This window comes from Oryctolagus cuniculus, chromosome 12 (genome assembly GCF_051225735.1).
Source record: "Oryctolagus cuniculus isolate XC-2025 breed Fujian yellow rabbit chromosome 12, ASM5122573v1, whole genome shotgun sequence".
NCBI lineage: Eukaryota > Metazoa > Chordata > Mammalia > Lagomorpha > Leporidae > Oryctolagus > Oryctolagus cuniculus.
The window spans coordinates 861311-1002945 of NC_142878.1; the positions used below are offsets into that span (position 1 = coordinate 861311).

Sequence of the window (141635 nt, forward strand, 5' to 3'; positions counted from 1 at the left end):
CCCTCCCGCACGTCGGCTCGGTCCCCCTGGCTCCCGCTCCCTGGCGAGGCGGGCGTGGAGTTCACGCAGCCGTGGTAACAGCCAGGCCAGCCGAGTCCCAGAGCGAGGGTCAGCGAGCAAGCATCCGGAGGAGACTCCAGGAGCGCCTGTTTTTTATGGCCACGTAAAAGCTGCGTGTGTTCAAGGCAAGGCAGTTGTCCTACCTTATTCTCTCGGAGCCCGTGACTCGGAACCTCTCGTCCAAACCCTCCTCACTCAGGAAAGGAGCAATAAGTAGAGCCAGAGCCACCGAGGTCTTGGTTGGGACCTGGTCCTTGAGACGGGGGGGGGGTCTTCTTGGGGTCACGGGGTCACAGGGTCAGGGGGAGGGCAGTGGCCGCTCTCAGGAAGAGGGGCCTGTCTTCACCCAGGGCCTCCAGGGCCCACATCTGTGTCCTGTTAGGATCTGAGCTTCGGCCCATCTGTTTGCTTTATAAAGCCCTGGGGCTTTCTCATGCTGACACTGTGAGCTCAGCGCAGTTAGGGGAGGATGGCCCACTCACCTTTGCTCCTGGAAACCCCCCAACCTACGTGAGTCTGTCTTTCATCCTCATGCACCGTCTCCCGTCCACACCAGCTCGAGTGCCCAGCAGGAGTCATCCAGAGCTTCGTGAGGACATGGGGGTGGTCACGCTGGGGTCAGCAGACACCTGGGGGTAGCCCCTCGCGGCACCCAGAATTGAGCCTCGGATGACACAGACTCTGACCAAGTCTCTAAGGATGACCTTCGCAGCTCCATCAGGCCGCAGGCCCACGGGATGAGCTGACCCCTGTCAATCTCCTGTGCCCAAGGCTCACGGAGCAGGGGTCTCAGACGGAGAGCTGTGCCCCGTGCTCCTCTGCCCCCGTCACCCCAGGACTCCCGGACACTTGCTGCCCTCCGGCCTGGGCTGTCTGCACTCTCCTGGGGTCCCTGTGGTGGTTCCTTGATCGTCAGACAGACTCAACTGATGAGAAGCCTCCATGCTGAGAGACGTGGGCACGGAAGTGCCCTGGGCAGCTGAGGAAGGGCCCCCAGCTCCCGTGCGGTGTGGAGGCCCGGGGCGGCACGTGTGAGGTGTCCTGGGTCTGCCTGACAGGCGTCCAGGAGGCTGTGAGGTCACAAGACCAGGGGCATCCACTGTGTCCTTGCCACCGCCCTTCACTATGCTGGGAAATGGCCCACAGGGCCGGGCACGGAGCTGCCTCTGCCGCCCTCCACTGCTGTCTGTGTCCCCAGCACAGTTTCCTTGCTCCCTCTCCCCCTGCTGCATCCACCATGCCCACTTCTCCCTCTGCTCCTGTCCCTCTGCCCGGCCCCCCTTCCTTCGTCCTGATCACGCGCGGGGAAAATCTTCACTGAGCTAGGGCGGCAGAGGAGACGCCTCCTGGACTCTGGGCACAGAGGGGTCACAAAGACCTTCAAGGGTCCCTGCCCAACCAGAGCTGGCGTCCCTGGGAGGAATGGATGACCAAGGAAAACGTGGAATCCAACGCCAAGTTCACTTTGTGGAAAAAGTTCTTTTGAAATCCACGCGTAGTTTTTCACAACGCTGCTTTTCTTTGTGCTTTTTGAAGACTCCCTGAGTTTGGAAAGGAAGCAGGTGCTGTGGCCGAGAGCAGTGTTCTGACCGACCCTTGACGCTGGCAAGCTGCGAGCCTCTCCGTGCCCATCTGAAGAACGGAGTGCCCATCTGAAGAACGGCGTCTCTCCTGGGCTTGTTGGGAACTGACAGGAGTCACCAGTGCAACGGCCTTCACACCTGGCAGACGAGCGAGGGAAAGTGACGCGGGGAGAACACACACGTGTGCACACTTTCATAAGCATGTATATTACTTGGCCAATGAGGCAGCGCAAGGCAGGGCAATGCACATAAACGTGAAGACACACAGGGCAGGGGAGTGAGGAGAGGACATGGGAAGGCGCGCTGGGTTGTGAGGGGGCCCCTCCGGGCAGTCTGGGACGTGTCTCGGAGCGCTTAGCGCAGACACAGAACGCGGCTGCCGGAGCTCGGGTCCCGGAGAGGCTCCCGGTGGGAGCGGGGATTCTGGAGTTGCTGACGCCGGGGTCTTTGGAGCCACGAGGGAGGCCGGGGGAGCAGCCGGGAAGTGAGGGCGGGTGGGAGAGGTGGGGATGGAGCCTTCCATTTGTAACCCAAACTTTGTCATTTTAAAATGCATTTAAAAAGCGTTGCCAAAAAGCCCCATTTTTGCAAAAAACTGTTTATGATGGACTTGTTTCTTGGCCAAATCGTGTTGCTCTTGGCGTTTTCTGTGACAGCGCCCAGGGACAGGGCGAGGAGGACGTCGGCTCTGAAGGCCTGGGCGTCACCCTCCTCAGCCGGCCTCTGCTCCTGCTCTGAGGCCCGCTGTCAGTCCCCGGACTCCACGCTGCTGGCCCGGGTCTGCACAATTAGCAGAAACAGAACGACTGGCCTCCAGCAAGGGGCCAGAGCTCATCCCGGAGCAGCTTTCAGGTGCAGCTGGTGAAGAACCAAACTCACCTTGCAGGGCGCGATGCGCTCGGGGCTTCTGTTCCCCGAAGCCCACATGAGCCAGCGACCAGGCCTGGAGGAGGAGTAGCCGATGGCAGCGTTGTACCTCGACTTGCCTGAGTGGCCGCAGGGGCCCCGGCAGGGTGCTGGTCCAAAGTCCAGTTTGCACAGGAGATGCAGTTTTACATGGAAATTCCAGCGAAATGAACAGTGGTCAGGGTCTCCGTGGTTTTTGAAGCTATGCACGCTGCAGGCTGGGCTGAGCTGCATTTGCCACGTGTTGGTTGGTCCAGGCCTGAGAGCAAGAGGGTGTGGGGGCCATGGGCACTGTGGGGTCCCCTTGTCTTTGCTGTCCCCAGGAGGGAGGCCATCCCTGTCACTTACGGGGAGAGCAGCAGGTTTTGCTGGGTCCTGCTTAAGAGATGGAAGAAAATGAAAAAGGATCCATGATTGTGCATTGTCCAAAATGGAGCTTTTTTTTTTTAAAGATTTATTTATATGAGAGGTGGAGTTATAGACAGTGAGAGGAAGAGACAGAGAGAAAGGTCTTCCTTCGTTGGTTCACTCCCCAAAAGGCTACAATGAACAGAGCTGCACTGATCTGAAGCCAGGAGCCAGGAGCTTCTTCTGGGTCTCCCACGTGGGTGCAGGGGCCCAAAGACTTGGGCCATCTTCTACTGCTTTCCCAGGCCACAGCAGAGAGCTGGATCGGAAGAGGAGCAGCAGGGACTAGAACTGGTGCCCAGTGGGATGCCGGCGCCACAAGTGGAGCGTTAACCTACTGCGCCACGGCGCCGGCCCCCAAAGTGGAGCTTTTTGGTGCCCATGACAACAGAAATGTTTATGGAGTAGTAGGGACGGAAGTTGATGTGAATGAACAGAGCAGTGTGGGGAGAAGGTGCTGGAGCCGGCCTACGTGGCATGGCCTGCGTGGCCTGCGTGGCCTGGGTGGCGTGTCCTGCGTGGTGTGGCCTGGGTGGCGTGGCCACCCCCAGATGCCCAGCTGCTCACAGGAGGAACAAACCAGATGCAGGGTGGGGACAGGGAGGGCCACATGGCCATGCTGGGGCTGTGTGTGCTAATGATGCCGACAGTGAGAGAGCAGAGTGGATGGAGGCGATCCCTGGGGAGGGGGGAGGGGAGACTTGAACGGCAGGGGCGGGAGGCGTCCGGGGGCTGCTGAGGCAGTGCCCGGCCCGTGTACCCCGGCGCTCGCCCTCACAGGGGCTCAGACTGCGTGTTTCCCCCCGGGCATCTTCATACTCACAAACCTCCCATTTGCAACTCAACCTTTGTTGTTTTAAAACAGGAGAGCGCTGCCAAAAGCCCGTCTTTGCGATAAACTGTTTATTGTGAACTCAGCGTTTCTTGGCCAAATCGTGTTGCTCTTGGCGTTTTCTGTGACAGCACCCAGGGGACAGGGCGAGCAGGACATCGGCTCCGAAAGCCTACGCGTCACCCTCCTAAAATGCTGACGCCTGCCTCCCGGCACCGCGTGGACGCAACCCGTCCTGATGTGCGCGAGCGCCGGCTCAGAGCAAAGACCCGCTTCTGACTGCACAAAGCCTCTTTCACGAGGGAAAACTAACTGAGGTCATCCTTGGAAAACTGCTCCAGCAGCGGCCACGGACGAAGGCCGGTCAGCTTGGGAAGTCCCACAGCTTCTGCGTCCGAGCTTTCTTTCCGGCGGGATGGTAAACAGGATCCACATGAAACTCTCCAGACGGACGAACGCAGAGCGGCAGGGCCACGTGGGCTCCCCGCGCCGGCTCCGGCGCTTGCTGTGGAGTGGGGAGTGCGGCACCTGGGGCTCAGAGGACCCAAGGTGGCCGTGGTGAAGTCTCAGGACTCGGCCGAGAGCCTTGGCTGGAACCAGAGCAAAGCCACGGGCCTGAGCGTCGTGGGAGGTGAGCTGCAAGATGGCCCAGGCCTTACGATGGCGGTGACAGTGACCTTGCTCCTCCGCTCCACGCAGCTGCACGCCCTGCACCTGCCTGACGCGGACACACCAAACATAGGATGTTGCTGAAGCCATTTTGCAATTTCACGGCCATCTGTGAGCACACATGGACCGGGGCACGGGGCCGGGCTCGCGCTGTCCGCGCTGGGAGAGGCCTGAGAAACGCTTTTCTGCGATGCGCGTGGACCCTGGCCAGCGGGCAGCCAGGGCTCCCTCACAGCCTGAAAAGAGCAGGGGCATGGTCAGCTGACCCCGAGCCCCATCCCCGGGGGGGCCCCAGCTCCAGCCGTGAGCACCCCACTCCCCCGTGACCCCCCACATCTGCCACAGAGTGCACAGGGGTCAGAACGGGAATCGGCCCCCGCAGACACTTGCGCGGCGCGACTGCTCCTCCTCTGCTCTCACGCCTGTCAATCACTGCTCGAGTTAGGCGCTTCCCGTGGTGACCCCAGCTACAGGCGTGACAGCAACGTGGTCCTCCGGCCATACTTCCTCAGGACCAGGGGACGCAATCGGGTGCACGGTCCGGCCGGGTCCTGAGCTGGGCACCGGCCCTGCCCCCGGGGAGGAGTCCCAGTGGGTGCTCCCGGGCCAGCTCCCAACACACCCGCCAGGTCAGCAAGCGTCCAGGTATGGCCACGCAGGTACAGGGCACAAAAGGCTTGGCCCCCGCCCAGCCCTCACAGCTCCTTGTCCTCCATCTGGAGGCCGGGTCTTCGTCCGAGATGGCAGACAGGATGTGCCCCCACCTGCTTCTCTGTTTTACAAAGAGAAGTAATTGCAAGGGCCTGGGGCTGAGACGGCGCCAATGCCTGGGGCGTGGTGTGGGCGAGCTGAAGCCTGTGGGGTCAGCGACTGGAACTTAAGCCGAGCAGGAGCCTCCAGGGGCTTGCCACCCCGGCCAGTCCCTGCCCGTCACTGTGGACGGCAGCTGTCACTGCCGGTGCCTGTGCCGCACTGGCGTCACCGGGCCGCTTCCTAAGGCCCTGCCTCTGCTGTCTGCCTCGCGGTACCCTCGGTGCTGGCTTTGCTGCAGCCGCGTTCATCGGTCCACAGAGGACACTGTCTTCAGCTGGCTGCTTCTGGGACGAGAAGGGAGCGCGGCTGTGGCTCTGCAGGAGAGGCACTGGGGGCAGCCAGGGCTGCACAGCTTGGCAGTCACAACTTCTCTAGGCCTGGGTTTTACCACTGCAGACGTGAGAGGTCACAGCCATCTCTGCAAGTCAGACATCAGGGATCCGAGTTAGAAAAACGACTCCCCCCGCCACAGTTTCAGAAAAGATTTTCATCTTGTTGGAAAGGTAGAGAGACACAAAGAGCTCTCCCATGCGCTGGTTCACTCCCCAAACGGTCACAACAGCCAGGGCTGGCCAGGCCAAACCAGGAGCCTGGAAGCCCACGCTGGCCCCCCACGTGGCTGGCAGGGCCCAGGTGCTTGAGCCCTCAACTGCTGCCTCCAGGAGCGCACATCAGCAGGAAGCTGGAACTGGAAGTGGAGGCGGGACTCACACCCAGGCTGTGGACATGGACATTGCCCAAGGGCAGGTTACAGCGGCGCCAAATGCCCAACCTGAGCTCTGTGTTCACTCTGCAGTGTCCTCGGCACCCACTCTGTGCTCTGCCTGCATGGGCACCCCCTGCGCAAAGGACAGCCTTGGGCCTGGGTGTTGCTCTTGGCTGCCCGGCCTTGGACCCTGTGCTTGGCAACAGCTGCCCTCGTCTCTTGAAGAATTCCCTGTCTCCTGTGTGCAGCCTGGGAAGGAGCAGACGCAGGGCTTCTGCCCAACGTGTGCCCAGGGCTGCTGAGCCCTCGGCCGGCTGGCCCCACTCTCTCCAGAGCTCTTGCAAGGCGAGGCCGGTCGGTGCTCCTGCCTGGGTGCTGGGCCTGCCGTGCGTCCTGTCCCACTGTGTCCCGTTTTCTGCTTCCCCAGACTTTGAAGTTCTGTGTTTTTTCCCCTTGTAATGAACTACTTTTGTCATCAAGCCAGGGACAGACCTGCTCATAACAACCACACAGCCCTGAGGGTGTTACTGTCTCGTGGGAGGTTACCCGGCTCCAGGAGGCTCAGCATGGTGGGAAAGGTACAGACCCCAGGGCCAGCCCGCAGTCACCCGCAGGGCAGGGGAGTCTCGCTGTGGAAGGCAGCAGTTCCAGATTCTCAGCAGTGTGCAGCCTGCGCAACGGTGAAGGAGGCTCGGCGAGTCCCTCCGCACTGGAGGCGGCCTGGATTGGACCCAGTTCGGGGTGGGGGGCACACCCAGGAGCTGGCGTCCCAGAGCAGGTGCAAGTCCCAGAGAGGCGCTGCAGTTGGAGGTGAACAGTCTGGCTGAGGCCTGGAGCGCAGCACTCCCAGTGCAGAGTCCCAGGCTGCGGGATGCCGTGGTCCTGCTGGAACTGGACCCTGGGCCCGCCGGTCAGCGCTCTCCCAGTGGGTGGCCTCCCTCTGCCTGCAGGGTCAGCGATGACCAGGGACTGCTGGTCACGTACTCTGCTGACCAGGTGCATGCCGGGGAGTGGGTGAACTGCAGGAAGCCCCTCTCTGGATCCCCTGCAGCTGCACAGCTCCCCGGAGTCGGCTGCCCGATGCCAGGGGGCCCGCTTTCCTGTAGCTCTGCTCCGTCCCTGGGCCTGTCTGCGGGGGGACGTCTCCGTCCCCCACAGTCGGCATTTCCCACTGATGGAGGGGGCGTGCTCTGTGACCCAGGTTGCTCTGAGCTTACGGGGTTGACGTCAATAGAAGCCACAGGGCAGAGTCCTGGCCTCAGGCACGGTCAGCCGGAAGTCCCCGCTGCGGCCCTTTCAGAGACCCCCAAGGAGACTCGTGTGGGTGGCGCTGGCTCAGGGTGAGTTCACGCTCTCTCTGGTGGTGGCTTTTTATGCCATTAACCCTGCAAGCAATGTGGCCAAGCCCCGATCGCATCCGCACTCACAGGGGCACATGCGCAGGGCTGCTGAGCGCCCCTCGCGGGAAGCACACCGTCCCCCGAAGGCGCTGCCTGCCTCAGCCACCTTTGTCACGGGCAGAACGCCAGAACGCCGCTGCCATCACATCGTGGCTGCGTCCGAGATGCGTCCGAGATACGTCTGCTCCAGAGGACGCGCTGTGGACAGGAGCGGCGCCTGTGCTGGCCCTTTCTCGCTCGAGCTGAAGCCTCCGCTCCAGGCACCGTGCACGCATCCCCGTGGGATGTCCCCTTAGGCCTGCCCTGCCTTGTGTGACCCAGTGCGTCCACACCACGGGCAGCGTTCAGTGTACACCCATTCGCTCAGTCCCTGTAAGAGCCACTTGGGCTGGGACGGCACTGGGAGCCAGGCCTGCGATTCTGCGGATGGGACCCATGTCACAGGGGTGGGTGCTGGCATCAGGGACTTTGTTCCAGCACTTGTTTAACATAAAAAGAGGTTTGTTTTCAGATCCCGACAAGAACAGAGAAAGCCCCCAGTGAATGCTAACTGGGGCTGTGGTTTTGCTGCTGGTCGGTTACCACAGCAACCAGCACTCCACAGAGGGTGCGCGTCTGGTGTGGAGCTCGTGTCTTGGGAACAACGAGGCCGCGTGGCCTGGCTGGGCTCTTCCTGGCTCAGGTGGCTTCACACCAGCCACGTCCCTGTTCCATGGGGACATGGAGGCTGTCGCCAATTGGAAGTGCTGGCAATGTCCCGTGTCACGGCACACTGCGTGTTTTAACAGCACAAGGACAGTCATTTCTCTTGCTGTCACGTGAACCCTGCTCTAGTGAGGGGAGCAACGTCCACTTTCTCTTGAGCAGGCCATTTGGGGACCCTCCTGAAGGCCAGGCTCTGGGCTGTGCACCTGTCACCTGGTTACCCTGCTTTGTAGCTGTGGAACCCTGGGCTCCACAGGGAGGGTGGTCCCCAGGTCACACGGCTGGAGGGGTCGGTTTGTTGGGCTAACCCTCCTCTCCCAGCCCACCTGAGCACCCGTAGTCCCCCTGGGCTTCCTAAGCCCGCGTGTGCTCTCTCCTTAGCTGGGAAGAGTAGAGGCCCTGCCTGAACAATACTGAGGTGGTGCTACCATAATCACACAGCCACACACATTACCATGTTCAACAGCGAACTGGGACTAATTAGACTGAATAGGAAACCAAATGAAAATGCAGGCAGGCTCAGTGTTCCACACAGCTGACAGCCTGGCCTCTCCAGAGTGGATGGGAAGTCGTCGTTGATGAGCACGACCCCTCCCTCCCCACCATTTCCAGGTGAGCGGCTTTGCGAGAGCACGCAGCACACACTGCTCCTGGCTCCACGCGGCCTCCATGGGCCCCCGTGGCCGCGTCCTGGATGCCCGGGCACGCCTTTCTCAGCATTGTCAATGCGCTCAGTTCCGTGTGTGCAAGCACGCACGTGTGGGAGACGGTCATAGCTGTGCACGTGTGTGAGAAGCTCAGTCCCATTTGTGCATGTGTGTGCACACTTGTGAGTACACCTGTGTGCAATGTTCTTGGTCCCACTGAGCACACGTGTCCAGGTGCACGTGTGTTTTCTTCTGTGCTGCCCAGCTGAGCTGCTTTCAAAGGTTCAGAGGAATGGTGCATCGCTGCACGTGCTCGGACCGGGCAGGAAGCAGGATGGGCTGTGTGTGTCTGCACTACAGGGCGTGAGGACCACCTGCCTCCCCATCCTCAGGCCCTACACGCGAGGGCCCGGCTCAGGATGCCACAGGTGCCTGTGCCTGAATCTAGCTGCCGGCCACTGTGGAACCACAGCGAGTGTTTGTCCGAACGCCCTCTCCCAACCACAGGCCTGAATGCCTTATCCAGGAAGACCAAGGGGCGTCGTCGGCTTGGCCTCTTCTTGCCGGCTCTCAGGTCTTGGGGGGACTCCCAAGGGTTCTGTGATGGCAGAGTGTCGGGGAATAGTCCGCGGCGGTATCGCTAGGCGGAGGTTTTGACGGGGGGCTCTCCGGAGGCCGAGGGATCGAGGTCGCGGTAAACAACAAGATGGCGGCAGGACCCCCGCAGTGAGTCTGCCAGCCTGCCTGCTGCGTGACACCTCACCTGATTGGCCCAACGACGCGTGCCCTTCACGTGAACAGAGACCGGATTGGTGTGCCCGATGCATGGACTCTAGCTTGCTCCTGATTGGTCGCATTTTGTATATAAGCCGCGGGTGTAAGGAGGAATCTCTTTTTCTCTCCTCTCCTTTCCTCCTCTCTCTGTCACATTACTTTCTCTAATAAAAAGTCTACTGAAGATGGATAAACGTCGTTTGTTCTTTTCTCACCCGAGAAACCGTCCTCGCGGGCCCTGGGTTGAGTCTGCTGGCCAGACTCCCCGAGATGCTCGCGGCAGCAGAGGTCCCATCTGCTGATGTCAACCCACTGCCCCAGCATGACCTCCTATATTCTCGGGTCAAAGGTCATGGCCCCTGCCCTCCTGGCCCTGCCCCCAGCACTGCTACTGGGCAAGAGGGAGGAGAGGGACGGGAGCAGCACCGTGGGGCGTGGTCCACTGCTGGGCAAGGTGCTGGTCACTCGAGGCTCTTCCTGCTCCCGCCCTCGGTGTTGACAGTCACTGCTTTACAGCTCCCCGTGGTCAGCCCAGAACTTGCACCTGGGACCCCAAATGTGTCCTGCTTTCACGTCCCATGACACTTCTGTTCTCTTTAGATGTTGTTTTAATTAAGTAAGCAAGATGAGAAAATACGTCCTTATTAAAAATCCTAGAAACTTCAGGCAAGTCAGCTTCCTTCTTAGGGAAAGTTCTCTTTGACCAAAACCCAACTCCGGGCCCGTCCAACCGTGCTACTCAGTGTGGTGCGGTTCCTTCCCACCTTTTCCCATGACTCTGTGCACAGGGACTCTGTTTCTTATGCAAATGTAGGCATTTTTCTGGAATTCAGATCTTGATTTTATTAAAAACACACTTCACCTCTTAGAGTAGTTTTGGGTACAAAGGAAAACTGACAGGAAGGTAGGAGTCTGGTCTCACTCCCCGGCCGCACACAGGGACAGCCTGCCCCGCCGTCAGCTCCCTGCTATGAGGATCCCACGGCCGCGGAGGGACCTGCACCAATGCACCCTCCTCCCCCAAAGTGCACAGTCCCACCGGGGGCTCTCTGTGACTGCAGTGTGGCTGAGCACAAACGCCTAAGATGTGTGTTCACCACGTACCGTCACATGGGGCTCGATGGCTTTAAAAACGTGGCTCCACGCCTGGGAGACTGACCGCACCAGGCCACATAAGGCCGACTCATCTTCAGCTGCAGGGACACACTCGGCCCCAGCGCTGACGGACGCAGCCCCTGCATCTGCAGACGCTGACGGTGCCCTGTGACCACCAGCACACTGGGCCAGCGTCCTTGCAGGGGCGTCTCTGTGCGCTCTGCAGCAGCACTTTCGGGCGCATCGCGTGGACCTGCTCAAGTGGGAGGATTTCCAGCTCAGATTCTAGCAGGCGTGGCCAGGGCCTTCTGACAGCTGTGCGCTGATGCTATTAGCACTGTGTGTGAGTCGCCACAGGTTTTCAATTTATTTATTCTGTTGAAGGCAGCTGGGTGGAGAGAGGGAGAGAGAGGGAGAGGGAGAGAGATCGATCTCATCTGCTGGTTCACTTCCTAAATGGCCACAACAGCCAGGTCTGGGCCAGGCCAGAGCCAGCGGCAGGAGCTCCGTCTGGGTCTCCTACGCGGGTGCAGGGGCCCACGCACTTGGCCCATCTTCGGCTGCTTTCCCAGGTGCATTAGCAGGGAGCGGGCTCAGAAAGTGCAGCGGCCAGGCCTGGAACGGGCACTGATATGGGATGCCGGTGTCACAAGCAGAGGCTGAGGCCGCTACGCCACAACTGTGATAACATCACACAGTCTGCATTTTTCAACCTATAATGTCTCCGTAGCACTTCCCAGTCATTTTCCTGACAGCTCGCAAGGCTGACTGCATTTTCATCACCCCTCAGCCACTGGGCAGCTTCCTCTGTTGGGCCATGTCCTCTGTCCTGTCTGCCTGGGCTCCCTGACACCTGCCTCAGGTGAACCAACACGTCTCAGTGACAGGACTCTGGTGTGAGGACGTGGGGTGTGTCAGCCCTCTCTGGGATTCGAATCCCACCTGTGCCACGGCCAGGGTCCTGGACTGCTGCTTTCCTGACAACCCCGCCATGGTGCAAGGTGTGTGGTGTGCGTGTGCTTGTGCGGGAGGGTGGGTGGGACGTGGATGGCTCCCTCCTGGTCCTTGGCTCTGCCTGGTTCACTGCCATCTTATCAGGCTCCAGCAGTTGGTGTGGCACTTCCCTCACAGCCCAAGGGCAGCTGACATCTATTTTATTTTATTTTTATTTTTTTGGATAGGCAGAGTGGACAGTGAGAGAGAGAGACAGAGAGAAAGGTCTTCTTTTTGCCGTTGGTTCACCCTCCAATGGCCGCCGCGCTACGGCCAGCGCACCGTGCTGATCCGATGGCAGGAGCCAGGTACTTCTCCTGGTCTCCCATGGGGTGCAGGGCCCAAGCACTTGGGCCATCCTCCACTGCACTCCCGGGCCACAGCAGAGAGCTGGCCTGGAAGAGGGGCAACCGGGACTAGAACCCGGTGTGTCGGCGCCGCAAGATGGAGGATTAGCCTAGTGAGCTGCGGTGCCGGCCTGCTGGCATCTATTTTAAATAGGTTCTGGGGCTGACCTGATGCGTGTGGCTCTACATCCTCCCTCGCTTCCTCTACTTGGGTTGTGACCCTGAGGTCAGCCTCCGCAGGTCCTCCGTGCACAGTCCCCATGGCGCTTGGTGCCTGGCCCCTGGCCTGGCCGCTGTCCTCTGCCTCCCTCTCTTCCAGTGGCTGCTTGCTCAGCAAGTCGAGATGTGACGGAGCGCGCAGGCTCCCCAGCTCGCACTCCCAGCCTGTGCCCGCAGCTCGGACGCAGGCGCCCCGGCCTGACCGGGAGCAGGTGGCTCTGACTTCTCTGTCCCGGGAACAGCAGCTGGCCCTTCAGAGCCCCCGCGACTCTGGGGCAGGGATTCAGGTAGGACCTGTGTCCAGCAGCGCCAGCGCCCCGTCTCTCACCACTGAACCCAGATTAGCTTTTTCTTTGTTTTACTGCAGATCCTTTGTAGATCCTCGATGCGCAGTGACTTCATTAAGATCCGGTGGGGTTTGTCTGCTTCCTCCTAAGAACCACCAGCAGCGGTGCAGCGTCAGACCGATGACAAGTGACTCCCACGGAAACCGCATCCGTGCTGACTGCAGCGTCCTGCTGTGGCTCCGGCCAACGTGAAGTGACCCGTCGAGAAGGAGACACACGTTGCGAGAGTCTCAGAGTGAGATTTTATGGGAACCACCAATTTCCCGGAGAGAGGGGAGTTAGAGGGGAGACGCCCCTGCTCCTCCTGGCTTCCTCTTGCTTGAAACTGCCTCTTTGCCCGAGCAAGGGAGGAGAGAGGGGGCGCTAAGACTCTGAGGGGCAGGAGGTGGCACCCTTGCTTCCCAGGAGCATGGGTGCGTCGGGTCCACAGGCACCCAGAGGCTGCACTGGCCAGGTCTCCACGGAGGGTGCGGGCGGCCCGTGGGGGCAGGGCTGTCACCACGGGGAGGAGGGGGGGTGTTTGCACAGGAGGGAAATGGAGGCAGCCCACAAGCTCTCCAGCACGGTCTGTTCTTGTTTAGACATCAGTTCTGGCATGCCGAAGGCTTCGCAACCAGGCCTGACGCAGGGAGGGCGGTCAAGGAAAATCAGGATTTCAGGAGCACCACGTCGCTCCTCCTCCCGTTCCCGGGAGGCCTAGATCCTGGCGCCGGGAAGTTCCCGGGAGCAGGTACACGGGCCCGGGGACCCCCACCCCGGCCTCCCCTGCCCCGCGCCGCACGCCGGAGCGCAGGACGGCGGGAGGAAGCCCAGGGAGCCCCACGCACGCGGATCCGGGCGAACAATCAGGCGGCGATGGCGCTGCATCCCGCACCTCCACCCGCAGAGACGGTCTCACGCGCATGCGCCTGGACGCCAGCATTTCCCGGCGCCACGCCCCGCAGCTCCACCAGAGCAACCGCGAGCCGCCCCGCTCACGCGCGCTGAGGAGACGGCGCACTCACACAGGGCAACGGATGATGACGTAGCGCGGAGCCCACGAGCGCCTACGAGGTGACCCAGCGTACAAGTACCTACCAGGTGACGTAGCTCACGCGCGCTGAGGAGACGCCACACCTCATACAGGGCAATGGATGATGACGTAGCGCGGAGCCCACGAGCACCACAACGAGGTGACGTAGCCCACAAGCACCTACCAGGTGACGTAACTCACGTGCGCCCACAAGGAGGTGACGTAGCTCACGTGCGCTTACCAGGAGACACCCTACGTCACACACCAACAACGAAATGACGTAGCCCGGAGCCCGCGAGCGCGGACAGACAAGCAGAAGGCGTAGCTCCCGCTCGCGGAGGAGACGCCGTACGTCACACAGGGCAGCGGATGATGACGTAGCACGGAGCCCACGAGCGCCGGCGTAGGGAGCCGCGCCACGTGCACCCAGTGCGAGGGGACGCAGGGCGCGGCTCGCGTGCTGTGACGAGGAGACGCCGCCATGGATCGTGGCGGACGCGCCTTACAGGCCCGCAGGGGTGAGCCGTGGGAGGCGCTCACGCCCACAGGGGTGCACCGTAGGGAGACACTCACTCTAGCAGGGGTGCACCGTAGGGAGGCGCTCACGCCCGCAGTGATGTGCCCCAGGGAGACACGCACGCCCACAGGGGTGCACCCCAGGGAGACACGCCCGCCCGCAGGGGTGCACCGTAGGGAGGCGCTCACGCCCGCAGGGGTGCGCCCCAGGGAGAGGCTCATGCCCGCAGTGATGTGCCCCAGGGAGACGCTCATGCCTACAGGGGTGTGCCCCAGGGAGGCACTCACGCCCGCAGGGGTGCACCATAGGGAGGCGCTCACGCCCGCAGGGGTGCGCCCCAGGGAGGCACTCACGCCCGCAGGGGTGTACCGTAGGGAGGCGCTCACGCCCGCAGGGGTGTACCGTAGGGAGGCGCTCACGCCCGCAGGGGTGCACCGCAGGGAGACACGCACGCATCAGCGTCGAGCCCTGGCACTGCGGGGCTGAGCCCGTCACGCGCCATGTTGTGCACGTGCCCGCAGCAGCCGAGGCGAGCGCGCAGCCCCTCTCCTCACTGGATGGAGGAGGAAACTGCGGGGCTGAGCGGTCAGGTGAGGGTCGGCCCTAACGCCGCTGCTCGTGGTCCTTGGCCCACCCGACTCCACCTTGATCCCCGGCGTCTCCTGACCCAGGGCTCGCTCTCATGTTTCAGTCTTGTTTTTGCCCGGTTTTTAATGTAAGTTTTGCTAATTTATTGTAACTTATTTGAAAGAGGTTCAGAGGCAGAGAAAGTTCTCTCACCTGCTGGTTCCTCCCCAAATGCTTGCAGCAGCTGGGCCTGGGCCCGGCCGAAACCAGGAGCCCGAACTCCAGCCAGGTCTCCCATGTGGGAGGCAGGAACCCAGGCACTTGGGCCATCGCAGCGGGCTCCCAGGGAGTGCTTTTACCAGGAAGCTGGGGTCAGGAGCCGAGTGGACTGGAATTCAGGCCCTCCAGGGTGGGATGAGGTGTCCCAAGTGGTATCCACACCTCCGGCAGGTGTCCAAACACCGGGACACACATCTGCAGCTGCGTTTGCCGGTTCTTCACGGTCCAACTTCATGGCGTGGTTCTGCAGGCCGCCAGGACTCCGGTTCCTGGTGTTCCCCAGAGCTGCTTCTCTGCCTTCCTCTCATGTAAGAATGAGGGCGTCCCGGACCTACCTGGCCCTGCAGTGTGACAGGATCCAGGCCCATGCTGCCCTGGGAGCCGGACTGGCCTGTGGGACTCATCACGCCATTCCCACCCCACGCTGGGCAAACTGCAGCCGTGTGTTTCACACAGAATCATTCAGCGGTCAGTGCTAGAAGCTTATCACCCAGCCGCGTGCTCCTGGAGCCCCAGGGCTGCCCTGGTCAAGAGGGAGGGATGCCGGCTGCCTCACCGAAGTTCACCGGTTTCCCGCCAAGTCATGTGCTTACGGAGCTGCGACATCCAAGCTGGAGCACCAGTTTTTTAAGGTAGCATTTCTTTTTTTGTAATGTTTTAAAAATTATTATTTATTTGACAAGAAGATAGTGAAAGAGACAAAGAGAGATCTCCTGTCCACTGGTTTAGTCCCCAAATGCTTGCAGCAGCCAGGGCTGAGCCAGGCTGAAGCCAAGAACTTCATCAGGGTCTCCCATGTGGGTGGTAGAGACGCAGCCACCTGAGGTGTGACCTCTGCCTCCCAGGGTGTGCACGAGCTGGGAGCTGGAGTCCGCGGGGGAGCAGGCACGGAAACCCAGGCACTCAGATGTGGGGATGGAGCCTGAGCCCGGCAAACCCCGGCGTCATTCTTCATAAACGCGAACGCGGCCTCGGCTGGAGCCACTCGCACTTTTCAGGAAGCTCCCTGAGTGTGGGGTGTGGTGGGGTCACTCACCATTGCGTTCCCAGCACCCAGAGCAGTGCTAGAAACAAGGGCTACTTGTTTCGAAAACAAATGATAGGATGAATATTTCCTCTTTTCAAAATCCATTGCCACACTTCAGTTAAATCCAGTCAACAGTGGGACCAGGTGGTTGGTAAAAGTTAAGAGAAAAGAACACATAACTTCATTTTATTTTACTGTTTTCCACAAATATTTATTGTAACATTTGAGTAGAGCTACAGGAAACCATTGGCAGTGATAGAAGATATTGATTCACTGTTAGGTTACAAAAATTTATACATAACAAAGTTCAATGCTCTTCATATAAAAAATTAGACTCCTTAAACAAAACTTTCAAAGATTCCTGGTAATAGCAGAATAACAAACGTAGATTCAGGTTTCAGAAATTGCCTCTTCTAGAACACTGGGCCTCTCTGCTGGGAAACATGCTTAAGTCTGCAATGCAGATTTGACTCATCTGAAGTCCTTAACTGGATATAATAATAACTATTATCATAGCCACACTTATTGAACGCTTACTGTGTGGGGGCACACTTATGTTTTCTCTGCATGTGAGCTGTATAAGGAAGACACTAATCTCCCGTCTTTTAGAGGGAAACGGAGGCATGTGCAGTCTAGTTAGCAAGGCCCTGTGGCTGCATGAGTTGTGCAGAGCCGGGCTGCCCTGTTGTATGTCTGAGGACAGGGGGGAACAGGGAGGCTCAGGAAGAGAGTGTGTGGCTGGGGTGGGATAGAGCTAAAGACAGATTCTGATTCATGTGGCTCCAATGCAGCATTTGAGGATGTATAGTAAAAAAATTGCATAACTCATTACCTGTAATGGGCAGACTTTGGGTCTCCACTGAGCCAGGCGAGGTTCGTGGGCATCTGCTGTCCTGTGGTGACCACATGGGCACACCAAGCCCCGTGCTCTACTCTGCCTAAGTATCTCCTACTCTTGAGACAGACTTGTCTGCCTGATGTGTGGGCAACACACAGTAATGTGTGGTGAATCAGACTGATAGTCTGCAGGAGCTGGCCTCATCCAAAATGCTTGGGACCAGTAGGATCTCACATTTCAGACTCTCACTTCTTGGAAGATGCACACACACATAATGAGCCATCTTTGGGACGGGATCCAAGGGTATACACTCCATTCATTATGTTGCACATACATCTCGTCTATACAGCCTGGAGGTGATTTTGTACAATATTTTTAGTGTACCTGTCACCATGAAGTCAAGTGTGAAATCTTCCATTTGTGGCGTCAAAGCAGCTCTCACACAAAGCTTTGGATCTTGGAGCCTTCCAGATTTTAAATTGCTCAGTCTGTACCCACAAGTCTGACACTGGATCTTCTCGTCCAGGAAGCCTGGTGTGACGATATTATGACCCCAGGCACACTTTGCCAGTGTTTTTTTAACAATTTCAAAATAACACAAATAACAAATTAAAAAAATACCCCACAAACAAAACATGGACAATGGATGTCAAGTTCCTTGTCCTGCTGGGGTTAGTTTCCCGGGAGGATGTCACTTAACTTCCAGTTGCCCTTTCCCTTCATTTCAGAATAAACGAATCGTCTCTGGAAAGCTTGAAGATGTCCTTCCACTACTCCCTTTCCCAAATCCGACCCTCTGCCTGTGATGGAGGAATCACAGAATGTCACCCTCACGCGTTGTCCTCTCTGCCAGAACCGTGAGATGGGCGTGTTTGAGGTTTGATGTGGAGTGCTTCATGTGTGTCAGAACATGTGCAGTGCTTTTCCACGAAGTCATCGTAATTACATGGCCATGGTGCTAAGAAGGAAGTAGACCCTGAAGGGAATTATTATTATTATTATTATTATTTAATTTTTTTTAAGATCAGCCTGGGTCAGGTGGTTTTGGGAAAGCGATCACAGAGCTCGGCGTGTTTTCCTCATAGCTTACCCCAGGTATGCAGTGGCATGAAGTGCTCTTGGTCAGCTTCCTCCACTGTTTTTTCTCGTTTACCATCTGAGAATCTGTAGATGGAAGGAGGTGACTATACACAACACACACTTGAAGGCTGGGAAGCAACGTTCTGTATCCTGGGTAGGACACAAGTGGCTTGGAATTCTTTTGAATTAACTTGTGGATGTTTACCTTATGCTTTGAGCTGAATCCAGTTTTACTTTATTTACTTTTCTGCTCCAGTCATTCTAGCCATGGCCTCTGGAGCTTTGCCCACTGACTCCTGTATTCGCTGGACATCACCCATCATTGGGTTTTGTTTTTCACACTTTATTCCCATCTGGTACTTCAGTGTGCCCCAGACTTGTCTTCTCTGTTTCTTGTCCCAGTCTGAGAATCAGTTCTCCAAGGAGTCCTGGTTCCTTACACTGAGTGTTAGTGATAGAAACAGGGACCTGAGCGCTAGGTGTGCTCTTCACTGTGAGGTCTCATTGCCTCACTGCTTCTAGACCCTCTTAGCTCACACAGTCGGATTGCTTTTTTTCAGCTAGGAAAATCATCTGTCTTCTCATTTCTGTTCATCACTGGTTGGTGTTCCATGTTCTCTCCAGATCAGTTTATCCACTCACCATTTGTTCATTAAAAGATATGCTGGTTCCTTCCAGTTGGGCAATACTAAAGCTTCTACAGTCTCCACGTGCAGACTTTCTTCAGGCACAAGTTTTTGGATCACTAGGGTGATGGGAGTGTAAGAAATGGCTGCGCTGACCGCCAGCTTTTGCACCTTAGCCGGATTTTGGGATTGTCAGTTTTTTTGGGATTTGGGGTTGTCAGTGTAGCCATTCTTAAACATTTCTAGTGATAACTCATAGCCATGAAATCTACAATTCCATAATGACAAATGATATTGGTTTTTTTCCTATGCTAATTTGCAATCTGTGTATCTTCTCTGGCAAGGTATCTGTTCAAATTTTTTGCCCAATTTTAATTGGGTTGTGTGTTGTTCTTATCAATGAATTTTAGGGTTCCTTTGTATGTTTGGATATAAGTTTTTATCATATATGTTTCTCAAATTATTTTCTTTATGAATTTTCTTTTCATTCTTTTAACATGGTCTTTCACAAAGCAGAATTTTGTAATTTTAATAAATTCCAGATTAGCACTTTTCTTTCATGAGTTTTGCCATATGGTATGAAATATACAAAATTAATTATCAGTCTCAATGCCGTTTAGATTTTCTCCAGTGTTATCTTCTAGCTGTTTTGTAGTTTTGTGATGTACACTGACAGCTATGATCCATTTTGAGCTAATTTTTGGGAAAACTCCATCTATAAATTCAATTTTTGCCTCTGTTTTCAGTTATTCCAGTACTATCTGATGGGAATGTTAGCCTTTTTCCACTTTGGACGTTAGAGTTGATGCAGAAACACATTAATAGTTAGGGTAATTGGTATGGGAGAAAATTATTTTTTCTCTGAGAAGGACATGGAATTTAGGGCCTGGTGGGGAATGCTAAGATTGCAGTGTGTTCCTCCAAAGACCCCTTTTTGAGACTGAATTCTCAATGCAGCTGGAGGTGGGCCTTTGGGAGGTGCCTGGGTCCTGAGAGCTCTGCTTCGTGAGTGGAGCAGGGCCCCCCACAGGCATGCATTTGGGGGAAGAGGACATGTTGTCTCCATTCCCTCCTGCCCTCTGCTCTCTACCGTGGGTGAAGGCCCTGGTCAGATGTGGGCCCCTGATCTTGGACTTCATTTGCTCCAGCGCTGTGAAAGGTAAGTCTCTGTTCTTTATCAATTACTCACTGTCAGGGATTCCATTACAGCAGCACAGACTGGAGTAGGACACCCTCCCTAAGAGCATGGAGTGATGTGGAGTCCTCCACAATCCTGAGGAAAATACAGGGACTTCTGATTTCTGCTCTCACCAGTAAAGGACCCAGGAGTCATCACTCCCATGCTTGCCACCAGGAAAACCTGAGAAAATGGAAAACCAGTGACCTCTCTTGAGCCCATCAGAGAAACGACTATGCAGGCTGAGCCACGGAGACACAGATGACTTCTGCTTAGAAAGAGGAGACTCCTCCCCTCTGGAGACTGCGACATATTTCTGAAGAGTTCATGCAGGTAAGAACAGACGGCCCTAAGAGTGAGGGTCTCCTCATGGCATTGCTGGCTCTGTGAGAAGAGAAGGGGAAACCCAAGGCCGTGCACCTGCTCTGCCTCACCAGGTGACAGCTTCCCACTCTTGGACTTCCTGGCTTTCAACACCATGAGCTAAATAAACATCTGTTTGTTAAAACTTCCACAGCCTGTTGTATTTATGGCAACAAGCAACAGACCAAGACACATTTCACCCAGTTTTCAGGAAATATGACAAGGCATGCTAAACACAAGAAGGATACAATCTGAGAGGCTGTGCATGAGAACCAGTGTCAGACATGACACAGATGTCAGAACCTAAAATAACTGCAAAAGAAATGGAAGGGAAAAAACGGAAATTGTAAAAAGACTAACAAAGAAATTAGTAATATTTTTAATAGACTCTCAGTAGACTGGTCACAGTTCAGCCATGTATGAGAGTTTAAAGATAGGTCAATAGAAACTTCACAGTTGTAATGGAAAGATAAAGATGAGAACAGAATATTCTGTAATCATGAGGTAATTTCAAGAAATTGAACATATATATAAATATAAATATAAAACTTATGCCGGAAGGAGAAGAAAGGCAGGATGGAGTTGACAGAACGAATGAACAAATATTAGTGGAGATTTCTGCACAATTAATGCCAGACTCCCCAGTCACGCATTCAGCAAGCTCAGATGAATACCGACAGTTACACGTGTGCATGCTGTAACATGCCAAAGTTACAGACAACCAAGAAGGAAGAGGGGGAAGAGGAAAAGGAGGAGGAGGAGGAAGAGGAGGGGAAGGAGAAAGGAAGAGGAACAGGAAAGCAGCTAAAGGAAACTTCATCTCACCTGCAGAGGAATGTAGGTGGGAACTACAGCAGATTTCCTGAGAAACCATTGAGTAAGAGGAGTGGAAGAGACGAAGTATTAAAAGAAAATACCAACTTAATTTCAATACCCAGTGCACACACGAGATAAAACCTGGTAGAACAGCAAATTGAAACAAATACACTATTGTAGTTGGAGACTTCAGCAAAAATCACAGACGTGTAGCTCATCTGAAGAGAAGTGTGGATCAACATGATCTAACTGGCATTTGTAGAAAATTCCCTCCAACCACAGCACAGAACTCTTTCCTCTCAAACTCTTTCCTCTCAAGACAACATGAATCCTTCACCAAGATACACCACATTCAGGGCAGTAAAACACACAATACGTTTGAAAGAATAGACATCAAACACACAGGCTAAGTCAAAGAAGTTCCAAAGGAAATATGCCAGTGTTTGAACAAACTGAAAATGAAACAAACATGTAAAGGTTTTCTGAATACAGTGACAGCAATACTTAGAGGCAGATGTGTATCATGAAATAGATATATTAGAAAACTTAAAAATGATCTAAAGATCAATAACCTAAGCTTCCACCATGGGAAATTAAAGAAAGAAGAAAGATATTTGTCTAAAAGATTTATTTTATTTTATTTAAAAGAGCTACAGAGACAGGGAGAGGGAGATCATCCATCCGCTGGTTCACTCCCCGTATGGCTGCAATGGCCAGGGCTGGACCAGGCCAAAGCCAGGAACCAGGAGCTTCATTTGGGTCTCCTATGTGGGTAGCAGGGGACCAAACACTTGGACCATCTTCCACTGCTTTTCCCAGGCCATAAGCAGGGAACTGGATCATAAATGGAGCAGCTGGGACACAACCTGGCACCCACAAGGGATGCTGGCATAGCAGAGTGTGGCTTTACCCACTATGCCATATTCTGGCCCCAGAAGAAAAACTTTAAGTCAAAGAAAAGAAATAAGGAGTGGTAATTAATGAAATTAGAAAAAGGCTATCAATAGAGAAAATCAATATGCAAAAAACCAGTTCTTTGAGACTATTAATAAAATTGATAAACGTCTAGCTGGGTCAGCCAAGGGGAATAAAAAGGGGACATATTACCAATATCATAAATGAAAGACACATCATGAATAGTGGCCATGGTCATTAAAAAGATATAAATAAATGCTATGAATACCCTAGATAAACACATTTGATAGATTAGATGAAATGGGTCAGCTTCTTGAAAGACATAAAAAGCTTACACAAAGTGAAGCTGAGAACTTAGTAGATCAATTACTAGTGCCCTTCCGGAGCAGGAACCCCAGGGTTTGGATGTTTTCCCAGCAGATTACACCAAGTATGTATGGAAGAAATTACAGCATTCTCCAACTTCTCACTGAAAACAAAGGCGTAAGAAGCAATTCTTAATTCATTTATGAGACTAGCTTTACTCTAACACCAAAACCAGGCGGAGATGTTACAAAAAGCAAACTCAGGACCAATATTCTTCATAGACACAATCAAAAATCCTGAGCAAATATTAGGAAGCCAAATCCAGTAGACTCTGAGAATTGTACATCACAGTGACACGCAGGCATGTACAGCTGCCATGTCACAGCACACGTTGCATTGGGGATTAAGATTGTGTCACATACTTTTTGGGGGACAAGATTGCATCGTGGCAGAGGGGGTAAGCATGAGGACCTTCCATCCATTGGTTCACCTCCCAGATGGCAGCAGCAGCCAGGGCAAAACCAGGATCTAGAAGCCTCTTCCAGTTCTCTTGTGTGGGTGCAGGGCCCCAAGGACTTGGGCCACCTCCACTTCCTTTCCAGGTACATCATCAGGGAGCTGGATTAGAAGTGGAGCAGCCAGGACTCAAACCGGGGCCCATATGGAATGCCAGCACTGTGGACAGCGACCCAACCTGTTGTGCCACAGCGCCGGCCCTGACGACCTCAATTTTAAATGCTCAAAGCCTCAGAGACAACACCTGCAGCCGGCAGTGTCTGCCTTTGGCCAGGGCCTGGAGCATCGCATCAGTGAGTTGGCGTGGCACGGACTCGCCCTGCAGAGACCGCTACTGAGAGCAGGAAAGCCTTCACTTTTCTGTACTCACAGAGCCTGGTTGACACCAGTGTGTATATGGTGGTTTCCCCATGGCAGGGGCTTCTCTAATCCCCAGTGGGAGATTTAGCTCCACCCTGACCCTGCAGGATAAGGGTTCAGGCCCACTGCCCTCCGGCCTCTTGAGATGCCAATCAAGTCCACACCCCTGCTCTTCGGATCACCCACCTGTAAACTGGCAGCCCCCACAGCCCCCTGCTGGGGTTCCCAGCTTGTCAGGAAGATGCACAGAGTGCAGGAGAACACTTCGTTTGCAGTGGAGCATGAAGGCTGTAGCTCAGACAGACCAGCAGGAAGGATCGCTGTGTGAGTCTAGGGGAGGAAGACGGCCTCACGCCCTCACCGGCACGCCCACCTCCCACCCTGCCCGTGCTCCGGAATCAGGGACTCGGAGGCCTCTCCTCACGAAGGGTTTGTCTGGAGACTTAAAGCAGGACTGACTGACTCCTCGGTGGCTGAATGCCAGCCCCAGCCTTGCAATCATGTGGTTGGTGTGAGCGGCAGGCAGCCCCTAAGACCAGGGCGCCATCTCAGGTGACCCTGAGAACAGCAAAGGCTATGCCTCTCACCCTGACAGGATGTTCCACGGGTTTTAGGGTGTTTGTGTAAGGAACCAGGGCCGAAGACCTAGTATGCAGACACATATTTCTCACTCTGTCACAGTGTGCAGGATGTCATCACAGCTGCATTTGATGACTGTGTATCACGGGAGAGCTATGGACGGCTCACAGCAGAATCCTGTCCCCTGCTGCCCGCTTGTGCTTGTCACTGTGTCCACTGTGTCCACTGTGATGAGCGGCAGATTCCACCCAGCTTCATGTCCTCCTCCACAAGATTCCATGGGCACCGAGACTGCAGCCCATTTCGATGGGTGGGATCCTGGTCACCGCGACCCTGGGGGACTGGCGAATCCCGTGGGGAGGACCCATAGACCACAGGGAAAGCTCAGGGATTCTGATTTTCCACCACTTGTTTCCACCCCCTTTCTCCTATGGAAAACAAAGCAAAAAACCACACAAACGAAACAACAAACTGTCCAGAATTTAGAAAATGCCACAGGGATCCTAAGTGTTCACCATTACAGCACACACATTTGTTCACAAAGAGATCTGAAGGTTTCTGATTTCAATTAAGATTGTTATCTCCTCTCAGTGAGCATCTTTCCTTCCCCCACAAGTCCCTCTGGCTGCCCTGATTTACAAGAGCATTGGCTGGAGATGGCCAGGCTTACTTGCATAGGCTGCATCCCCTCCGGGACTCTTAGATCCTGAAGTCCCTCTCCTACCTGCTAAAGATTAGCAGCTTGGACTTCAGGTGAGAGACGAGCTCTGTGGCTTTTCTAGCAGGAAGTGTGTCTGTGGAAGGCTCTAGAAATGAGGTGTGAGTCGGAGGCTGTCTGGTTCCGTGAATAGTCCTTTACCATCTAAATCAGAAGACCAAGGTCAAGCCCTTACCTTGCTACCAGTAGTGGGGTTCCAGGGGTTAAATTACTGAAATTCTGAGCCTCAGTCTCCTTGTCTGTCAAGTGGGAAGTTCTGATTACGTGTGAATATCAGGTCTTTGTGAAGCGTCCACAGATGTGTGATGCTTTAGTAGTACAGCTACGTGCTGCTTAGAAAGGGGGCTGTGTTCTGGGACATGGGGCGTTAGGTGCTTGTGTCTGTGTGAGCATCATAGTGTACCTACCAAAACCTGGTTAGTGTGCTCTACACACCCAGGCCGTCTGGGTGTGTGTGTTTGTTGTATCTATCAAAACCTGGTTAGTGTGCGCTACACACCCAGGCCATGTGTGTGTGTGTGTGTGTTGTATCTACCAAAACCTGGTTAGTGTGCTCTACACACCCGGGCCATATGTGTGTGTGTGTGTTGTATCTATCAAAACCTGGTTAGTGTGCGCTACACACCCAGGCCATGTGTGTGTGTGTGTTGTATCTACCAAAACCTGGTTAGTGTGCTCTACACACCCAGGCCATACGTGTGTGTGTGTTGTATCTACCAAAATCTGGTTAGTGTGCTCTACACACCCAGGCCATATGTGTGTGTGTGTTGTATCTACCAAAACCTGGTTAGTGTGCTCTACACACCCAGGCCATGTGTGTGTGTGTGTGTTGTATCTATCAAAACCTGGTTAGTGTGCGCTACACACCCAGGCCATGTGTGTGTGTGTGTTGTATCTACCAAAACCTGGTTAGTGTGCTCTACACACCCAGGCCATACGTGTGTGTGTGTTGTATCTACCAAAATCTGGTTAGTGTGCTCTACACACCCAGGCCATATGTGTGTGTGTGTTGTATCTACCAAAACCTGGTTAGTGTGCTCTACACACCCAGGCCATGTGTGTGTGTGTGTGTTGTATCTATCAAAACCTGGTTAGTGTGCGCTACACACCCAGGCCATGTGTGTGTGTGTGTGGCCTGCTGCTCCTGGGCCACAAGGAACAGAACAGCAGGAGATAAATTGTGTGCAAAAGGAAATTACGCGACCAGAAGGTGCAGTAGACAGTGGATGGGTGGGGCTGCTGCCAGTGTGACAGGCAAACTTACCTTTGTGCAAGTAGGAGTGCGAGCACAAATATCAAGCACAGCTTGTCGCGTATTTAAGCCAGTGACACGGTGGTTTATTCTCAGGTTTGATGTGCCGTACCTAATTGTGCTACACTTCTGTACAGCCGGCAGCAGGTAAGTCTGGTGCACGTGTGGGTGACACGTTACAGTGTCACCCTGCAGAAGCTGCCACAGAACTAGGCGGTGGGGAGTACTCGGCTCTGTTACGATCTGCGGGGCCACTATTGCACATGAGGTCTGGGAGGGACTGAAGCATCGTTCTAGGGCACCTGGCTGTTTGTGATCGTGTACACTAAGCACTGACAAATCAATCGCAGGGCCTTCAGGTGTGGTGGTGATGTCCTTAAGACCCTGTGGCACTCAGGGGAATGCGCAGTGGCCTGAAAACCCTTCCTCGTGTCGTCATGGAGAGCAGTGGGAAACTCTGGTTCAAGACATCAGTGACACATCCAAAATAACCCGTTCAGCTTCCCGACAGGGAATGCTCCCAGAGATGCTGCTTAGACTCATGGCACAAGCAAGTGGTGCAAGAGAAAGGATCAGCATCTGTCATTTCATAGACACGCATCAGCTGTGAGTCAGGACTGAGACCTCAGAGGATACAACGAATACTGCGGAATTCAAGTCACACAGTTAGCACTTGGCATGGATTCCTGTACATGCGACCTGTTGTACCTGCTGCACCAAACACCTGTGAGTACTGGGTGCTCTAAGGTGGGCCTGTTCTCACTCCAGCTTTCAAGCACTCGACACAGACTACAGAAACAGAGTTCACATTTAGAAAATATGTGTGTATGTGTATCACTCATGTGGCATACACACATTAATATTCACATGGGCATTTCAAAACCTGTTGGTGTGACTCCTAAGTGTCCATTTGTTTATTGATCGTCTTCTTCCCACTGCAGTTCAGGCTCCATTGGGGAACCTAATCCCAGGTGACTCGTTTCAGAGCATTGCAACCATGCCTTCATGCATGAGGGAAGTGAAGATGACGTGCCCGCTGCTCGGGCACTGGAGGACTGAGCTCTCTCGTCGCACTCCCTCTGGTCTGATACGTTTGCAGCACACCTTGCCTGTCACAAGCTCCTGCAACTCCACTCATCCTCCTCTCAACACAGACACACAACCTGGAATGGAAAACCAAGCTCTGGAGTAGTTACAGGTGGGCGAGAGCATACTCTTTAGTGTCTGAGGGTATCTGAGCGTGCTGTGTAGCATCTGATGAGTATCTCACAGTACTGAGCCTACGTTTGAGCATCTGATGGTACATGAACTTACTCTTCAGTGTTTCATGGTACATAAGAATACTCTTTAACATTTGATAGTACACGAGAAAATCCCTTATTGTCAAATGGTACCTGAACATGCTTTTTTGTGTCTGGTGGTACATACGCATACGCTGTAGTGTCTGATGGTACGTACGCATACCCTTTAGTGTCTGATGGTACTCAGGAATGCTTTTTTGTGTCCTAGCCTATCTGAGCGTTGTCTTTAGGGTCTTGTGTGTAAGGTCATGGACATATGATTTATTGTCTGATGGTACTTAGGCATACTTTTTTGTGTCTGCTGGTATCTGCACATTCTCTCGTGTCTATACCTGAACCTACTCTTTCGTGTCTGGTGCTATGTGATGTGTTCTTTATCATCTGATGCTATGTGAATGCATCCTTAGTGGCTTACAGTGCATGAACATGCTCTCAGCATCTGGTGCTAACAGCATATTCTTCAGTCACATGGTATATGGTTATGTTGTTAGTGTCTGACAGTACCTGAGCATAATCTTCTGTGTCTGATGGTACGTGATATATTCTCTGCCATCTGATGGCATTTTGGTATGTCTTTGAGTCTCACAATAGGTGATTATATTCTTCAGAGTCTTGGTATGAGCGCAATCTTGAGCCTTTCGTGGTACGTAAGCTGTGCTTCAGTTTCTGGCTATACACGAGCATGTTCCGTGACATTTGATTTGTTCTGTGTAGCGTTATCCTTTGGAAATTTATCCATATTGCTGTATAAATCAGTAATTTATTAACTTTTCTGTTTGAAAAATGTCCCCACTGTGTGATTATGCCACAATTCATTTATCCATGCAACTCCAGATGGCTGTTTTAAATTTCATTCTTTTCTGAATAAGGAACCTGTACATTTTCTTGCATAAGTCTTGCATGGATTTGTATTTTAAAAATTTCTCCCATGATTGAAATTGTTGGGTTATAGGTTATATGTATGTTTAACTTTATTTTCAAATTTTGCTATGGAGTTTTACAGTGGTTTTTCTTTCTTGAAGATTTATTTATTTATTTATTTGAAAGTCAGAGTTACACACAGAGAAAAGGAGAGGCAGAGAGAGAGAGAGGTCTTCCATTTGCTAGTTTACTCCCCAGATGGCCGCAATGGCCAGAGCTGTGCCAATCCTAAGCCAGGAGCCAGGAGCCTCTTTCAGGTCTCCCACTCAGGTGCAGGGGCCCAAGGACTTGTGCCATCTTCCACTGCTTTTCCAGGCCAAAGCAGAGAGCTGGATCAGAAGTGGAGCCGCCAGGACTCGAACCAGCACCCATATAGAATGCCGATACTTCAGGTGGTGGCTTTACCTGCTTCACCACAGTGCCACCCCCTAAAGTGTTTTTTAAAAGCAATGCATTAGGGGCCGGTGCTGTGGCTCACTTGGCTAATCCTCCACCTGCGGCACCGGTGTTCTAGTCCCGGTTGCTCCTCTTCCAGTCCAGCTCTCTGCTGTGGCCCGGGAAGGGAGTAGAGGATGGCCCAAATCCTTGGGCCCTGCACCCGCATGGGAGACCTGGAGGAAGCACCTGACTCCTGGCTTTGGATTGGCGCAGCGCCAGCTGTAGCAGCCATTGGGGGGTGAACCAATGGAAGGAAGACCTTTCTCTCTGTCTCTCTCTCACTGTCTATAACTCTACCTGTGAAATAAAAAAATGTATTAAAAAAGATTTATAAAAAAAGCCATGCTTTAGACTGTATTAGGGCTCTGGCTACTTCATTTCCTCAGTAACCTTTGATGTTATTGGTCTTTTCATTTAAGCCATTCTAGAAGATATCTCAGGGCTTTTTATTGTGATTAAAATCAGTCTTTCCTAATGACTAACTTACCGTCTACTTATGCAATTTTTTTGTGAAACATCTATCTGTTTAGGTCTTTTGCCCATTTAAAAATTTTAAAAATATTTAGTTATTTCTTTGAAAGGCAGAATTATAGGGAGAAAGAAGGAGAGAGAGAGAGATCTTCGGTCTGCTGGTTCACTCCTTAGATGGTCACAACAGCCAGGGCTGGGCCAGAAACTCCATCCAGTGTCCCACATGGGTGGCAGGGGTCCAAGCACTTGGGCCATCTTCTGCTGCTTTTGCAGGCCATTAGCAGGGAGCTGGATTGGAAGTGGAGCAGCCAGGACATGAGCCAGCCCTCATATAGGATTCTAGGGTCAGTAGGCAGCAGCTTAATCCTCTATGCCACAGTGCTGGCCCCTTGCAATTGTTTTGCTTGTCTTTTTCTTATGTCTTTATAGGGATTATTTGTGTATTCTGGATACTGATTCTTTGTCCAACACCATATGTTGCAAATCTTTCTTCTTCTTTGTTGTTTGCCAACTTGTTTTCTCAACGGTGCCTTAATGATTATACATTTGTTTTAAAGTGACATAGAAGATTTTTTTTCAAAGATTTATTTTATTATTTATTTGAGAGGTAGAGTTAGAGAGAGAGGTAGAGACAGACAGAGTGAGAGAGGTCTTCCATCTGCTGGTTCATATCCCAGATGACCAGAATGGCCAGAGCTGGGCTGATCTGAAGTCAGAACCCAGGAGCTTCCTCCAGGTCCCTGACATTGGTGCAGAAGCCCAAGGACTTGGGCCATTCCCCACTGCCCCCACAGGTGCATCGGCAGGGAGCTGGATAGAAAGTGGAGTAGCCAGAACTCGAACTGGCACCCATATGGGACACCAGTGCTGCAGGCTGGGGCTTTAACCTGCTGCGCCATAGCACCAGCCCCGAGTGTACATTTTTAAATTTGATAATGTTCTATCACTCATATTCTTCTTTTTTGAATAGTGGCTTTTATGTTTTGTCTAACCCAAGTTTGTGGAGATTCTGCTCTGCATTTTGTTCTAGAAGGTTCTGGTTCTAAGTGTCATATTTCATATTCTGTACTACCCCAAGTTAATTTTCATGTCTGAAGTGAGTCAAGAATTATATTGTTTACTTGAACATCTGTTTGTTCCAGCACCAGTTATTGAAAGCAATATCCTCATCCCATTTCTTTGATTAGCCCCCGAATACCTCACATTAAGTTTTGGCAAATGGTATTGCTGGTGTTCCATGTGCTTTCTGAGACATGTGGATGATTTCATGTATCGTTAAGAAATCCTGGATCCTGTCACCAGGTCTTTGCACGTGGAATTTCTTCTACCCATAATGACCTTTTTTTGTTATTAGCCAAAATGCACTTAATAATCTTAGAAACCGCCCTTGATTCTTCCCATACGGCACATCTAAAAGCTTCTTCTGGGGTGTCTTGTAGCACAATGAATTGCTCTATTATAATATTTGTCATACTTCATGCTAATTTTCTCTTTTCTCAACTGTCTCCCCAATCAGACAGTGATTTACTTGAAAAAGACCAGTCTTTTATCTTTGTATCTTCATTACTCAGCACTGTGACAGGGAAAAAAAGATAGCCACTCAATTCATGGTTTTAATCAAATGCGACTGTGCTGATACTCCCCAGAAGCAGCATGGGATGGTAAAAGAAATCATGGACTCCGCCATGAGATAATTTTGATTTCAAATCTCATTTCTGCTTTTTTCTAGATGTTTGACTTGGGGAAATTAATTTCTGAACTTGTCTATTAGTAATATGGAGTTATTTAGAACCTTTAGCTGCTTTGAAGAGTGGAAGTGAACATTGTTATTTTCATGTTAAGAGTGCAAAGGCAAGTTTGTGTCTGAACCCACTAATTGCCTGTTACAGTACCCAGGAACTTTTGACTTCATGGTTAAGTGGAAAATGCCTTGATATCTTCTGTCTGTAAACACATAGTGTCACAATTTGGATGTAGTTTTAAAGATATTGTTTCAAGATGGAGTCTACTTTATAAATCTGTCTGTGTCTATCAGATCACACCCAGAGTATTTAAACCAAGCAGGAATCCGATCTTGGAATAACAGTATTACATCATCATGGAGCTCACCCAAGAAGTAATGTACTCCGAAGTGTGCAATGGGGCTCTGTAGACATCCTGCGGCCATCACACGCGGCAGAGCAGATCACATCCCTGGAATCTCCAGGTGGGGGCATGCCCTCGCCACGTCACTTGGCAGAGAAGGCACTTGAGCCATTAGGCAGTTCTGCTCAAAATTCTGTTTCTATGTCTGCCCCCCACCCACCCCGATTGCAACATCTGCTCCCATCTGTCCCACTGACAGGCACTTGGAAATAGCAGAAAAACAGGACTGCAGTGTCTTTGCTCTGAAATGCTGTAGGGCAGCATTTTGAGAGCAGTGTTTTCCAATGCCACTCGCACCCACGGCTCCACAGTAGAGCGCACCAGTCACTTCCTCTCCCACTAGCTCGGTGAGTTCCCAGTACTTTCTGAACTGACCTGGTCCCTATTAAACCTGTAATGGGCTTTTCAAATATGAAGAACATTTAATAAGTGAGGCACTAGACTGAATAAATAACAATGAGATGAGTGCTTTAAAATGATATAATCTCTAATGAGCATTACATTGATTTAATAATCTGTTTATTAAATGGACTAAATAAAGGATAAGGAAACTGAACACTTGTCTCAGAGCACGCTGTTAAGGATGTTTCCATTCCATGTTTACTTCCCTGAATTGAGGAAATGGGTATTAAGTCCTATGGGTATTGACTAAATTTTTGAATCACTAACTTTTTCAATAAAACTCAAGTACTAAGTTTTAGTGCTGGTTACACCTAACACCTTGTTAAATTCCACAAAGTACAAAGAAGGGTGAGTGATGATTCACTAATTGCACAGTAACTAGTACTTACTCTCTAGTGAGTATGAAAGCTGCATAGATGTGGGCTAAGATTGGTGACATCTGCTAGCCTCTGTCAGACCCAGCGAGCGCGTGGAAGGCGCCTGCTGTGTTGAGCCTTACCTTTGAGGAGCAGCACGCATTTCCCCAAATCGCATCACACTCGCAGGGGCAGAGCTGCGTTTCCTTTACTTCCTCGCACTGGCAATTACGACTTACATATTCTGTGCGAGGATTCTCTTTCTTGTTCCCAGTTGCCATCTCCCTCTGGGCCCGTTTCATTCCTGAGGGCCTTATACAAGGCCGGGAGACGGCAGTGCATTCTTGCTGTGGGTCTGGGCCTAAATGTTCCTGTCCTTTGTTTCTAAATCCGTGATGAGAATGAGCAGCCGATCTTCTGATGTGTAAGTCCCTGTCCTGGAACATCAGGATAAAGGTTGTAGACTCCATTAGAAGTGATTCCTTACTCGTGGTACTAATAACATCTTACATTATTAACCCTGAAACTATTTTAAAAATCCAATTTACTCTTCTCTGTGGATACCAGGCCAATGGAATCATTCATCTCCACTCATTTCCAGTAGGAGAAGCTAGTCTGGGATGGTAATTTATTTTCTATATTTCATTTTGCCTGAATAATGATACTAGACTAGCCAATTTTAATCAATCAATGAATATTTATTAAGTTCCTACTATGTGTTCAAGTCTCTTCTGCAAAAGAATCTATTTTTAAAACACTATTAATATGATCAGGAAAATCAATTCAGTTCAACAATAGTTCTTGAGTGTGACATGGTAGCAAGTTAAGTGACATAAAGCTAAGGGTCATGTGATGGCCTCCCTCCGGAGCACCACTAACCACTTATGTGGGGTAGAGAGGGGAAAAGAGACCTGCTGGGACACTGGTGAGAATCCTGCTGTCACGCTAATGTGGAAGTGTGGGGTCAGTAAGAGACACGGGATGCATGCAGAGATCTGGTTTTCTGTGACACCGAATGCAGTGCTAGGGAACCACCTATGCAGGAAGGGAAAATGATGACGTAAGAGAACAAGGGGCGGTTCTAGTGTGACCTGGGTCATTAACAGACTCATACAGCACCGGAGGAGATGGCCTGGGCGGGGGAGAGCTCTTCCTTTTCTCTTTCCTTCCCCTCCCCTCCCCTCCCCTCTCCTATCCTCCCCTCCCCTCTCCTTTTCTTTCCTCTCCTCTCTTCTCCTCTCCTCTCCTCTCCTCTCCTCTCTTCTCCTCCCCTCTCCTCTCCTCTCTTCCCCTCCCCTCTCCTCTCTTCTCCTCCCCTCCCCTCCCCTATCCTCCCCCCTCCCCTCCCCTCCCCTCCCCTCTCCTATCCTCTCCTCTCCTCCCCTCTCTTCCCCTCCCCTCCCCTCCCCTATCCTCCCCTCCCCTCCCCTATCCTATCCTCCCCTCTCCTCTTCTTTCCTCTCCTCTCTTCTCCTCCCCTCTCTTCCCCTCCCCTCTCCTCTCTTCCCCTCCCCTCTCCTCTCTTCTCCTCCCCTCTCCTCTCCTCTCCTCTCCTCTCCTCTCCTCTCCTCTCGGCTCCTCACTTCACTCCTTTTCTCTTTTCCTTTATTTTTTCTTTTCTCTTTGTTTTTACTTTTCTTTTCCTTTCTCTTCCCTTTCTTCTTTTTTTAACCAAGCTAAGTTTTAGATACCCGCAACAAATCCACTGGGATTCGTGTATGGAGTTAGGAGAGGTAAGAGCAAGGAAGAGACATACAGGGGTGCTATTGCCTGGACAGCATGGCCAAGTCTGCTAGGGCTCCAGAAAGACAAAGGTGAACAAGATGTGCACATGGAAATTAAAGTAAATTACCTGTGTCATTCTCTCTCTCTCTATCTCTCTCTCTGTCTCTCTCTCACACACACACATTTCAAAAAGTTCATGGAAAATTAATAATTTATTTCTGTGCAAATTTTTTTAATTTCCATATAATTTTTCATAGTACATGTTTTCCATGAACTTTGTGAGGCCTCCTCATATTCACATTTAATTGGCACGTAGTGATTTTACAAGTTTGGGGGCACAGTGTGACATTTCAAGGCAGGTACTCAGTGTGTAATGGTGAGATCAAGGTGACTGGCGTGGCCATGACCTCAGACTTTTACCCCATCTCTGTCAGGAACATTCAGAATTCTCTACTAGCTGTTTTGAAATACTCAGGTACCTCGGCCATCACAGTCCTGCTGTGGGATTTCAGGGGGTCCACCTGACCCGAGTGAACCAATCCCATTTCTAAGTAGTGCCAGTAACCCTGGATGGCAGCGAGAAGAGGGGCCATTAGGAACTTGAAACTCACACTTATGCATTTGCACTTTAAATTGCCTTCTATTTTTTGAGTAATTTAAATTGTTTTCCTGTGCAACTTATACGTGGATATACTTATCTGGAAGCAATTCAAACAGTCCAGGACCACGTGGGACGGAGAGTGCAATTCTGCTGAATGCATGCTGCTTTCACACCATCAGAGAGGCAGGAAGTTCAAGCCAGCCTGCTGCAGCTGAGGACACCGGGATTTCTGTATGCTTTCCTTGTAGTTGATCTCAATGATGACAGTTCACGATGTATTCTTCTGTGAAAACGCTTAGGCATTTTTAACTTTTACTTAGAGATAAATAAGACTGCCAATAAGCTGTGGAGACAGTACAGTGAGTTCCCGTATTCCCTTCCCCCAGCTTCCCTCAGCGGTAACGTCTGACAGCCACAGTGCATTTTCAAAACTAGAAAGCAAACACTGATACAATCAACGATAGTTAAACTACAGCTAAACTGTAGTTAAACTGCATCTAACGGAAGCCTATTTTATAATTAAATGTTCAATATCCCATGTAATTTATTGAATGCATGTATCTTTAAATGCTGGCCACACACAGCCCACGTTAGAGCCTCAGTTGTCCACCTCATGACTGGGGGCTGACTGGCAGCTCCCCAGCACCTCAGATAAATTCTGCCCTGCATGTCGCCCTGCAGAACAGTCCAAGTTGAAACATGAAGTGCAGTTTCTACTGAGTGTGCTGCTCTCACACATCATAAAGTCAGAAAACCTTCAGTCGATCTAGTCTAAGGACCATCTCTGTTGTGAAATTGTATCATATGTATAGATTTTTAGATGCCTCAGATTAAAAAAAAAAAAGGAAGAAAACAGTAAGTGGGAGAAAGCTCTATGACCAGCGGTGTGATCACGTGAGGACCAACTAAGGCCACTTGAGGTGGCCTGGTAGAAGCCAGCCTCCAGGCGAGTGGCTCATGTGTGGACAATGTGTCTGATAACAAGGGCTATGGCAGTGGCCACAGGAGGCTCAGCCAGGAAGACCGTGTGTCCAGGAGAAAGGACAGATGGTGGCATCAGATGGTAGAAGTGGAGAAGAGGCTGGGAGGTCAGAGGTCCATGCTGGGAAGGACGGCTACAGGGGGCTAAGCCTGGGTAGATTGGGGGTGATTCCTGTGTGCCCCAGACCTAGGGAAGCTAAAGGAACCTGAGTGCGGGATCTGTTTTTCCTGCTGTGACCTGGCATCAGATGTCCAGTTCGCAAAACTGGGAGAGTGTCAGACTGTCTCATCGAGTTGGGCAAAGTGCAGAGGACAGGGCCTCTCACAGAGCGGGACCTCAAGTGTGACTGCTGTTACCATCGTCAGATTTCTCCGAGGAGGACTTGAGCCATACCCATCCTGTGAGCTCAGCTCACCTCTGAGTGTGCACTCAGTATTTCTCAGTTTGCGTTGTACAACGATGAGAATTAAACTAGTAAAGGAAACACCAAGGTCACAGTGTGCTCCAGGATGAAGGTGGGATTGGCTAGCAGGAAGCACCTGGAGAGGGGAGCCCAGAGCCACGGACCACAAAAGGGCGTCTGGAAGGTTCCATCTTGTTGAGTAGAGCTTTTTTGATTTCACGTGTTCTGTACCGCTAAGATACTCCTGCTGGAAATGTCCAGCAGGCAACTGGAGACGGCGAGCAGGAGCCCCGTGGGAACGAGGCTTTGCCTGGATTGAAGATGGCGCTGGAGTGTAAATGTGGAAGTCATCAGCATAAGTGGTGTGTGGAGCTCTGGGAGTGGACGGCCCCTCCCAGGCTGAGCTTCCCAGGGGAGGCAGAGAGGGCTGCAGCCTCAGGAAGGCTCGCTGCCGTGGGCGAGGGGAGGGCAGAGGCAGCTGCGAACCTGGGACACAGAGGAGACACAGTCAGAGAGCGCCAAGGGAAAACAGGGCCGAGGTTAGAGCTGAGGTCAGGCAGGTGCACCAGCTGTGCCCTTGAGGTCTGCAGCCCAAGACGGAAGACATGGAGAATCGTGCAGGGATGGGAGACAAATTTCAAATGAAGCCATCCAGAAACTTAGGGGAGTCCTGAGGAGCTGCCCCAGGAGACTGAGCACGGTGTACAAGAACGTGGCTCACACTGCTGGATTTCATAGACATTGGGGGAAAGACATTAATGTTTGTTTCACAGTTCTGAAAGTTAAATAAAACCGTTCACATAAAGTAGTAGTATAATGCTCGGCAGATACATACATCGATTTCTAAATAGCTGTGTCACATCTATGGAACCAGCAGCCAAGTGTAGGTTGTTATTCCAAGTAGGGCTAGCTTGAAATATGGAGATTTTGAAGTAGTTAAGGGAGTGGGGGGCACCAGGAGAGACCTGGAGGGAGGAGGAAGCAAGGAAGCCTCCCGGCTAAGGCCCTGTCTCTGTGACAGAGTCAGCCATGCACAAAGCTGCTTGCCACTGCCCACAGGTGCATGGGGGACCACTGCGTCAGCTCAGGCCAGCAGAACTTCCCAGCCGGCTTCTAGCGGATGGGAAGTACTGGATTATAATTTGCACCGCTGCATGTTGGGTGGCGTGCCAGGGAGCTGCAGCCAGCCCGGCCGGCATCTCACATCTCCTCTGCTTCTCTAGGCCGGCTTCTCTGCTCTCGCCTGTCCCCTCTGACACTGTTGGCGAGGGTTCGACGAGCTTCTGTCCAGGACAGGCTCAGGGGACAGAGTTGCAGAAAGAGCAAGCCTGGCTCCTTCCCTTCACCCCGGGGACACAGCTCTCGTGTTTGACCTGGCCCAGGCGGCTTTGCTGTACCTTAGGCCTTTCCCCTGGCTCCCCTACACTTGACTTTCCCACCTGTGAGATGCTGAGGGGGGTGCTGGTGACCCCCTTGCTCCTGCTCGGTGGTGCTCAGCCGGAGACAGGAAGCAGGACAACAGCAAGGGCAGGGGAAGAGGATTCACTCGCGCAGGACTTTGTGGAAGAGTCACAGCTCCAGAGGTTACAAGCGGTCAGACTGCGTCACTTACAGGGATGCGTAAGGACGAGCGGTGGTTTCCTCCTGTGGAATGAGCATGCCCTGGAAATGGATTCAAGCAGCGACCAGGCAGCGAAGTTAGCCAGTACCTGGGGCTGTGTGAGTTCTCGTCTGAAGACGTGGCCAGCTTTGTCTTAAGCACAGTCTCTAGAGAGCCGCTGTGACGCAAGGCGGGGCACCTACACAGACACTCGGGCAGCATCGTGCTCCGCAGCCAGCGCCGGCGGAACACCGAGTGAGACTGCAGTGGCGACGGAGTCTGCAGAACGTTAGGCCCAGGGTTTGCTCCTTCGTTGCTCTCCTCAGCATCAGACTCCTTGATAATTTTGTTCAGGTTTAAGCACCAAGCTGAGACCTGGTTGAATTCGGAACTGACCTTGGTCATGGCAGAACTGCAGTTGCTGACATCGGGCGCCGGAGTCACCTCTGGCTGGGCTAGTTAGAAAGGCGGAGGAGCAGAGGCCAAGCCGGCTCAGTGGCTGGAGAGGGCAGAGTAGGGTGGGAGAGGGGGGAGGAGGCCTTGCCCTGACTCAGCAGCTCTGGCTCCCTGATGGGAGCTCCAGGCTCCCGGCTTCAGTCTGGCCCAGCCCTGGCCGTTGCAGCCATTTGGGGAGTGAACCAGCAGATGAAAGACCGACTGACTTTCAAAATAAATGAGTAAATCTTTTTTAAAGGCTCCATTTAAAGTGCCAGTGCCTCTCACCACTGTTGTCTAGGCCAAAGACACGTGGTTTGTGAACAGCTTCCAGGAGTCGACTCAGCTCTCCTCGCCTGGGGGAGCACTTGCCTCCCCTTCCGGCCTTGGACCAGGACTCTGCCCTGCTCCTTATCCATAGAACACTGGTCTGCACTTGCCTGTTATTTTTTGAAAGCAAAACTTTGTGATTTACTTCCAGCAACTCAGCTGTTTTTTGAGTGCAATTAAATATAATTAGTGACTCTTGATATTTAATTTCTATTTTTTAAGAAAAAGATTGCTGCTTCCATTTCCTATGTTTCCTGCTAAACCTAAACCACAGCCAGGGTCGAGTCAGGAGGCGAGAGCAGCCTCAGCCCCAGGAAGGACGCTGTGAGAGGGAGCAGAGGATGCGTGACACGCAGTGCAGTTGTGCGTGGAGGTGGGGTCTCAATGCCGGCAGAAAAGACGAGGTTTCTAAGAACATCGCAGGGGCTGGCGCTGTGGCGTAGCAGGTAAAGCCGCCGCCTGCAGTGCCGGCATCCCGTATGGGTGCTGGTTTAAGTCCTGGCCACTCCACTTCTAATCCAGCTCTCTGCTATGGCCTGGGAAAGCACTGGAAGATGGCCCAAGTGCTTGGGCCCCTGCACCTGCATGGGAGACCTGGAGGAATCTCCTGGCTCCTGGCTTCAGATCGGCACAGCTCCGGCCATTGTGGCCATCTGGGGAATGCACCAGCAGATAGAAGACCTCTCTCTCTGCCTCTGCCTCTCTGTAACTCTGCCTGTCAAATAAATAAACCTTAAAAAACATCACAGGCCCCTTGATAGAATGTTGACATGAATTATGGGTTAAGTAATGGTAACAGACAAAGCAGACGTTCCTGATTTTGATCACGGCTCTGTGGTGACACAGGACAACATTCTGTTACTTGGAGAACACACACAGAGTTACTTTCATTGGAAGGAAAACTGTCTGACTTACTTTCAGATGGGCTAAGGAGAGCAGCATTGGCGTGTATTTGTGCGGACAGGCAATTCAGAAGTCTTAATGCAGATGTAAGCGTTAATAATTTCCAGAACTATAGATACTACAAACTTACACAAATGTTATCTGAATGGTTAATTACTCAATTTTCTTTTAAACTTATTAGTTTTGTGAAATTTTAGAAGTAAATATTGGGGGTGGGCATTTGGTGCAACAGCTAGGATGCTGCTTGGGCGGCCTGCGTTCCACAGTGGAATGTGTGGGCTTGAGTCCCGGCTCCACTTCCACTTCCAGCTTCCTGCCGATGTGCACCCTGGGAGGCAGCCAGGGTGGCTCATGCACTTGGGCCCCAGACACACACATGGCAGACCGTTATGGAGCTGCTAGCTGCTAGCTTCAGACTGCCCCAGCTCTGACTTTTGTAGAGATTTGGGGGAATGAACCAGCAGTGGATGGAAGACTTGTTTCTCTCTCTCTCGCCGCCACCTTTCAAATTAAAATGAAAATAAATAAATACATTTTTTTATTTAAAAAAATTTTTTTTGACAGGCAGAGTGGACAGTGAGAGAGAGAGACAGAGAGAAAGGTCTTCCTTTGCCATTGGTTCACCCTCCAATGGCTGCCGCGGCCGGCGCACTGCGCTGATCCGATGGCAGGAGCCAGGTACTTTATCCTGGTCTCCCATGGGGTGCAGGGCCCAAGCACTTGGGCCATCCTCCACTGCACTCCCGGGCCACAGCAGAGAGCTGGCCTGGAAGAGGGGCAACCAGGACAGAATCCGGCGCCCCGACCGGGACTAGAACCCAGTGTGCTGGTGCCGCAAGGCGGAGGATTAGCCTAGTGAGCCATGGCGCCGGCCAATAAATACATTTTAAACAAATAAAAATTAATCTGTCCTGGTAGACTTCATTCCAGTCAACGTTTCCCATCCTTATTGAAGAAACTGAAGAGCACAGGTACACAATCAGATTTGGAACATGAAAATTAGCGTTTTTATGGTTTAACAATATCAGTGGAAGTCAAACAAATCAAAATGGGATTAGAATAATAGAGCTATCTGAGGGAAAAAAATCTCTGGCTTCAACAAGCCCAGCAAATATTTTTAAAAGATTTATTTATTTGAGAGTCAGAGTTACACAGAGAGAGAAAGAGAAGCAGAGAGAGATCTTCCATCCACTGGTTCAATCCCCGATTGGCCGCAATGGCCGGAGCTGCCGATCTGAAGCCAGGAGCCAGGAGCTTCTTCCAGGTCTCCCACACTGGTGCAGGGGCCCAAGGACTTGGGTCATCTTCTACTGCTTTCCCAGGCCATAGCAGGGAGTTGGATTGGAAGTGGAGCAGCCAGGATTCGAACTGGCACCCATATGGGATGCTGGCACTGCAGGCAGCAGATTCACCCACTACACCACAGCGCCAGCCCCCAATATTTCATCTGGGAACGTCAGCATCTACTCCTATCCTAGTCAATGGTGTAGCATCTACTTAGCAACTCTTCTATAATTGTAGAGCTCTGAATATTTTTGAAATAACCATGATTCCCTTATACTAACTCTGTGTGTGTGTTTATTTGTTTTCACATCTGATGAGTAATTTCTTTAGGATAATTTCCCAGGAATGCTTTCCTGAGCCAAAGTGTATAAACCACTTCATGGAAAGACTTGTGCCAAATTTTTTGTGCACTAGCTAAAATTTTCATCAAACACCACATAACCTCAGAATTTACACAAATTAAGTTTTGGCTTGTGTGATACATTTGTTATTCTAGCAAAAGTGGTAAGTAGATTTACATCTGTGAGATGAGGCACAGCGGGGGCAAAGGAAGGCAAGGAAAAGGCAACCTGCGACCAGGAATGGTGTCATGGCACTGGGATTTCTTGTTAACAGTGTGCAACAACATGTATGAACCAAGCACAGGATGGCTGCCACAGGAGGCACAGGCAGAATGTAAGCAGAATAAGAAGGGATGAAGAAGAAAAAACAGATCCAGTCAGTGATTTTCATCTAAGTAACGGTGGCGTCAGTCTTGCAGAATGGTGCTCTGAGTTCAGTGACGGCTCCACTTTCAGCAGAAACTCTGGGTACGGTTTGGAAAGGAAGGGGGCCCTGCCCCGGAGTGGCCTCGGCTGCTGCCCTATGCTCTGTGACAGCCTGCATTTCCCTGAGTACCAGCACTCTGCGGCCTGAAATACTTCCCACTCTTTTTTTTTTAAGATTTATTTATGGCTGGCGCCGCGGCTCACTAAGCTAATTCTCCACCTTGCGGCGCCGGCACACCGGGTTCTAGTCCCGGTCGGGGCGCTGGATTCTGTCCCGGTTGCCCCTCTTCCAGGCCAGCTCTCTGCTGTGGCCTGGGAGTGCAGTGGAGGATGGCCCAAGTACTTGGGCCCTGCACCCGCATGGGAGACCAGGATAAGTACTTGGCTCCTGCCATTGGATCAGCGCGGTGTGCCGGCCGCAGCACGCTGGCCGTGGTGGCCATTGGAGGGTGAACCAATGGCGAAGGAAGACCTTTCTCTCTGTCTCTCTCACTGTCCACTCTGCCTGTCAAAAAAAAAAATTTATTTATTTATTTATTTGAAAGAGGGTTAAGGAGAGGCAGAGATAGCGAGAGAGGTCTTCCATCCACTGGTTCAGTTCCCAAGTGGCCGCAATGGTCAGAGCTGCACCGATCTGAAGCCAGGAGCCAGGAGCTTTTTCCAGGTCTCCTACGTGGGCGAGGGGCCCAAGAACTTGGGCCATCGTCTACTGGTTTCCAAGGATATAGCAGAGAGCTGGATCGGAAGTGGAGCAGCTGGGCCTAGAACCAGCGTCCCTATGGGAAGCCAGCACTATAGGCGGCAGCTTTTACCTTCTACAGCACAGCAGCGGCCCCACTTCTCACTCTTAGACCACTGCTGTCAGGCTCCAGGAGAGCATCTCCCAGCCCTTGAGACACAGCTCATAGGCACACGCAGTCCATTCTGCCAACGACAAATGTGTGGCTTAGGGACCTGGACGCGCCCACTGCCCTTCTCATGGTTAAACTCCTCGGCCAGCAATTGAATGCTCCTTCTGGCTACCAAGGTCATTTTAATTTAGAGTGAGGAGGTTGAGGACTTGGCCTTCCCAGCCTCGTTGATCTTAGAGGGATGTGCTAGCCCAAGTGCCTTCATTCATTTGTACCATTCAAATAAAGGACTTAGGATTCCATAACTCTATCTTATCTTTAGCTTAAACTGGTATTCAGTTGAGATTAATATTAACAGTTTTGCAGAAATTGCCTTATGCTGAATTAAACTTGAAAGAACTTGCATAAGGAACCAATCTCAGTGTCTGGGGTTTTTCTGTGTGTCACTTGCCACTGATTTAAATTTTGGTAAAAAAGATGTCCTTGGACATCACACAGTCTGCTCATCACACAAGATGAACCCAAGTGCAACCCTACCAAGAGCGTGGTCCCAGGCAGAGGCAGAGAAGGAGAGAAGTGCTGCCATGTCAGCGCCCATTTCTTTCTAGAGCTTTTGGCTCCTTGGAGTTGTACCTAGTTTGACTCTGAACCTCAGATGTCTTCCAAACTTGGAGCAAGAACTCGGCAGGTGATTGCCTTGTGCAGTGTCTGTCACGTGTTCTTGAAGGGTATCCTGGGCAAAAAGGTGAAAACAGTTAGCCTACCAGCTTGACTGCATTTTCAGAAAGAATTCAGTGAGACATCTTCAGAGATGGACCCTAATCTCATGCTCGGTTGGTTTTAAAAATCCAACCACAAGATCACTGAAGTCCCCTTGTTTTCCATATTAGGCTTCTTCTCAAATACTTGCCTGCCTCTTCAGTGCTTTGCTTTCTGGGAGGTGGGCCAGGCAAATGAGTGTTGTTAAGGCCAGCTCATGACTCTTCCCTCATCTGGACAACCTGGGCGCTGCCTCCAGATCACAGGTCTCTAAACGTGTTTACATAAGGTCATCTTCATTGATACATTTTTCTTCACACAGACCCATCTCAGTTCTGCCACATTTTGTGTTTTATTTTTCCACTGCAGTTGAATCTATAAACTCCAGACTGTGGGCTGTGGCCTTTGGAGCAGTGAGGATTTTGACAGTTTGACTTCCTGGCTTGGGATAGTCTCTCCATGAAATTGTGGGAGGGTTATACTGCTGGTCCCCCCCCAGCACTGCTCTGAGCTGCCGAGTGGAGTCTACGAACACAGGTGCCAGTTTAATATTGGCTATGGAGAACGGAGTCCACACCAAGAGCCTGAAGGTGTGACCCAGGTAGATGTCCCACGGTGACAGAGAGGAGTGCCTTCATGTGACAGCTGGACATGAAAGCGTGGTCCCACGCAGCCACTTCCCCTTTCACTTGAAGTAAAAAGAGCAAGGTAAAAGAAATAGCCAAACTCCTGATTCGGTTTTGCTTCAAGACATAAAATCAATATAGATGTGAAAATCAAGGCAGAACATCTAATTTGCCTTTTATAAAACCAGTTAAGACTTAACAATATAACAGCTTTGAAGTCATCTCTGTCTAAAAGGTTCTTCTTTGAGGCGTGGGCAGTTTGTCTACCGAGACTGCGGGGCCACGCGGACCTGCTCCTGCTGCTGCACTGAGGTTAGCCCAGGGAGAGTCCGTAAACCAGTGGAGCTGCCCGCGGCTGTGACACCAGTTTCTCTGCAGCCCAGCTGTCAATCACAGAACCGCTTCTGTGCAGCTCACTTTATAAACGTGCGTTGTTACTGAGCAGCCTGCCAGCTCCTGGAACAAGCTCGTCACGAGGGTCATAAAGGCTGGTGCTCTCCAGAAACGACCAGGGTGAGTTCACGGAGGCTGCTCTTCCTCTCGGCCCGTGCGGGATTCAGGAATGTGCAGCGTGAACGGACACAGTGAGTGGTGCCTGCACGTGGAGAACGCTTGCCGGAGGGGAAGAAGCAGAGACGTCGTGAGTCAAGCAAAGAACAGAGGGTCTCTCCAAGCTTGGGGTGGACATGCGAAGTGAAAGAGGGATCCAGTGTGGGAAAAAGAACCCTGAAATTCTGAAGTGTCCTGGCTTCACTCAACTGACGAACTTGAAACCCACCTTGTTGCAATTGAGGAAATGTAGTAGAATAATTAGAGGGTAATTTTGAGGTTTTGTCTTTCACAGGGAATCCATTGTCAAGAATAATGGATTCCTGCCGTAAATGAGCACGAGTGGGTTGGCCTGAGCAGTAACGTGCCTTGGAGACTTTACGTCATTAGAAGGAATCACAGGAACTGGGGGAGCACAGAAGATCAAAACTAAAGTTTGCTCATCCTCCCAAGATGAAGGATCCTGGAAACAGTGCTTTACAGTCCCCATCATGAAGACAAAACACAGGGGTCTCTCCTGGGCTGGGTCAGGCCCTCCTTTTGAGCAAACCAACTGGCCTTTGAGAGAAGAATGCAGCATTACCGGCTAAACGAAGGGTCTTGTTTAATATAACATCATTTAACACCAACAAAGTAATTGCTGCCGTCTTTAGATTTTATTTTCTTTCCAGTAATCACTGATAAAATTAATCCCTTATTCCAACAAGTAGTTCATGAATGTCAACTCCGTGTTAAACACTATACAAAATGTTGCAGTATTTATACACAAGGATGAAAAAATTTCATTGTCTTCCATCAAAGAGAATTTCTATATACACCATATCTATAATGTGTATATGTTTATATATAAAACATATTAATATATTATTGACAACTTATATAAAACATTAATATATTTTTACAACGTATTTTTAAAAAGATTTATTTATTTTCAAGGCAAAGAGAGAAGGAGAGACAGAGAAGGAGAGAGCTCTTCCAGCTGCTGGTTTACTCCCCAGATGGCTGCAACAGCAGAGCAGGGGTAGGCTGAAACCTGGAGCTTCATCTGCGTCTCCGTATGAGTGCAGGCACCCAAGCATTCGAGCCGTCTGCTACTTTCCCAGCCATCAGCAGGGAACTGGATTGAGAGTGGAGCAGCCAGGACTCGAACCGGTGCCCATACGGATGCCAGAGTCTCATGCAGTGGCTTAACCCACTGTGCCACAATGCGGCCCCCACACACTATTTTAACAATGAAAAATACACACACACACACACACACACACATGAATGCACAGAACACTACTCTAGCGCATTCATTGCTCATTTTAACTGTGCTAAGTGTTAGGAATAAAAAGATGTGTGAAATTTTGTCTTTACTATGTAAGAGCATACAACTTAGAGGAAAAAAGACATAGTAAATACCCATAAAGCCATTTCCCATTTGTTGAGAAGACCACGAGGGAGGAAACAGTCTTATTTTGGGGCATCAGGCAGCTTTCAAAGAACCTCCTGGAGACTTCACACCCAAAGAGGGTACAGAGGCGGTGGAGGATGCTCTCTCAGAGGATGGGGCCACCGGATGCATGCACAGAGGACGGAGCCTAAAGCCCTGTAGGAAGTGTGTGGCCAGTCCCACAGGGGAGCACGTGGCCCGCTGTCTTGGCTGGAGAGGAACCTGGGTGAGTCTGTGAGGAAACGCAGGGTGAGCAGGGTGAGCCGCGTTGCAGCCGAACCCCTGCAGATGCGCCCTTCGCTCAGTGTCCTGGCTCTGCCTTCGGTGCACAGTGTCTGTGTGGGCAACGGTGTGGTGGTGGCCACGGAGAAACTGGATCTGAGGATCCAGCAGGGATGTGGGTTTCATCCTGTGCTTGTCTGTACAGCCTCTGATCTGAAATCTCAATCTCTGAGGCCCTGGAGAGCCTGAGAGAAACTGAAAATGCTGTAATGAGTTCCTATTTGCTCCAACTTGCAAGACTGGGCTCTGTTGTTTGCAACTGAAAATACTGACTGCTTCACCCAGAAATCTCAGGTTTTAACAAGTTCCCTGGACAATTCTTAGATGTAGTCTACACAGTGTAGGTGCAGGTGTTTGGGGAATATCTGAGGATTCACAAATATAAAAAAATAGAAAGAGAAATACTGGACTTGAAGGGCTGCTGTTTCTAAACCGATGGTCCTCACAGGACAGAGGTGAGGAAACTGGAGGATGGTTTATGCTTTGAGCCCCTGCACTTGACTGCACAGGCATGAACTGACTTCTGACTGAGTGACAGCACTGCCTGCTGGCTCCTCTGATTCCCCATGCCATGTGTGGTCGGGCAAAAACCCCCTTCACTGCTGTGGGCAGTACCCCAGCCCACTGCCCTTGGCCGCCTAGAGTTTCTACTTTGACTTGCTCTGTTCACACCACGTGGCCTTGCCGTGTCCCAGGCTCTTCCAGTGTCTTTCTGTCCTCTTTCCCCTCGTCTCTGAAGTCTCCAAGTGCTTGGACCCTTTCCAGTATTCCGTTCCTGGCTCAAAACCTCAACACGCGGCTGTTCCGGACCGTCCCACCTAGCATTCCTCAAACACTTAGTCTGTGTCTATAGTGCAGCATCTGCATGGATGGATGAAGGCAGTGCACGCCAATGAGTCCATATAAACTCTCTCTCTATAGATCATACATACTTAATAAACACACGTAACGGTGACTTCTCTGCTTCCCTCTGTACCCTCCCCAAAATATCTGAATTTTAAGTTTTATCACAATGGCAACAATGTGGACTATTCTGCCCTTCACTAAGAATTTAAGATAGCACTGCAACAAATATCAGAACTATTGGCTGAATTAGTAAACAGGTAAACAAATATATTAACATCAGTGCAGTGGACTCCCACGCAGGGCAGATGGGAGGTGTCAGCTCGGTGGAGGAAGAATATTCATGAAAAAAGCATGGTGAACATTATTTAACGCCCAGTGTGCAGACACTGTCCTAAGAGCTGTATTTCTATGAAGTCATTTAATCTTGCAGTTGGTGAGGTTGAGGCCAATGCATTTGTTGTCTTTTGCAGATAAGAAAGACAGGGACGCAGATCCAGTAGCTTTCCCAAGGTCACAGAGTCAGTCACAGCATAGTCCAGGATTTTGGTTCCAAACTGTCTTGAACAATGGACCATTTCGCCACAGAGTCAAGGTAAGAAACATTCCAGAGAAACCTAGAGAAAGCATAGCAGTGTCTGCCGAATATTGGTGTGCTCTGAACGTTTGCACTCGGATATTCATGTTGAAATTATTTTAACATTTATCTGAGAGAGAGTTTGTTCCCATTCACTGGCTCATTCCCCAAATGCCTGCAATCAATGAGGTTGGGCTGGGCTGCAGTCAGAAGCCAGGAATTCAATCCAGGATTCCCATGTGGGTGGCAGGGACCAAGTTACTCGAGCCACTGCCACTGCCCCCAGGGTCTGCACAGCAGGAAGTTGGATCAGCAGAGCTGGGAAACAGCTCAAGGCACTCAGGTTGGGGCACAGGCGTCTTGACTGCTGGGCTAATGACCACCACCACGGCTGGAAATTCTAAACCTCCAGGTGATGGTTTTAGGAGACAGGGCCCTTAGGAGCTGAGGACTTTGTGTCCTAGGAATGGGATCAGTACCCCTGCAGAAGAGGCCCAGCCAGCTGCCTTGCCCCTTCCACCACGTGTGGCCTCTGACAGAAAGTAATTGATCCTTCCCCAGCAAGAAGGCGGACTTGCCCTGGGTTCCAGGAGACGAAGTCTCCCTCATTGTGATGCCCTGTCAGGTGGGAGAGTCTTTCTCTGTCTAGGCTTTGGGTCAGGCTGGAGAGCCCAACAGTGTGACAGCTGTGAGGACCTCAGGCCAAACCACGTGGTGACAGTGTGATGAGGGCTGGGGGCCCGTAGACTGGATGTACTTCTAGAGCTCAGGTCCATCCGTTTCTTTACTAAAATCTGCCAGGAGCCTTTGTGCACATCGTGTGGGTAACCTCATCAAGGGCCCTTTCCAGTGGCTCCGACAGAAAATGTCCTAACGGGGCCACAGGAAAACCAGGAACGACTATGCAGCCCTCATGCTCTGTCTCCTTTCAGCAGGTTAGAATATCCTGCACACACAGTTAAATTCGACTCTCAGGCCATTTCCAGGGAATCTGAGTGACCATTTCCACAGGGAGAAAGCAAGCAGGGCAAAGGAGGGTTGTTCTAACAGAGTAGTTAAATTCACCTCCTTCCTCCTCGGCAACTCTTGACGCACTTGCTGTGTGTGTGACGCCTGGGCCTGGCGTCTTGGTGGCGTTCACGTCGAAGGCTGTAGACGCCATTAAAAGTCCCAATTCTTGCTGACCCACTTTTCTTTTAGATTCATTCTGTTTGTTTTGTTCAGTTCTAGCAGCTCAGCCTGAATCTGGTAAATAATTTAAGAATCTTGACTCAAACCACTAGAACACATTTTTCTAAATCATCAACAATGTTTGCTCTTTTCAGAGAGACCAAATCAGTCCCAGCTCCCTGTCCTCATTCTAAATGAATTTCTGAGAACTTCTTGTTCAAGATGGTGAATGCATATATGAGGTCACACCTTCTGTCTCCCCGAAGCCCAGTGGAATGACAGCAAACCCACAAAAACACATCGTTAGGGACCCGGGAAGCTGTCCACCAGCAAACCTCAGCAATCAGGTACCCCCGACGCTACAGAATGCTGTCACTGAGGACATAATGCAAAACCAAACACTGTGTGTTTCTCAACCTGCAAAACCAGGTCAGAGAGGGTCTCTCAAGACCACCGTCAGCAGACGCAGGCCACCGTCAGCAGACGCAGGCTGGATCTGGATGGAGCGCGTGTGAAGGGGCGGAGCTGCTAATTGAATTAAAGACTTGCACGTTAGCCCTGAGCAGCCCCTGCCGTGAGCTGGCTGTGCGGGTCGCCATCCCCGTGCATCTGTGGGCCTGGGATTTACTGCGGCAAGGAGCGTGCTCAGCGGGTAGCCGCAGGTGCCTCCGGCCGCCCTAGAGGACACGAAGCCCCTTCCTCTGCAGGCCGCGGGACTGCCCAGCTCCACACCACGGCCAGGGCTGCGGCCCGGCCTCACCCTCTCAGGGAGACCGGTGTTACCGCCCTTTTTAGCCCTCAGGTGCACAGCACCTTGCTAATCCGATGGGGCTGGGCCGAGGGAAAGCTTCGGGAGACTGGCAGCGGAGGGTGAGGCCTGGCCCTGCACTGGGGCAGCCGCGCCCCCTGGCCCCTGCAGATGGGGGTGGCCCCCGCAGCGACTTTCCAAATGGCGGCTTCTCTCGTGGTCCCGGCTTCCTGCCCAGGGCCCCGGGCGCAAGGTGGGACCCCGGAGCTTTCTTTCGGTCCCAAACCTCGGGCGCCCCTTCGCTGCCGCTCGCTCTCGCCACTCTGTTCCCTTTACTTCTCGAGTATTTCGGCCAGAGCTGTCCTCTTCCATGTGTGCAAAGGACCAGCGCATGCGTCATTTGGCTGTTCGTCCGCACCTGGCCCCGTTTTCTGATTTAGTTCACGGACGGCCCTCCTCACCTCGAAGCCTCCACGCACTCCCGAGATGGCGCCCGCGCAGTCTGGGTGCGGTTTGTCCCCAGAGGCTGCGCTCCCGCGGCTCGGCCCCCAGTGCAGGGCCCATCCGTGCACTCCCCACAGAGGGCGGTGTTGGCCGTGCACTCCCCAGGGACACGGTGGCACAGGGTGCACAGGCGATTCCAGGCCGAACTCTCTGCTCTCCGGGACACCCAGTCTTCTCAGCTGGACCTCGGACAGAGAGCAGAGGGATTCAGCTGTGGATTCCAGCAGTTTTCTCAGGCTCAGCCAACGTGGAAGTCTTCTGGGAGACTTGCTAAGCTGTGTCCTTGTCCACATCCCGAGTGTCCACCTCAGTGGTCCTGAGAGAGGCTGGAGTTTGCGCCTCTCACTGTCGCAGGATCCAGCTGCAGAGACAAGAAAAACCAAGGTCTCGTAACAGGAAGTAGTCTTTTACTGTGCTGGCATAAGGCCCAGGTGGGTTTCTTATCCCAAATCCTGAGCCCTGAACAAAGAGGGGGTATTTCCTCATGTGTGGCTTTAGCCTCCTTGTCTCCCTTGTTTGGTTACCTGCATTTGATTGGACATTCTAATGTCACATGGTGGCCACAGGAAGGATACAGTAGTACGCATGGGAATGTAGTTACTGAAGATATTTTTTTTTAAAGATTTATTTTTATTTATTTCAAAGGCAGAGTTACAGAGAGAAGTAGAGACAGAGAGAGGTCTTCCATCTGCTGGTTCACTCCCCAGATGGCTGCAACAGCCAGAGCTGGGCTGATCCGAAGCCAGGAGCCAGGTGCTTCTTCCGGGTCTCCCACATGGGTGCAGGGGCCTAAGGACTTGGGCCATTTTCTATTGCTTTCCCAGGCCATAGCAGAGAGCTGGATCAGAAGAGGAGCAGCCGTGACTAGAACCGGCTCCCGTATGGGATGCTGGCGCTTCAGGCCAGGGTGTTAACCCTCTGCGCTACAGCCCCGGCCCTACTGAAGATGTTTTTCTTCACACACATACTGAGCACTAAGCCGTCTGCTGAGGGTTACCACCATCGCTCTGTACTCCCAAGCAGAACCTGAAATGGTTACAAATATGCAGATAAGGGCTACAGCCAGCCGGAGTTCACAGGCGGGCGGCTCACAACCACACTTCATCCCCAGGGCGACGCCTCCTTTCTCCTTATCTCGGGAAGGCCTTGCCACTACTCTGATGTCAGAAACACGTTGAGCTGGGAGACGGGGAAGTCTGCCGCGTCACCAGCTCTGCTGCCGGCCGACGGTGCGTTTTGGGCGGCTGAGCTGGTCCTGCTGGCCCCACACGGTCCCTGTGCGTCCCGCCTGCCTCTGAGCTCACTCTGGAAGGCGGCTGCAGCAGCTGTGACGGAGCACACGGCCCCCAAGTGCAGCTGAGGCTGGGCAGGTGAAACGGCGCCCAGCAGGGTTTGACTTGCGGGCACGTCCTTAGGCTGGAAGGTGTGTGTTGTTTATCCGAAATTCAAGTGGAGCCAGCTGCACTGTGCTTTCATTGGCTGACTCTGACCACTCCTTGCTTGTCTGTCCCGGAGCTGCGCAAGCGCCAGCGAGTGGCCGAATCTTGCAGAGTGCTCGCTGACACGGACGTCGGGGCTTCCTCCCACCATTTCTGACTCGGTTTCCCTGGGACAGCGACAGGACTCGGAGTTTCAGGGATGTTCTGACGCTGTGTCTGCTGCCTCGAGACGGACCTGGAGCGGCGTTGGCCATCTCAGAGCGGTGGCTGAGGGTAGGCAGGAGGAGTCTTCTCTTTATTTTTCTGTGAATCTGCTCACCGTGCCCGGGGCGCACCCAGAGGGGTCTCGCAGGGTTTGGGGCATCTGCTTTCTTCTCCCGTGTCCTTGGGAGTTGTTGCTGGGAGAGGCAACATGACGCTGCGCTCTGCCGGCTCCTTGGCAAGGACAGCGCCGTGCACGCTGGCTGGAGTTGACCCCACGGGGGAAGCTTTGTCCTTGAATAACGAGGCCGCCGTGCGGTAGGTACGTTGCTACCTGCAAGGAGAAGCCAGTGCCAACCACACTGAGCGGCTCTGGCGTCAAGAAGAGGCGGCTCCTCGCCCGGAGCTGATTCCCCGCTGGTGCGCGGTCGCTGGTCCCGGACGTCTCCTTCCGCCGCTCCAGACGGTTCCTGTGCTCTCTGCGCCCTGCTCTTCCGTGGTGCGCAGCACAGGGCCCCTTGCTCTCTGGCCTCTGGTTTGCTTCAGGCAGTGAGGAGCCAAAGGGAGTGGTGGGGGTGGGGGCGGGGGTGGAGAGGAAGCCCAGGCGCTCCTGAACACCACCCTTCTGGAAGTGTCTCCTGCGGCTCCAGGAGCTCCGAGGGCAGCTCACCCCCCGCACACCTGCCTGAGCGTCCCCTTTCTCTCTGGACGGGGGGGGGGGGGGGTAGCCGCTCTGCTTCCTTCCTGCTGCAGGAGTGCATTCACCACCCCGCCTGCAGCACCTCTGGCGGGATCCCTTTATTAAGCCTCCTCAGGGTGCCCTAGTGTGAAGGCGCCATCTGTTTCCCGCTGGGCCTAAATGGCCCCTTTGTGGTTTTTCTATAAGGAAGACTGTCCCAAGCCCGTTGATTGGATCTTCACAATACCACTTCCTTATTGATTAGAGATTTTACTTGTTTTATCTTTATTTGGGATTTATGTGTACTTTTATTTTTCTTTCATTCAGATTTCTAAGAATCTCAGTAACACTAAGTATCTGTATTTTAACTAATTCTATAGGAAGTTCTTTGAACACTAGATTTGCAACTAAGTAGGAGTTACAGAGAGAGGGAGGCCCAGAGAGATCTTCCACCACTGGTTCACTCCCCAGATGGCCGAAACAGCCAGGACTTGGCCAGGCCAAGACCGGGAGCCAGTGGATTCTTTGGGGTCTCCCACGAGGGTGGCAGAGGCCCAGACACTTGGGCCATCTTCCATTGCTTTTTCTAGGTCATTATCAGGGAGGACTGGGTTGGAAGTGGAGCAGCCAGGACGGGAATCAGTGCCCATAGGGAACGCCTGCGTCCTAGGCGCCAGCTTTGCCCACTATGCCACGGTGGCGCTGGCTCCTGATTTGTAACTAATTCTGTAGGATTGGTAAATTGCTATTGGAGAGGTGTTGTCTAGACAATTTACTTGCTTTGCGAGGACAATAAATAAATAATTATACAATTTTACAGTTCCTCAGGCAAGTCGCAGCCGGCCTTTCTGTACTTCCGGTGGGAGGTGGGAGGTGGGGGGTGGGGGAGGCGCAGCCCCTGGAGGCCCCTGGAGGCCCCTGGTAGGTGGCTGCTGCTGCTGCTCGCGGGGCGGACGCCTGAGCGCTGCGTCTGCAGACCAGGAGTGAAGGGCAGCCAGAGGCTGGAAAGGCTGGGGTGCGGCAGTCGCATTGCTTCAACGTGGGTTAGCCAGAAGAGCACTCGCTTGTTCTTTTTTTTTTTTTTAATTTATTTGACAGATAGAGTTAGACAGTGAGAGAGAGAGAGACAGAGAAAGGTCTTCCTTCCGTTGGTTCACCCCCCCAAATGGCCGCCACGGCCGGAGCTGCGCTGATCTGAAGCCAGGAGCCAGGTGCTTCTCCTGGTCTCCCATGGGGTGCAGGGCCCAAGAACCTGGGCCATCCTCCACTGCACTCCCGGGCCACAGCAGAGAGCTGGCCTGGAAGGGGGGCAACTGGGACTAGAACCCGGCGCCCATATGGGATGCTGGTGCCACAGGCGGAAGATCAACCAAGTGAGCCACGGTGCCGACCCCAGCACTCGGCTTGTTCTATACTGGCTGCATTTACTTAGTGTGCAGGGTTTGCAAGGATTAATAAGCAGCGATAATCCCACCATTTTCAAAAAGCATCAAATGTACAGGAATTCCACGTTAGAAATGGACACTACACTCAACAAATTCCTGGTTTATGCAACCATGTCTCACAGTGCAGCCATTCTCCTGACACGACCCCAAGTATCAGACAGAAAGCAAGAACAGACCCTTCCCCCGGCCCTGCAGCCCCCAAGTAGGGCTCCCGCTCTGGGGGTGTCAAATGGGACCCCGTGGGGTGGTATGGGAAGAAGACGCTAGGAATTCTGTATCTAAAATGGTGTCATTTACAACTTTCAGTTCTTGGTCACATTTTGTAGCCTCTCTGATGCCATCAGCAAATGATAGCAAGTCTATGACTTTTTACGTTTATGAATCTGACTGCACCAGGGGGCGCATGCACAGTTCAGTAAGTTCAGGGCTGACGGCTGCGACACGTGCTGCTGTAGGGCCGTGGGCCGCCTGCGGCCCCACCACCTGCAGCCGTCTGAAATGCCGGCTCTCGGGCCCAGCCCGGTCACTGCCTCCGATCCTGCCTCTCCCGGATCCCTGGAGTTGGAGAAGCAGAGTGAGAAGCCTTTCCTGTTTAGCTCACCGGGAGCCCTGAGACGGAAGGGGCACCCAGACACGGACTCCTCTTCCTCATCTCCTTCCTCCCCACTGCTGAAGAGGGTGCCCTCCCTCCCGTTCTCTCCCCTGCTGTGGTCTTTCGTCCGCGCTCGGTCAGAGTCCTCTCTGGACGGGCTCCCTGCGCAGGATGGACCTGCCCCCTCGCCGCCTGCCCTCGGCTCACTCTCGTCTTCCCAGCTCTCTCCCCTCCCTTTCTGCTCATCCAGCCTCCCATGCGCCATCGGTTTCCTTTTGAAACCTGGATTTTAAGGCCGTTCCTCTAACTGAAAACAATAAATTAAAATAGTGGCTTCTGAATGCTTTTCAAGAATCTGATTGTTAAACAGTATTTCCTGAAATGTTTGTATTTTATAGTAGCTTATGAATGATGTTTGTGAACTGCAGAATTATGCTGTTGCTAATACCTACATTCATAATAGTAGTCATGTAGAAAGCACAAGAATTGGGGCCAGTGCTGTGGCTCAGCTGGTTAAAGCCCCAGCCTATGGTGCCAACATTCCTTATGGGCACCCAGTTGAGCCCTAGCTGCTCCACTTCTGATCCTGCTCCCTGCTAATGTGCCTGGGAAAGCCGCAAAGAATGGCCCAAGAGCTTGGGCCTGCACCCACGCGGGAGACCTGGAAGACGCTCCTGGCTCCTGGCTGTGACCTGGCCCAGCCCTGGCTGCTGTGACCATTTTGGGGGTGAACCAGCGGATGGAAGACCTCTCTGTTTCTTCTTCTTCTTCTTCTTCTTCTTCTTCTTCTTCTTCTTCTTCTTCTTCTCTCTCTCTCTCTCTCTCTCTCTCTCTCTGTAACTCTATCTTTCAAATAAATACATCTTTAAAAAAAGAGAAAGAGAAAGCATGAGAATTGTATAAATACTATTTTGGGTTTAACTGATCATCTTATTTTTAGCTGATGACACAAGGGCAAAGTTCATTCCTAGCAACCAGGGACGTGAGCATTTTGAAGACCCTTCCTGGTGGCGTCCAGTGTCCGGTCGGGACTGCCCACACTGTCGCGTCTCACTTCCTGGGTGCCTGGGGCTATTCCAAGGCCAAGGGACGGTGAGCCTTGCTGCTTTTGAGCTGCCCACTCACATCTGCATTATTAGTGATAGCTTTGGCCTGTGGCTCTCGGGGAAACTCTTTTAAACTACTTGTCTGCTTCATTCTAGCTTAATTAAAATCAGATAATTTAATACACAGACACTGCAGCGTGCTGCCCAAACAGGAAGGGTGGAGCAGGCCACGGCCCTGGGCCTCGGGGCTCCTGCACAGAGGAGGCGCCAGCCATCTGTCCTGTGACTCAGTCTGGAGAGTGATACATGCAAAGCTTATTTCCCTTATTTTCAGTGTCACATTGTGAATAGAAAGCCCAGTAATTCAGCATCTCAGTGGGTTGTTCCATTTCCAAAGGCTGCTGTCCCTGATAATAAAGTTCACATCCCGAATGCAGTGTGTATTAGATTAGACTACTCAGGACTACATAACCCTTCTTCACTGGAACAAGATGCATCTCGTCTTCAGCCGCAGACCTGTCCTCTGAGCTGGTTCTCTCCACGGGAGTGATGCCATGACGCCTCTTTGCTTCTGTCAAAGGGTCCTGCAGTCATCTAATTGATTTCAGGGGTCTTGGAAGCATATTAGATAATGTTCCTCATTCAAGCATTAGTCGTGCGTATCTTTGCACATTATCATATTACAGGGCAGAAAAGAATGTTCAATCGGGTAAATCACTGAACTCAGTAATACTCTCCCCATTCATGGCTGTTTAATAATCTATCAATTCTTTCCGGAGTTCCAGTTATGGAGATTCATAGGTTTCTTCCTCCCATAATACCAACTCCTTCTTTATTTTCTCCGTTATTTTCTACAAAATTAATCTGTGACCCTCAGAAAGCCACTTGAGTGGATGTGAGGTCAAGTGAGCCATCGCCAAGGGTGTTGTGTGGGTCCCGCCCCAGACACCTGGCCCTGCCGATGCGCAGCCGTGCGCAGGGGCACCGCGGACGTGGGGCCGGGCTAGTTCCTGCAGTCTTGCCTTGGAAGGAGACTGAGCGTGGCGAGAGGTTGTGAAAGCTCTTTGCAGCATCTGTGGCTTTGGCTCTTACACAGTGCAGGAGGAAGGAAACCCACACTCCAGCCGGGCAAGTTCTCTGCATCCTCAGGAGGCTGGGACCTGACTCAGCTCTGCTGGCCTGGGCGAGCGGCGCCTGAGACCCAGAGCGGCCCCTGACGCCTTCCTCTGCACACCCTCAGAGCGCACCTGACGCGTGCCTCCCTCCTGCACACCCGCGGGGATCCCAGCGTCTGTGTGTCCCCACGGAGCTGACAGTGCACCCATGATGAATCTTTCTTCTGTTTCTTCCTTCTAACACGAATAAAAATTTTAAATAAAATAAAATCAGAAAGTGTGAGTCCTCCAGATTTGTTCATCTTGAGGATTGTCTAGACAGTTCTTGAATTTCTGTGTGAATTAAATTTTCATTCTACTTCTGAAAAAAATGATTGGAATTTGGATAGACTGCATTAAATCTGAAGATCATTTTAGATGATCTTAGTGCTGACATCGTAATATTTAAGTGGCTTCCAGTTTACTTATGTCCTCTTTGTTTTCTTTCAAAAATGCTTTGTAGTTGGCATTGCACAAGTCTTTTACCTCCATGAATAAGTTAATTACTAGGTATTTTATTCTTTTTGAACCTGTTGTAAATGGACTTTTTAAAAATTCCTTTGAGGATTATTCATTGCTAGTGCATAGAAATAAACTGATTTATTTGTGTTGAATTTGTATCTTGCTACTTTGCTGAATTCATTTATCATTTCTAACAGTTTTTTGTGGAACCTTTAGTTTTCTACCTAAACATATCTGTTAATAGAGATAATTCTACTTCTTCCTTTCCAACTTGGATGCATTTTCTTTCTTTTTCTTGACTGATTGCTCTGGCTCGGATTTCTGGTGCTATAGTGAATAGACATGATTGAAAGTGGTCATTCTCGCCTTGATTCTTTTTTTGACAGGCAGAGTGGACAGTGAGAGAGAGAGAGAGAGAGAGAGAGAGAAAGGTCTTCCTTTTTGCCATTGGTTCACCCTCCAATGGCCGCCACGGCCAGCGTGCTGCAGCTGGCGCACCGCGCTGATCCGATGGCAGGAGCCAGGTGCTTCTCCTGGTCTCCCATGGGTTGCAGGGCCCAAGCACCTGGGCCATCCTCCACTGCCTTCCTGGTTCACAGCAGAGAGCTGGCCTGGAAGAGGAGCAACCAGGACAGAATCCAGTGCCCCGACTGGGACTAGAACCCGGTGTGCCGGCGCCGCAAGGTGGAGGATTAGCCTAGTGAGCTGCGGCACTGGCCTCGCCTTGATTCTTAATCTTGAAGGAAAACTCTTTCATCACTGAGTACAGTGGCCTTCCTGGAGGGAATCCCCTGGAGTATGGCAGGCACCCTTAGCAGACTGGTGGTGTCTGCCTGCCGGTAGCTTGTTGAGGGCCTTTGCGTGGTCCAGAATGCACACTGAGCTGTGGTTTTCTTCTCTCATGTTTTTGTCTGACTGTAGTGTCAGGGTACGCTAACAGGACAGACCTGGTAGAATGCACCGGTGAAGCCACCCAGACGAGTGGTTTTCTGCGTTTGGGGATTTGTTCTTACTGCTAGTTCCATCACTTCTCACTGTAAATCTAGTCAGATTTTTTATTTCTTCCTGATCAATCCTAGTAGATGGTGTGACGCTAGAGTCTGTCATTTTCTTCCAGATCATCCTGTTTGCGCGTGCAGTTGCTCACGGTAAGCTCTCATGATGCTCCTTGCTTTTGCAGAACTCATCTCCATTGCTGACTTTAGTGATTTAAGTCTTATTTTTCTTAGTCCGTTTAGCTAAAGGCTTGTCGATGTCATTTTGAAAGAGAACGACCTTTTATTTTCACAGATTCTCTCTCTGAATTCTCTATTTCTTTCAGTTCTGCTCTAACCTTTATCATTTCCTTTCTTCTGCTAGTTTTGGTTTAGTCCTTTAATTTTTCCTAGTTTCTTCAGTTATAAAGTTAATAATTTGATATCCTTCTGTTTTTCAAATGTAAGCATTTATAGCAATGAATTTCCCCAGGCCGTGTTCCCTAAGCTTGGCTGTGTGTACTTTCATTTTCATTCATCTCTAAGCATTTTCTAATTTCCCTTGTGATTTCTGCTTTGATTTATTGTTTAAGGGTGTGTCTTTTGAGTTCCAAAATTTGTTAATTTTCCAGTTTTCCTTCTGTTATTGATTTCTGCCTTTATTATGTTGTAGCCGAAGAGGATACGATGTATAATAATAACTCTTTTAAAATCTATGGAGACTTAATTTGTGGCTAACACATGAGTACAGTCTTTCCTCCAGTCGGAGGAGAAAGTATGTTCCAGTGTTAGTGCGTCAAGGTTCCTGTGTGTCTGCTGCATCTAGTACGCGTGCTGTTTCTTCAGATCTTCTGCCCCCTTGATTATCTTCTCTCTTGTTGATTGATCCACTGAAAAGATGGTCGAAGTCTCAAATATTATTGTAGAATTGTTTCTCCCTTTAGTTCCATATATTTTTGCTTCACATAGTTTGATGATCTGTTATTAGGTGCACAGATGTTTATAATTATTATATCTCCCTGCACTATTCAACCTATTACTAATATATAATCTTTTTTCCTTTTTATGAGAGAAAGAGACAGAGAGAGAGAGAGAGAGAGAGAGAGAGAGCACTCTGTTCACTGGTTCACTCCCCGATTGCCACAGTGACCTCAGGCTGGGCTGGTACCGAAGCCAGGAACTAGGAACCCACTCAGAATCTCACGTGTGGGCAGCAGGGACCCAGTCATTGAGGCACCACCACTTCCTCCAAGGCTTCAGTCGCAAACAGGAGCAAGAGGCAGGCATTGAGCCCGGGCATTCTGGTGTCCTACCGGGAATCCTAACTCACACGTCAGACACGTGCCCATCCTGACATGCTAAAGTCCGCTTTGCCTGAAATGATAGAGCCACCCACGCTCCTTTTTTTTTGTATTTATAAAATGCCCTTCTCTAGTGATTCATTGTAAACATTTATGTCTGACCTTACAAGTTCTTTCTCAGCTATGGCATTGTCTGTGTTTACAAAGGCTATTGATTTTTGTTTGTTGAATTTATATCCTACAACTTTACCAAACTCTGAGTTCCAGTAGTCTCTTAGTGGAATCATTTGATTCCTTTATATATAAAACCATGTCATCTGCAAACAGAGATAATTTGATTTCTCCTTTCCAATTTGTATCTGTTTGACATCTTTTTCTTGCCTAATGGCTCCAGATAGAACTTCTAGGACTATATTTAATAGCAATGATGGAAGTGAGCATCCTTGTCTGGTTCTGAATCTTAGTGGAAATGCTTCCAATTTTTCCCCATTAAATATGATGCTGGCCATGGGTTTCTCATATATTGCCTTGATTGTGTTGAGGAATGTTCCTTCCATACCCAATTTGATTAAGGTTTTTTGTTTGTTTTGTGTTTTTGTTTTTATTTTTTACCATGAAAGGATGTTGTATTTTATCAAATGCCTTCTCTGCACTGATTGAGATAATAATATGGTTTTTATTCCTCAATCTGTTAATGTGATGTATCACATTTATTATTCTGCACAGGTTGAACCATCTCTGCATACCAGGGATCAATTGTACTCAGTACAATGATCTTGGTGGATTTTTGCATCTATGTTCATCAGTGATATTGGTCTGTAGTTCTCTTTCTTTGTTGTTTATTTTTCTGTTTTTGGAATTAAGGTGATGCTGGCCTTGTAGGAGTTTGGGAGGATTCCCTCCCTTTCAGTTGTTTTGAATAGTTAATAAGAAAAGGAATTAGTTCTTTTTTTTTTTATTTTTTGACAGGCAGAGTGGACAGTGAGAGAGACAGAGAGAAAGGTCTTCCTTTGCTGTTGGTTCACCCTCCAATGGCCACCGTGGCCAGCGTGCTGCAGCCGGCGCACCGCGCTGATCCGATGGCAGGAGCCAGGTACTTATCCTGGTCTCCCATGGGGTGCAGGGCCCAAGGACTTGGGCCATCCTCCACTGCACTCCCTGGCCACAGCAGAGAGCTGGCCTGGAAGGGGGGCAACCAGGACAGAATCCGGCGCCCTGACCAGGACTAGAACCCAGTGTGCCGGCGCCGCTAGGCAGAGGATTAGCCTAGTGAGCCGTGGCGCTGGCCAGAATTAGTTCTTAAAAGGTCTGAAAGAATTCAACAGTGAAGCCATCCAGTCCTGGAATTTTCCTGGTTGGGAGGGTCTTTATTACAGATTTGTTCAACATCTTGGTTATTGGTCTGTTTCTACGTCTTCATGACTCAATTTTGGTAAATTGTATGTGCCCAGGAATCTGTCCAAGCCTTCTGGATTTACCAATTTGTTGGCATATAGCTGTTTGTAGTAATTCCTGATGATTCTTTTTATTTCAGTGGTATCTGTTGTTACATCACCTTTTTTAGCTCTGATTTTATTAATTTGGATCTTTTCTCTTGTTTTTGGTTAGTTGGGCCAATGGGTATCAGTTTTGTTTGTTTTTTTTTTTTTTTTCCAAATAACCAGATCTTTATTTCACTGATTTTTTGTATTTCTTCTCTAATTTTACTTGTGCCTTTCTTCCTAATTTTGTGTTTGGTTTGTTGGTTTTCTGGATCCTTGAGATGCATCAATAGCTTATTTATTTGATGTCTTTCCAATTTCTTGCTGTCGATACTAATTGCTGTAACTTCCCTCTTTGCACTGCCTTTGCTGTATCCCATACCTTTTGATATGTTAGATTGTTGTCTTCACTTGTTTCCAGACATTTTTTGATTTCTCTTTTGACTTCTTCTCTGACCTGCTATTCATTCAGGAGTGTGTCATTCAGTCTCCATGTGTTTGTGTATTTTCTAGAGATTCTTAGGTTGTTAATTTCCAGTTTCATTCCATTGTGGTCAGAAAAGATATATGGTATGATTTAATTGTTTTGAATTTTCTGAGACTTGCTTTAGGCCTAGCATATGATCTACCCTGAAGAAAGTTCCATGTACTGATGAGAAGAATATGTATTCTACAACTGTGGAATGAAAAAGTTCTGTAGCTATCAGTTAGGTCCATTTGGTCCATAGTGTCAGTTAACTCTATTGTTTATTTGTTGATTTTCTGTCTAGTTGAACTGTCCATTTTAGAAAGTGTGGTGCTGAAGTCCCCCATTACTATTGTATTGGAGTTTATGTCTCCATTTCAATCCATTAAAGAGCCAGGTGCCCTGGTATTGGGTGTATATATATTTATTATGGTCATAACATCCTATTGACTTGAGACCTTTATCATGACCCAGTGCCCTTCTTTGTCCCTTTTAACAGGTTTTGTGTTAAGGTCTGTTTTGAATGATATTAGATGGCTATACCTGCTCATTTTTGCTTTTTGTTAGCATGGAATATCTTTTTCCATCCTTTCACTTTGCGTCTGCATGTGTCTTTGTCAGTGAAGTGTGTTGTAGGCAGAAAATAGATTGCTCTTGTTTTTTAATCCATTCAGCCAGTCTGTATCTTTTAATTGGGGAATTTAGGCCTTTACATTCAAGTTTATTATTGATAAGTAATGATTTGGTCCCACCATTTTCCCATACACATTCCTATTGTTTGCCTGGCATTTTCTTTGTACTTTTACAAAGAGATTTTTGCCTTCACATTCTTTGATAAAGATGACTATCATTCTTTATTTCTCTGTGTAGCACAGCCTTAAGAATCATTTCTAAGGGTGGACAAGTGGTGACAAATTCTTTCAGTTTCTGTTTGTTTTTGGAAGGTCTTTATTTCACCTCCATTTATAAATGAGAGCTTTGCTGGGTACAGTATTCAGGGTTGAAAGTTTCTTACTTTTAGGACTTGGACTATGTCTCTCCATCCTCTCATAGCCTGTAGGGTTTCTGATGAGAAGTCAGCTATTAGCCTAATTAGAGGTCCTCCGAAAGCTATCTGGCATTTTTCTTGTGCACATTTTGGAATCTTTTTTTGTTTTACTGTTGAACATTTGACTATAATCTGTTATATTCAAGATCAGTTCTTGTCATCTCAATTTGGAGTTCTATGTGTACTTGGATGCCCATTTGTTTCTCCAGATCAGGGAAATTTTCTGTAATTATTTCACTGAATATGTCCTCTATTCCATTCTGGCTTTCCACACCTTCAGGAGCTCCTCAGACACATGTGTTTGGTCATTTGATGGTATTCCATATATTTTCAATACTATTTTCAGTTTTTTTTTATTTAACAGATATTTCTAAAGATTTGTCTTCTAACTCAGATAATCTTTCTTCTGTCTTACCAGGTCTGTTGTTGAAGCTTCCACTGTATTTTCTATTTGACATATTAAATTCTTCATTTCTAATATTTCAGTTTCTCTTCAATATCTCAATTTCTCAACAAAATTTTTCATTCATATCATGTAAGGATTTCTTTTTCTCATAAATTTGTTTCTCTGTGTTTCTGAGTAATTTTATGACCATTCTTTTGAATTACCTTTCATCAATGTCTTCATCTTTGCATTCTAATATTGAAGCGTTGTTGTGTTCATGGGGGATCATGTTGTCTTCTTGTTTCTTGCATTTCTGCATTTATTTTTATGCATTTGTGGGAACAATTGTTGGTTTAATCCCCTGTTGGGTTTTACCTTTGAACTATGTCTCTGTGGCTTAGTGCAGTGTCTGTTCCTTCAGTGTGGGGCGTGGGGCCAAGGAGCTCTGGTCAGTGCTGTGGGGCAAGAATCCAGGGTGACACCAAGTTGAGTGTGTAGATCCCCTCTGTTGTCAGCCTGATGGCATAGTCACAGCTCACCTGCTCTCTTCTTAGGTGACTGGTGCCCCAGGTTAGCCCAGACTAGGTACAACCCCTACCCACACTGGTGTATGAACCACACGGAGAATCTGTGCCGTCCTCAGGGTGAGCACAGAGCCCTCTGCAGTTACCCACTCCGGGCAATCGGGGGGCCCCTGCAGTCACGGGTGCAGAGATCCCCTCTCGGCCCCACAGCCTGCCCTGTCCATGGAGAGAACAGAGATGTTCCCAGAGCAGTCTGGGCCGGAGCCTCTGAGAGGATGGGGGCCCTCACAGTCCTGCGTGGGGGCCCAGCCTCTGCCAAGCCTTCCAGCAGACTTGGAGTCAGCGTGGAATGTGGTTTTCTGTCTGGTGAAATCCTCCGGGCGTGCTATTGAGAGCTGCTGCGGCCTCTACGGGCGTCAAGATGGCGCCTTCTCCCCTGCATTCGAAACCTTTCCAAAAGGTCACCTTTCCCTCTGTAGAAGAGTAAATTGTCACGAGCCCTGCTCGCAGCTCTCGGCTTCCCGTCCCTCCCAGCATTCGTACATCTGAACGCCACGGAGGGTGGGCTGCTTTTCCCCGCCATGCTGCGTTTCCTGCCCTGCAGCGCACCCTGACCGCCTGCCCGCTGTGCTGCCCTGTGCCCTGTGTGCATGTGATGGGTAAACACGGTTGCTATGGCTACCACATGTTGCACTGGGATTGGGGACCAGTGATGTGGGCGATGCTCCCTCAGCCTGCCGTTCAGGAGCTGGTGGGGCATTGCCGTCAGGGAACTCCTAGACGACGCTGCAGTGAGGGATAAATCCGTGGGACAGAGGCCTGACGCCTTGTGCCGATGAGGGGCAACGCTGAAGGGCTTCCTTGCTCCAGGGCTTCCCTGGGTCAGCCAGGCCTTTACTGAGATCCCATCACTGCCCATTCTGCCTTCGTTCCCACTCTGCACTGGTGTCGATTCCAAGAACCCTCCAACAAGTGCCCTGTGGGCTGGTCTCGGTCTTAGAGAACGCATCCCTAGGAACTCACCCAGCCACCACGGAATCACATCAAGACGGGCTTCACACAGGCCCCAGCGTGAGTGGGAGGCACCCGGGACACCCCCAGGCTCTGTGCACGCCCCCACCCCATCTCCTCCCAGTGCTCCCACACCCTGTATCTTCACGTGCTGGGAAGACTCAGTTTCTGGCCGTTTGTAGCAGGCTCACAGAGGGTTCAAGGGTAGCGTCGCGGCAGCAGATGCCCCCAAAGGCACGGCACACAGCCCCCCGTGCTCAGCTCCAGGAGTGCCCCGGTGAGCTCGCCTCGCAGGCCGCTTCGGATCTCAGTGTTTCCGCGAGGCTGTTTCCTCCTTCCAGCCTCCCACGCCGCCTCTCATCTCCAGCGGGCCGTGACACTCTCTCTGTGTTTTCTTGTCTAGTGTGACCCCGGCAATTTGAGGCGCACCAGTCAGGTATTTTGTACAATGCCCCTCAATTTGGGCTTGTCTGATCTTTTCTCATGGTTAGATTAAGGTATGGATTTTCTGGGAGATTGCCACAGAGCCGCTGGCCTTTCTCAACACAGCACATCAAGGGCGCATGAGAGCCGAGAGGCGCGTGACAGGCGGTGTGATGGACTCCGTGGGTACTGCGGCGTGTGTCGGGCGTCGCCAGCACCACGCTACCCCGTTTCCCTTTGAAACTGATCCAGATCTGGGCGAGCCTTTGATTTGTCACTCTATGGTGCTTTGCATCCGGTATCTGGGACTGTGTTGTGAGGCGGGTCTGTCTGTTGCCCACACACCCCTGCTGCACCCTCCCCACCGATTGCCTCGTCTCCCCAGGCTGCACGGACGCACGGAAGCAGATCTGACTCTCAGGTTCTCGACCCAGCGCTCTCAGCCTTTACCTCCTTCCAAGAGTGCCCCGTCGAGGGGCTCCGGCAGCACCCATTTCCCTCTTCCTTCCAGTGACGGCTGTGCTGCAGGCCCGTCTTGCCTGGAGTCATCAGTTCTCCACACAGGTCCTCGTGCGGAGGGCCAGCACTCGCCGGCCGGGGGCCGGGCTCACAGGGAGCTCCTGGTTCACGCCAGGCTGGGTGCCTCCAGCTCAGTTTTTGATTTTGATTTGAATCGCGAGCACCGGCAGGGAACAAAACAGTCTGTGTCAGATGAGCTCAAGGATCTTCGGGCGTCCCTGTTGTGTGTTCTCCTGTAGGGTGGAGTGGTGAAGCCCAGCACTCATCTCTGAGGTAATTTACCAGAATAATATCATTTTATTAATTAGAAGATGCGTTTGTTCCACTTCTCATGGAATAATTTCAATGCTGTATCAGGAGGGCCAGACGCAAGACCTGATTCCACAGATCTCCCTCGTCTAGGCAGGGGCATAGCAGCCATTCACAAAGAAAACTGGGTCTGACAGTGCTTTGTAAATAACGGAGCGCCGAATGCCGGGAGTTAATTCATTAGTGCCCCTGTGGATAGTGCCGCTGAATGCTTTTCCATTAAATTAATCAATAAATATTTATTGAGGACTGTTATAAAGATTGCATTGCATGCAGCACTGTTCAGGGAAGGCAGCTGTGGCTTCTGGGATCGCCGGCTGCTAGTGCCCAGGGCACTGCAGCTCAGTGACGCTGCCACCACGCGGCTGGACACGGCAGGAGCCGGACTCGTCCACTCTCAGTCCCTGAGCTCCCTGCGGCGTGTCCCCGGCTGTGACACGACCCCTCCCTGGCGCTGGGGCCTCCTCTTTCGGATGAGCCGACGCCCACCCTGTGGGCTGCTGTGGGGTGGGCGAGAGCAGCCAAGCAGAGCGCGCTGGTGGGCCGCGCCTGCGCTGGACAGTGCAGAGTGGGCCAGGTGCTTTCTGAGCACACGAGGGAGAAATCTTTGTACTCCCTGATTTACTCTAGTTCCAATCTTTATTCTCCTCCTCTTCCTCCCCCGCCCCTCCCTCCTCCTCCTCTTCCTCCTTCTTTTCTTTAGACTTTGGTCTCGGTCGCCCAGAAGCCTGCTACGCCCTCTCGGTGTGCTCCAGCGAGCAGGCTGCGCGACGCGGGAGCAGAACCAAACCTTGCTCGGGTTAAGGGGCTGCAGCTGCTACACGGACGATCCGTGGATGAACCTACAGTACACGTTTGCTGACAGCGTCCACATAAACTCGCTGACTGCACTTCCTGAGTCTGATCCAGACAGTCCACGGGGAGGCCACAGAACTGTGGTCTCAGGAGGAGCGGGGCCGAAACAGGAGGCCAGGGCTGGACCTTTGCACGCTCCGTCCTGGAAGCCAGAAGCCAGTCTCCATCTGTGACGTGGTGAATGTCTCCGTGCAGATAAACGCCTTCTCCACAGCGAGAGCAGTGGGTGTCGCAGGACCTGGGCAGTGGGGACTCTGCGAGGACCCAGGGTGGTCCTGCTGGGCCTGTGCTGTGTTTGGTTGGTTTAGTAAAACAAGAAACAAAGGAAAGCGAGTGCGTGCACTTTGCAAAGCCGAAGGCGGGAAGCTGCCGTGAGGCTGGGGAGCAGCAGAGTCCTGGTGATTGCAAGCTTGGGCTCCGGCCGCTGGTGCCTGAGCGGGGCGATGCTGCAGTCCAGTGAGGGCCTCCCTCCAGCCACGGCGTGGGCCCACAGCAGGCCAGCTCCGTGTGGGGCATCCCTCGCTGTAACGTTCCCTCAGTCCCCCCCCCCCACACACACACGAGGAGACGCCGGCGGTGCACGCGGCGTGTGCATGGGTTCTCAGGAGAAGGCTCTGGCCGCGCCAGGAACACAGGAACACAGGACTGCAGCTGGCGGGCGCTGTGTCCATGCTGTCAAGGTCAGGGTCGGGGAGACAACGTGGGGTTTGAGGGACTGAGGCCAGGGCCCGGGTCAGCGTCCGTCTGTGCAGCTGGGCTCGGGGTCTCCTGGGGTCCTGGCCCCAGGATCGACAGCTCTGCCACGTGGAGGTGGAGGGAGTGGGTCTCATTTGGGGTGGTTTGGTTAGTTTGTTTTGTTTGATTAAGCACCCAGGGTTCCAGTTATTTCCTCAAGAGTCTTCTAGTACAGGCGGATTTTACATTTTTTCTTTGCCTCTGGGGCTTTAGAGGAAAGCAGAGGATGTTAGCTTTGTTTTGTGAGTGAGTGAGCTCCAGGACAGCACACGCGGGGGCCTGACCCAGGTCGCCTGGCCCAAGCCCCAGCACTGCCCAGTCCTGGGTTCGGAGTGGGAATGCCAGCTCCGGGAGCCTCCGTCCAACCCTGCGGAAACAGCGCCCGCCAGCGCGCTCTCCTCCCTCAGGCCTTTCCCTTCAGGAAAACCATCTTTGCATCTCATTTTCCAGTCCAACGCCCGAGGGAGCGGTTAGTCCACACTCAACAGGGGCCACGGCCGCGCCTTTCATCTGAACTCCTGGAAAAGACAGGAAAACTCGAAGGAGGAAACTGCACCATCAGCTTGAGCTTAGGAAGCGAGGACTAGGAGAGAAAGTCCCAGTTTCAACGCACTCCTCACAGGGAGGCCGCGAGCTGGCTGCTCTCTCCGGAGCCCTCAGGGCCTGGGCTGTCTGCGGGTTCCCAAGTGTGTGTTCAGCGCCGGTTCTGCGCTGGGCACTGGTCTGTGTTCACAAAACAACAGGGAGTGAAACAGTCTTTCCCTCCTCTGGAAACGACTCCCTTTTGAGAACCACAGGACTTAAATCAGGAAGCAGGTGATGAAGGTCAGGTGATGGGATTGCAGAGGGCTGGGGGGGGCACTGGCTCGTGTGGGGAGGATGGACGGGGGAGAGCTTCCTAGGGAGCCTGGCCTAGCAGCCTGCCTGGCGCGAAGAGTCCTGACTTGCAGACTCCTGGGGCACCGTGTGGGCGGAGGAAGCAGCGGGTGTGAAGTCCAGGGTGAACAGTGGGGCGCACCTGTGGCAGGGCAGGCGAGCAGGCCTTGGAGGGGGGTCCTGACGAGCAGGGCCGCGTCCCGCTGAGCCTGGCGGACTCACTGAAGATCCTCTCTTGTATCTGAAACCTGGCAGGAGCGTTCCGAGGGGGGCTGCCCACATTTCCTCCTGCAGGGGGCCCCTCGGGAGGCGGTGTGGAGAAGCCGCTGGCAGGGCAGAGGCGGCCGGCCCAGGGTGCCTTGTGACAGGCTGGCGTTGCGGGAGCAGCCGCACTGGGAGGTGTCGGTCAAGCTCAGTTAGGACTCTCACAGCAGGGACAGCGCCTACTGAGGGATGGAGCGAGGGGCAGTTGGGTGGAGAGCGCGGAATAAGGACGCTGAGGCCTTGGACTGAGGAGCTGGGTGAAGGGTGATGCCCGCTGGTCTGAAGGAGCAGCCCAGGACGGACGGACGTGGGAGGGACCAGGGAGTGGGCTTGGGAAAGCCGGCTCTGGAAACTCTGATGGGCCTGGTGTGGTCCGCGGCTGCACGCAGGAGCCTGGAGGTCGGGGGAGAGCTGGAGTCTGCAGAGTTCTGCTTTGGGCAGCCTCCACAGGCCCTGGGGCCCGGTGCTGACACGGTCCTGCAGCTCCACTGTGGCCCGGGCAGCACCAGCGGTCGCTCCCCTGTGCCCTCAGCTCCCTGGAACGCAGTGACCCCCCAGCTCACACACAGATGCCCTCTGCCAGCCTGGGCAGAGACAGACGACGGCCTTGGCTTTTTTTCTGAGTTGCTGTGGTTGCTCATCCTCTCCCTGTCCACTGCCTGCCTTTGGAACATTTCCGCTGTTTTTTCTTTTAGTGGAAAGAGGGTGGCTCTCATCTTCGTAGGTGCCAAGGCCCCTGCATGCATCCCCTGGTGCAGCCTGGCCACTCATGTCCTCAGCTCTCCTGGCCAGGTCAGTGTCAAGTTTACAACTAAGCCAGGAGGACTTTGGGAGGCAACGGAACTGCATGATGGAAGCAAACTGGACCCTGCTTTTGGCTACCAGGGAGCTGTTTTGCTTTGTAAATTTCAAGATATGGAATTTCTAGAAATTTCTCACTTATGACCAAATGGCGGTTTACCAGTACCATCTGTGAGGATGGGTGAGGCTGGCTGAATGGGGATTAGATTCTAATCTTAGTGGACTTGACCGTGGTGAACTCTGTCCCAGAGCCACGGGGGCAGGCTGGGCACTTGTCTGACTTTTAAATTGCCAGGCAGCCTTGGAGCTTCACCCAGCTGTGAGGGAGGGGTGGGAGTGGAGGGGAGTGGGGATGCGTGTCCTTGGGCAGTGCTGTACTCTAAGCCGCCTCCTGCGACATCGGCACCGCGTCAGAGGGGGGCCGTGAGTCCTGGCTCCACGTACAGTCCGGCTCCCTGCTAATGTGCCTCGAAGCAGCAGAAAATGGCAGAATTCCTTGGGCTTCTGACACCATGTGGAAACCTGGGTGGAGTTTCTGGCTCCGGGTTCCAGCCTGGCCCAGCCCTGGCTGTTGTGGCCATTTGGGGAGTGAACCAGTGGATGGAAGACCTCTCTCTCTCTCTCTCTCTTTTCCTCTTTCCCTCCCCTGCCCTTCCCTCTGCCTGTCTTTATCATTCTGCCTTTCACATAAATAATTAATCTTAAAGAGGAAAGCTGTGCACTTCAGGACAGGTGGGTCCAGGCCCCTGCTTCTCCGTGGCTGACTCAGCTGATGGGCCGTGTCCCACAGAGCACATCCGAGCAGACAGCCACGTGGACTCGATGTGCAGACTGGCAGTGTGGGCATGTGGAGGTGCTGGAGACAGACGGGGCTCAGGGCATCTATAGAAACAGCCAAGGACCGTCTGTAACCAGGTCCAAGGGCAGTTGTGCTTGGGCCATCGGCCTTGTGTGGGAGTTTTGAGAAAATCCCTCCAAAGCAAGCTGTCCTGTACCAAGTGTGGCGACCACACCTCTGCTCCTCCCCACCTTCTGCGGGGCCAGCATCAGCGCAGCCCCAGTGGCCAGTGTCCTGCCCTCCTGAGAAGCCCAGCATCCGAGGGCCGTGGCTGTCTGCAGAGCCTTGCAGCAAAGCATGCACTTTGAGAAGCAGGACGCACGCAGCTCCGCAGCTCCGTGGCCTCCGGCCCCGCCCTCCCAGGCTGGCTTCCTCCGGGAGCCACACCTCCGGGTCCTCAGCAGGCTGCCTTCCCCTCTCAGGCGTCTGGCCTCTGCACAGCCGCTCCCTTCGGAACGAGAAGCAGCTCTCCTGCATCTGAGGGTTAGCGGACACGGGGACTCCGTGCTGGTTAGGGGACGAGCCGGTGACTGGGCCTGGCCCCTCCACGCCTGCTGATTGGAATTCAGTGTCCTTCAAAGACCGCATAAAAAGATGTCACCTCATGAAATCCCCCTTAATTCAATTATTTAAATTACATTTGTCCCCATGCCTTTTTCCCCTGCCTAAAGCTCTTTGTAGCTTAATTATAGAACTTTCCACCTTATTAATTACATTTAAGAGTAATCTGAGCCCACACTGGCTTATAAACTCCTTGAGGCCAAAGTCTTGTCTTTGCCATTTTATAGGACTGAGGCTGATTGCCACGGCCTTTTTTTTTTTTTTTTTTTTTTTCATATAATAGGTCTAATAGCCAGGGTTCCTTGAAGGTACATACTCTTATTTGAATTTTATATGGAGGAAGATTTTAACTGATTCCCTAAGGGTTTGATTCTAGATGAACAATTCTTCACACATTTCTCTGCTTTTCTACAACAAAACCTGCTCCTGTTAGGTGAGTGTGACGACTGGCAGGGAGCGTGAGGGGCACACTCACGAGTGGAGTGCTGCATGCGTGTGCTGTGACAGGGAACGGGGACATCTCACCGAGGGCAGGACCCGAGCCCGCAGGCCCAGGCGTCAGGATGCTGCGTGGACACCACGTCCCACGCTGGAGTGCCTGGTTTGAGTCTGGGCTCCACTTCTAATTCGTTTCAACTCCTGCTAACGTGTACCCAGATAAACTTACCTTTTAATTCCTTCTGTTTGAAGGATCATCAGAGGTGGAATTTAGGAGCCACTGGGTAGACGATGCCCCTGGGGGGCGCCCCTGGGGGCCGGGGGCGTTGCCGGTGACAGAGGAGCTGGGAACATCCCAGCCTTCAGTCTGTGGGCATTCTCAGCTCGCTGTTCCAGGTCTCGCGCTCTCCTCCTGAGGTTCGGCGGGCAAGTGGGCAAGGCTGTGATTGCTGTGCAGGTGTTTAACCGGCTTGTGGGCCCCCACGTAGCCTCCTCCTTTGAAACACTTCAAGCATGTGCTGCTGTTGCCCGAGTCCTCGGCAAGCTCCTCTTGGGGGAACTACTTCCTGAGGACGTGGCTGGGCACAGAGCTGGCCCTGGAAGGCGATTTGGTTGAGGCTTAGGTTTAGACTTTGTCCCCACCCAAGTGCAAGTTGTGACATGGCTGTCAAGCGAGCCACTGTGATCCTGGCCGAGTGGTCGGCGTCGCATCACTACCGTGGGGCACTCGAGATGCGTAACTCACAGAGAGAAGCGGCGTATTTTCCTCGGGTTTGGAGGCTCAAGTCAAGACCCGGTGGTTCCGTACGTTGCCCTCTAGTGAGGGTGGCAGAAGTCAGGACATGAGCCAGCTATGCAGAGAGAGAATGAGAGTGAGAGAGAGAGTGAGAGAGAGAGTGAGAGAGGGAGTGAGAGTGAGAGAGAGAGTGAGAGAGAGAGACTTTGAACCCAAGCTGAGGCTTTTGTACAAGGTCTCTCTCAAAAGAACAACCTCCAATGGGTGGCCTAAGGATCTCCTGCCAGCCCCACCCCCTGCAGCTTCCACCATCTTCCTCTTCCTTTTTTTTTTTTTTTTTTTTTTTGATAGAGTTAGACAGTGAGAGAGAGACAGAGAGAAAGGTCTTCCTTCCGTTGGTTCACCCCTCAAATGGCTGCTACAGCCGGTGCGCTGCGCCGATCCAAAGCCAGGAGCCAGCTGCTTCCTCCTGGTCTCCCATGGGGTGCAGGGCCCAAGCACTTGGGCCATCCTCCACTGCCTTCCCTGGCCACAGCAGAGAGCTGGACTGGAAGAGGAGCAGCTGGGACAGACTCCGGCGCCCCCGCCAGGACTAGAACCCCGTGTGCTGGCGCCGCAGGCGGAGGATTAGCCTAGTGAGCCGCAGTGCCGGCCATCCACCATCTTCCAAGATCCTCGCCCTGGGGACCAAGCCAGAGCACATGGGTCCTCAGGGGACACCAGCATCCAAACCACAGCACTTGGGTGCCACTGTTGCTGCCCCCTCATTCCTTTCAGAAGCATTTCTCTCTCTCTCTTTCTCTCTCTCTCTCTCTTTTAAAGATTTTATTTATTTGAGAGGTAGAGTTACAGACAGGAGAGAGAGAGAGAGAGAGAGAGAGAGAGAGAGGTCTTCCATCTGCTGGTTCACTCCCCAGATGGCCACAAAGGCAGGAGCTGCACCAATCAGAAGCCAGGAGCCGAGAGCTTCTTCCGGGTCTCCCACGTGGGTGCAGCGGCCCAAGGGCTTGGGCCATCTTCTACCACCTTCCCAGGCCAGAGCAGAGAGCTGGATTGGAAGTGGAGCAGCTGGGACTTGAACCAACGCCCATATGGGATGCCAGCGTCTCAGGCAGAGGCTTAGCCCATTGCACCACAACGCCGGCCCGCATTTCTCTCTTGACTTCAAAAGCCACTTAGGCCCACTAATTTCAAATTAATAATAATAAAACAAAAGAAGAAAATGTGCCTATAGCCTTTTGCTTTCAAACATTTTTCATAATTTTCTCATTTTTCTACTTGCGTTTAATTTCTTTTGTTGTGACTGATGATCCTGAGAACCTCTTTCTAGAATGGTCTTTCAGCGCCTCTCAAAGTGGGAGCTGCCCGAGGTTCCAGAGAGAACTGGGAGCCAGCAGGACGTGGGCATGTACGTGCGAATGCAGCCTCCTCGGGTCAGTGTGGGTTTCGTGGCCTCCTCGGGTCAGTGTGAGATTCGTGGCCTTTGCCGTCTTTCTCTCCTCTCCCTGCCCGCGCTCGCTCCCCCAGTGCCCGGTTGATCACCAGTGATAAAAGGGGGTGGGATTCAGAGTCAGACAGACTTGGATCCAAATCAGTGTTCTGTGACTGTGAAGTCATCTATTCTGTCTGAGCCTCTTTCCCTTCATCAATAAAGTCTTGATCCTAATAGGGAAACTTGCATAATTAATTAAGAGAGCATGGATAATGCATAATGTACTTAGCACATCATAGGTGCTCATCAAAATTTAACATCGTTGAAAACACATGGGCTTGAACGTCTGGAAAACAATGCCTCGGTTTTTCTCATCTGTATGGAGTGGGGGCTGCACGTCTCTCCTTGGCTTCCTGTGAGAATTGAATTAATTCGTGTGTCAAGCCTGCAGCCGAGAGGCTGGAGTGGAGCGGGCCTTCCACAGCTCTTCCTGAGGGCCTGGCCGTGTCGCGTGTCTCATGTTTTATTCCGAGCCCAGCGCTCTGCACACATTACCACTCTGTGTATTTCCGAGATCACGGGAGTGAGTTTCCTTGCTTTGAGCTCGCGTGTTTTTGCCCACGCGGCCCCTGTGATGCGCGTCATGTTTTCACTGGGAAAGGGTGCTGTTTGCAGGAGGCGGCAGATCAGTAAACGTTAATTATGGAGGAACACCATAACACGGATGCAAACAAAGCCCGGACGTGCCGATCAAGGCCGCGAGTTCCCTCCTGGCTGTACCTTCTGGCAGCGCCGTCCGTGTCGAGTGGCAGCTTCCGTCCTCGGGTGCCATCTGGGTCCTGTGGGTCCCCCGCCCACTCACGTGCACCTTGCTGTCGCCGAGGCGTGTCTGTGGCTTCTCTGTGCTGTGACTTAGCAGTGCTGTGACGAGCCCCGGCCCCGTGCCCCAGCAGTGCCCCCAGCCGTGCCCCCAGCCGCAGCCCCTCCGGTCGGCCCCCCTCCTCTCGCCTCCCCTCCTCTCGCCTCCCCTCCTCTCGCCTCCCCTCCTCTCGCCTCCCCTCCTCTCGCCTCCTCTCGCCTCCCCTCCTCTCCCCTCCCCTCGCCTCCCCTCCTCTCGCCTCCCATCCTCTCCCCTCCTCTCCCCTCCCCTCGCCTCCCCTCCTCTCCCCTCCCCTCGCCTCCCCTCCTCTCGCCTCCCCTCCCCTCCTCTCACCTCCTCTCGCCTCCCCTCCCCTCACCTCCCCTCCTCTCCCCTCCTCTCCCGTCCCCTCGCCTCCCCTCCCCTCCCCTCCTCTCCCCTCCCCTCGCCTCCCCTCCTCTCCCCTCCTCTCGCCTCCCCTCCTCTCGCCTCCTCTCGCCTCCTGTCGCCTCCCCTCCTCTCGCCTCCTCTCGCCTCCCCTCCTCTCGCCTCCCCTCCCCTCCTCTCGCCTCCTCTTGCCTCCCCTCCCCTCGCCTCCCCTCCTCTCCCCTCCTCTCCCGTCCCTTCGCCTCCCCTCCCCTCCTCTCCCCTCCCCTCGCCTCCCCTCCTCTCCCCTCCTCTCGCCTCCCCTCCTTTCGCCTCCCCTCGCCTCCCCTCCCCTCGCCTCCCCTCCTCTCCCCTCCTCTCCCCTCCCTTCGCCTCCCCTCCTCTCCCCTCCTCTCCCCTCCCCTCTCTCGCCTCCCCTCCTCTTGCCTCCCCTCGCCTCCCCTCCTCTCCCCTCCTCTCGCCTCCCCTCCTCTCCCCTCCCCTTCTCTCCCCTCCCCTCCTCTCCCCTCCCCTCCCCTCCTCTCCCCTCCCCTCCTCTCCTCTTGCCTCCTCTCCTCTCGCCTCCCCTCCTCTCGCCTCCTGCGCACATCTCCAGCGGAAGCCTTAATGGCGCATGTGGATGTTTGAGACTTGGATGCCGCATGCGCCAGATGCCACGACAGGCTGTTACACCGCGTAGTGCTGGCATGAGCAGTCCTCGGGAGATCACGGCCTGTGACGGAGGAGCGCTGCTGCGTATCCTGCCTCCCTCACCAGCCCTTCCTCCATGGGGTGCAGTGCCCACCACCGCAGTGGCACGGAGGCTCTCTGGTGTTGATTGGTGCAGCACAGGACTCGGTCTCAGTGCGTCAGAGGACGTCAGAGCCGGCATTCCCAGTGCCCTCCTCGTGTGCCGTGTGGCCCTTTCTGTTTGCACAGACTCTCCCTGCACGGGTCCATGCCCACACATCTCCACGGTGCCCGCCCGGGAAGGTCCAGGAGGAAGCCTCAGTAGGGAAGCTGTGACCCACCGGCTTCAGCGGGAAGCGGCGGTGACCCACGCGACTTACGTGGCCCAGAGCCGACTGCGTCCCCCGAAGGCTCTGTCCACGGGACTGGGTGGTTGACCGGATGCTGTTTCCCTCACCTGTTCACACGGGGACACAACGCCGCTGCTCCGTCCCCCCTTTGCTGGGCTGCCCTGCGCCCCTGAACTAGACGTGATCTGCAGCCCAGGAGAACACCGCAGCCACCCCCAAACTCTAAAACTTACCTGTGCCCAGACTTCCACCCCAGAAATTGCGAATCCTGCAGTCCGGGTGACGACCTCTGCACTGACTTCCTTCAGACGCTCAGGCGCCTCTCAGGTTCCCCAACACAGAGCGCGCTGGTTTCTCTGCCTGTCCGGCTGCCCTCCCCTGCGGTGCTGCTGGCCGTCGGCTCCAGCGTCGGCTCCCAGGGACTTCAGCTGCAGGATCCAGAGAGGAGAGAGGTTCCAGATTCTTACAGAACGTAGACAGTCAAGCCGTAGATAGGAAATGATCCTTTGAAAGCAAGCCCCAGAAAACACAGGCGCCTGAGGACAGATGTAGAATGAAACACAGGAAGTAGCTGGGCCAGCCTGGGAGCCACTTGGAGAACAAGTGGACAGGGCCGGGGACATTAGGCTGGCATATTTATGTGTCCGTGTCAGGCTGGGTCAGCTAAAGGCTCCTGGTCTGCTCAGACAGCCTCCTTGGACTCCATCGGCGCGCACAAACGCGGCATTGCTAGGAGCGGCTGCTCTGTCCGACGCACCTGCCCACAGGTGTCACCGCCAGGCTGAGTGGTTGCGGCAACCTCTGCACGACTCTGGCCCCGGGCTGGCAGAGTGCTGGTGGCATCTGCGTGTGCCTCGCTGAAGCCGCTGTCCCACTGTGTCTGCAGAGCGATCTGTCCTAGGAGAGGGGGCGGTAGACGGCTCCCACACTCACCCAGCGACCGGCACCCAAGCCGGAAGGCTCCCGCCTCTGAGTGAAGACCTGCGGACGGTGCTGGCCAAGGAGGCAGCCGTCGCGGTGTCCAGGGAGCAGAGACGCTGTCCCTCCCTCTCCCTCTCCCCCTCGCACGCCTTTCGGGGTCCTGAGCAATGTGGCCCCGAGCTGAGCTGCAGCTCTGTGGAAGATGGGGAATCAGGACAGTGGAGGGAACGCCACCTGCCCTGGCGCTCTCCACTACGTCACAAGGTGCTTGCCAAGGAGCGCGAGGGAGCTGGGCACCTCAGGTCAGGTCGCAGAGGCGGTCACTGAACCCGCTGTGACCAGGAGGGCGTACCAAAGCCAGCTTAGCCCTGAGGAGCCCGGCGCTCCTGCTGGCTCCAGCTGCTGGTCCCATCCAGCACTGTCGCTCGGTCACTTTACCTGTTGCTCCACCTGGTGGGCTTGGCTCGCAGCCAGGGAGACGGGGCTGCACGCCTGTCCTCTGCAGGCAGCCTGTCCCCCCCAGCTCTGTGTTCCGAGTGCACAGATGGAAGGTGTGAGAGTTGGCTGAGCTCACCTTGAGGGAGGGGCACATGACTGCGGCACCGCCAGACTCTGCTGTGGCCGCCAGGGGAGGCGGAAGGGAAGCCGTGTCTGCCCCTACTTGGGGCCAGGTGCACACAGCCACGAACGCTGCCACAGGACACCCCTCCCTTTAAGTACCCGGCCTGAAGGATCATTTCCTCCAAAAACCATAAATCGACGGTGTATTTCTGAATGAATGAGCCAACAGCGATTGAAGTAGATACCCTGCCAGTGTAGACACTCTGCCAGTGTAGACACCCCACCAGGGTTTGGCTAGCTGATCGGTGGCTAAAACCTTTCCCTCTCTGTCCCTGGGCAGCGATGGGGGCCAGGCGCCTGCTCTGCCAAGGTTTCTGTCGGCAGAGCAACCTCCCTTAGTCTCCAGCCGGGGGTGGCCGCCTGCTGAGACGGCGATGACCCCAGAGGGCAGGAGCAGGACAGGTCTCAGCTCAGCGAGGACCTGGGAAGGGCACCCCCAGCCACCTGTTCCAGGAGCACCTCCTGCAGTGGGGTCCCTTATTTCCACCAGTGGGGCCAGCGTTTCTCATCACTCGGCCTCAAACCTGTGCAGTCGTTTCTCTCCTTAGCCCAGCTGTGATGCACCATCAGCTGTAGGTCCACGATGGTTCTTCATGTCACTTCCTATCTGCTCTGCACTGACCACTTGGGGCCGTGAGCTTCTAGACAATTATATGGACTACTTTAAGAAGCCTTTTTTAATTATTTGAAAGGTAGAGCGACAGAGACAGAGAGAGAGAGAGATTTCTATTCAGCTCCCTGCATGCCTACAAAGCCAGGACCGGGGCTAGGCCGAGCTGAATCCAGGAGACGGGAGCTCCGTGCGGGTCCCCTGTGTCTGGGGCAGGCATCCAAGCCCCTGAGCCATCATTGGCTGTCTTGTCAGGCACATCAGGAGGGAGTCGGATTAGAAGCGGATCAGGGGCCGTGCTGTGGCACAGCTGGTTAAAGCCCTGGCCTGAAGTGCCAGCATCCCATATGGGCTCCGATTCGAGTCCCGGCTGTTCCTCTTCCGATCCAGCTCTCTGCTGTGGCCTGGGAAAGCAGTGGAAGATGGCCCAAGTCCTTGGGCCCCTGCACCCACGTGGGAGAACCAGAGGAAGCTCCTGGCTCCTGGCTTCGGATCTGCGCAGCTCCGGCTGTTGCGGCCATATGGGGAGTGAACCAGCGGGTGGGAGACCTCTCTCTCTGTCTCTGCTTCTCTCTGTAACTCTGTTTTTAAAATAAAATAAAATAAAATAATCTTTAAAAAAGAAGTGGAGCAGTTGGGCCTGGGATTGTCTCTCCAGTCTGGGATGGGGGCATCACGAGAGAAGGCTCACCCCCACGAGGGCCACTTGGACAGCTGTCTTGATGGGCTCCACTCAGATCTCATGTCTTAACTTGCTTATGCAGACACCTTAGTAGTCTCCCCAGGTGGGGCTGGGGTCAGCCCAGCCTCCTGTGTGCCCAGTAGCTGAAAGTGCGTGTGAATGTCTCAGCCTGGTGTTGGTGATTCCGGAACTCCTCCCTAAACCCTGTGTTCACCTCCTACTGGGAATGCACTGGGCCCTGGCCGCACACACTCCTGGGAGCCAGGGTCCTCACGGGCCGTGTTCTGTGGGTCAGCCCAGGCTGGGACTGCGATGTGATAGCAAGCCAAACACTTATCTCAGTGCCTGGGATACTTTTTCTTTCTTAGATGCCCAGAAATCCGCCTGGTGCTGTGTGCTCCCCCACGGTGACTCTGCCACCAGTCTTGATCGTGTGTTCCTCACGCAGCACCGACGGGGAGAGACAGAGGGGGCTGTGCCGGGCACCTCAGAACCAGACCACGAGCCGTCCACGTCCACTCAGGCCTGACATGTCCCTGACTGCCTCAAGGGGCTCTCACTGCCCCCCAGAGGGGGAGCCCAGCTGCCCCCTTCACACATCCTGCAGGCCCAGTAATTAAGAAGTGACGGTTAACTTCATGGTGAAATTGTGCATCGTACAGTGGAATGCGTTACCGTTAATACTGGAATGGAGAAGACTGGAAAGGAACTCTGCACTTGGGCAATTGCTTTAGATCGCGCCCTCAACCTGGCCACATTAGTGCTTCGACGTGTCGCCCTTTGCGGAGAGGGGTCTGAGGAGCCTGGATGTGTGTGACTGCGCCTTCCTCGTGAATCGTCCGCGGCTTCATCAGTGGTCGGGCTCCCCACTCAGGTCCTGGAGCTGCATGGGTTGTGACAACAGTGCCGGGCCTTAGCCGCCTGACACACGGCTCCTGTCTGACATCGGGCCACGTTACCTTTAGCAAGGTTCCCGCAGCTCCTCAACGTTAAAAACTGGCGCAGCAGTTTGCAGGCCCCTTCAGTCCAAGGGGCCGGCTTCGGGAGCTCTGCCCAGCACATAAGCTGCATCTCCGAAGCCAAGGGGAGCCATGGCAGGCGTTCCTGGGGAGCCGATGGAGGGTCACGGTGCACGGGGCTTCCAGCTCACTCTGCGGGCGGAGGGCTCAGTCGGGAGGCCCTTCCAGATCCACCCCGGGAGGTCTTCCATCAGGACCCGACATACCACCTTTAATGCAAAAGTAATAGACATGGACTGGGTGGATTATGGAGCTAGATTGTGTGTAAACCAGATAGAAGTCCCTCGCGCCTGACCCAGCGCCTCCGGGGTCCCTGCCACGTGACCTCCATGCTGCGTGTGGAGATGTCAGCGTCAGTCGCTTCGGCGAGTGCAGAGGTTCCGAGAGCAGGTGCGGGTGTCTCAGGTGCGTTCTGGGAAGTCGGAAACGAGCGAGTGACGGAGGAGGGGCCGGTGATGACATTTCTCCACCCGAAATCTTAGTGTAAAACAGTGCAAAATGAAATGAGGCTGTGTCTCGCGAGAGCTTCCCGGCTCGTTCTCAGCTCTCGAGTGGATCTATCTCCTGTGGGCTATTTTTACAAAAGCTCACTCCTCCTGACTATGTCCTAGAGAACACAGGCTCCCTGCAGCCGCTTCTCGTCAGATTTCTGGGTGAGGGTCTCGGCCGAGATTTGGCGGCGCTACTGCTCCCTGTGCTGGAACCAGAGCCGCGGCTCCTGAGCCAGGCAGCCTCCGTGTCTGCGAGCGAGGCAGTATTTGAACCATTCACCACGTGGCGGTTTTCCTCTTTGTGTCTTTCCTATGGCTATCAGGGAGTCAGTATCTCACGGTTCTGGAGGTCAGGGTGTGGGCAGAGCCGTGCCCTGTCTGAGGGTGCCCGGGAGTCGGCTCTGCCTCTGCCCCAGCGTCCGGTGTTGGTGGCAGCCCTGGGCATTCCGACGCTTCTAAGTGCGGCCCTCAAAAGCCCCTGTGTCTCCAGTCTGCGTCCCTTCTCCAATGCGGACACGGCTCGGGCTGGGCCAGGACCCACCCAGATGGCCTTATCTCAAATCCAGGGCCTCTGAAAGACCCTGTTTCCAAACAGCACCACGTGCGCAGGCACTGGGGCTCCAGGCTTCCCTGAGCTCTGGAGAAGGCCGTGAGCCCACAGCACCCCCAGACTGGCTTTGGGCTGAGTGGACACAGCACCCCTGGGAGCCATCCTCTGGGGACGTGGAGCTGCTTCTCTGCCTGCAGCACGCCGTGGCCCGGTGCACCTGGCGCCTTAGCCATCCGCCCAGAGACGCGTTGGTGGCGCCCAGGAGTTTGATCAGAGGCACACATGGACACCTCCTCTCTGCCTGGGACTTTAGGTCTTCCTACAGAGTTGGATTAAACATTAGCGGTTTTCCCAAAACTGGTAGATTCACACCAATTGAGGAGCGCTGGCCCGATCCTCCTCCTTCCCACCAGCACATCCTCTGCCATTTGGCTTCTTCAGCGGCACCAGAATCCAAGGAGCGCAGGCTAATCCGAGGGAAGCCGGGAATAGAAAGGACAATGGGAACTCCGACTCAGCTCCACAAACGCTGGGAATGTTCCATTTGATGATATTTACCCGGGAATTAGAATCAATGGAGAAAATTCGTATAATGAAGCTCAGAAAAGCACACAGCTGGAATATCAACGAACTCGGGGAACCGTTTCCCGGCAGCTGAGTGTCCCCGGCCAGGCAGGTGCTGGGGCTGCGCCCTGAAGGGCTCACGGTCCTGGTCCTGTGGGACCAGGTCCCCCGCCCCGGGCTGCCAGGGAGAGGGCTCCCCCCTGACTCCAGCACGCCTGCACCCGCCTCACGTGGATGCCGGCCCAGGGTGGCGAGTGGCGCGCTGGATGAGGACGGCCTCAGGAAAGGCAGACGGGACTGCAGCGTGACGCTGGCCGCGTTCCCAGGGCACCAGGGTCGGTGAGCTCACGCGTCCTCACCTGGCCTCCAGCAGAGGAGAACGGGGAGGAGGAGGAGGAGGAGGAGGAGGAGGAGGCAAATGGGAGGGAGGGGGAGTGGACAGAGGAGAGGGCAGGATGGAGAAGGGCTGGGGGCAGGGGCAGCCTGGCTGACCTGCCGAGCCGCCTCCGCGGCTGACCGCGCATGGCTAGCCGGTTAGCATGATGGAGAGGGGCGGAAAACACAGCTCCCACGTGGCATGGAGGCGGCAACAGAGAACTCAGACGTGAGAACGCCAAGAGGCCCGGCTGGAGAGAGCCTATATCAGAGGAGGCATCGGGGGCTCCAGAGTCCTGAACCCCAGCCCTCACCGCGCTGGAGTCCGGCCTCACACCCCGCTGCCCCCCAGCCCTCTGTCTCTTGATGGAGTCGGGACGCACGAGGGACACGTAGGCTCTCCCAGCTCAGGTCTCCTGCTTCTCACGCCCGGCCAGCAGGAGCAAGTGGGGACCCGTCTCCCCTCCATCCTCAGGTTTAAAGACGGCCATCCTCCAGGTGTGTGAGCAGGACAGGGGAGCAGCCCCACACCGAGCTCTGTCGCTCTGCTCCCTCCCCAAGCAGACCCAGCGTGGCCTTCAGGGGCTCCTGGGGCCTCCAGTCCATGCCTCCACAGCAGAGCCCCGTGTGCAGCGGGCAGATGCAGCCTCCGCTTGTCTCCCAGCTGCTCCCTTCCCGCGAGCAGCATTTCAGATTTCGCAGCTCAAATTGGAAAAAGCAAAGGTTTTCTCCAATGAGGCCAGTGCCGGACATGATCAGAGCCCACGTGGGTGAAGGGAGTGGCGGGTGGTGAGGCGCCAGGCAGGCAGGCCCAGCCTGCAGGGGCAGCTCCGCCCCGGGACAGAGACGGGCCTGGTGCAGGCCGCGCAGCCTCCGAGGCCCCTGTGTCAGCCTCTGCACGCCCGCCAGGCGGTTAGGGTGAGCGCTCGGGGTGATGTGCTCCCAGTCCCCGCGCCCGGGTCTGCAACTCCGGCCACTGCGTCCAGGACAGCTGCTGCTGGGATGACCACGCTGGTGACTGTTATCTCAGCATTAAGGGAAGGGGCAAGGCCGGCGCTGTGGTGCAGCGGGTTAAGGACCCAGCCTACAGCGCCAGCATCCCAAATGGGCACCGGTTCGAGTCCCCACTGCTCCTCTTCTGATCAGCTCTCTGCTGTGGCCTGGGAAAGCAGTAGGGGATGGCCCAAGTCCTTGGGCCCCTGCACCCACGTGGGAGACCCAGAAGAAGCTCCCGGCTCCTGGCTTCGGATCAGCTCAGCTCTGGCCGTTGTGGTCATTTGGGGAGTGAACCAGCAGATGGAATACCTCTGTCTCTCTGTCTCTGCCTCTCTCTGTAACCCTGTCTCTCAAATAAATAAAATAATTCTTCAAAAAAAAAGGGAATGGGCAAAGAGGGCACGTCCTCAAGCGAAGAGGAGAAGCACTTGTTGTTAAGGAAACAAATGCCTAAGAGGGGACTGGCTGTGAGACCGTCACCGAGAGCGCCGGGAGTGGGCGGGCACATCCGATCCTCACCTGCGTCCTGCTCTGTGGCGGGGCTCGGGGCTCCCCGTGCAGCCATCAACACGTCCAGGCCTTTCCACCTTCGTGGCTGAGGCGGGGACGTCACAGCCAGGCCCCGGGGGGAAGGGGGCCCCAGCTGGGAGGGCACCCGATGCCCGGTGGAGCCGCTCCTGGCAGCGTTTGCGTGAACACAGCCGTCTCCCTCCCAGTCCCCTGCGCTGGTGTCTCCGGGCAGCTCCTGTGTCCTCCCCGGGCCCTCTCCTGTGTGATCCCTGGGGCCCATGTGTCAATCAGATTTGGGCTTTCCCGATGGCCCCAGCAGTCCTTGTGAATAACACACATTTTAAATCACAATTCGTATCTTTGGCAATGTTGCTGTGTTTATCTGAAACACAGAGAGGGAGAGATGGGGGTCCCACCGGCAGGGTCACTGCGCAGGTGCGGGCAGCCAGGAGCCCATCCAGGCGGGGGCATCGTCCGCTCCTGGCCCTCCTGCTCTGAGGGGCATCTCGGACCTGGCGGTGGGAGCCTGGGGTGGGGGTGGGGGTCGGACTGTGGGACAAGAACGCTGGCAGCTGTGTGCAGGGCACATTTCATCCGCGGCCACCTGGGCATCCGAGAAGAGAGGGCTGAGCTTTCTTTGTAAAGGATTAACATTTCGCCAGCAGCAAGCAGCTTATAAAAATTAAAACACAGGAGATCACAGATGACAAATACGGATCGTGTCCGGAACAAAGGGGAAGCGGAGACCCTGGTGTCCTCCCTGCAGGCCGCGGCAGCCACCCCGAGATGAGTTAGTGACCGGCTCCGGGGGCGGCTCTGGCCCCAGAGGGCTGTCTGCAGCGACCCCTCCTCGCCACGCTGATTACCTCTGCCTGCACACGGCTCAAACACCGGCAGTCACTCCCTCCACATCTGCGCCTCGAAGCTGCACGCGGAGGCAGGGACAGGTGTCGGCTGTGTCTCCCGGCTGTTTCCTCATAAACAGGCAGAGAGGAGACCACTTGAGAGCCTGTCGGAGCCCGACGGATGGGAGAGCACACAGCTCCCCCGTGACTGCTGGTGGCTGGGGGGCGCTGCCCCTCACCCGGTGTGCCCCGTGCCTTCCTGCCCCGTGTTCACAGCACCGCGACCCGGGCTTCCGTAGCCCATCGCCGCTCTGAGAGTGACCGCGGCTGCCCACCAGCGTCTCAGCTGATGGCCGAGCCCCGCAGGTCAGGCCGTGGAGACCCCGGCGGTGCGACAGCAGCCGTTCCTCAGAGCCGTGGCCGCCTGCCCCGGTGCCTCACAGCCTGCTGGCGAGGCTGCGTCTGGAGCAACCACGTCTGACCAGGCTGCTGACCGCGAGTGACTGCGAGTGACCTCCAGTGACTGTGAGGGAGAGGCAGAGGCCCTGCGGTGTGGCCAGGGAGCCGCCCACGTCCCCTCTGCGGACTCCGTGCTGCAGACTTGGCTGTGGAATTTTTCAGCTCCTTTTCAAAGCGAGTTGATGGTTTTCCTACGCCTCATTCTCCCTGTGGTCTGAGTTTCTTTCTCTCTGTGTCTCCCAAGTTCAGTTAGCTTTGATGAAGGCCGTCACCGTGCCCAAACCGAGTGGGATCCTTGGAGGGCAGGGATGAGTGTTCTGGACCCTGTGCACGAGGGACAAGGGACTGGAACGCACGAGGGGCCGTCGCCCACTTCACACACTGCGTCGCCTCCCACAAGCTGTGGACCTGGGCTGTGGCGTCGGCAGCAGGAGACACCTGCCCGACTCGGGTCTCGGCCTCACCAGCACCCCCCACACCTCTCTCGTCGGGAATACATTCAGTGCCTCTTCATCTTTTATTCTTGAGTTTAGGAAAAGGCAGTTTCCGTAATGAGTCACTGGCAATTAGCACAATTTTTAAAAAGTGAAAAGTTCAGCTCTATTTTTTCTGTCGCCGTCACAGTGCCGAGTGGAGGCTCCTAGATCACACTGGCTCCTTCATGCTTTCTTCCTGCTCAGTCATCTTGCCACTGCAGAGCAGAGACTGGGGGCCCTGGGAGGCTGGGACACGGTTCCCTTCCCCCGCCCCCCTCTCCTCCTCGCCGACACCTTAGTTGTCAGGAAAAGTCACAGGGGACGAGAGGCTGTGCTGCTGCTGCTCCTTTTTAGGATTATGTATTTGAAAGGCAGAGTTACAGTGCTGGAGGGAGAGAGAGAGAGGGAGAGAGACAGGGAGAGAGACAGGGAGAGAGAGAGGGAGAGAGAGAGAGAGAGAGAGAGAATCTCCCATCCACTGGTTTACCCCCCAAATGGCTGCAAAGGTTAGGGCTGGGCCAGGCAGAAGCCAGGAGCCAGGGCTTCTTCCAGGTCCCCACATGTGTGCAGAGGCCACTTTCCGCTGCTTTCCCAGGCCATTCGCGGGGAGCCGGGTCAGAAGTGGAGCAGCCGGGACGTGTACCCGCGCCCACACGGGATGCCGGTGTCGAGGGGCAGCCTTATCTGCTGGACCACGATGCCAGTCCTGAACGGTTGTGCTTCATTTAGAGGTCTTGGTTTTTGCCTGACCTACTCCTTTCTGTCCCCGGCTCCCATCTGGACATTGTGTCACGGTGCGTAGCCCTGTGGGCTCAGGGCCGTTAGGCTGTGTGGAGAACCTCCCTGTGCTTGGGTCAGATGGGTTACACCGGAGAAGGTGTCACTGCCCGGTCCGTGTGTCTGCCGGGAGACCTGTGCTGCGGGCCGTGCCCAGAGCCAGCCTGCCTCCGAGTCGCCTTAGCAGCGATGCCTGCCACGGATGACGGCTGCCGTCCAGTAGGAGGGTGAGGGCTCCCGGCCCTGTGCTGTTTGAGGTATCAGTGACACAGAAGCGATTACCCTTTGCATCTGTAATCTCACGACACACTTAGCAGGTTAAATCGTGCATGCGTGAAGTCTGCAGTAATCCGTGCCGTCTCGCTTCTCCTCTGAAATTCACTGGTCAGGAATCGTGTGCTGGGTTCCGGGAGGGAGGGTGGAGGAGGGAGATGGAGGAGGGAGATGGGGGAGGGAGATGGGAGAGGGAGATGAGGGAGGGAGGATGGGGGAGGGAGATGAGGGAGGGAGGATGGGGGAGGGAGATGGGGGAGGGAGATGGAGGAGGGAGATGGAAGAGGGAGATGGCGGAGGGAGATGGGGGAGTGAAGATGGGGAGGGAGATGGAGGAGGAAGTTGAAAGAGGAAGATGGAGGAGGGAGGATAGAGGAGGGAGAAGGAGAAGGGGAGTGGTAAAGGGGGATGGGTAAGGGGGATGGCGGAGGGGAATGGCGGAGGGGGATGGGTAAGGGAGATGGGGGAGGGAGATGGAGGAGGGAGATGGAGGGTGTAAGTTGGCACTGACACAGGGCCCCTGGCGGTGGTGTCTGTGGGAGGAGCTTTACAGAGAAGGAGTCCCTGCGGGATTGGCCGGGGGGAGGACTGAGTGCACACGGGCGTGCCTGTGGGGCTGGAAGTTAGTCTAGAGCTAGGTGGAATTCAGAGCAGAGAGAAAGGAAGCTGACTGCAGGCGCCTCCTGGGGATGTTAGGGATGGGGGAAGGTTGAGCGTCTGGAACCTGAAAATCCAAACTCTGGAAAGCTGTAAGATCTCGAAACCACCGGTGGTGACACCGTGAACGGACAGGTCCTCGCCGGGTTCCGTGAGGGCGTCTTGGTGGACACGCAGGTGCACTGAAGATGTTAGAGAAAACTGGCTTCAGGCCGTGTGTGTGTGAGGCGAGTCTGAAGTTCACGCGTGGGCTTGAGGCCCCTGCGAGATCGCTTTATGTTCGTGCAAACAACACAACTGAAAAATTCCTGCACCAGAGACACTGTGGGCCTCCACCCGGTACCTGCTCGCCAGGGACACGAGGACAGGGAGAGGTCACTTGAAAGTGGCCGGCTAAGCAGGCCCTGGGCCTCTCAGGCCATGAGGTCACCACTGGCATCCCATAATCCAGTAGGTGGCCAGCACATGGATTGCAGAAGGAAAAAGTTGCTTTCAGCCCCACGATGGAAGGAGTTTGTAGCCGTGACGTTAGATCTGTCTGCTCCACCTAAAAGGATCTCGGCTGATCTGCGCGTGCGCTTGTGGGATCAGCTTTGTGCCCTCTGCGTCACACCGTGGGGCTCACTCTGGGAACACCAAATCCAAGAATGGGGGAGGGAAGTAATTTATTCTGAGAAGTGACTTCGTGCCCGGCTCTTGGCGAGCTGCTTTCCAAACACATCTTGCTCATCTTCATACCGATTTGCCAAAGCAAGCTGCAGACTTGGAACATTACCAGAGAAAAGCCATGTGCATTTGGCTCCTCCCTCCTGGTAACTCCAGAAAGAGGGAGCCGTCCGGCATAATCAGAGCTCTCAAAGCTCCCCCTGACCCCTCAGCCTTGTAGATGGGCTGCTTTCCACAGCCAAGGAGTTCTCTGTAGATAAAATTAAGGCTAATGGCCTTAAAATGGGGAGACTGTCCTGATTATCTGGGCTCTTCCATCTAATCGCCGAGCCCTTGGAAGTGGAGAAATCTCTCTGGCTGCAAGCAGAAGAGAAAGTGGTGGAAGACGGGCAGGAGGCCTGGCAGATGGAGGCCAAGAGGCGCAGCACCAGCAGCTTCTGGCCAGCCCTGCCACCCGGGATGACCGCGGGTCCCTGGGCCAGGAAGCCGCATGAGCCCTGGCAGCTGTGAACGACCCCAGCGCCAGCCACAAGGACCAGAGCTGCGGTCCTTCACTCCTTGGGTGGATTCGGCCCAGAGCACGAATGAACTTGGAGGTGGCTTTGTCCCCAGATGCTCCCGTCGGCAGCAGGCCCTGCTGACAGAGAACTCAGCCGAAGGAGCAAAACCGTGCGGCTGTGCGTGCGTCTCGGCATCCATCCCGAGCTGCACGGCGACCTGTCAGGGCGGCTGTGGGAACCACGCGGCGCCGCCGGCTCCCTGACCCAGGGGTCCGCACTTCAGAGGAGCAGGTGCAACGGCGGGGTCCAGAGTTCACTTCCGGGGGAACCACTGGGAGGCAGGGCTGCTTTCTTTCTGAACAAAGCATGAAAGTGACCCCGCGCTGCAGCCCAGCCGGTCCACAGCGGGCCCACGAGGATCCGGTGTGGGCGGCGCCTTTCCTGCACTGCTCCCCCACCCCGCCATGGTGAAGGACCGAGAAGAAACCAACCAAGCTCCCCTTCTCTGAACGCCCTGACAACGTCAGTCCAAGGAGCTCACACCGGGTGACAGGTAGACAAGGCCTCCGTCCAGGCCCTTGATGTGGTCCTGGTGGGTGAGTCAGGACCAGGCAGTGGGGTCCTGCTGGGAGACCCCAGCCAAGGAGGGAGCTGCTCCTCAAAGTGCACCTCCCGCCCCTCTGTGTCCGCGTGCTCGCTTTCCTGGCTGTTGGGTGAAAACCTCCACCAGAACCTGCTGAACCCCCATGAGACTCGACTCACCTTCTGCTCCTGGGCCCCTGGCTCAACCCAGGGCAGAACAGCTGTGACGGTCTTGCTCGTGAGGCCGGCGTGGCCGGGCAGCGGCACCGGGCACCGAGGGAGCTCTCACTCCTGTCTGCAGTGAGGACTTGCACCTGGCACTTCCGTTCCTTTAGCCCGTGTTCTCGCCCGACATGGCCCAGGACCTGTGTGAGGGGTCTGCAGGTCCCGGCTCCGGTTCATGTCCGGGGCATGTGCAGGGCAGGCTGGCTTTGGCACCTGCACCTACAGTGCTAACGTGACTGGCTTAGCCCTGAAGGGAATACCATTACTGTCAGGGCAAGAGAAAACGCATCGGTGATGATTGGTAACTTCTCAAAGGCAAGTCAAACCACGGGTCACAGTGGGTGAGCTACAGGTGCTCATGTGCACATGCGTCTGCCTGTCAGCTGCTCACGTGTACCCATGTCTGCCTGTCAGCTGCTCACATGTACCCATGTCTGCCTGTCAGCTGTTCATGTGTACCCGTGTCTGCCTGTCAGCTGCTCACGTGTACCCGTGTCTGCCTGTCAGCTGCTCATGTGTACCCGTGTCTGCCTGTCAGCTGCTCACGTGTACCCATGTCTGCCTGTCAGCTCTCACGTGTACCCATGTCTACCTGTCAGCTGCTCACATGTACCCGTGTCTGCCTGTCAGCTGCTCACATGTACCCGTGTCTACCTGTCAGCTGCTCACGTGTACCCGTGTCTGCCTGTCAGCTGCTCACATGTACCCGTGTCTGCCTGTCAGCTCTCATGTGTACCTGTGTCTGCCTGTCAGCTGCTCACGTGTACCTGTGTCTGCCTGTCAGCTTCTCATGTGTACCTGTGTCTGCCTGTCAGCACTCACGTGTACCCGTGTCTGCCTGTCAGCTGCTCACGTGTACCTGTGTCTGCCTGTCAGGTCTCATGTGTACCTGTGTCTGCCTGTCAGCTCTCATGTGTACCCATGTCTGCCTGTCAGCTCTCACATGTACCTGTGTCTGCCTGTCAGCTGCTCACATGTACCTGTGTCTGCCTGTCAGCTGCTCACGTGTACCCATGTCTGCCTGTCAGCACTCACGTGTACCTGTGTCTGCCTGTCAGCTGCTCACATCCACACATGTCTACCCGTCAGCTGCATGCGTGTTTGCCTGTCAGTTGCTCATGTGTACGTGTGTCTGCCTGTTGTTTGCTAACATGCCTGCTGTGTGTTCCACTGTTTCCCTGTTGGCTGCTCGCGTGTGCCTGTTGTTTGCTCAGCTCCGTGGCCTGCGTGCACCTCCACCCGCTTCAGTTTCCGAGGGCCCCGGGCACCTTCCGCTCCAGCTCTTGTTCACGTGCACTGCTCTCGGGACCTGCAACGTGAGGCCCCCCGAGAGGTGGATCCCCTCGAGGGAGGTGCCAGCCACGTCTGCCTCAGGGAGCAGAGCCCACGGGGACGGCAGGCGCTGCGGCGTAGAAGGTTTTCCCTCCGTTTTGAAAGCCTGGGCCTGAGACCTGAAGGGCTCTGAGCGCTGCCTCATTTCTCCAGGGAAGAAGAGGGCAGGCAGAGTCTGGTGTGCACTCATGTGTACCCGTCACGCAGCGACGGCAAAACCAGACGGAAGCAGCCTCTCGGCTCACTGCCTGCCCCCTCGCTCGGAGGCACGGCCAGCCGGAGCCCACGCTACAGGCACGGAAGGGAGACAGAGCCGTCTCGTCTTACAAAGAGGGGAGAGGCCGCCTTCCCAGTGATTGCGGTGGAGAAATGGGCCCGTCAGCGAGGCACAGAAGCTAGGACTGGCTGCGGTTTCCTCTTCAAAGCCCCAGCTGGACGCCTCGTGTCGTTCTCCGTAAGCACCACTCCAGGCTGACTTCAGGCGTGGAGTCAGGGCCTCCCTTGTTCTCCACGGCTCAGGCCGCAGCCGGAGCCCAGCATGGCTGTGCCACACCTGGCCACAGGTACAGGGGACACAGGTGAGGCTGCGGCTTGTCTGTGCCACCCCCGGCTGCACAAGATCCCTCAAGCACCCACGTCAGTACCTGGTGTGTCCCCACATAGATCCTTTGAAAGCCCAGTCCTTTCTAGGTACTTAAGACAGCACAAAACTTAGAGGCGGGGGAAGGTGGCGTTGTGGCATAGCAGGTAAAGCTGCCACCTGTGATGCCAGCATCCCATACAGGCACCGGTGGGTATCCCGGCTGCTCCACTGCCAATCCAGCTCTCTGCTAATGGTCTGGGAAAAGCAGCAGAAGATAGTCCAAGTACAAAAGCAGAGCCCGGTGCTGAGGTGCGGTGAGCTAAGCCACTGCCTGTGTATCCCATAGGAGCCCTGGTCTGAGTCCTGGCTGCTCCACTCCTGACCCAGCTTCCTGTGTGTGACGAGAAAGGCGGTGGATGGTGGCCCAAGGCTGGAGACCTGGATGAAGCGCCTGGCTCCTGGCTTCAGCATGGCTTAGCCCTCGTTGTTGCAGCCATTTGGGGAGCAAACCAATGGATGGAAAATCCCTTTCTGTCTCTCCCTCTCTCTCTGAAACTCTGCCTTTCAAATCAATATACATAAATCTTTGAAGGGACAAAGGCAAAACCAGCAAAACCTGTGTCTTGATCAGGCTTCCCCCAGGGGGCGCTCCGTGCTCCCCGCTGTGGGTCCCTCCCTGACTAGGTCCCCGCCACATCAGCGTGAGACCACTCGCCTGCCCCTTTGGAGCGGGGTGGACAGAGGCGCAGTGCATGCTGGGAGCGTCTTCCTTTCCCGAGTGTGGCTGAAGGCACTGAGGCTCAGTGCTGCTGACTTATGGCCAATTATAAATGACCCGCGACACCTGCTGTCACCCCTCTCCTCGTGTGTGCATTCCGCATGTGTATCCATGCAATGCTGTACCTCTACACGCACAAGATACACGCATACACAGGCAAATCACACGACTGCAACGCTGGAGGAGTGAGCGCGACTTTCCGGCTCCCCTGGAGTCAAGGGCGGGCCACAGCAGCCGGGGGAGGTGCCCACAGCTCTGTTGTTTATCCAGGTGCTTTCTTTCCACATTCTGAAAAAGGTCAAAATCTAAGACACGAAATGACCTGGGAAAGCCCCCTGTGACAGCCACTCCTAACTCACAAGGACCCCCTGTCCGGCTGACAGCACATGGGGGAAGCTTGGCTGGGGGTCCCAGAATCCCTCCACGGGCACCTGACACTGCCTCCCAGGCCCCGGAGTTCCCAGCATCTTCTACTGGACTGCGTGCTGGCAGCTGGCTGAGCTGGGCTGCTGAGCCGAGCCCCTGCCAGCCGGGCAGCGTGGCAGGACACGGCGGCGGCGGCTGAAGCTGGCCTGCTTTGGAGTTGTTTTTGGGGGGGACATCTCTTGACCTCTGCCTGCGATGCCACTCCGGGGTTCATCCAGCTCCTCCCCCACACACATGGGGCTGCCCTGGACGTCCCCTTTCTGAGTCCTCGGCACTTGGCCCCTTTCACTCCACCACCCCGTGGAAGCCGCACGGAGAGCCTCGGCCTCGGGAAGGGTCCCCAGTCCCCAGCATCTCCTGGTTAGGAGCAGAGAGGCTGCATTCCATCATGACGCCTTGTTCCCCCACTTGGCCACGGGCAGCTGGGTTGACAGAGACGGGCGGGAGCTTCCTCTGAATCCTGGAGCCGACTCCCAAGGGTTCTCCACCCCATGCGTGCTGGGGGGATGTGAGGCAACCCAGGTTCATGTCCCAGCACGACCGAGCCTCACAAACAGCGGAAGCCGTTGGGAGGCGCAGGGGCCATGTGGAGGGCAGTGGCCTTGGGTTCAGCACCTGGAAGCCCGGTTCTTTCTCCACCAGGCACAGAGGAGAAACCAGCACGGACTGCGTTTGGCACTGGCTAATGGAAGTGACGTGTGTGGGGTAGGACAGACGGACGCTGCCAGAGACACGGCACATGCTGCCAGCACGGCGAGGCCCCGATCCTCTGTCGTGCTGGCGGCTGTGAGGAGCAGCGCGAGGGGCGCAAGGCCGCCCTGCCTGTCCTCGAGCTTCCAGGACACTTTACGAGCGCTTGGCTCCGCTCCCAACAGTGCTCCGAACTCTGCAAGAGATGGCTTTTCCTGGAGGAAACCTCATTTGCAGCTTTAGCCTAATTGCATTTGCATGCCAGCCACCGTATGCCTATCAGAGAAGAAAGGGAGGCCGGGGAGCAGGCCGTCTCGCACTGTGCAGGCTCCACCGGCCTCCGTCTCCCATGCCCCTCCACGGCGCTGCTCGGACCTCTGGCCTGATTACCTGATTAGCGCCCTGCACCCAGCAGCCCCTGGGGAGGCGCCCTGCCCGCTGGACCGCTCAGACGGCTGTTGGGTTTACGCAGCTTTATTCTGCGTTTGCTGGTTGATATTTTCCTAACTTCGTCTTTGAGAGTTCTATTGGTTTTCTAAAACTCTAATGTGGACCCTGGGACAGAATGAAACGGTGGTGCTGGGAAAATGGATGGGGTGGAGGAAGAGGTTGCCATGGAAACCATTAGGGCTTGATGATGGAAGATGATGGCGCATCTGCTGGGAAGAACTTGAAACCGGGAGGACACTTGATCCTCCGTGGCAGAGGCCACGCGGGCCTGGAATTGAATTTCCAAACAGGGGGCCGGGAGGCAGGCGCTTGCAGGCGTCTTCACCGCTCTCCCACGCCGCCTCTGCAGGCACGGGGCGCGTCTCGGAGCCTGGGGACACAGGATGCAGCACCCAGGCCTGGCGGGGGGCGCCGAGTGCTGTGGACACCTCTCCTGGGGGCAGCACTTGGCCCAGGTTGGGAGGGTGTGGGCCTGGCCCGGCGCAGCCTGGTGTCCGCTCAGCCTCCCCCTGCCTGGGTGGTGGGGGGTGCAGGGCGGGGATCCAGCTCGTTTGTTTCAGGGAAAATGGAAGAAGGAAAGGAGGACGGAAGGGAAACGGGTGGCGTTGATGAATCCTGAAGTGTGCTCCTGAGAGAGGGTGGGGTCCCCACCTTCCCAAAGACTGACCTGTGCCCGGAGCCCTGGCGGTCCACGTGGCCTGCGGATGGGGCACAGTCACGCGGACCGAGAGCCGGCGGAGGACCCGAGCCCTGCTCCTCCCCCTCAGCTGAGCTGCGGGGCTTCAGGGGGGCTCCCGCAGGGGCTGCACTGCAGGCGCAGGCGCAGGCACAGGCACGGGCGTGTCCTGGTCACGCGGCTCCTGCAGTCCGCTCTAAGCAGGTGCGCGCTTCCCATTCACCGGAACGCGTGGATTCTCTCCCTCGCTGTGGTTGCCCGTGGACAGAGAGCAGCCTGGTGCTTGTCCACAAGGGCCAGCTTCCCAGGAGCGCAGAAAAGCAGACCGGGAGGAACAGTAATTGTTTGAGAAACTTCGCTTTAAACATGCCGAGATTCACGGCCTTGTGGCGGCCGAGGCCCCTGCCAGGCCTTCGCTGGTGCTGACTCTGTTTCCATTCATTGGTTACTTTTACTTCTTTGAAAGGCAAAGCAACAGAGAAAGAGTGAGAAAGAGCTCCTATCTGCTAGTTTGCTCCCCAAATGCCCACAGCAGCCAGGCCTGGACTGGCCAATTCCAGGGCCTGGAACTCAATCCAGGTCTCCCTCCAGGTGGCAGGGACCGGAGTCCTTGAGCCATCGCCTGCTGCCTGCTGGCGTGTGTGTTGCCAGCCTGTGCGCGTGGTGCTTCTGCGGTCTGGTTGTCACGGAGATGGCGGGTACTCGGCGTGTGCCTCCACGCAGCCGGGGGTGTGCGTGCCCGGTGCTGTTCCTCCCGCGGAGGATTTGGGAAACGTGAGTGTGCTCCAGTGCTGTGATCCGTGAGTGAAGAGCTTGGGTAGCACTTGGATCTTGCGTTTCCTGACACGGGACTTTGTTCGCACCCTCAGTGAGCAGAGAATCCGAGCACAGTGTCTGCCCACGGCCGCAGGTCACCGCCTTTCAGTCGCTGTCACTCGTCTGCCCGTCGGGTTGAGGTCACTTCCTCCTCTTCTGTGGCAGGCACAGCCTCTGGTCACTGCTTCTGCAGGCAAACTCAGCCCCTCGCACGGGAAGGCACCGCATGTCCTGCAGGCCCCCACGCTTGCTAACGGTGTCACGCGTGTGAGACACTGCCACCGCCATCGTGTCTCCTGTTCTTTGCATGTCGTAGCTGTTTTGGAGAGCTTCCCTCAGCCCTGTGGATTTCACCGCAGATTCTGCAGGGGGTGGGTTTTCTGCTGTAGATGTCAGAGCTCACTTGCCGCTGACTGAAATACCGCACATCGATCATGCAGCTCCTGCCGTCACCTGTCCTGCGTGGTGGGGCTCAGCGGGGTCTCGGCTGTAGGTCACAAGGCTGAAACCAAGCTGCAGGCCAAGCTCAGCTGTTACCGCGAGGCCACTGGGAGAGAATCCACGTCCAGGACTGGGCTGGCTTCCTTTCGTTCAGGTCGTTGGAGGAACGCAGACCCAGGATTTGCAGGGCGTGGCCCCCGGTTCTGTGGCGGCCGTTAGCTCTCAGCCCCCTGTGTCTTCAACAGCTGGGGATGCCGCCGTGCTCCGAATCCTTCATCCCTCGCTCGTGCTTCGTCTCCCTGGCTTCCTCTTCTGCCTCCAGGAGGAAAACTCTGCACGTTAAGGGCTGCGTGGATCACCAGGCCCACGATCTCCCTACCCCGGGGCCCACTGCGGGTAGGCGCTTGGCCTGGCAGTTGAGACGTGGCTTGGGACACCTGCCTCCCGGGCCAGAGGCCTGGTTTGCGTCTCAGCTCTGGCTACTGACGCAAGCTTGCTGTGTCTGCAGATGCTGGGAGGGAGCTGGGGTGACTGGAGTAACTGGAGCCCTTGCTGCGAACGTGGGCGACCTGGGCTGAGCCCCCAGTTCCCAGCTTCCGCCCCTTCCAGCCCCAGAGCTTGGGAGCATTTAGGAAATGGCAGCTTTCTGTCTCTCTGGTCCTTCTTGCTCTCCCTCTGCCTTTCAAATGAATTAATGAATATTTTATTAATCTGTATTTATATGTATCAGCTGACTTGTAACAGCAACAGCATCTGCAGAGTGCCCCTTTCCAGCCGGCGTGGGGTAGGGACGCCAGCAGCGAGGGCCACGGCGCCGCATCCCTGTCCTGCACAGATTCCGTGGCACCGATGCCAACGGAAGCAGAACTGAGCACAGCTGGGAACACTGCGTGTGCTCACAGCCTTCGTCCCTCCTCGGCCCCCGCACATTCATTTCATCTGGTTCTAGACTTTTCTCTGAGTGGCGGACTTTGGGGACCACAGTAACAGAGGAGGCCCCTCTACTTGGGGAATGGCAAATTCCGAGGCAACATCCCCCACCCCCGCAGCCATCCGGAGATCTGAGCCGTCCTGGGCTGCAGCGCAGCTGTGCTGGGTGAGGTGCAGCCCAGGTCGGGCTTGCTCAGACCCCGCGGGGTGCCCCGCGCCGCGCGTTGTTCCGAGGTGTCCTGGTGCTCTAGTGTGACTCAGGTGGACCCGAAATTCAGCTCCAGCCCCGGAGCCAAGCACGGGCTTGAATGCCGCCGCCGCCGCCCTGGTCTCCACGCTGAAGCCCTGCACAGCGGGAAGCAGACTCCGTTCCCCCTGCTGCCATCACGGCCCCGCCTTCCACTCACCCGTCAGGAAAACCTGCAAACTCGGGTTCTCATTCCCATCCTTACCTTTACCACAATGTCCTCCCCATCACCAAAGCTGCCAACCCGCACCAGCCCCGGTGCCCACCCCGAGAAGCCCCCCATACCTCTAAGCCGGACAGGACCACCTGGCTGCGTCTGTCCCCCAGTGCCCACCCCGGGCAGCCCCCCATACCTCTAAGCCGGACAGCACCACCTGGCCGTGTCTGTCCCCCGGTGCCCACCCCGGGCAGCCGCCCATACCTCTAAGCCGGACAGCACCACCTGGCCGCGTCCGTCCCCCGGTGCCCACCCGGGGCAGCCCCCCATACCTCTAAGCCGGACAGCACCACCTGGCTGCGTCCGTCCCCCGGTGCCCACCCCGGGCAGCCCCCCCATACCTCCGAGAAGCACCAACTGCTCGCGTGTCTTACGAACGCTCTTTGTCAATTATTAGGAAATGCCCCTGCTGTGCTCCCACCTCACTGAATTCTGACTAATCGCTTGTATCTGGCACAGAGCGGCGGCCAAGGGGCGTTCTCTCCAGGAACAGCCGACCCCTAGTCACCGCCCGCAGATGAACGGGCGAGCTCGCGTGTGACTGGGGCCATGGAGCACTGCATCGGCCATGTGCACAGGCCAGCCGCCCCTCAGTGACCTTGGTTAGGTGCCAGGTTATCTCACGGAAGGGGGTGTGATGGAGGACAGCCTGACTTTCGTCAGCATCGTCGCTTCCGGTGTCATCCCAATGAACGGAACACAAAAAAGGACGAAAAAGACAACATGAGAGACCTGACTCTCGTTAGGGGGACTGCGAAGTATTTTCTAACGGAACGGCTGAACACACGTGGCCCTCCTGGGAGGGGTGGCCCCACACGGAACCTTCCAGTGCTCCCCACCCAGCCAGCTGACAGCCAGCCTCTTCTCTGCTGCTGCCCCCCGCCGCCCCGGCCACTGTGCAGGAGCCAGGGGACTGAGCCACAGGCCCCTGGAGCCCATATCACACCCTGGGCGAGGCTCTGGTGCTGCAGGCGTCGGTCCTTGTCGCTGCCACTGAGAGATGCTGAGGGCTCCATGCAGCCTCGTCCCGTGAACCTCACCCAGAGTGAAGCTGAAATGGACCCAGTCCAGACCCCACTCCCGTCCTGGGCAAGGGGGACGCGTCTGAAAACCCAGGCCGTGTGACCCGGGTCTATGGGGTGCCCACTGTGCCAGGGCTGTGTGACCTGGGTCTGTGGGGCACCCACCGTGTCAGGCTGTGTGACCTGGGTCTGTGGGGCGTCCACCATGCCTGACTGTGTGACCTGGGTCTGTGGGGTACCCACCGTGCCAGGGCTGTGTGACCTGGGTCTGTGGGGTGCCCACCGTGCCAGGCCGTGTGACCCAGGTCTGTGGGGCACCCACCATGCCTGACTGTGTGACCTGGGTCTGTGGGGGGCCCACTGTGCCAGGGCTGTGTGACCTGGGTCTGTGGGGGGCCCACTACGCCTGACTGTGTGACCCTGCATCTATGGGGCGCCCACCAAGCCTGACTGTGTGACCTGGGTCTGTGGGGCGCCCACCATGCCTGACTGTGTGACCTGGGTCTGTGGGGGGCCCACCATGCCAGGCTGTGTGACCCTGCGTCTGTGGGGCGCCCACCATGCCTGACTGTGTGACCTGGGTCTGTGGGGGGCCCACTGTGCCAGGGCTGTGTGACCTGGGTCTGTGGGGCACCCACCATGCCAGGCTGTGTGACCTGGGTCTGTGGGGCGCCCACCATGCCTGACTGTGTGACCTGGGTCTGTGGGGCACCCACCATGCCTGACTGTGTGACCTGCGTCTGTGGAGCGCCCACCGTGCCAGGCTGTGTGACCTGGGTCTGTGGGGCGCCCACCGTGCCAGGCTGTGTGACCTGGGTCTGTGGGGCGCCCACCATGCCTGACTGTGTGACCTGGGTCTGTGGGGCGCCTACCATGCCTGACTGTGTGACCTGGGTCTGTGGGGTGCCCACCATGCCTGACCGTGTGACCCTGCGTCTGTGGGGCACCCACCATGCCTGACTGTGTGACCTGGGTCTGTGGGGGGCCCACCATGCCTGACTGTGTGACCTGGGTCTGTGGGGCGCCCACCATGCCTGAGTGTGTGACCTAGGTCTGTGGGGCGCCACCATGCCAGGCTGTGTGACCTGGGTCTGTGGGGCGCCCACCATGCCTGGCCATGTGACCCTGCCTGAGTGGGGTGCTCACCATGAACAAACTTTCAACGTGATTCAGGCTGACCACTGTGCTAACCCCGAAGGCTGTGACCCCAGGAGCACCTGCTCTCTGAATGTCACCGTGTGTCAGTGCGGCACTGGACATTGCAGCCACTTCATCTACTTGTTCCTCGGAAGAATTCGGATAAGAGCAGAGTAGGTCCTGCTTTGTCTAAGTGATGAAATTGTCTGGTCATGATTAAGCAAGTGGCCCTAAGTCCCACCACTGGCAGTCTGAACTTGTCCTGCTGCAGGCCAGTGTGGGTGCCGAGTCGGGGCTGTGCCCAGGGCTGAGCAGGCACACGATGAGAGTGCCGAGCCGGGGAGCCGCTCTGCGGACCAGGGCCCATCCGCTCCTCGTCCCCTGCAGGGCCTCTGGAAGCAGCTTTGCACCTGAATGTGGAAGCATCCACCTGGGACCCCGGAAGTGGCGTCTGCTGATCTTCCCAGTGAACCGAGCAGGCTCGGGCAGAGGGCAGCTCAGCCTCGCTCCCGGCTACCACAGTGCCAGAGCCTTGCCCGGCTGGACGCCGGCTCGGCCATCTGCACCTTAGCTCTGTGCCTGTTGACGTCTCCATGGAGCCGTCCAGGGGCCCCGGAGCAGCTCCAGGTCCAACTCCCCTGTCAGTTTGCGTTCAGATGAGGAGAGCATGCGATTGGGTGGTCGGGGATCGTCCTGGCCCACCCTCTCCATCTCTCCACACCGCCGAGAGAGCTAGGGCTCCCTGGGAGACAGCAAGCCCTGTCCAGAAGCCGACTGCCTTCCCCAAACACTGGACTTCTCAGCTTCGGAATCGAATCCTCAGTTTCTCCCGATGGCTGAATCCATGTCAGTCTTTCTCAGTGTGTGAACTACTCTGACCTGGGAGGAAGCACCTGTAACGCCTACGGTTAGCGTTGGCTGGATGAGTGTGATCCCAGGTCTTCCATGAATTGTGAAGGTAGCAGGTGTGAGACAGGCGGCCCACAAAAGCATGCTCCAGGGTCTCGAAGGAGTGTGAGGCCACCAGGGACACACTGTCATCTGACGTTGACAATCGGGATGCCTTGGTTTCCCGGAGCGACTCAGGGCGGCCGTCGATGGCAGGGCCGTGGGACAGCATCTCATCCATCAGGGCCCCCAGAGGCCAAGCTTCTCACGCGGATGTCTGACAGCCGTGAAGCCCTCAGATGTCACAGGCTGTCACCCATCGCGGACATCAGCGTCTGACAGCCATGAGCACGTCAGCATCTGTGAGAGCGGTGAGGCGGGGGGGACATCAGAGGCCCGAGCGCACCTCCCATCCATGGCGCCCTTGCTCAGGGCTTCTGCCATCTGAGGGTCAGAGGGCACAGGTGTTTCTAAGTTCCCAGGTGCCCGTGTGTCCAGAGCCCCCGCGTCCTGTCCCGACAGGCACAGGTGGACGGTGAGGGAAGCTGCTGAGGTGCCAGCTCTGGGGAGGTTCACTGTGGCAGGACGCCGTGGGGCTGAGGATCGTGCCGTGGTCCCGGAGTGCTCGGCTCCACAGGGGCGGCGGGAGAGAGGCGCAAGGCTCGGCGTGTGTGGAGCCGGAGCAGCCGCAGGGACGCCGCACGCCCGGGCGTGCGCAGCCCTGTGCAGCCGTGGAGGAATCTAGCGCCTTCGCGCACCTGCTATAAGCAGTCCCTCTCTTGTCAAAAAATACCACCCGTGCAGCCTGCGCATTCCGCAGCTCCTCCACGACGGCCGGGCTGCTGGGCGGACGAGGGAACAAGGGGAAACGAGTCATTGAGCACACTGGAAAACAGTTCTCTTGCTGATATGACACGAAGTACCGACTCAGACAAGGATGACACGAAACCCATTTGCGTCGCCGTGGCCGGGACATCAGCCGTAGCTGGGAAGAATCGGCGAGTGGCAGCGATTCGAGACCAGCCCAGATGAGTCTCGTTCGGGGAACCGGGCAGCTCCCGCGAGAGGCGGCCTGGCAGACTTTCCCAAGCCGGACCCAAACCCAGAATCCCTCCTCAGCGTCTCGGTAACTGTGGATGCAAACATGGACTATTAAACATTCACAATAAAAGCGAGCTTTGATCCATCACCTGTCTCAGTAAGGTGAAGCTAGGACACTTGTTTTAGGAAAAGGTGAAAGTGAAAGGCGTAAAGTTTTCCAGGGTGAGGGAGAGCCAGCCTCTCTGCTCCCCAGAACACCTGGCAGAGCTGGGGACCAGGGGACGGCGTGGCCCCTCTGGGCCTGCCTGGCAGAGCTGGGGGACCAGGAGGACGACGTGGCCCCTCTGGGCCTGCCTGGCAGAGCTGGGGGACCAGGGGGACGATGGGGCCCCTCCGGGCCTGCCTGGCAGAGCTGGGGGACCAGGGGGACGACGTGGCCCCTCCAGGACTGCCTGGCAGAGCTGGGGGACCAGGGGACGACGTGGCCCCTCTGGGCCTGCCTGACAGAGCTGGGGGACCAGGGTACAGCGTGGCCCCTCTGGGCCTGCCTGGCAAAGCTGGGGGACCAGGGGGACGACGTGGCCCCTCCGGGCCTGCCTGGCAGAGCTGGGGGACCAGGGGGACGACGTGGCCCCTCTGGGCCTGCCTGGCAGAGCTGGGGGACCAGGGGGACGATGGGGCCCCTCTGGGCCTGCCTGGCAGAGCTGGGGGACCAGGAGGACGATGGGGCCCCTCCGGGCCTGCCTGGCAGAGCTGGTGACCAGGGGGATGACGTGGCCCCTCTGGGCCTGCCTGGCAGAGCTGGGTGGCCGAGGGGAAGGCGTGGCCCCTCTGGGCCTGCCTGGCAGAGCTGGGTGGCCGAGGGGAAGGCGTGGCCCCTATGGGCCTGCCTGGCAAAGCTGGGGGACCAGGAGGACGATGTGCCCCTCCGGGCCTGCCTGGCAGAGCTGGTGACCAGGGGGACGACATGGCCCCTCTGGGCCTGCCTGGCAGAGCTGGGTGGCCGAGGGGAAGGCGTGGCCCTTCTGGGCCTGCATGTGGCACTGAGGCCCTCAGGCTGGTGCCCAGCACTGGGACCGGAAGCACAAATCCTGATAGGGTCCTTGCAAAATTAAGGTGACTGGCTTTGCGACTCCAGGCAGTCCTGGATAAAATGGCCGCCTGCAGGGCCCGTGTTGTGGCAAGATGGGTTTAGTCACTGCCTGCAGTGCCAGCATCCCATATGGGCGCAGGTTTGCATCCCAGCTGCTCCACTTCCCATCCAGCTCCCTGCTAATGCCCCTGGGAGAGCCGCAGGACATGGCCCATCTCTTTGGACCCCTGCACCCACGTGGAAGACCTAGAAGATGCTCCTGGCTCAGCCTGGCCCAGCCCTGGCCATTTGCAACCATTTGGAGAGTGAACCAGAGGATGGAAGATCTCTTTCCCACTCTCATTTTCTCTCTCTTTCTCTCTCTGTAACTCTGTCTTTCAAATATATAAATGAATTTTCTTAAAAAATGGCTGGCTTCCCCATCACAGGTCCTGCACAAGCCCTGTGGAGGAGCAGATGGCCCTGTGGTCACCGCAGGTGACAGTGTGAGGGCTGCACACGCCGAGCGGTGGGATGGCCTGGGGCAGGACGGTGCTGGAGCAGGTGCCGTGAGCCTGGAAGGGCACGGAGCCTCCTGACAGAGCACGTTTCTCGGCGACACTGAGCTGAAATTGTGCTGAGACGAACACCACCCGCTGGGACTCCAGAGACCCTATAAGGCATGGGTGTCCCCAGAGGAAGTGTGCAGACTTGGGGGGCATGCCCACCTTTCTGTGCTCCCAGACTTTCCCCTCCTGCAGGCAAATCCCAGAAACAATTTACAACTGGTCTGCGGTTCGCAGAGATTCTAAGTGTTACTACAAGATGTCAGGGGAGCAGATGAGACAGAGCCCTGAAAAGCTGGGAGAAGGTGGGCGCCGAGCAGCCTCCCTGGGAGACCGTGACCTCCTCTGCCAGCACAGCCAGCAGAGGCCATGGACAGGGGCCACGGACAGGGCAGTGTTCGGCACCCAGCCTATACTGAGGGCCGGCCTCTCGGTGCCCCAGTGTTGGCAGCCACACCTGCTTCCCCGACAGCTGCTGCTCGGGGTGACCTGGGGGCGGGACAGTGGTGAGAGACAGACACAGCTGAGGGAGACCACGCGACCTGTCTTCACGCACAAACCTCTGCTTTCGGTCCTGGGTGTGTTCCGAGACGAGCCTGGACTGACCCAGAGCCAGTGAGCACTCCTTTGACCTTCATTCCAAGGTCCCTGCGTCACATCGTAAAGATGAGCTTAATAACATTCCGCACGTTAGGTGGAACATTCCCAGGTGGTGGTAAACGCAAGTGACACGAACAGAGCTCAGGTGCGCTACTGAGAGCCGCCCGCAAGTGCACGTGGGCGTGGGTGACAGTGGTGCCGTGTGGCTCCCCCGCTGTGCCAGGTGCTCTCTCTGGTGGGAGGTTCACAGAGGACCAGGGATGAGGGATCTCCGTGCCGTCTGCTCAAGTTACTGGGAGCTGAAAACTCTCAAAATATAAAGCTGATTTGTAAAAACTATAAACATTTCAACACACTCAAGTCAGTTTAGCTTGTCTTAAATGTACATACCAGGAGCCTGCATTGTGGCATAGCGGGTACAGCCACACCTGCGAGGTCAGCATCCCATACGGGTGCCAGTTTGAGCCCTGGCTGCTCCACTTTCCATCAGGGTCCTTGTTAACACAACTGGCAAAGCAGTGGAAGATGGCCCAAGTTCTTGGACCCTTGCATCGGCGTGGGAGACCCTGAAGAAGCTCCTGCCTTTGGATCAGCCCAGCTCCAGCCATCGTGGCCATTTGTGGAGTGAACCAATGGGTGAAAGATTCTCTCTCTCTCTGTCTCTCTCTGTCTTTCCCTCTCTTTCTCTGTAACTCTCCCTTTCAAGTAAATAGAGCTTTAAAAAAATACGTAACCTGGGGCTGGCGGTGTGGCACAGTAGGTTAATCCTCTGCCTGTGGTGTGGGCATCCCATATGGGCGCCGGTTCTAGTCCTGGCTGCCCCTCTGCCAGTCCAGCTCTCTGCTGTGGCCTGGGAAAGCAGTGGAAGATGGCCCAAGTCAAGTAATTTTGGAATGATTTTTGCAGTTTGAGGTTATTTTCTTCTGCTATATTTTTGATGATTATTTTTCACGGTTGTGCTGGGTCCTTACTGCACTTTATGAATACACGATCTAAACCCCTATGTCTCGCCATGCACAAAAATCAAAGTCAAATGGATTAAAGAATTGATCACAAGAACAAAAACCATAAACTCTGAAGAATCGTGGGAAAACTTTCAGGACATCGTTCTGGGAAAGAGGAATTGGCTGTGACCCCAAAAGCACAGCCAACAAAAGCAAAGCCAGACAGATGCAGTGGGGATGTCAAACAAGAGGCTTCCGCACAGCACGGGAAGCAGTCGACAAAATCTGCAACCACTGATCCAAGAAGGGATGGCTGGGCGAGATAGGGGATTCACAGGATGACAGTAACAGTAGGGACATACAGATGGGCCAACGATCTAAACGGACAGTTTCTAGAAAAGACACGGAGGCGGTCATGGGGCTTTGTTAAAGTTCAGCCTTGGTGATCAACAGGGCAAGGCAGTCACCCCAAGGCACCCTCTGGCCTGGGAGCAGTGGCTGCCCGATTCTCTTGTCCTTAACAACGCGGTGAGCAGAGGCCGCCTCTGGCACGGGGGCTACGGCTGCTGGGACTGGGGTTGGGTTCGAGTCCTGGTTGTGCTCCCGGTCCCAGCTTCTTGGTGGTGCACAGCAGGGAGGCAGCAGGCAAGGGCCAGGCTCCGGAGTCCCTGCCACTCCCGAGGGAGACCCGGATTGGGTGTGGAGCGCTGGTTCTGGCCTGGCCCAGTCCAGTTTCTCTGAGGCATTTGGAGAGTGAACCAGTGGTTGAGAGGTCTCTGCCTGTTAAATAAAACAAATCTTAAATAAAACAGTGACGAGCTAACAGGTGTCAGAAAAAACACACAGTAGCAAACAGCCTGTGAGCGCTCACCAACTCTGGAAGCCGTGGTCTACTATGGTAAAACGGAAGAGACTGAACAGGGGTGTGCATTTGTAGTCTCATACAGAGAAGCGGGAGAGGCTGAGCGGGGTGTGCATTTGTAGTCTCATACAGAGAGGGGGGAGAGGCTGAGCGGGGTGTGCATTTGTAGTCTCATACAGAGAGGGGGGAGAGGCTGAGCGGGGTGTGCATTTGTAGTCTCATACAGAGAGGGGGGAGGGGCTGAGCGGGGTGTGCCGTGCATTCTCACATCCCCAGACGTATCACCCACATGGGTGTCGGTTTTCCTCTGCGTTAATTTAATTCCTCACAGCTCCTGTACAGCTCCGTAAAGGTTCTTCCATCCTGGTCACCAGGTGGGTGTTCTTACACCCTGACCTGCCTCCCATGCGGCCACCCCTGCAGGGCACGCACCCTGGCCCCCCTCCCGTGCGGCCACCCCTGCAGGGCGCGCACGCTGGCCCCCCTCCCATGCGGCCACCCCTGCAGGGCACGCACGCTGGCCCCCCTCCCATGCGGCCACCCCTGCAGGGCGCGCACCCTGGCCCCCCTCCCATGCGGCCACCCCTGCAGGGCACGCACGCTGGCCCCCCTCCCGTGCGGCCACCCCTGCAGGGCGCGCACCCTGGCCCCCCTCCCTTGCGGCCACCCCTGCAGGGCACGCACGCTGGCCCCCCTCCCGTGCGGCTACCCCTGCAGGGCACGCACCCTGGCCCATCTCCCACCTGCTCAGTGGATGCAGATGTTACCGCAGGGCTGTGGCAGGATTGGAGTGGGACTCTTGGGGCTCCTGTTGGGTGGCCCAGACATCAGGACCCGCCGCTGGGGTGCAGGCAGGAGGTAGAGACTGTGGCCGCCCTCGTGGCTCACTGGGTTTGTGGCTTTCCCCGGGGAGCTGGCGGGAGCAGTTTTCAGGCAGATCTATACCCTGTCAACATCGATGTCGGTCACTTCTCCTCTACTTTAGAAACTTTCTGATTAATTATCTTGGCGCCCGGGGCTGCAATGAGAGACGTCCCGCCCATGACACATGAGGCCCTGCACAACCCCTGGATCATAAGGCATTGTGGTGAGCAAGTGCCCCAGGAACACTTAAGCTGACGTTGAGGTAACAGAGGAGAAAGTATTTGCGACAGGAGGCGTTGGTAGGAAAGTGAAGAAGTCCAGGCAGTTGTGTTAGGTGAAGTTGCAGAGCCGAGAGAGGGCCCATTGGCGGGAGCCGCAGACCCCGGGGTCGAAGGCAGTGGGGGCTGGGCAGCGTCCAGGGCTGAGGGTGAGAGTCACAACCCTCGGCCTGTAGAGAGGGCCTGCTGGGGGCCCCACGTGCCGCCGTCGCCTCTGCTCCCACCGGGCAGCGGGAGTTGGCAGCGGCTCCGTCCCACCAGAACCGTGTCCCGAGACCAGGCTCCATGGACGCGTGCCCAAAGGCGAGCTCCGCGGTAGGTGACTCCTCTCCAGGAGCGGAGGATCGTGGAAATTCGCGGTGTCAGGGGACTCGGGGAGAAACCGGACCCCTGTGTTTGATAGCTGGCGTCATCCTGTATGCCGAGCTACGAGGTGTGGGCTGGGCTGTTTGGACGGAAGCCTCCAGCGGGCTCGCGGTATAAAGTAACTCTTCTCCCTTCAGCCGAGTTCCTAGGAGCTCTTTGAGCATAAACTGGAGCATGTCAGCTGCACGGCGGGGAGAGGAACTTCCTTAACCAGAGACCGACACGGCAGTGGAACAGGCACGCGGTGCCAGTGCCAGAGCCGGGGGCCGGGGGCTGGGGGCCTGAGAGAAGCCGCGGCCAAGCCTGCGACACATGGCTTTGCAGACCGGGTTTGAGAGGACGCAGGTCTGGAGCTGGGCCGGCGGGGTTCACCAGTGTCTGTGTGTCTGGAGAGACCAGCATATCGGCTCTGGGGCGTCAGGAGTACACCAACCTGTCTTGAACGCCAGCTATTATTCTAGAACTTCCCCAACTGCCCAGAGTCAGACTCAGGAAACCGGCGTCCCCACATTCAGATGGGAAAGTCGTGCTGGAAGTGACTTAGGGCCGGCGCCGCGGCTCACTAGGCTAATCCTCCACCTGCGGCGCCGGCACCCCGGGTTCTAGTCCCGGTCGGGGCACCGGGTTCTGTCCTGATTGCTCCTCTTCCAGGCCAGCTCTCTGCTATGGCCAGGGAGTGCAGTGGAGGATGGCCCAGGTGCTTGAGCCCTGCACCTCCATGGGGGACCAGGAGGAAGCACCCGGCTCCTGGCTTCGGATCAGCGCGGTGCACCAACCACAGAGCACCCGCCGTAGTGGCCACTTGGAGGGGTGAACCAACGGAAGGAAGACCTTTCTCTCTCTCTCTCTCACTCTCTCTCACTGTCTAACTCTGCCTGTCAAAAAAAAAAAAAAAAAAGAGAGAGAGAGAGAGAGAGAGAGAGAGAGACTTAGTCACTCACCGCAAACCTCACGTCGCAGGACGGTGACAGAACCAGGAGGAAAAACTGGGCCACAGGAGCCGGACCTGCCCCCACTCAGCCTCACCACCTCCCTCAGGAGCCCGCACCTCCTCTGGGTGCCCATGAGCCCCAGGCCAGGCCAGGGGTCCCTGGCTGCCTCTCCCTAGGGGCCTGAGACAGCAGAGCCTTTGGCGTCCGCGTGGGGCTCAGAGCTTCGCTGAGGCAGATTCATGGAGCTCGGCGACTTGAACCCCTCCTTCTCCTGGGCCGGGGAGAGGGAGGCCTCCTGCTGCTGACCCCAAGGCATGGCGGTTGCTCCTCCCTCCCGGAGGCTGCGTTTGGACACAGGCTTCCCTGATACAGGAGGGGCGGCTGAGGGAGGCCGGGCGAGCGCCCACGGACAGAGCAGACCCAGCCGTGGCCCGGGCTCCGTTCCCAGGCCGCACAGCCACGGCTGGAGCTGGACGTTAGGCTCAGATGGGGGACTGTCAAGGAGGGACCTTGGTACCCGCGTGCGCGCCTTCAATTCACCCGCACTGCTTTTGGCAGTCGGGAAGGGAGCGCTGACCACAGCCAAGGCCCCCTGGTGCCAGCAGCGAAGTCGACCAGGGCCCGCGCAGCGGGAGGGGCCTCTGGCCGGGCAGCGGGCAGGTGGCAACTTGAACAGGACACAGGGGCAGGGCAGGGCGAGGGGCTCGGGGCTCAGCGGTGGGCTGCGGAGGGTCGGAGTCTGCGTGGGGCCGTGGGTCCACAAGGCCGGGTTCCGCGTGGAGGTCTGGCCCAGGACGCGGCCGTCCCCAGCGTGTGAGCGCAGGGCACAGCCAGGCGCTGCCCCCGGGAAGGGAGGAGGTTGGGGGCAGGGCCGACGCTGCCCTCAGCTCTCAGAGGTGCCTCCTAGTGGACCGCGGGGCTCCGTGAGGCTGAGTCTCACCCAGCGGGGTCACCAGCACACGAGCGTGTTTGCGGTGCACACGCGAAGCCCTGCTGGAGATCTACGCCTGCTGAGATGTCCTGAGCCCAGCACCGCCCCACGGGCCCAGCACGTGTGAAAAGTCACGTCCATTCCATGAAGTGGCCGAACACAGATGTGAAAGCAAAGCCCGCCTTGAAGTTTTCTTCCCAAGACTGACCAGGTCAGAGTTACTTCCCTCTGACCCTAGGCTGGCAGATTGGGAGCTGTGGGTGTGTGTGTGCACGCGTGTGTGTGCGTGTGTGTGTGTGTGTGCAGATTACAACTGAAATGTTCACCACATTCCAGGAATTATAAGGAACTCAGGCCCCAGTCTCAATCATACAAGAAAACAAACGCCAATGAGCACTGCTCAGGGCAGCCTGCTTGGTGGGCGCTGCTTCTACAGGGGTGGGCAGCAGTGCTGGGGGAGGGGCTGCTGCAGGTCTGAGCTGGAGCCCGGCCGCGGCGGCTCTGCACGGTGGGACCCCTTCCTCGCCCTCACCCCTTTGCTCTCCCCTCCCTGCCCCTGTCTGTGAGGAGGTGCTCTGACTGCACCTGCTGTTGATTCGTGAATGATCTGAGGTCGCTCAGCTCGTGGGTGGTGGGGGCGCCATGGGTGCCTCGCCCAGCGGCCTCCCCTGGCCTCGTCCACCTCTAGAAGCCAGAAGAAGTGGAGTCCAGAGAAGCCAGGCCTCTGGGCACAGTGCAAATCCCTAACTGCGCGACCTAAGGTCCCGCAGGCCACGGGACAGGGCCTCCGAAACCACGGGGGCATCTCCCGGGCACCTGCAGGGAGGACCCTCCTGCCCTCCTCCGCCTCCCCGCACCAGGACTCAGAGAGCAGGTGAATGGGGCTGCGGCCGTGCCCAGCTGAGGCGAGCAGGCTGCCGCGTCCCCTCCAGCCTGTGTCCGGGGGAGAGAGGAACCAGGAGCCGGGGGGGGGGTGGGGGAGGAGGCTGCGCGGCGGGGTCCGTGCTTGCTGCCAGAGAACCGCAGAACAGAGGGAAGCAGAGGTGATGGATGGATCCCCGGGGAATTGAGCCTGGTCACCCCCGCTGGACTGCACAGCGCAGGGACAGGACGGGGGCATTCTGTCCCGTGTGGCGGCCGACAGAGCTGCCCACGCCGAAGGTGTCCCCGGCCTCTCAGTCTTTGGCTTGGTTCGAGGAGTGAGACAAGACGGGGACGATGCTGTGCTGGGCGGAGGTGGTTCTCACTCACCACTGATGGAGAGTGACAGCTGAGGATTCTGGGATGTTCATCACGTTCAGGGCACCGCTGCGGTCCCCATGCTCTCATCACCATGGCAACCTTCTGAGCTGATTGTTTTTCCTTTCACGTACTGGGGAACTGAAGCAACGAGCAGGTCGCTCAGCTTGGAGGTGGTGGGGGTAGGATTGGAACCCAGTACCTGCTTTTAATCAGGACTCCGGTTGCTCCAGGCGTTGATGTGAGGGAGCAGGGCTCCGTCAGCTGCCATCGCTGCACACGCTCCCTCAGGACCTAGGAGCTGGGGGAGTTGATGGGAGGCGTCACAGCACCCCACGGTCATCTGTTGGGATCGTTAGGGGCTGGAGCAGCGCTCCCAGGCGCCCGTCCACCGCGGCGTCGGAGGCGGGAGATGCTGGTTCTGCGCGCAGTGTGTGCAGGCGTCAGAACCCGCAGTGCAGCCCCCACACGTGTGCATCACACTCAGGAAACCACGAAGGCAAAGTAAGTGCAGAGCACTCGGGGGCTTTAGATCCTAAATGAGAAGCAGCGCAGAGGCCTGAGGCAGAACCTGGATGGTGGGCAGCTCCAGGTTGGTGCTGTCCAGCTGGGGCACGGTGCTCCCCTCTGCTCTGCGATAGCCCGGGCAGAGACCTGGTGGGCAGCATGACTGCCCTGGACAGCGTGCCCCATGCCAGGGTGGCAGCCTGCGGGCACTGGCGTTCTGCCCTGGACATGGACTCAGGCCATGGTCTGAGTCCTGTGTGGTTTCCACCTTCTGATCTGCAGACTCGGGCAATCGTCCATCAGAGGCACCTGTGGTGGAGCGGGGGGTGGCGCCGGAGCCACAGGCACAGAGCTCAGCCTGCACCAGGCTGCGCAGAGATCTGAGCCCTCCGCACTACTCGGTACCGGCAGACGGCGAGACGGGCTCGGAGCCGCGGCAGGGCCGGCTCAGCGACGGGAACTTAAAACGCAGGTGGACACTGTTGCTCCCAGTCTCGGATTTCTCATCAGCGCTGATTGCACCCGCTCCCACTCCATCCCGGCGGTGGACTCCCGATGTATCCAGGGGTTGGGCGGACGCCATGCCACGCGCCAGCCATGCCCCAGCCAGGCTGCACAGGCAAGCCGGGGAGCCGTCCAGGGAGGGGGCAGCCCGACCAGGGCCCAGCGAACACGGGGACGCTCCTACTTTTCTCAAGGCTTCCTTTATACTTGCCCTTCTTCTAACAAAACCAGTTCCTACGAATCAGTCTTCCACCCCATCCGTAAATATTGAAAACCAGGTCCTACGAATCAGTCTTCCTCCCTGTCTGTAAATATTGAACAACCACAAGACTGTGTCTCTGGGCAGACAGAGTCGGCTGGCTGGGGACCGGGCTGGGGACCCAGGGCAGGGGCCACCTCTCGAGTGACTGCAGTGAGAGGACGCGCAGTGTCCACCATCTGGGGCGGCAGATCTCGGCCGGCGTCCGTGGTGAGCGAAGGCGCTGGTCAGCAGATCGCCCGTGGCTGCTGCCCCTATGCCCCTCTCGGGCCACCAGGAGCCCTCTCTGGAGCATGAGGTATCAGGCGGGGGGTGGGGGTCCCCGGTGCTCAGGGACCCCACAGGGAGACCCTGACAGAAGCCACTTGAACACAGGCTTGGTTTCACCCTCGTATTTTGCAGCCAGCTCTGCGTGGCGATGTCGGCTCCGATCAGCTTATAAAGCAGCCTCAGCAGGTCCGAATTCCGGGTCACAAGAATTCGGCCAGTAGACTCGTACCTGAGGAGCAAAGTGTGGGACTCTGATGTCACCCAGGAGGTGACCCTGTGAGGAAGAGCAGGCTGGGAGACAGGAGCCGGCGGGAGGAAGCCCCATCCACGCCACCACGCTGTGCTGCAGGTGCACACGCCTCGCGCTCGCCGTCCTGGGCACACGCGTGTGTGCGCCTGGAGCTCACACTCTCACCACACGTGTGAGCCCCGCCTGGAGCTCGGCGCCCTCGCGGGGCCCTCTAGGCTGTGCGGGAAGGGCAGTGAGACTGGGCGGCGAGGCCGGGTGGGGGAGCCCTTGGTGAAGGGGGGAGCAGGCCCACTGTCCGGGGGCCATGTCAGTGCTCGCGGGCTGCAGCAGGCTGCGGGGGCTGGGCGTGGCCGTCTGGACAGGAGCGGCTCACCGCAGCGGGACTGCTGACCTCGGTAAGAAACATGACACAGGTGAGCAACACGGATTCGCTTTCCTGGACCTCACACACAGAGCCTCCCCCCCTCCCCCCGCCTGGTGCTCAGCACAGAGGCGCCACACCCTGCCCGCTGCCTGCCCACGCCCTGCCCACACCCTGCCTGCCACTGCCCACGCCCTGCCCACACCCTGCCCACGCCCTGCCCACACCCTACCCGCTGCCTGCCCACGCCCTGCCCACGCCCTGCCCACACCCTGCCTGCCACTGCCCATGCCCTGCCCACACCCTGCCCATGCCCTGCCCACACCCTGCCCACGCCCTGCCCACACCCTGCCCACGCCCTGCCCACACCCTGCCCATGCCCTGCCCATGCCCTGCCCACGCCCTGCCCACACCCTGCCCACACCCTGCCTGCCACTGCCCACGCCCTGCCCACACCCTGCCCATGCCCTGCCCACACCCTGCCCACGCCCTGCCCACGCCCTGCCCATGCCCTGCCCACACCCTGCCCACGCCCTGCCCACGCCCTGCCCATGCCCTGCCCACACCCTGCCCACGCCCTGCCCACGCCCTGCCCACGCCCTGCCCACACCCTGCCTGCCACTGCCCACGCCCTGCCCACACCCTGCCCACGCCCTGCCCACGCCCTGCCCACACCCTACCCGCTGCCTGCCCACGCCCTGCCCATACCCTGCCTGCCACTGCCCACACCCTGCCCACACCCTGCCCACGCCCTGCCCACACCCTGCCCACGCCCTGCCCACGCCCTGCCCATGCCCTGCCCACACCCTGCCCGCTGCCTGCCCACGCCCTGCCCACACCCTGCCTGCACCCTGTCCACACCCTGCCTGCTGCCTGCCCATGCCCTGCCCACACCCTATCCTGCCCACACCCTGCCCACGCCCTGCCCACGCCCTGCCCATGCCCTGCCCACACCCTGCCCACGCCCTGCCCATGCCCTGCCCACGCCCTGCCCACACCCTGCCCACGCCCTGCCCACACCCTGCCCACACCCTGCCCACGCCCTGCCCACGCCCTGCCCACACCCTGCCCACACCCTGCCCACGCCCTGCCCACGCCCTGCCCACACCCTGCCCACGCCCTGCCCACGCCCTGCCCACACCCTGCCCACACCCTGCCCACGCCCTGCCCACGCCCTGCCCATGCCCTGCCCACACCCTGCCCACGCCCTGCCCACGCCCTGCCCACGCCCTGCCCACACCCTGCCCACACCCTGCCCACGCCCTGCCCACACCCTGCCCACGCCCTGCCCACACCCTGCCCACGCCCTGCCCATGCCCTGCCCATGCCCTGCCCACACCCTACCCGCTGCCTGCCCACGCCCTGCCCACACCCTGCCTGCCACTGCCCATGCCCTGCCCACACCCTGCCCATGCCCTGCCCGCTGCCTGCCCATGCCCTGCCTGCCCACGCCCTGCCCATGCCCTGCCCGCACCCTGCCCACACCCTACCTGCTGCCTGCCCACACCCTGCCACGCCCTGCCCACGCCCTGCCCACGCCCTGCCCATGCCCTGCCCACGCCCTGCCCACACCCTACCCTGCCCACACCCTGCCCACGCCCTGCCCACACCCTGTCCACACCCTGCCTGCTGCCTGCCCATGCCCTGCCCACACCCTGCCCGCTGCCTGCACTTCCCTGCTGCACAGCCCGGCCCCAGACCCACCAGGTTCTCGTCCTGTCCCTGTGCGAGTGGCTTTGTCGAGGACACTGACACACAGGGCAGTCGGCACGTATGTGGGATGCGGCACCCGTGCATCCCTGGGAACACCCCTGCCTCCCCCACTGAGAACCCACCGTCTCCTGGTCACCTGCGGGGAAATGCGCTGGGACTCCCCGGGCCTTCAGGCAGCAGCAGCAGGGAGTGAGCTCCGCCGCCCAGCTCTGTCCCCCCTGCTGTCCGCGGTCTCCACCAGTGGACAGGCCACACCGCTGGTCCCCTCCCAGCTGCTTCCATGTTAGGGACTTTTGCCACTCTTTTTTAAGATTTATTTTATTTATTTGAAAGGCAGAGAGAGAGAGAGAGAGAGAGAGAGAGAGAGGTCTTCCATCCTCTGGTTCACTCCCCACATGGCTGCAGTGGCCAGGGCTGGGCCAGAGAGAAGCCAGGAGCCAGGAGCCTTTTCCGGGTCTCCCACATGGTGCAGGGGCCCAAGCCCTTGTTCTAGCTCCCACTGCTCTCCCAGGAGCATCAGCAGGGAGCTGATTTGGCAGCGGAGCAGCTGGGACTCGAGCTGGCACCCACGTGGGATGCCGGCATCTCAGGCTGCGGCTTTACCGGCTATGCCACAGCGCTGGCCCCCTTTTGCACCCCTGATAGGACGTGTGCTTCCATTTCCTCGGGGGTGGCATTGCTGGGCCACGTAGGAGGCGTACGTGGATTTCTGTTCAAGTCTTTGTCGTCAACAGCACCAGTGCACCGCCCCGCGGTTCTCGGGGCTGAAGTCTTAGTCCTGCTGGGGCCGTGCTGCGTGGGTGCCAGTTTCGGTGTCTCCAGGGCCCGGTGGTGATGGCTGGGGCTGAGGGTGGAAACGCCACCAGCGATGGCATCTGAGGCAGCGTCGCTGGGCGGGGTTGGATTAGTCCAGGCTGTGAGGGGGCATCCCTGTGATGGAGTCACGGTGGCTTTACAAGGAGAGGCCAGGTAGGTAGAGCAAGGGCCGTGTGCTCCCTGTCGCTCTCTGCACCTGGCTCACCACTCGCCCACCGTCTTGGCCTGTGGCCCAGACACGTCCACGTCCGTCACAGGTGGTGGAGCGGGGGGCCGGTGTGCTCCTTGTCGCTCACCGCTCGCCCACCGTCTTGGCCTGTGGCCCAGACACGTCCACGTCCGTCACAGGCGGCCTCCCGCAGGGGCTCCCAGTCTCCGTTGGTTTCAGTCTGACAGGTGGTGCTGGTCGTGGGCTGAGTCCCTGTGCCCTCTCTCCGTTCCCTCCGGGCTCAGTGTGGTGCCCGCTTCCTGTCCTTGGCTCTCCCTGCTGAACCTCCGAGTGCAGCCATCAGGAGGTCACTGTGCACATCCTGACCACATGGCAGCTGAGTCCGGCTCAGGCCCTCTGGTCCGGTGCCTACATGGTTACCCCGGGTCCAGGCAGGGAGACTGGCACCACAGTGAGACAAAACAACAAGGTCTGCCTTGGAGCCGCGAGCATCATTGCGCAGCGGCAGGGGAAGACGATAGCCACACACCTGGTCATCCGTTCTTGGCTTCTCCACCCGTTTCTCATCACTCTTAGCTGTCGTCATGCAAACTCCTACCCACATTTCGTGTCCTTGTCCAGCCCGTTCATAAACACTGACTCTGTCACTGTCCCCACTGTGCCAGTGCCCGGGCAGCTGTCATGTCCAATGTCGCACGGCTCTGGTGACCGATATAAAGACAATCCATCGAGAGGTCACGGCCCAAGGTCCCTGCTCCGGAAGGCTCGATTTAACCCCGAGACCAGCGAGGTGTGCAGGGCGCACAGGGGCGCATCTACACTTCTCAGCCAGGGGACCCTCCGGAGCTGGCGCACCTGCCCTGCCCCCCGCCTGCACGGGAAGGCTGCCAGCAGGTCACAGGTCACAGCTGTCGCTCTGAAGTGCTAGCCACCACCAGCCCGGCAGTCACTTGTCCTCCAAGGCCCTCTCTCTCGCTCTCCCTCCGCTAACCCAGCGTGGGCAGAATCTGTCGTCTCCGCCGCTCTAGACAGCGGTGTCATCTTAGAAGACCAGGGGCTGCCTGCCTGAGAACAGGTGGATGTGGGAGGTGAGCGGCAGCCTCGTCTGGGTCAGCGTGAACCCTTCAGCCTCTGCCAGCACCCGGCGCCCTCAGGCCCCCCGGGACCAGCAGCCTGGGAGGGGGCAGCCCCCCTGCTGAGCCCACTGCCCCGGCGGGGGGTGGTCTGGGTTCTCCGGGTGGGTGCATCCTCCAGGGCTTTTGAGCCGGGAGGCTGGGGGGGTGGTGGCTCCCCTCCCAGGAGCGGGCACGGAGCTGATGTCACCTGGGGCACCTGGATCCAGTTCTGACCAGGAGATTCAGTTGGGAGATCAGAGGCCAGGACCAGCCCAGCCTCTAAATCAGTGGGCACTGCAGCCCCTTGACACTGGCTAACAAATTAGGGGCTGCTCACTTTATCACCTATAAAAGTTAAATCAATAAAATTCATTAACCTGGAGTGCATTTTTCGAAAGCTCAACTTTAAAACGTGAAGGCAAAGGAAGAAGCGAGGCGGCGCCCAGAGGAGAGGAGGCCGCTAGGGGGCAGGCGCTTGGCCCAGCTGTTGAGATGCTTGGTCCCACATGGGCTGCCTGGGTTTGGCTCCCGGCTCTGGCTCCAGAGTCCAGCTTCCTGCTAATGCAGACGCTGGGAGGCAGCAGCGAGGGCTGAGGTGACCGAGTTCTTGCCGCCCACATGGACAATGGCACTGAGCCCCGGGCTTCGCTTTGGCCTCGTCCCGGCCCGAGGTGCTGTAGACACCCGGTGGTGCCGCAGGGTGGAAGAGCTCTTTGCCCGTCTGCCTCCCAGAGGAACATGGCCGTCAGGGACGAGTCTCCTCACTGCGGGGCCCTGTGAGCCATGAGCAGAGCAGTAGCAGGCCTCGCACACGGGTACACGGGCGCCAGCCCTCCTGGCTGCCCGGGCGAGGATGCACTGGACAGGTGCCCCCCTCCTCACTGACCGGTGCTCCAGGACGCACCTGGAGCGCGTGGCTTCTCTGGGCCACCGGCCCGGGGTCATGGGAGCTTGCTGTGTCCTCAGAGCTCCAGGTCTCCCTCAGAACCTGGCCCGCGTCCCAGGAGCAGAGGGCCTGCCCCCTCATTTCCCAGGGTGGGTGAGTCTCAGGGCGGCTGCAGGAAAGTCAGGGCCAAGGAGCAGTGCCAGGTCCTCCACTCACAGCCGCTCAGCTCGCAGTCCCCCCCCACCACCCCGTGCAGACCCAGTTCCCCCGACCTGCATCCAGGCTGCACAGCCCCGGCACTGGCTTTTCTTTTTTTTTTCTTTAAAGATTCATTTATTTATTTGGAAGTCAGAGTTATAGAGAGAGAGGGAGAGGCACAGAAGAGGTTTTCCATCTGCTGGTTTACCCCCCAGGATGACAGCGACAGCCAGAGCTGGGCCGGGCTGAAGCCAGGATCTCCTCCGGGTCTCCCACGTGGGTGGGACTTGGGCCACCTTCCACTGCTTTCCCAGGCCATCAGCAGGAAGCCGGTTCAGACGTGGAGCAGCTGCAACATGAACTGGCGCCCGTGCAGGCGGCGGCTTCGGCTGCTACGTCACGACCCGGGCCCCCAGTCTGTGGCATTTACGTGGGGTGGAGTGTCCTGGATGTCACAGGGCGGATGGCACCGAGGCGCTGGCTGCTCACTGCTCACTTCCACACAGTCCCTGTGGGCGCTACTCCTCTCCCGGGGGTTCCCGGTTGTGGACCGAACGCTCTGGACTCCAGTTCGACGCGCCGTCTTCTGCCCTCACATCCTGCTTCCCCTGCATCTGTGCCACAGGAGAAATCGGGATGAAGCCAGGAGAAGTTACTGAGCAGAAAACCCAGGCCCTGCGCGTGGCCCCGTTCGCTTCTCGTTTTCTAGTTCATTCCCTACAACACTTGGCGAGACAGACCTACCGTCACCTCTAACCCCTCAGGGTTAGATCTAACCCTGATCTCACGGCCACAGAAGCCAGGTGGGCTGCACAGCCTCACACAGCACTCAGAGACGAAGCAAGCAGTGCGCCGGTGCAGGTGACGGCCGTCCGCCTCTGCTCTCACTGTGTTACACCTGCCTGTGCGGGGGCAGGGAGCGCTAAAGCCACCCGCATCACTGCTGCACAGCCCCGAAGTGCCGTCCCTCTCCTGTGCTTCCGTGGTGTCTGCGAGGGGCTCTGCCTGCACTGCCCATGGCCGTGTCCCCCGCACCGCCACCTGGCACACAGTGGACACTGAACGTCCACTCCCAGGAACCCCGTGGGCAAATGGGTGCACTGGCCTGAACCTCGTTTGCTTCGCCGAGTTTCCTCCCTTAACATTCTCAGAGCGCGAGAGACTGTGCTAGTGAAACGCTTCGAAACGTCCGTGGAGAGTGGAAGCGAAAGGTGAGTTTATAAACATTGACATTCACGCCCTCTTTTCATATCTTCATTTCCCATGAGATTTTCCAGACCCTTCCTATGCATGGATTCAGCACTTTGTATCCCAACACAAACTTACCTTTACGCTTCAGTTTTCCATTTTTGATTTTCTTTTCTTTTTCTTAGACTTATTTTATTTATTTGAAAGGCAGAGTCAGAGAGAAGAAAGAGATCCTCCACCCACTGGGCCACGTCCCAAATGACCTTGACAGTTGGGGCCGGGCCGGGCCCAAGCCAGAAGCCTGGAACTCCATCCGGGTCTCTCAGAGGGGTGCAGGGTCCACGTGCTTGGACGACCGTCCACTGTGTTCCCGAGCACACGAGCAGGGAGCTGGGCTGGGGGCACAGCTGGGACTCCAACCGGTGCTCCAGTGGCCCCGGCATCACCGGCGGCGTCTTCAGTGCACCCAGCGCCGGCCCTGGATGACAGGCGAGTGATGGCTAAATGATGGGTCTGTGATAGGTGGAAGATAGACAGACGATAGACAGGTATGACTGATAGATTGTGGAAAGAATGAGAGCTGCCACCTGCTGGCCTACTCTGCACACACCCACAGTGACTGGGCGGGGCCAAGCTGGTGTCAGGAGCTGTTCACTCAGTCCAGTTTCCCACGTGGGTGACAGTGACCCAAGCACTTGAGCCAGCACCGTCCCCTCCTGGGTCTGCACTAGCAGGAAGCGGAAGTCAGGAGCCAGTGCTGGGCGTGGACCTGCACACTGGTGTGGGATGCAGGCGTCACCATCCAGCGGCCCAGCGGCCACGCCCAGCGTTCTGGGTCTGTATCGGACCTTGCTGATGGGCTGCGGTGAGCAGAGCAGCCGGCGAGCGGGGCGAGCAGAGGGGGCAGGCTTTGGAGCTCTTGGGTGAGACGGCGACACCATGATGATTCGCAAGCTGAGCGTGAGGAGCCCGGGTGATGGCTCCTGGAGGGCTTTCCGAGCACGGGAACGGCAGGTTACAGGCGGACCAGGCAGGACCCAGCCAGGCTGGGGCATGGAGACGGAAAAACAGAGCCCAAGAGAGCGCTCCTGGGGCGATCTCGGGTCAGTGCACACGGGAGCCCCGTGCGCACACGCGAAGCCTCACCCTCCCGGGAAGATAACTCTCGGAGCTGGCAGCAGGCACGGAGGAAGCAGGAGCCCCCGGACGCTCCTGGTAAGGGGAGCCCGAGTCTGCTGAGCTTTGTCGCTTCTGCGGTAAACGCGCTCGTTACAACGTGTGAAATTAGATGCGAAGCGCCCTCCTGAACACGTCGATCTGATAAATAGCATCTCACAGGGAGGCGGCCATTAATTAATAATTAGGGCCCGTGCTCGGTCTCCTCTTCCTAGACGAGACTCCCTTTGGCATCCAGCCTCTGTTTTGTTTTTTTGCCATGTGCTGGTGAACCAGCGACTCGTGTGACCTGGACATGACCCTGTGCACCGAGTCGGGCCCTGCTTGGCGCTGGACTTAGCCTGAGCGGTGGCGCCACAGCTTGGGAGCCCGCTGGGGTCTTAGAAATACGCAGCCGAGCCGCTCGGGCTCTCTGCCGGTGCTCAGGTGCAGCGCCTCCCGTGGCCGGAGGACAGCCAGGCCCGCCTCTCCCCTGGCCAGCTGCTGGCACAAGCTTGCAATTTCTGGAGGCCGCGTCTGGTGCGACTCCGGCAGCTTCCTGCTGCTGGGCAGGCGGAGCAGGCAGGAGGCTCCTCCCAGCTCTGAGCAGGAACAGAGACCCCTCGCGAGCTGCTTCTCCCCGGGGCGGCGTGGGGGAGGCCCTGGCCCTCGGGTGCCGTCTGCCCCGGGATTCCTCGCTCACCGGCGCAGCCCTTCGCCGACGTCGTGCGACCCAGTTCCCACCTGGCGGTGTCTTCCGTCCTTCCCACGAGGTCCGTTTCTAACAAATTGATGCTGAGCGGGGCGATGGGTCGCTCAGGAGGAGGCAGGGAAACGCGTACCCTGCCCCCCCCCCCCCCGGTGAATTAGGGACTCCCCCTTTCCGGAGCTTGCACAGATGCAGTGGGTCAGCGGGGAATGTAAGACGAAGAGCAGGAACAGGACGCGTGGTCCAAGCTGAGGGGTCAGGCATCGGGCGTCGGGTGGCTGACTCCATACCACAGTTGGAGGGCTCTGAGGACGCTGTCTGTGTTTCCGGCTGCACTCCCAGCAGAGGCGGCCACACGGAGTCCCCGAGGCAGAGCGTGGCTGTGGACCGAGCTGGAGGCCGGCATGGGGGAGGCTCCACACCCACGCCTTGCTCTCAGAGCTCAACGTGGCGGCTGACAGGGCCGGCAGGGTCCCCGCACGCTGGGCCACCAGGCTCGCAGCCCGGCCCACGCACTGCCAGCACAGCCGAGCTCCTGAGAACTTCATTGTGGGAGCTCCCACGCGCGCCCTCCCGTCAGTCTCCCCTTGGCTGCATCTGAAAGATGAGCTTGGCCATCCGTGCGGGCGCAGGCATTCGAGTTTCCACTGTGCTTTAGCAGTCGGGGTGGCGAGGGGTGCGGCATCCCTAAGGCATCTGGGACGCAGTTGTCACCACAGGAGCTCAGCAGAGAGGTGGCCTGACGTGCGTGCGTCCGTGCAGCCCACGGGGAGGACGGCCACCACAGGGCCTGGGCCTCGCGGGCGGCAGCTGATGACAGGCCCCCCTGTGCGTGCAGCCACCCTCTGCTTCACGATGAACGGTCGGTTTCATGCTCACATCAATGCTGGGGCGGCGTAGACTGCATTTGGCCAGCTTCCGTGGGCGGGTCATAGAGATCAGGCCAAAGCACTCATGAGGTTAAGAAAAAAATAACTTTTAGCACAGTTTTTTCAACTAAGTACGTAAACTGAAAGAAAAAAGAAATAAAGAAAAGCAGAGTGGAGAAGTAGGGAAAGAAAGAGGGAGGGAGGGGGAGAAGGAAGGGAGGGAGGGAGGGAGGGAGGGAGGGGGAGGGAGGGAGGAGGGATGAAGGAGGGAGGGAGGAGGGATGTAGGGGGAGGAGGGAGGAGGAGGGAGGGGAGGGAGGGGAGGAGAGAGGGGGAGGAGAGAGGAGGAGGGAGGAGGAAGGAGGGAGGAGGGAGGGGTACAGATGACTCAAGCTAAGCCGGGCCTTTCCTATGCCCGTGGACCGCTGTGTGTTTAGTGGGCTGCGTCGTGCACCCCGTGGAGCTGTGTGGCGCTGGCCTGGCCTGGCGTGCAGTGCCCAGCATACAGTGGTGGCCCCTGCTGCCTCTGGCACGGACCTCACCGTCTGGGAGGTGCACGGTCACGGGACCTGTTCTCTCACGTTCTGCCCGGTTCTTCTCTAAGAGTCGCCGTAACTGAGCGTTGCACCTGCTGACTTGGGAGGCCCGGCTGCTGAGTGGCGGAGCAGGGGGACTGTGTGACCAGGGAGCCTGGCAGCCCCTGCGTGTGAGCCTGCGGGGTTACAGCTCCGGCACAGGCACTGTCAGAGGCACTCCTACCGGCAGGCGTGGTTCACTCGGCTCCGCCTCCTGTAAAAGGCTTGTTCTGCCGTGAAGAATGTGGAAGCCCTGATGGCCCCGCAGGCCCAGTTGTCTTTCTTCTGCAATTAGCAATCAGCATTTAAGAGCTGGGTATTGTGTGCCGAGTAACTAATTCCCTGAATCGTCAAAATGGCCCTAGGGAGAAGAGAAACAGCATCATTACCCCCACGGGGCTTGCGTGGAAACTGAGTCCAGCGCTGCTCACGCGTCCCAGCCCTCGCTGCAGAGCCCTGAGCTTGCGTGAGTGGTCCAGGCGTCGGCTGCACTCGGCAGTGAACTTGTGTCACTTCTAGTCCACGCCACCCGTGGCAAAGACAGGATGAGGCCACGGAAATCGGAGCTGAATGGAATCCAGGTCCCCTGGCTGTGTTCCAGGGAGCAGGGGTTGGTAAGGATTCCGGGAATTCCTGAAGATCAAGGCTGCAGGTGGGAGGGGTCTGCAGCTCTGTGCTCCCCGAGTTAAGACAGGGTGGGGGCGGTCATCCAGTGGCCCCTGTTGCACTGGTGCCTCGGGCAGCGCTGTGGCTGATGACCTGGCGTGTGTGGTTTCCTCCCCGAGAGCCCTAAGACCGAGGTGGTCCTGGGGTGCAGGGTAGGTGTGCAGGCTCCCAGCCAAGGAACTTACACGGCTCCACCTCAATTCTGTGCGGTTTGCAGAGAGAGGCCCAGTGTTCCCACTGATGTGACAGTGTTCCAGCGACAGGCACTGTGGCTGGGGCGTAAACCTCCCCTCGGGACAGCTGCGTCCCACCTCTGAGGGCCGGGACCCAGCTCTGCCTTTGCTTCTGATCCAGTTTCCTGTGAGTGCGCTCGGGAGGCAGCAACTGGGGCACAAGTGCAGGGGTTCCTGCCGCCCACGTGGACCCCAGGACAGAGCTCTGGGCTGCTGGCTTCAGTGGGCAGAGAACCAGCACACAGAAGATTCTCTCTCTCTCTCTCCCTCCCTCACTCCCTCCCTCCCTCCCTTTAAAATAGACATATAAGTGAACCTTAAAAAAATACCATGGAAAGGTTAGAATGACCTAAGCTGCAGAAGTTAGCAGAAGTTAATTCGATTCCTGGGGCTGTAATGTTTATACCCACTCTGTGTTAGGTGTGACGTGAAACACGTTCCACGAGACATCCTATGGGGGTTTATTATTCACACTTTACACGGAGGCACTGCCTTTGCTGGGACCACACAGCAAAGCCAAGACCCAGAAGCCTCCCTCTGGAATTGCTCCCCGTCCCCTTCCACTGGTATCAGCATTACTGTGTAGGCGGCGTCGCTGAGCCAGGGAGCCACACCCGGTCCCGTGTCTGCGCAGGGATCACGTGGAGCTGGAAGCAGCAGCCACTGTGCACGGGGGGAACGGTGCCTCCTCCATGGATCCGCTCGGCCTGAGCTCAGATGCCACGTGGACGGGACCACGCAGTGCGTGCTCCGCTGTGTCTGCCTCCGCTCATCACCACGTCGAGGGGCTCAGCTGTGTTATGGATGGATAAATAGTTTGTCTCTTTCTGTGGCTGAGTGGATGACATTCCACTGAGTGATCACAGCGTCATTTGTTATTCCATCTTCCTTTGGATGGGCACTTGGGCTGCTTCCAGATTGGACCATTGTGAATGAAGTAGCAGTGAACAGCCTTGCGCATGGCTCTGAGTGCGCTTCTGAACTCCGCTGTCCTCGGAATCTATCCGCGAGCGTTAACGAATCACAGGGCCGGCGATGGCTGGAGCAGGCCCGCCGGGCAGCTTTTCGAATGCTCTAAGCAGTTCGCCAGTCGCTTCCCAGCACCACGTGCTTTGATTCTTCCCTGGAGTTTGATTTGCGTTTTCTTGATGACTTAAATAGTTGGAGCTCATCTCCATACACCTTGTGACCATACGGTGTCTTCTTTGTTAATTGTTTATTGAATTATTTTGTCTATTTTTAGCTGGTCACTTTTTTCTTTTTTAATATTTATTTATGTGTTTGAAAGCCAGAGCTTCAGAAAGAGAGGGAGAGTCAGAGAGAGAAAGAGGAAGACAGAGTGAGAGCGAGAGCGAGAGCGAGATCGAGAGAGAGAATCTTCCCTCTCTGGCCCATTCCTCATCCAGCCACAACAGCCACGGTTGGGCCAGGCCGAAGCTTGGGTCCCAGCAGGGAGTGAGCTCACCGCTCCAGTCTAGGGGAAGATAGTTAAAAAAAATGGAGAGAGTGAGATCTTCAGGAAGAGTTGGAGAGAACGGCAGAGGAAACTGCATTGAAGTGGGGAGACCCGTGGATCCACAAAGAGGCTGTGGACGCACGACTCGGACCCCAGCAGCCCAGAGCCTCAGGCCAGCTCGGGGAGAGCTGAGACCAGCAGCCCAGGCCGCTGGCGACGAGCTGCTGGAAGAGCCTGGCCGCAGTCGCCTTGAGTCCTGCGGGGGACAGTGTCCCCGCCAACCTAGAGGGAAACAAAGAGGGCACGTTTCTCTCTCCCCAACCACCAGCACCAGTCCCTGTAACTAGCCAGAGTGGGCAGGCGCCATTTTGGACATTCGTGACAGCTGTGCCAGCTCCTGTCCACGAGCTCAGCAACCAGCCTGAGCCTGGCAGGGGCCGTGATGGGGGCGGGGCTGTGATGGGGGCGGGGCCGTGATGGGGGAGGGGCCGTGACGGGGGCAGGGCCATGACGGGGGAGGGGCCGTGACGGGGGCTGGGAGCTCATGATGGGGGGGCCTTGAGTGCTGGGACTGTGAAAACACCATGGCTGTGTGGGAGGGCGCAGGGTGTGGCTGGGAGGTTGGGGTTGGGCAGTCACTGTGGGCAGCTCCACAGCTCTCGGCTGCCTGATTCCCTGGTGAGGGTCATCGCTGCAGGATCTGTGCCCGCACCCAGGACTGCATGGATCCTGTGTGTGGTCTGTGTCTGTGTGGATGAATACTGCGCCCACTAGAGCCAGCACCCAGGTGTTGGTCTCCTTGGAGGAGAGGAGGTGAGCATGAGACTACACCAACAGAGCAGAACAAACCCCCACCCCAGTTTAAAAAAAAAAAAAGAGGAAATTTACCACACTGATTTCAGAGCCACCTTGGACTCCTCTCACCCCGCAGTACTGAACAAGGATCCCAGGCCACACCCAGCACACCCTCAGGGTGCTCACTGACAGAGCAGACCCTCCCCCAAGCCACAGAGATGAATGCCAAAGATAAATGCCAGCACAGGGGTAAAAATAAACCAACAGCTCTCTCCCCGAACGCCTGAACATAAATGCAGCAATTCAAGAAACAATAAGGAAGACAGCATGGCGACCCCACAAAGAACAGAACAGCACTCTGTACTAGAATGTGAAGATGGAGAGACTGAAAAATGCCAGAAATGGACCTCAAAAAATTGATCGTGGATTTACTTAGAAGTAATCAGAAGCAAATCCATGAACTGAAGAAATCCATACATGACATGAAAAATCTTCTCATGAAATTGAGATGTTTACAGGGAAACCAAAATGAAATATTAGAAATGAAGAATTCAACAGAACAAATAAAAAAATGCAGTGGCAAGCCTTGACAATAGACTCGGTGAGGCAGAAGAAAGAATATCCGAGTTAGAAGACAAATCTCTGGAAGTTTTACAGTCATACCAAAAAGAAGAAAGAGGAGGAGGAGGAAGAAATTAGACAACTAAAAAACAGTGTTGGAGATCTATGTGATACTATCAAACAACCAAACATATGGGTTTTACGAGTTCCAGAAGGCATAGAAACAGAGAAAGATCAGAAGGCCTTTTTAATGAAATAATTATAGAAAACTTCCCTAATTTGGAGAAAGAAAGGGACGTCCACGTACAGGAAGCACATAGAACTCCTAACAGACATGACCAGAAAAGATCATCACCACGATACATTGTAGTCCAACTCTCCACAGTAAAACATACAGAAAAGATTCTAAAATGTGCACGAGAGAAACACCGGATAACTTTCAGAGGATCCCAAATCAGACTCAAGCAGACTTCTCATGGGAAACCCTACAGGCGAGGGGAGAGTGGCAAGATAGAGTCCAAGTCTTGAGAGAAACAAACTGTCAACCCAGAATACTGTACCCTGCAAAGCTCTCATTTGTGAATGAAGGTGAAATAAAGACCTTCCATAACAAACAGAAATTGAAAGAATTTGTCACCACTCGTCCAGCCTTACAAAAGATGCTTGAGAATGTGCTACACACAGAAACACAGTCATCACTATGAAACAAAGTGATGACAGAAAATCTCCCAGTAAAAGTACAAACAAAATCTAAAGTAAACAATAAGAATATTTATGGGAAAATGGCAGGGCCAAGTCCTTACTTATCAACAGTCACCTTGAATGTAAATGGCCTCAACTCTCCAGTTAAAAGACAGACTGGCTGAATGGATTAAAAAACAAAACCCATCTATTTGCTGCCTTCAAGAAACACATCTCAGCAACAAAGATGCATGCAGACTGAAAGTGAAAGGATGGAAAAAGATATTCCATGCCAACAGAAACCAAAAAAGAGCTGGTGTAGCCATTCTATGTCAGACAAATAGACTTTAACACAAACTGTTAAAAGAGACAAAAAAGGGCACCATGTGATATTAAGGGATCAATTCAACAGGAAGGTGTGGCTATGATAAACATATAAGCCCCTAATTACAGGGTGCCTGGCTATTTAAAAGAAATGTGAACGGATCTAAAGGGCGACACAGACTCCAACACAATAGTAAGGCGGGACTTCAACAGCTCACTTTCAGCAGTTACAGATCAACCAGACAGAAAAGCAGCAAGGACTGTTTCCTTGACAATAGTTAACCAGGGTTAATTGGCACTATGGACCAAACGGACCTTCCTGACATCTACAGCACTCCCCATGCTGCAGGTGCAGAATGTACATTCTTCTCACCAGTGCATGGAACTTTCTCTGGATTGACCACAGGCCAGGCCATAAAGCAGGACTCAGCAAATTTGAAAAATCGAAATCATACCATGCATCTCCTCTTCCCACGATGCAATGAAGCTGGAAGTCAACCACTCAAGAATAACATGCAAACACATGGAGACTGAACAGCCTGCTTCTGAATGAACAGTGGGTCATACAAGATAGCAAGTGAGAAATCACGGTCTGTGGCTCAGCTGATTGGAGCTCTTCCCAATCTTGAGTCTATCTTGATCTAGCATCTGACGCTCCAGCAGCTCTCTGTGTATTTGAAAATCTGTGCAAATTATCCTTGCCCACCCCCAACCTTACTCGTTGCAGTAGAGACACTGTCAGCTAAGACCTGCTGCATCCAGGAAGCGAGAATTGCCATTTTGATATAAAACATCAGAGCTTTAGGGGCGGATGCTGGGAAGGACATAAACAACATTTCTAACCCCCAGAGCCTGCATGCGGTGGGACCCTGCAGGTGTCAGGGCATCAAAGGGGTGCGCGCCACAAACGGGGAAGTGGGGCCGTCAGATCAGCTCGTCCAAACACGGCTGTGCCACTGCCCAGAGCTGCGGAGACGCCGGTGCCCGAGCCTCCTCCCCATGAGGCCTCTCAGCGTCGTCTGCGCTACCCACGGCCCCCAAGCCCGTTCACTGCTGACCTCTGTGGAGACGCAGCCTGCACGGCCAGATGCCCAGGGTTTCTCAGCGTGGAGGGCACTCCGGTGTAATCTCCTTTCACCTCGGTCCCTGTGGTTGGTTCATTTCTCAGTTCACGCTCTTTGTCCAGGTCAGTGGCAGTTAAGCCCTCGTTTCCCAGCTGCCTCTTGCAGGTCAGACTTCTCAGTGTGGACGTGTGTGCACACGCCCGTGGGATCCCGAGGGGCAGGAAAGCGGCCGGAGATCTCAGGCAGGAAGCACAAGGTCACAGTCAACGAGGTTCCCTGTTTTACAAAGTAGGACGCGGACACAGTGACCGCCCCAGAGTAGGACTCTCCGGGTATCTTGTATCCCGTGTGTTTAAGGACATTTTGCTGTGTAGGCATGATAACTTTAAGTCAAGGAGATGTGGCTCAGAAACCGTAAGCCCGTGTCAGTTTATTAAGAACTAAAACTCAGAATCAGAGCTGTGTGACCGCCAGCCTTGCTCCTCCTGCCGTGCTGGGAGTGGAGAAGCGGCGCCAGCTTCCCCAGGCTCGCCGAGGAGGTGCGCGTCTCTGTTCTTGGATGACAAATTTTCAGCTGTCAACAGAAGTCTGAGGACGTGAAGGAGCCCATTGGTGACAGCACATATCTCTCACATCTGAATTATCTGCTGTGCACAGAACCAAACAAGAGGATCTGCAGCACGAGGCTCTCTGAGTAGCGTGTCGGGCGCGGCGCAAACACGCTCCATCTGTCCAGGGCTCGGTGTGGAGAGGAAGCCGACGGAGGTGAGGCCCAGGCTGGCTGCCGTCACCACCCCTGAACACTGCTGGCCCGGTCCAATTGACTGACCTCAAAGCGGGCGCTGCACAGCACGGTGACCTCATCTTGAAGGTCCCGCGTCCGCCATGCGTGTGGAGAGGAGAAGCAGGGACGTCCTGAGGGCCCCAAGCCCCTCCTTCTGCAACCCCAGGGGAGCAGCACAGTCAGCCTCATGGGACGGAAACACTGGCCAGCGGTGCGGGTGGAGGCCCTGCCTGCCCGGTGCAGCCCGATCGGTAGCTCATTATCAATGTGGTGCTGTGTGCAGAAGCGTCCGCCTCAACCCCTCCCAGTCCTGCCGCCCCCCGCAGCCTCCGGCATGAGGGCGCGTCTTCACCATCGTCCTGGCGTTTGGTCACGTGAGCGGGACTCGGGTCCGTCCAGGTTCTCTGCCGGTAGGTAGGCGAGGCCCTTTCCATCACTGCGGTGCCACCTTGGCCCTTTCCCACGAAGGCCGTGAAGCCGACGGGCAGGCGCTGCTGCCCGGCTCCTTGCAAGTGGACACATCCAAGATGGCACATCGGGTTGTCGCCCGCAGCGTCTCCGATTCTCCCTGTGTCCGTTGCTTTGCTAATGACCACTGGATTTCTCTGCAAGCAGGCGCTGTGCTGGACCCCGCACTGCAGCAGTGACGAGGAGAGAAAGCAATCGCAACAGTTTCTGCTGACGCGGATACAGACGTAGGGAAGGAGGGGCTAGAAGGAGGTGGACACTGATGGAGAAACAACGCCGTGGGAAGAGACCACGACCAGAGGAGCTCTGCAAGCGCACAGCGCCAACTGCGAGTAAAGCCAGGTTCCGGGACCAGGAGGCGGGCGCAGGTGAGCTCAGGCAGCCAAGAGCTCGGCTTTACCCCTGCACAGGTGAGTGTGCCTGGGAGTGTTGGTGTGAAGATTCGGGACTTGGTTCCCACACGTGGAGGAGCAGCCTTTTTCACTCTGATTTAGACGTCGGCCAGGACGCCTGTGCACCCCATAGGAGCGCCTGGGTTTTGTGACCACACGGCCATCCCACAGGGGCTCCGGATCGACTTCCGATCCCGCTCCCTGCTAATGAACCTAGGAAAGCAGAGGAAGGTGGCTGGAGTCCTTGGGCCCCTGCGCCCATGTGGAAGACCTGGAAGAAGCTCTCGGCTCCTGGCTTGGATCTGGTCCAACCCTGGCCATTGCAGCCACGTGGGGAGTGAATCCATGGGTGAAAGATCTCTCTGTCTCTTCCTCTCTCTCTTTTTGGCTCTGCCTTTAAAATAAATAAGTGAATCTTTAAAAATAAATAAATAAGTAAGTAAATGAATAAAAAAATTTATTTTGACAAAGAAAGGCATTAAAAACGAGAACTTCCTGAACACAAAGGTGACTTTCGGCAGCAGGGACTCCATTTTAGACACCGGAGACCCGGCCCTGAGAGAGCGCCCCCACCGTGAGGTTCTGGTCTGAACTAGGCTCTAAGCTCAGGCAGCAGCCGCCCACTGCATCCGCTTGGCAGAGCGTGGAAACTCCTCGCATGGCTGCTCACACTTACAGCAGGTAGGCTGCACCTGGGTTAGTGTTAGGACTATAGTTGTCTGTTGGTAAGATTGTGGTTGATGATAATTTCACATAGGCCTTGGGTCAGCCTGAGCCCAGCAGCCATGTGTTCCTCCCCAGGCCTAGCAGCTGGGTACTCCCCCTCCGCTCCTTGTGGTTTTCGCCTTTATAAACCCTGCTGCTTGGAGCTTTGGGGTCAAGAGTTCTTTCAGGCACGAGCCCGCTCTCCACCGCCGGCAATAAGAGACCATCACATCTTATCAGTGTGTGGGCTCCCCTGTTTGCACTCGCTCAGGCACAACACCTGAAGAGGGAACCCAGGAATGTTCCCACCATCTGAGCCCTTGGTCGATGAGCATGGCATACCAAGGCAACTTCTGCACTCTGAGGTCAGCGGCTTCGCACGGAGCCCCTGTGCCCACGTGGGACACTCTCAGGGTGACAGGGTGGCTGTGACACACATCCGCCCATCACTACCTTGAATGTGCTGGCTGTACCCCAGTGCCAGGTCCTGCCAGCCCTCGGTGCTCATCTGCCTAGCTACACCGTGAGAACCTTGGAGACAGGGGAAGCTCTGATCCTAGGGAAACTCCTGGAGGCGCAGGGACACCGTGCAGCCTAGTGAGGGGTCGGAGGAGGGGACCCAGAAGCTGTCACCACTGGGTTGTGAGTGGGAGGGACCCTGGCAAGATGAGGCCCACACCTTGCAGACAAAACCCCCACGGCTGGAGGCGCCCCTGCTGCCCCGTCCCTAAGGCCGCCGCTGGACGGCGGGGAGGTCAAGTCCAGTTTCCTATCACTGTGGCCAAAGCCTGTACCTAGGGCCGTCGTGACAGGCAGGCGTTCACTCCCTCCCAGACCTGGAGCTTCTAGTGTGTGGCACCAGCTTCCTCAGTTCTGGTTGATAACATCACATTGGTGGGAGGTCAGAGGTCACAGAGGGGCGGGGTCAGTCTTGCGATCACCCATGCGGCCCCAACTCTTAAAGGCCCCACCAGGATCCTAACACAGGGACCCTGGGGCGACAGATGGCATTGACCCTCCAGCAGGTCCTGAACAGAGAAATGAAGCCCAGACACGCAGCTGGGGCCAAAGGGGCAGAGCCAGAGGGGGGGCGCCTTCCGCCCCCGGACTGCACTCCGGTGCCGCAGGGGTCTTGTCGTAAACGAAGCTGCACGGCCTGAGTCTGGTCCCTTCCCAGAGGGAGGACTTACAGGATCTTCGTTGTGCAGTCTGTGGTGAGAACAACGCAGAGGAGGAAAAGACACTCAACTAAAACGACCGGAGGCCATTTTTTATTTCCAAAGGAGAAGTCTTGGCACTGCACGCGTGCAGTGGAGACGTTCTTGGTGGCTTGTGACCAGCTTGACTTTTTTCTTGCTTATTTTCATTGTTTTCACAGCGGCAGTACTCAACGCTGTCTTCCGGAAGATTCTATGGATGGTTAATCATCAATGGGTCAGCCTTTTCCTTGAAATTGAAGCTCTTGGGTGCAATGATCTCGTTGCTTCTTAGTCTTGCGTCACTTGGCGGTAGCTCCGTGTTCGTCAGCTTTCCTGCCTGAGCCTGAGACACCGTGAGGAGCCGCTTAGGAGCAGGGAGGCTCCCCTGGGCTTGCAGAGCTGGGGTTCACAGTCTACACAGGGCAGCCCGTGGGTTAGGCAGGGCCACGGTGAGAGCAAAGAAGCAGAGGCGGGGGCGGCAGCCTCCACGTCCACGGCTCCGTATGGAGACACCTAGTCCCGTCCAGCGCTGCCCAGTCCCCCTCTGATGGACACGGCGGTTGGATCAAGCCTCCAATATGAACATGAACCCATTGACCACTCACAAAACACTGGGAGGGCCAGTCCCCATACATGGGCCTTTGAGGAACCCCAAACTATGACCCAACCCATAACACCCGGCGGCAGCATTTACTGAGAAACGGTGGCCATCTCACGACTGCGGGCATGCTACGCCTGCGAGGGCTTCAGCGCCACCGCCCACTCCGCACGTCTGCTTCAACAGGAGGTCCCTCTCGGGTCCCCACGCCACAGTCTCAGTATCCCAAGGCCCTCAGTGAGCATGGAACAAAGGCTAAAGAATGAGTGAGAGGCAGAGACAGGAGCTTAAAGCATTGCGTTGTGCAATGTGGGTCACGCTCAGCGTTCAAGGCCGCGTCTTGTTTTCAGAGCAGCAAGTATGCTTCAGGGAGTGAGAAAGAGGCAGCAGACGGGAAAGCCACGCTGCCCTCGGCTTTCTGAAGGAAAAGCGTCCTTGATTTGCACGTTGCTTTAGCTCTTTGATCAGTGCTTTCTAGATGAAGCCAGAGCAGAGGCCCGGAACTGAGCGCGACCCTGGCCAGCACCAGGCACACTTGGGGTGGAGGTGCAGCGAGCCGCCTGCAGCCCCTCAGCCTGACCAAGACAGGCTTCCCGGCGCCAGCCGCTCACTCCCTTGGTTTCCAAGCAGCCAGGAAACCAAAAGAATTCCGGGGATTAATAGGCGGAACTCAGTGACCATGCATCTGCGCAGGCAACGTGCGATGGCCGCGTTTCTGGGCAGAGCGACTGTGCACACACGGATGGAGGAAGGGGTCCCAGGAGGAAGTCCCAGCCCCGGTGCGCCTGCCCCCTCCCTAGTCAGCACTCAGCGCCCCTGGTGCGCCCGCCCCCTCTCTCCAGCACAAGGCATGAGCCCCAGTGCACCTGTCCCCTCCATCGCCAGCACACAGCGTGAGCCCCCGGGAGCCCCTGGTGCGCCCGCCCCCTCTCACCACCGTGAGACTGGCCACTTTCCAGGTAAAAGTCCAGGGGACATGGGCTTCACGCCCCTTCCTCACAGGCGTTGAGGTCCGGCTGTGGCGGAAGGCGCTGGCAGGTGCGTGGCTGGCGGACACGGTCCTCGGCACAGCTCTGGAAAGCATTTTGGCAACATCACCAAGAGCCTCGAAATGCCTCTGCTCCGTTAACTCCGATTCTGGACAGGATTCTGAAGAACGAGCCCACGATCCATGTCAAAGCTACGAGCGGGATGTAGATCAAAGGCTCACATGAAGCAAGCCTGTAGAAGATAAGTGTTTGCCAAGTGAGGAGGTATTTAGAGATGTCCTTGGGACGGCTGACAGCCTTGAGACTTTGCTTGCACAACGACGGGCAGTGAACCATGCAGCAGGAAGAATCCGTGTGGGACTACAGGGCGGCCGGTGACGTCGGATCTGTTCCTCAGGCCTGGGGAGCCCGCGTTCCTGGCCTGGGAGCTGCGGGCCCTCCTCCATCTGACTCTACAGCCACGGGGACTGAGAGCTGCGGACCCTCCTCCATCTGACTCTACAGCCACGGGGACTGAGAGCTGCAGGCCCTCCTCCATCTGACTCTACAACCACGGGGAGCGACGCTCAGGAAGGCAGAGCTGCGTGTGCACTGAGCACGGCCGGACGGTCTGTCCTCGTGGTCACTGCCTGCCCTGGCCATGCTGTGGCCGCTCCGTGCACAGCCCCGCCATTGTCAGGGAGTGCGGGACAGCTAGAGAGGACGTGTGCATCAGGCTGGCCGGGCACGGGTTCTGCAGACACCGAGGGCGCTGGAGCAGATTCCCGTGGGGGCCGAGAGGCCACTCTGCTCACCCCCTGGGGGAGTGACAGCACAGCCGTGTAACCGGCATCGTCAGAGCTCAGAACAGCTGCGGGCCCCTGGGAGGAGCTGTCTGTCCCCAGCACGGCCACCACACGGTGAGGAGCACTCGAGAGAGCGCCAAGGCTAATGCCAAGAGAGGACCTCTGTCCACGTGCACGTGGGCTGTGTCTGCCCGTGGTGAAGGAAACCCAGCACCCAGCGGAGCCAGACCCTGGAGACTTTTCACTCCGCCTCTTGGGAATGCATGGGCCCTGCAGGACCCCGATCTCCCACCTTCTGGAAGGTGTAGGGACAATCATCGCGATGTTTTAAATTCCTGGTTTGCTTCTAGAAAGGCGAGGGCTAACACACCTGCTCCACTCGTCTCGGAGAGCCCAGGAGTCCTCAGACTTGGGAGCCATAGGCTGCGTTTTATATGCTGGTTTCATTCAAGTGCCAGACACTTTGGAAAAAAAAAGAAAAAAAAAAACCTTTTAAAAAGTAATCACAATGCAAGTATCCAACATAAAGGAATCATTTATGTCAAGACTGAAATATGTGGTGTTCAGTTCGTCAGTCAGGCCGTCAGTTAGCAGTTAGCAGGCAGGTTTGTAAATCAGGCTCTCGGTGGTGTGCACACACAGACTGCGGGAAAGCACTCGCCCGCCCGCCCGCCCGCTCCTCCTGTGCTTCTGCCCCCTTCCCCTCCTCCCGCAACCCCCACTTGTTTGTTGAAAAAGCTGAGTCCCTCCTCCTGCCCTGTTTCCCATCTGACCTTGGCCGCCTGGGGTGGAGACCCCGCTCTTCGCTCTGCCAGGGCTCAGCCTTCGTGGTCACTCAATCAGATTTGCGTCTGGTATCTTCTTTTCCAGACTGTATGTATCAACTCAGGAGCCACACACAGCTGCCCGCTTGGGACGCCCGTGTCCCACGTCAGAATGCCTGGGTTTGGGTCCTGGCTCTGCCTCTACTCTTAGCTCTGGCTTCTGGGGTCCCAGGAGGCCACAGGGTGTAGTTCCAGTACTTGGTACTTGCCACCCCTACGTGGGTGACCTGGGTTGAGTTCTGGGCTCCCAGCTTTGGCCAAGCCCAGTTCTGACTGTTGCAGGAATTTGGGGAGTGAACCAGGTGATGGAAGACCTCTGTCTGCTTCTGTCTCTCTCAGTCTCTCTCTCCCTGTGTGTGTGTGTAGACGCGTGCGTGTGTGTGCACAAACCTCTGTCTTTCAAATAAATCAGTAAACATTTCTAAAAAGAGCCACATGATATCTTGCTGGCTGGCTGTGACATCAGCGGTTATGGGTGGGCTCAGGGTCACCCACCCCCACTCTCATCAGCCTCCCATGCGCCAAGTGCACCCAGTGGGGGCTCAGGTGGTCTAGAATGAGTTCTCCCTGCCCTTGGTGCCCTGGGGTGCTTTCCTAAGGAAACTGCACTTCTCTCCAGGAATCCGCCCTGCACAGCTGCGCCCACGCAAGGAGGCGCTCACGGGACCCCCACCCCACGCCTGTGCTGTGAGCTCAGCAGAGCCCCCCCATGCCTGTGCTGTGAGCTCAGCAGGGCCCCCCACGCCTGTGCTGTGAGCTCAGCAGAGCCCCCCCACGCCTGTGCTGTGAGCGCAGCAGAGCCCCCCCACGCCTGTGCTGTGAGCGCAGCAGAGCCCCCCCAAGCCTGTGCTGTGAGCTCAGCAGAGCCCCCCCACGCCTGTGCTCTGAGCTCAGCAGAGCCCCCCCCCACGCCTGTGCTGTGAGCTCAGCAGAGCCCCCCCACGCCTGTGCTCTGAGCTCAGCAGAGCCCCCCCATGCCTGTGCTGTGAGCTCAGCAGAGCCCCCCCACGCCTGTGCTGTGAGCTCAGCAGAGTGCCCCCCACGCCTGTGCTGTGAGCTCAGCAGGGCCCCCCCCCACGCCTGTGCTGTGAGCTCAGCAGAGTGCCCCCCACACCTGTGCTGTGAGCTCAGCAGAGCCCCCCCACGCCTGTGCTGTGAGCTCAGCAGAGCCCCCCCACGCCTGTGCTGTGAGCTCAGCAGAGCCCCCCCATGCCTGTGCTGTGAGCTCAGCAGGGCCCCCCCCCACGCCTGTGCTGTGAGCTCAGCAGAGTGCCCCCCACGCCTGTGCTGTGAGCTCAGCAGAGCCCCCCCACGCCTGTGCTCTGAGCTCAGCAGAGCCCCCCCACGCCTGTGCTGTGAGCTCAGCAGGGCCCCCCCACACCTGTGCTGTGAGCTCAGCAGAGCCCCCCCCCCCCCCCCCCCGCCACGCCTGTGCTGTGAGCTCAGCAGGGCGGCCGCTGCTTTCCCATCTTCCTGACTCCAGATGAGGAGCTGAGCCACTGTGCACACGTCTGCTGGGTGAGCTCATGGCTTGCCCTGTCTACTGGGGTTCCTGCACGCTGGTGCCTGGCCCGTTATTGGCACAGCTCCAGGAAGCATCAACAGCTTCCTTGTTTTCTGGGGAAAACAGTATTTTTGTGTTTCTCTGTATAAGGAATCTGTAAAAAGTTCATGGAAAATGCATATTATGACAAAACCACACTGATTTCAAGTCTTTTGCAAAACAAAATACAAATTTTAATTCAATTTTCACTAATGTTTTGAAGTAGTTGCCTATATTTCCTGTTCCGCTTTTAGAATCAATCCTTTTACCAAAAATTGTTGTCTCCTTTTGGTGGAAGGTATTTTGCATACATCATAGTTTTCCAAACCAAGGCGATTATTGTCATTGGGTATTATTAAGAGTTGCAGACTATTTCATTGTATAACACGGGATTTAGGTAATTATTTTAAAAAACAACAAAATACATCATGCATTTCAAGGGTGTTTCCAATTCAAATTTATTATATTTGCATTAACTTATATGATTTGTAATTTTTTTTCTACTTTCTTTTTAAAATCTTACCCCTGGACGACTTTTAAGTAATTACATAGTTCCTTTATGTCAGTGTTATGGGCATGCACACGCAGGGATATTACAGAGCTCCTTCTCATCATGCTGGTTACAGCCATGACTCAGCACCACTAAACACTAGTTATGGCTTTGCTTGCCTGCAGCTTTTATAGTAGATCTTACAAAACTTCCATGGTTCAATAGTGCTTTAAAGCCAGCACATTTGTACATAGTGGTTTTACTTTTTCTTTTTAGATATCTCTCCCTTTTATTTTGATTTAATTTTGTCTCATAATTATGAAGCCATTTTCTCATTTCCAAAGAAAACCTGTCAGTCAGAGGAGGCGAAAATGACTCAGAATTCTGTCCCCTCCTCTTCACTCCCTTTGAGCCCCTCTGCCCAGACAGCTCTCTGAGTAAAATATCTTTGTCAATAATTACATCTAGATTAGACACAGCTAGAGAAAGAGTCACTGAATTGGAAAAGAAAACTGAGGAAATTACTGAAAAATGTCACAAAGGCAGCAGATATAAAAAGTGAAGAGAATTTGTATTCTTAATTTTATGTTTTAGAAAAGAATTTAGAACCTGTGACCTAGGGATTCCATTCCAAGTGCTGTGAATCAGCACCAAGGCAAGAACAAGGGAAATGAGGGGAGCTCGTAATAAACTTAGAAACAGGCACACAATGGGAGTGCAGAGAAATGGATGAGAGATCAGATGACACCAAAACCTGTTTATACAAAAGGAAACGAAACCAAACCTCGGACTTCCTGAAAAGCAAGGGGTGACCAAGCAGTGCATGCTGGGAGGACCAATGGCAAGGGAAGGAAACCCGCGCTGCCCTGGGGAGGGTCCTGGACAGCAAACAGCTGGAGTCGAAGGTGTGGAGTCGAGGAATGTGTGTTTATCTGGTGTAAGGAAGACACATGGGCCGTCTCTACTGTTACTGAAATTTGTCAACAAATCTAAAGCTATTCTAAAATTAAAAGTTTATTTCAAAAATAATTGTTGTCCTAGAAAAGCCTCTGTGCCCTGTCTGTGGGCTGTGTAACCCAGGCCCCAAGGCCACGTCTGCACGTGGGGGTTTCCCAGAAGGACCAGGCACTCAGCTTAGACGTACTGGCAGCTCGGGTTCCCCTACTCCTGGGTCAGGCAGGAAGAAGGTGGGCAGGGTGTTCAGGGTCCTCAGACTTCCTCGTGCCCCCCCCCCCCGCCCCAGCACACACAGAGCTCACCCGCCCCACTCGGTGGCTCAATGGGGCTGGTGACGTGGGCACCCTCTACTCAGCAGGTGCCAACACTCCAGACTCCCACAGGGAAGGCAAGTGTGCATCACAAGCCAGTGATCCACGTTGCAGTCAGCCGGTGTGGACAGCTGTGAGGAGCCCAGGGTCCCAGCTAGGAGGGGCTTGCACCCGTTTCTGCACAGAAGACTCCCGTGTTTGTTTTGCCCTCCTGTCTTAGATCTGTCTCTTCTTGCATTAAACCGAGTTGTTTAACTCCGTGCTTTATACGTTGGTGGTAATTTTATGTTTCCACTTGGCTGGGCCACTGTACCCAGCTGTTATGTCAAACACCAGTCTAGATGTGTCTGTGAAAGCATGTTTTTGGATATTCTAATGTTTAAGCCTACAGACTTTATCCATCCTATTGGCGGGGTCTCGTCCAACCAGTTCAATGCCTTAAGAGAGAACCACCTACCGCACCCCTTCCCAGAACACAGCAGGACCTCTGCCTGCTGTCCAGGCCGTGGCTGGTCCTGCAGATTTCAACCCTGCCATCCCCACAACTGCTTGGGCCAGTTCCTGTAAATCAATCTCTCTATAGACGGATGATAGATGATACAGGGATAGGTAATCGATGGAGATATATAAATGTATATATTCTTTCCTTAAATTTGCTTAAAACTCTATTCTGTGAAGATATTACACTGTAATTCATTTCCCACAGTGGACACTTGGGTCATTGTCACATCAGACATTTGATATATCATACTATTTTAATGAACAGCCCTTTGCATAAGCTATTTCGTTTTTTATCAGTGTGTTTGGAGTAGATTCCCAGAAGTAAGATTATTGGATCACATAATTTTCCTAGGTATTTGCCAAGCACTTTAAAAATCGTTATAATGAATGACCTTCATTTGCTTCTCTTTGGACATAATTTTTCCTGGTTATCATCCTGTGGATCTGAACCAGGAGCCATTTTGTAAATTTTGAGTGCCCCTGGTATATTTTAGGGGTTCGTTTGTGAAGATGTCAACACTGAATCAGACGAGCTGTCTCCCTCTGGGAGGGGCTACTTAGGGTGAGTGGGATCTTGGGAGGAGTCAGGGTGGCGGACGTGCACAGGAGGGGTGGTGAGCTGCAGGCCGGGGGTCTCTGAAGAGAACCCCCTCTTCCTGTGGAAATGAGACTGAAGTGGAGAGTCAGTCGAAAACAATCCCTCAGAAAACAACAAACAAAATTAATCTTCTGCTCCCAATTAATGTGTGGATGCAAAATAACTCAGTTTGTCTCTAGCCAGAGAAACTCAAAAAGTAATTGGATTTTAGATATCCTATATTTTATGGTAATTTATTCAACGAGAAGATAATTAGGCCAGGAACTGCAGAAATGAGCGTTATGTCCCCCGGATGGCCCGGGGACTTCAGGCCGAGGACACAGACGTGAGGGGCCCAGGCCTGGGAAGGCAGGTCAGAGGCCCGAGCAGGCTCCGGGCGGCCGTAACTCAGACCCTCCGGGGGTTATGCAGGGACTGGGTCTGGTCCCGGAGCTTTGTGGGCGGATCTGAGGGGGCTAGGGCTCAGCGCCAGTACTGAGAAGTGTTCTAGTGCAAATCTGAGTCCATCCTGGGGTCCCGTGCAGAGACCCTGAGGACCCCCAGCCGTCACCATCCAGGGCGTGAGGGTTCAGGCCACCACCTGCCTCTGTCACAGCTCCACTCTCAACACCAGGGACCTAGGCGACGCCAGGAAGAGAGTGCAGGGCCCGGGTAATACAGGAAGAAGGGAAAGCCCGCTGGGCTGCTTCTGGTCAGGGCTCGGCCTCCTGCTGAGCAGCTCGGGGACTTGGTGTGCAGGACACGCTCCGTGAGCCTCCCCGACCAGCCTCCGCCCCCATCTTCTTCGAGGACCCCCAGTTCCAGCAGGAAGCCGGCGCTCCGTGAGGGCCACCACACCACACGGCACCCCATGCTACTTTCGGTGCTGGGAGCCTCCTTCAGCTGCCGTGCACAACACGCAGGCCTGGGCCCGCTTCCTCCTTGGGCTGGGACACCAGTGACAGAGGACCAGACACGGACTCGGGGCTGTGTCCAGCTCAGCCGCTGCTCTTTGCCCTTCCTCAGCCCAGACCGCCACAGTCCCGGGCCTCCGCACCTTCCACTCAGAGTGACTTCCCACAGCCTCTTCTCCCGAGACCCTCGCTACTCTCCCCACGCTCCCGTGACAGCTCCCTCCCCAGAGGGTCCTGTCCCAACCAGGTCCAAGGGTATACTGGGGGACAGCAGGAGCGAGGGTGCACCCTGCGTGGTGCGGACTGAGCACGGGCTGCGTGTGTGGGAACACTGTTCATCTGGCCTGAACGTGGGTGCTGTCTCGGTGGGGACATGCATGCATTTGGCCTGGCCCGTGTCACATCTGCGGGGACTCCGGGCTGAACCGCCCAGTCTCCTGGACCCCAGCCCACCTCCGTGCTCTGCAGGAGGGCACGCTCTGTGCCATATTGAAAATTCCTCTGGCAAGCTAAAATTGACACAACTTTCTTCAGTTCCGGGACGAAAAACAGCGCGTGCCTGTGCCATAAATCATTTCACACTCACATCCGGGGTCAGAGGGCGCGGTGTGCAGGTGCAGCGGGGTAGCAGGCACTCGGGACCGGTTTGAGGGAGGCCCGGCTGCTCCACCTCTGATCCGGCTTCCTGCTAACGTTCCTGGGAGGCAGCCCAGGGTGCTCCACGTGCCCGGTCCCCGGCACCCAGGAGGGAGGCCCCGATGGGGCTCCAGCCATTGCCTCCCTCTGGGCAGAACCAGCGGCCGGAAGACAGCCAGCCCGAGTGGCCGCCATCCGCACCCCGCTCAGGCCCCGCCGGCCGCGGGCGCCATCGAGGCCTCCGTGGCCTCTCCCACACTGCGTGGCTCCCGGCTCTGTGCCCTGTGGCAGGCCGGCTCCTCACACACGTGTGCACGGACAGCAACGCGCACCCTGGGCCGGCCCTGATGCAGGCCGGCTCCTCACACACGTGTGCACGGACAGCAACGCGCACCCTGGTCAGGCCCCCACTTGCGCCATCTCTCACGCCCACCCGCGCTCTGACGCCGCGGCCTTTCCACAGCTGATGGGGCCTTCCCGGCGTGCGACCTCCGACCCCCGCGGGCCCGGCAGCCCCGAGCGGGGAGAGGAAGCCGGGCGGCCTCCCGCAGCCCTGGGGTGTGGGCTCCCGGCGGCCGCTTGGCCGTGGCCCTGCGCCGCCCTCGGGCCCTCGGGGCTCCGCGGCGTTGCTCCTGCTGCGCCCCTCCGCACACGCTCCCCGCCGCTCTGTCTCGGCCCGCCGGGGCCCTGCGCCCGCCTCCTTCACGTGGCCTCCCTGCCCCGTGCCTGCGTGGGGAACCAGGACCCGGCTCGCAGCTCGGTTCTTGGGACGGACACACGCGTGGGTGGATCCCGAGCCCTCTGGTGGCACCGCGCACCGCGTCGCTTGGAGAAAAACCGGCAGCGTGGAGGCGCGGGAGGCAGAGGGCGGTGACCGCCGCGTCAGAACCTGGGCGGAGTCCACGCCTCGGCTTGAAAGGTATGATTAAAAATTCCTCGGGATGCGCATTTTTAATAAATTTCTGTGTGTATTGGAGGTTTCCAGTGCGCCGTTATGAGATGCGCTAACAGATACTAGAATAGTTCCCATGGTGAAGAAAATTACCGTATCCATCATCTCGGAGTTACTGTGCGTGAACGAGTGCCTACAACCCGCTTATTTAAGGAGAAACAACGCAGCAGTCAGAGCCAGAGCCCTCCTGGGGCGCGCTACTCCCCAGGCCTGTGGTCCCCGTCCTCGCCTCCCGGATCCCCGTCTTCTGTGATCCTCCGTCCTCACCTCCCTGATCCCCGTCCTCACCTCCCTGATCCCTGTCCTCACCTCCCTGATCCCCCGTCCTCACCTCCCGGATCCCCGTCCTCACCTCCCTGATCCCCGTCCTCACCTCCCGGATCCCCGTCCTCACCTCCCTGATCCTCCGTCCTCACCTCCCGGATCCCCGTCCTCACCTCCCTGTGAACCGACCTCCGCTCTCTGGCTCCCCTCTCAGCCCTGCCCCCGCCCCCTGGCCCAGTCTAATTACTCTCTATCGAGATTCTACCTAGAAGAAAGATTATGAGATATTTTTCTTTGGCTTATTTCACTTAGCCGAAAAATGCTTATAAAATGAAGTGGGAAATTAAGAATGCACAACTATGTTTCCCATGAAAACCCAGTTCTCAGGTCAAACAAGCATGCATGTATTTTTCACCTAGCTAGGCGTTCCACACCAGGGAGAAGGCCAGATTGTCGTCCCGAGTTTGTGAGCAGCGGCAGAGAGGGGTCCTCATTTCCAGGTTTGTCTCCGTGAGTCAATTTTGACATCAGATGCAGGTGGTCACATCCGTGGGCGCTGACTTCAGACCACTTCCTGTGAGGGTGCTCTATTGGACAGGAAGGGGCGTGCGTGGCGTTCTCACCTGTTCGTGTTGGGTGCTTCCGGCAGGCTGGGTAGTGTGGGTGCCGTCCTGGGGGAGGGGTGTTATCCTGACCTCCACCCACGGAGCATTTGACGACACCAGGAAACCTCTGTCACCTTGGCCGTGGCAATCACCGCCGGTGAAGGGAGGCTGGAGGCAGTGGGCTTCTGCTTGCTTCGGGCCAAACAGCATTTCCTGTCTCAGCTGTGTGGGGTCCACGGACCCTGACCCGTCGGCTGGGACCCCCTCCCCTTTGAGAGTGGATTAGCAGGATGGAGGGAGGCGTCGCACCCTGCCTGGGTTAAAATGAGAGTCTTGGGGGGAGGAGCGGGGAGAGAGGGAGGAGGCGGAGAGGGATTTCCTCGTCCTTCGTGATCCTGCTCTGTTTTGAAGACCAGACTGAGTCATAGGCCTTTGGAAAACCACGCGGATGTTTGGATTAATGAAGATCGGCCGGGGAGTTGGTGAGGTGGGAGACGTGAGCTTGGACTCCCTGGCGGCTGGACGAGAACCGCGTGTGCAGCCCTCTGTGCCCCAGCTTCTACACGGCTCTCGCCCAGGCACTGCTGTGAGTTTCAGAAGTGGTGTTTGTGGTGCGGCCACAGAGAGTAAGTGCTGTCTTCCTCCCAGATGGACTTTTCCGTGTCCAGGAAGTGGTCTGGGTGGGAGCGCTTCTCAGCACATTGGGAGCCACCAACCGCTACCACGAGCTCCTGGGGTTTGTGAGGGGCGGGCCTCTGAGGTGACGGGCAGGTGTCTGGTTCACCTGCTCCTCCAGTCACAACAGCCCTTCTCGTGGGTAAGCAGGGCCGTGAGACACTGCCTCCCGTGTCCCACCCACAGTGCCTTGCAGTGAAGTGCCCTGTGGGGCAGGCACCAGGCACAGCAGTGAAGACGCCACCTGGGGTGCTGCAGGCACATTTCAGGGCCTGGGTTCGGGCTTCACTCTCCGTCCCGGCTTCCTGCTCTTGGTTCGGGCCCCGGCTTCACTCTCCGTCCCGGCTTCCTGCTCTGGGTTCGGGCCCCGGCTTCACTCTCCGTCCCGGCTTCCTGCTCTTGGTTCGGGCCCCGGCTTCACTCTCCGTCCCGGCTTCCTGCTCTGGGTTCGGGCCCTGGCTTCACTCTCTGTCCCGGCTTCCTGCTCTGGGTTCGGGCCCCGGCTTCACTCTCCGTCCCGGCTTCCTGCTCTGGGTTCGGGTCCTGGCTTCACTCTCTGTCCCGGCTTCCTGCTGGCGCTCACCCCGATGGGCAGCAGCTGAGGCCTCAAGAGGCGGAGGCCATGCCGGCCACGTGGGGATCACAGCGGCTTCTGGACTCGTGGTTTCAGCCTGACCCCGTCTGGGCGTCCGCAGGCGTTTCGGGAGTGACCCAGCGGGTGGAATATTTCTGTCTGTGTCTGTCACTCTGCCTTCTAAATCAAACAAAAATAAATTGGTAAATAAAAATTCCTTAGAAATTGAAGTATTATATGGCCTCATGACCAATGGAAGAACATCAAAAGACGCATTCTTGCAGAAGCCGCTGTCTGTTTCCTGCGAGTCTGCTAGGAGCCGTTGTCTGCAGGCATCCATGGTGCTTGGTTTGTTTCTCTTTGCTCCCAGTACCAGGAGCGAAGCTGTGTCTCCTGCCCGGTGGGATCTTCCCTTGCACACTTGCTCAAGCACAGACTCCTTCTTTCCTCGCTGTTATAAAACGCGGTGCAGCTCTAGAGAGAGCAGCGAGCGCGGACGTGCGTAGGCGTTTCCGCTGTCCCTCGTGTGTCAGTTTTGCGTCGCACCATGCTGTGTGCAGCGAGTGTTACGGATGCCGTGGTGGTCCCCTAGAGTGTTACGGATGCCGTGGTGGTCCCCTGGGATGGAATCACCCGGAGCATCAGCGGTGTCAGAGCTGTGCAGGTGCACCTCCGGTGTGCACAGTGGAGCCGCCACCCACAGGCGTGCTCTCCCGCACCTGTCGACATTGTCAGAGTGCGCTCTCCACTGCCTGAGAGACTGTATCCTCTGTGTGCGTACTCCGATGTGCTAAATCTTGACTTCTTCCGATGTTTGCTTCGGGTTTCTCCTGTGCCTTTTGATGACCACCTGGAGGTATTTGGGAAGTAAAACAGGGAAGAAAGGAGAAGGGGAGAGCAGAAGCAAGGTGGCGGGAAAGCAAGCGAATAAGGAAAAACATGACGCATTTTAGTAAACAAACAAACGCAGCCCCACGATGGACATCGTATAGAAGCTGTGCCTACTACAGTCACACGTGTGGCAGAGCTGTGTTGACACAGTTTTGATGATAATAGGTCAGGAGTTGGGAAATGGATGTTCAGGAAAGTCAATAAACATTTGTGGGCTATTTGGGTTATCGTCTTGGAAAATTGCTTTCCTGTAGGTCCCTCCTGGGGAAGGCGGAAACAGCAAGGATAACCCGACCTTGGCTTTCAGGCAGGAGCAGGTTAGGCTTCGGGCATCGGCAGAAGCAGGTCTTAGCCCAGGCGCCCTTTGGCTTATGGGGTCACGCCCCGTGGACCTGTCGGGTATTGGAAATGTAGTCAGTCAGCTGTGTAC

The 141635-nt window shown here is 55.8% G+C and overlaps 1 long non-coding RNA gene across 1 annotated transcript; it reads left to right on the forward strand.

Moving 5' to 3' along the window:
- The first annotated feature begins 46677 nt into the window (after positions 1-46677).
- LOC149122902 (uncharacterized) lies at positions 46678-65503 on the forward strand. Its single transcript, XR_016218622.1, has 2 exons — positions 46678-50572; positions 65023-65503. It is a non-coding gene; the product is annotated as an uncharacterized LOC149122902 (long non-coding RNA).
- The last annotated feature ends 76132 nt before the right edge of the window (positions 65504-141635 follow it).